Genomic DNA, 144179 nt, shown 5'->3' on the forward strand with positions numbered 1-144179 from the left:
CTCATAGTTATATAATGGCTTAGTCATGGTTTTGTGAAGTCTTTATTTTTCTGGACTCAGGGTATACTGGCTCGCTTAAGGATCTCTTGCCTTCTTTCCTCTGACTGCCTCCCTCTGTGTGATCCTTTGTAGTCCATACTGGGTGTCAGTCACAGGACCTTGTATGTTCTACAGAAATGTTCTAAAACTGAACTACATTTCCAGCCTCCCTGTGTAACTTTAACACCAGAGAGAACAGGATTCCCCCTCCCGGTCACCGACATACTTTATGACTCTTTTATGTACCTTATCTATGTCTCATTTTATACATAAAAAGGTAATGTTCATTCCCTCGAGTGTGAAATGGTTCCTCAGTGAGAATGTATGTGTTCTACACACAGCCCTTATCGGTGTATAAACTTGTATGCAAGCATTTTATTTGACCTAACATTAGGTGTTAGAGTTCGTAATTTTTAACATCTACACCTGATCGGATAAGTAGAGATATTAATATGAGTATACCTATCAACACAAATATTTAAGTAATGTTTTGATATCTAGGCTTGCTTCAAATTTAACTCAGATTTACAGTACAGCTGAACAGTACCTGTGTTTTATTTTCTGTATAAAATAAAACTCAAACTTTTAAAAATAAAAGAAATCATAATTCTTCAAAACATGGCAGACCCACAATGAATTGTCAGTATCATGTCAAATTAATAATAATGAGTGACTGCAGGGTATGTCCGGTCTGGCATAGGTTGGGAAGATGGCATTGAGAGTTTGCGTAGAGTGAGGCTGCAGCTGTGGTCATGAATGGGTGCCTCCAGTGGGCTTCGGTTACTGACATGTCTGAGACTCAGTCTCTTGGGCTCCCTGACACGGGTTGAAGTTATTTCTTCAACAAGCAAATTTGAGTTTGGAAAAGCACCGAGGAAGGGCGAACCTTGAAGATCAAACACAGGGTCAAGGGGGGAAACATAGAAGAAAGTGTCTTGATCCTGTCCCTGAAACAGACTTTTCTCTTACACAGTATCCTCCCTTATTTCTCTCAAAGCAGAAGTCATTCTTCCTTGACGTCGTTCACCCGAGAAAGCATACCCACTAGGAAACTGCCAGCAGCATGAAGGCAGAAGCTGTGAGGAAACATAATCCCAGAGCGATGACCACGCTGTACTCCCCAGACTAAGAGCCTCCATGGGAACGTCTTCAAGGTTAGAGTGGAATATTGTTGTCACGGTTATAGATGAGCACTTTGACCATACGCCCCAGACTACGGAGGTCTTTACCGACACGTCTTCTAGATCCTGTCTAGAAACTGATCCTGAAGAGAAAAAAAAAAAAACAAAAGGCTTGGAGAGGCCGGGAATCGAACCCGGGACAACATACGTGCAAGGTATGCGCTCTACCACTGAGCTACAACTCAAAGCCTCACTCCAGACCTCTTTCCAGCCTATATGAACTGACAGAGACTCAAGCTACTTTTTATAGTGCCTGAAGATATTTATATCACATATTTGCATATCATTATCGACAATTTTTATGTCATCACTTCTATGGGAAAAGAATCGATTTCCAATGCAAGCAAAACAAGAACAAGAACCACAACAAATTTTGTGCTCTGCAAAACATGGCAGACCTACATCACTTGAGACTATTGTGCTAAATTCATTAGAATGTGTTTCTGAAGGATTAGGAACATCAGGCAATATTGAAGCAGGGATTGGGTAGATGGCATTCTGAGGTTGGGTACAGCGAGTCTACGGTTGCCTTTAGTCTTCTGGGCCTCCCTTCTATGGAGCCTACCAGTAACGCTCTCAGACCCAGGCTCTGCGCCTGCCCAAATCCGGGTATAAATTTTATCTTAGGCAACATTGTACATTTACAAATGTTCTGAGGAAGGAAGAACCTTGAAGATCAAACACAGGGTCAAGTGAAGAAGCATACAAGAGAAGTACCTTGATCCAGCCTCTGAAGGAAACAGGAAACAGTATTTTTTTTTTTTTATCATTAGGTCTAGCTTATACCAACTCGACAGAAGGCTTTAATTCCACTATAGAGGTCACAGGCTGTGCATTTGAATCAGCTATATTTAGCTATTTGAATCACCGAAATCCAGGGTACAGAGTAATGTTGATGACATAAAAGTTAATGGGTGGACAGCATACGCCCACAAAAGAAAGTAGACATCAGAAAGGAGATCCACAAGTGGTGTAATAGCCTAGGTGGTGGCCAGAAGCGGGTGACAGGCATCCTAATCACCACATCTCTCTCATTCTGCTTATGGACACCCTGCATTCCCTGCATCTGACCATGCACATATTCTGTACACACAACCCAGCCTCAGAAGTCCTTTGGTCTCCACGTTTCTGTCCACAATTTCTCCTTATTCCTCACGGCACAAATATGTCTGTTTTGTGCAGCTTCTCATCCAGCATCGAGAACATTCTGGGTCAAGAACAAGTTGTACCCATGTTCATGTCTTCCGTTGTTATTTTCAATTTTGTCAGTTATGTGTGTAAAGTTGCCACATTAAAATCCGGACCTTTCCTTGGTGCTTGGGAGCAGTCATGGCAATTCTTGCTACAATCTGCACCACGATTCCAGACCGGAGGCTCCTTATCATCTTCCCTTCGATTTTGCCTTCATGGCAGGCAATGCCTTAAAAGTAATCATTGTCTTGGAACCAGCAGTGATGTTCCTGAGCTGGATAATTTTTTATACGATATATTTCTTTATTTACATTTCAAATTATCCCCTTGCCCGGTGTTCTGTCCTTAAACACCCTCTGCCCTCCCTTGTCACCCTTCCCCTTCCTCTTCCCCATAAGGGTGTTTCCCTCCCTTCCAGCCAGCTTACCACTCCTGCGATGTTCCCCTGCACTGGGGGTCCAACCTTCGCAGGACCAAGGGCTTCCCCTTCCACTGGTGACCCAACAAGTCTATTCTGTGCTACATATGCATTTGGAGCCTTGGGTCAGTCTGTGTATAGTCTTTGGGTAGTGGTTTAGTCCCTGGTAGCTCTGGTTTGTTGGCATTGTTGTTCTTATGGGGTTGCAAGCCCCTTTAGCGCTTTCAATCCTTTCTCTACTTCCTCCCACGGGTATCTCTCTTCTCAGTTCAATGGTTTGCTGCTAGCATTCACCTCTGTATTTGACATGTTCTGGTTGTGTCTCTCAAGAGACATCTCTCTCCGGTTCCTGTCGGCCTGCACTTCTTTGGTTCATCCATCTTAACTAGTTTTGGTGACTGTATATATATGGGCCACATGTGGGGCAGGGTGTGAATGGCCATTTCTTCGATCTCTGCTATAAACTTTATCTCCACCTCCCCTCCTATGAATATTTTTGTTCCCCCATTTAAGAAGAAGTGAATCATCTGCACTTTGGTCATATTTCTTCTTGAGCTTCATGTGGTGTGTGGATTGTATTTTGGGTAATTTGAGTTTTGGGCTAAAATCCACTTATCAGTGACTTCATAACATGTGTGTTTTTCTGTGATTGGATTACCTCACTCAGGATGATACTGTCTAGTTCCATCATTTGCCTATGCATTTCATGAAGTCATTGTTTTTGATAGCTGAGTAGTACTCCATTGTGTAGATGTAACACATTTTCTGTATCCATTCCTCTGTTGAAGGGCATCTGGGTTCTTTCCAGCTCCTGGCTTTTATAAATATGTCTGCTATGAACATAGTGGAGCATGTGTCTTTGTTGTATGTTGGAGCATCTTTTGGGTATATGCCCCGGAGATTTATAGCTGGGCCCTCCAGTACTTTAATGTCCAATTTTCTGAGGAACCTCCAGACTGATTTCCAGAGTGGTTGTACCAGTTTGCAATCCCACCAACAATGGAGGAGTGTACCTTTTTCTCCACATTCTTGCCAGCATTTGCTGTTCCCTGAGTTTTTGATCTTGGCGATTCTAATTGGAGTGAGGTGGATCTCAGGGTTATTTTGATTTGCATTTCCCTGATGACTAAGGATTTTAAACATTTCTTTAGGTGCTTCTCAGCCATTTGATATTTGTAAACTGAGAATTCTTTGTTTAGCTCTGTACCCCATTTTTATTATGGTTATTTGGCTCTTTGGAGTGTAACTTCTTCAATTCTTTATATGTTATGCATATTAACCCTCTACCGGATGTAGGATTGGTAAAGATCTTTTCCCAATCTGTTGGTTGCCATTTTGTCCTAACCACAGTGTCCTTTGCCTTACAGAAGCTTTGCAGTTTTATGAGATCCCATTTGTCGATTCTTGATCTTAGAGCATAAGCCATTGGTGTTTTGTTCAGGAAATTTGCTTCTATGAAGTTATGATAGAATTCTGCACTAAACCCATCTAGTCCTGGGGTCTCTTTGGTTGGGAGACTTTTAGTAACTTCTTCTATTTCTTGAGGTGTTATGGAAATGGTTATGTGGTTTGTCTAATCTGGATTTAACTTTGGAACCTGGTATCTGTCTACAGAATTGTCCATTTCCTCCAGATTTTCTAGTTTTGTTGAGTATAAGCTTTTGCAGTAGGATCTGATGATTTTTTAAAAATTTTTCTCAGATTTAGTTGTTACGTCTTTCTTTTCATTTCTTATTTTGGTAATTTGGATACTCTCTCTGTTCCCTCTGGTTAGTTTGGCTAACGATTGTTCTATCTTGTTCTTTTTGTTTCTACATGGTTGATTTCAGCCCTGAGTTTGATTATTTCTTGCCCTCTACTACTCTTGGGTGTATTTGCTTTTTTTGTTCTAGAGAGTTTGGGTGTGCTGTCAAACCACTATTGTATACTCTCCCGTTTCTTTCTGGAGGCACTCAGGGCCATGAATTTTCCTCTTTCCACTACTTTCCTTGTGTCCCATATATTTTGGCATGTTGTACCTTCATTTTAATTAAAGTTTAAATCTTGAGTTTCTTTGTTTCTTTCTTGATCAAGTTATCATTGAGTAGACATGAGAGAAATCTGTGGAGGCGCCATCCACACCAGCTCCAGACCATAACAAGAGTCACGTGGAATCAGTCCTGACAGCATGTTACCAGAGCGATTGGGACATGATAGGTAAGTCAGTTCCTTCTCTCTTCCCTTCCTTCTGTGGAGCTGTGGTGCCATGGGATGAAGCATCTTGGGATATCAGACACATTACTGTTCGGTATTTCCTATGTGAGACAGTGACTTTATCACACAGATAAAGGATGGATGTGCTGTAAAGGATCAATGTGAATCAACTTATATAGGGATTTGTGGCAGGATGTGTGGCACACACACACACACACACACACACACACTTGATAGAGGATGTTCGTGTATTTATCTTCTATACACACTGACTGTGTAGATTGTGGTCACTTCCATGGAGCAAATTAATTACATGGAAACGTGGGCTTACCCCTAGGAGCTCTGTGTGTGCATGCATGTGTGCGTTCATATTTAGACTCATACAAGCTTCTGTCGTTCCCTCATGTCTATTCTTTATATTCAGCTCAGACCAGGATTGGGTTCCAATCTCAGATTCCCAGCCTGTGTTCTCCCCCTCCATCTGGCCAGACTCGCACAGATGCAGTTCCCATTACAGCCACGGGGTGGAAGCAAATCTATATTCTTAAATATTCATGACAAGTCTGATGTTTTACAGAGTAGCAAATATCCCCCAGTGAATGGACTTCTCCTGCCTTTGTGAGTTTCACAGGTGTCCTAGTAAAGTTCCCTTTATGAATGACCGCAAAGCTAGTGCTCAACAACTCATTTCACCTCTGCTTAGTGTAAATGTGCAGGTCAAAATGTATATATACAGGGGTGATTTGTATAGAATATAGTATTCATGCTTGGATTTTGTTCTGTCGCTTTTAGTTGCTTTTTGAAACATTCCAACCCCTCTCCAGAAGGCTATGGTAGGGCTACCCTTATCCCTCCCTGTCAGACAACATCATTCTCTGTCCATCATTTGCATTGTGCTGCATTATGCTCCCCTGTGGCTCTGCAGAGCAACCGTGTGTGTGTGTGTGTGTGTGTGTGTGTGTGTGTGTGTGTGAACTGTTTTACAATTATTCTTTCACGGCAAAACTAGAATCATTCTGTTCAGGACAGTTTATACTTTGTTTTTATGTGTGTTCACCTGTGTGTGCATGTGCACATAGCCTTCTGAGTGTGTGTGTGTGTGCTTGTGATTGTGTGTGAGTGTGTGTGTGTGAGTACGTCTGTTTGTGTGTGTAATGCACCTGCATATTAATGGGGGGAGAGAGAAAATGTGTGGGCACACATGTGCCAAAGTGCACAAATGAATTTTTGTAAATGTTTATTTGCACTGTGTGAGCCTGTGCATGTTTTCATATGTGTGTGCGTGAGTGTGTGTGTGTGTGTGTATGTGTGTGTATTTGTGTGTGCTCATTGCATGTTGATGTTGACATTCAGGTGAAGGCCACAAGTATTCATTAGGAGACTTAATCTATTACTTTCTGATTTACTCATTTGAGGAAACATCTCTCACAAACCTGAAAAATGACTGGAAGACAAATGGTCCCACCCAGTCACCATCTCCAAGACATGTGCCTATAATTTCATGTGTCTCTATAGCCAGCATTTTGATTTGAAATACGTTGTGGAACGGATAGTCCTAGAGTACAGGAACTGTTTAGGAAACTAGTTAGGTGCAGGCTTTCATGATCGTGAGCAAAGTGATGCTCATGTCAGGAACGTATATTTGGTATAGTATATGCCTCACACACTGTCAATAGGGCCACACAATGGCCATTTTCTAAAGACCGTCCAGGTGTTATCAGGGTGCCCATTTAAACAATGGATTCATTTAGTTATCAAGTATTTATATGATAAAAGGGAGTTCCATATATCTCAGTAGAGGTAGAAGCCAGGATCTACATGTGTGCATCTATGTGATACCTATATTTATATATGTTTTTATAGGTGATATATATATGTATATATATATATATATATATGAAATGTGTTCATCATATGCATTGCCTTGAAAGCTGAAATCACACTTCTATATATTATTTTGAGATAGGGTCTTACTCTGTAGCCCTAAGTGCTCTAGAACTCATTATGCAGACTGACCTCAAACTTGCAACAGTTCAGTCTCTCTCTCCCAAGTCCTGGGATTGTGAGTTTCCTCAATCACACTTATCTTGAAATCACACTTGTAGGCAATGCCCTACTTCACTATTGTACCAAGTATGTGATTCTCAATTTCACGATTATTATTTAACACGATTTCGGAACTTTAGTATGTGTGCATTTGTATGCATTATTTTATGTGCACTCCGCATTTCTACCACCTCATATCTCAGTATGAGGAAATAAGACTGTTCCTAGTCAAGACACTACGTTTACTAAGAAGGTAGTACTGGAGACCGCAACACGGCTCAGGCAGCAGTGAAACTTATGTCAAAGGCCTGGGTATAATAACTAAAACCACAAGAGGGAAGTAGAGCTCTGACTCCCTCAAGTTGTCGCCTTTTCTCTGACCTCTAGCAATGTGCTCTGGCATATGCACACTCTGCCCATCTATAAATAGATAGATGACTAAATGAATAAATAAATGAATAGATGGATCAATCAATCAATCAGTAAATGCAGTAACTACTCTAAGAGTTAATATTTGGATGGGAATGAAAGTTGGCGGTAGAGACACCACTTGGCAGACATTTGGAAGGTCTGGGGTCTGATATCCCCCACACAAAAAGAAGTCAATTAAAAAGCAACTGCAAATGATGAGCTTTGCACTATATACTACTTCAAAACAAATGGCCAACATAGTAGATTTCCTGTGTCTGGGGGAAATTTCTCAGTGTCAGAGCGTAGGTTTTGCATGGGTAAGACCCTAGTTCATTCTCAAGACCCAAAAATTAGTACAGTGATATTCACAGCCCAGTAGAAGATTTTCTGTAACTATGGGTATGAATTATGAACTTACAAACACAGGGAGAGATCTGAACCCAAATGCCAATATATATGGATCATATTATAATGTATGTGGGGTACCTGGTACGATGGTGCCTGGCATTGCATCTGATGGCCTACAATGTATCCCCAGGACCCACATGACCTAAGCAGAGGAACACTCCTGAAAGTTGCCCTCTGGCATTGACATGTTAAGCAAACGTATACATATATGTAAAGAATATAAATAGATATAACTTATTAGAAACAAGACAATCTTATTACCTATTGAAATAGAATATAAAACTAATCCTTTACAAGACATATACCTTATTTAAAGGCATTCAAATAATATCTTGAACACTTAAATACAAGCACGTGTACCTAAGTATAAGTAGAAATCAGGGGGGAGTTATGTTAATGTTATAGGGAAAACTAAAATCAAAGTGCAATAAAAGTGTTTTAGCAAACAGTAATGCAGGTCTAAATTCACTAGGAAAATGTTAGCCATTCATGCCTACGTTCGAGTCATGCAACAGAGCATCAAATACAAGAAAGATTAGAAAAAGATATGAGAAGTGATTAAAGATGGTGGATGAAATTAACATGCTTTTCTGAAGGCAAAACCAAGTGTGGGGAAATAATTAATTCAACAATGAAAAGACCAGCATAATGTAACCTCAAGGGCAATCCCATAGGAAGACATAGAGAACTCCATTGTGATACAAGGTAACAATTTCAATATGGACATGGAACATGAGTGATGACTGACTGACTCCATGTGAGGCTAGTAGATCTTGGACACCAATGAGAATACAAATTAAGATTGTGGAGAATGTGAACATTGACGAAAACAGGCAGTTTATAGTCTGAGGCTAGAGTATTCCTACTATTGTTTTGAGACAAAGTCTCCTGTGCGGTCCTGACAGGCCTGGTTGAAGTCCTAGAGATGCAAGTGTTTCTGCCTCCCATCCGCTGAGGTCTTAATGGCCTGTGCCGCCATGCCTGGCATAATTGAGCTATTTGTGCTCACATGCACTGTATTAATACTTCTTCTTTTGCAGTGATGAAATGGTGCAGTGGACACAAACTAACAGGGAAGCAATTGTCTTACACTCTGTTTGGGAGGAAATAGACATTTTAAAGTAGGGAGGACAAGGAAGGAGGCCGGTGTGTGAGCAAGAGCAGGAACACGACTGAGCACATTTGCATCCACACTCAAGAAGCACAGAGAACACCAGTGCATTGAGGCTATAAATGCCAACGCTCACCCAAGTGATGTACTTGCTCCAGCTAGGTACTCCCTGCTAAAAGTTCCTCCCCTCCAACAGAGCACCACCAAGCCACTATGGTTATGATTTCCATGACTTCAGCATTAAGATATAGATGCACTCTGTTTTCCCATGCAAATCCTACAACTTCTTAGAAGAAATTGGAAAGCAAATTAGCACGCTGATTAACCATTTTTATAGAAATAAAAAGGGCCCAAATTATATCATGAAGGAAATGTAGAAACAATGCTACTTGATGTGAAAACACATTATGTACCTACAGTAGTGAGAGAGTGTGCTACATTGTCAAGAGAAACAAGTACCTAGGCATGCTGGGATAAGCCCCAAATCCCAGCTTTGGGAATCAGATGGAGGAGAGTCAGGACTTCAATGTCTTCGTTGGTTATATAGTGAGGTCCTGCAAGTGTGGAGTACACGACACCAACCATCTCAAAGAAGCAAAAGACACAAATATCAAAGGAACACACAGAGTCCAGACACATTCTCACAAATACATGGGCGGCTGATTTCTTTAATGGTAGCCCCTAGCCTTGAGCCTCAAGTGCACCTCCCCTTATCTTTCCATGTCTCAACAGTCCAGGAGACCCTGACGTGCCTTGTCTCTGCCTGCCAGGCAGACTTTATCCCTCTTTTGTTCCCTCTGCTTCAGAGAGGTGGCAAATGGCTCCAGACACTGTATAGACCAGACTGCTACACATGTATGCTCGTCTTGTCGCAGTGTCCTAGGTTTGGGGGTTAAGACCTCTGCCGTGGTGCCTGGTTTCTCGGACAGCAGATGCTCAGGAAACATAATGGAAAGTACAATCAGCACATCTGAGAGTAGGACTTACTGGAGTGTCATCGTGGTTTGGCTGGTAAAGCATTTGTTGCTCTGGAGAAAGGAGAGAATCATCTCCCAAGACTGTTCTCTGATATCCACACATGGCTGGTTCGCTAATGTCCTTAGTGTCTTATGTTACTGTAACTGATAACTCTAGCTCTTTCTGTAAGACTTAAATTACACTTATTGATGAATGTATGTGGCCAGTAAAGAACAAAGTTTCCCATTATGTTTCCCCGGAACTTTCTCAAACAAAGCCCCTTGAAATGGCAGAAGGAATCGCGGCTCACCTTCTGAGAATTGGTTTTGAAAATGAAGTGTTCCTGACGTGCTCTAGTTTTAAATGTTTGTTTCCTGCCTAATGGCTCCATTAGGAAAGTTGTAGAAGCTTAAACAGAACTGTAGGAGAAAGTATTTCCCTTCAGATTCTTCTGAGGGACTATATTATCCTACAGGGCTCTGAGATTCCTGTAGGCATGTGAGAACGCCTCTCCTCTGACAGACGTTCCCGCTCATATATTATACTGTAGTTGTGTGTGTGTGTGTGTGTGTGTGTGTGTGTGTGTGTGTGTACATACATATATACATACATAGATACTCGGGTCAAGGATAGTTGCATCTGTCTTCCCTCCCTCAGAGAAATTCAAGTGCTCACCTCTGGGAACACATAAGCTTGGCTACAGAGAATGCTCCCATCACTACATCACCTAAGTAGACATTTTAACGGAGTCCACAGGGACGTTGGTTTCCATGGCAACCACAACGCTCCAGTTCTCTGTTCAGTAACTAGGAACGTTCCGCCCAATCCTCCCTTCTTTTCTCTCCAAGCAGAACTCATTGACCCTTGCTATCTGTCACCTGAGAAAGCCACCCACTAGGGAAACTGCCACCTGCTTGAAAGCAGAGCTTCACTCAAGCTCAGAACAAAACAATCCTGGAGGCACATCCACGCTGTACTCACCAGACTATTAAAACCTCAGGGAAATAACTGGATTATTGATGACCATTGTCCTTATGGTCCTAGATGAACGCTTTAACCAGTAATTACCTATGCATATATGCTCTCCCAGCAAAAAATTAAAGCCTGGATATCTTGTGAAGAAACAAAACCAGAACACAAAAAGGACCCCCGAGATGCTGGGAGTCGAACCCAGGTCCACTAGAACGCAAGGCAGTCGCTCTACCGCTGAGCTACATCATCAAGGGTAACAGTCCTTCCATCACAGTCCATATAAACCTAGGGAGACTGAAGCAACATGGCTACAGCTACAGGGAGCTGCAACACTTTCACAACATGCCGGCATCTGCATCTCTTCACTGCCTGCAATTAATAATTTCAAATCAAGAGCTGCTATGGGATGTCTTTTATGAAAAAAGAAAATATACTCAACAAAAACAAAGTAATAGTATTAAGAACAAGAATCTTTTTTTAAAACAAATTAGAAAAACGTTTATTGAAAAATGACAACAGGTACAAAAAGGTTAGGCCAATGCAAGGAACGCTCTCCGGCTTCAGACCTGCTCACTTCAAACTTACCAATTACCTTAAAAATCCACCCCCTCACTCTATCCCCCACTGACACGAAGAAATGAGTTTTGGGCCTTTCCCTGTTTCTGGTTACTCCTCATAGTTATATAATGGCTTAGTCATGGTTTTGTGAAGTCTTTATTTTTCTGGACTCAGGGTATACTGGCTCGCTTAAGGATCTCTTGCCTTCTTTCCTCTGACTGCCTCCCTCTGTGTGATCCTTTGTAGTCCATACTGGGTGTCAGTCACAGGACCTTGTATGTTCTACAGAAATGTTCTAAAACTGAACTACATTTCCAGCCTCCCTGTGTAACTTTAACACCAGAGAGAACAGGATTCCCCCTCCCGGTCACCGACATACTTTATGACTCTTTTATGTACCTTATCTATGTCTCATTTTATACATAAAAAGGTAATGTTCATTCCCTCGAGTGTGAAATGGTTCCTCAGTGAGAATGTATGTGTTCTACACACAGCCCTTATCGGTGTATAAACTTGTATGCAAGCATTTTATTTGACCTAACATTAGGTGTTAGAGTTCGTAATTTTTAACATCTACACCTGATCGGATAAGTAGAGATATTAATATGAGTATACCTATCAACACAAATATTTAAGTAATGTTTTGATATCTAGGCTTGCTTCAAATTTAACTCAGATTTACAGTACAGCTGAACAGTACCTGTGTTTTATTTTCTGTATAAAATAAAACTCAAACTTTTAAAAATAAAAGAAATCATAATTCTTCAAAACATGGCAGACCCACAATGAATTGTCAGTATCATGTCAAATTAATAATAATGAGTGACTGCAGGGTATGTCCGGTCTGGCATAGGTTGGGAAGATGGCATTGAGAGTTTGCGTAGAGTGAGGCTGCAGCTGTGGTCATGAATGGGTGCCTCCAGTGGGCTTCGGTTACTGACATGTCTGAGACTCAGTCTCTTGGGCTCCCTGACACGGGTTGAAGTTATTTCTTCAACAAGCAAATTTGAGTTTGGAAAAGCACCGAGGAAGGGCGAACCTTGAAGATCAAACACAGGGTCAAGGGGGGAAACATAGAAGAAAGTGTCTTGATCCTGTCCCTGAAACAGACTTTTCTCTTACACAGTATCCTCCCTTATTTCTCTCAAAGCAGAAGTCATTCTTCCTTGACGTCGTTCACCCGAGAAAGCATACCCACTAGGAAACTGCCAGCAGCATGAAGGCAGAAGCTGTGAGGAAACATAATCCCAGAGCGATGACCACGCTGTACTCCCCAGACTAAGAGCCTCCATGGGAACGTCTTCAAGGTTAGAGTGGAATATTGTTGTCACGGTTATAGATGAGCACTTTGACCATACGCCCCAGACTACGGAGGTCTTTACCGACACGTCTTCTAGATCCTGTCTAGAAACTGATCCTGAAGAGAAAAAAAAAAAACAAAAGGCTTGGAGAGGCCGGGAATCGAACCCGGGACAACATACGTGCAAGGTATGCGCTCTACCACTGAGCTACAACTCAAAGCCTCACTCCAGACCTCTTTCCAGCCTATATGAACTGACAGAGACTCAAGCTACTTTTTATAGTGCGTGAAGATATTTATATCACATATTTGCATATCATTATCGACAATTTTTATGTCATCACTTCTATGGGAAAAGAATCGATTTCCAATGCAAGCAAAACAAGAACAAGAACCACAACAAATTTTGTGCTCTGCAAAACATGGCAGACCTACATCACTTGAGACTATTGTGCTAAATTCATTAGAATGTGTTTCTGAAGGATTAGGAACATCAGGCAATATTGAAGCAGGGATTGGGTAGATGGCATTCTGAGGTTGGGTACAGCGAGTCTACGGTTGCCTTTAGTCTTCTGGGCCTCCCTTCTATGGAGCCTACCAGTAACGCTCTCAGACCCAGGCTCTGCGCCTGCCCAAATCCGGGTATAAATTTTATCTTAGGCAACATTGTACATTTACAAATGTTCTGAGGAAGGAAGAACCTTGAAGATCAAACACAGGGTCAAGTGAAGAAGCATACAAGAGAAGTACCTTGATCCAGCCTCTGAAGGAAACAGGAAACAGTATTTTTTTTTTTTTATCATTAGGTCTAGCTTATACCAACTCGACAGAAGGCTTTAATTCCACTATAGAGGTCACAGGCTGTGCATTTGAATCAGCTATATTTAGCTATTTGAATCACCGAAATCCAGGGTACAGAGTAATGTTGATGACATAAAAGTTAATGGGTGGACAGCATACGCCCACAAAAGAAAGTAGACATCAGAAAGGAGATCCACAAGTGGTGTAATAGCCTAGGTGGTGGCCAGAAGCGGGTGACAGGCATCCTAATCACCACATCTCTCTCATTCTGCTTATGGACACCCTGCATTCCCTGCATCTGACCATGCACATATTCTGTACACACAACCCAGCCTCAGAAGTCCTTTGGTCTCCAAGTTTCTGTCCACAATTTCTCCTTATTCCTCACGGCACAAATATGTCTGTTTTGTGCAGCTTCTCATCCAGCATCGAGAACATTCTGGGTCAAGAACAAGTTGTACCCATGTTCATGTCTTCCGTTGTTATTTTCAATTTTGTCAGTTATGTGTGTAAAGTTGCCACATTAAAATCAGGACCTTTCCTTGGTGCTTGGGAGCAGTCATGGCAATTCTTGCTACAATCTGCACCACGATTCCAGACCGGAGGCTCCTTATCATCTTCCCTTCGATTTTGCCTTCATGGCAGGCAATGCCTTAAAAGTAATCATTGTCTTGGAACCAGCAGTGATGTTCCTGAGCTGGATAATTTTTTATACGATATATTTCTTTATTTACATTTCAAATTATCCCCTTGCCCGGTGTTCTGTCCTTAAACACCCTCTGCCCTCCCTTGTCACCCTTCCCCTTCCTCTTCCCCATAAGGGTGTTTCCCTCCCTTCCAGCCAGCTTACCACTCCTGCGATGTTCCCCTGCACTGGGGGTCCAACCTTCGCAGGACCAAGGGCTTCCCCTTCCACTGGTGACCCAACAAGTCTATTCTGTGCTACATATGCATTTGGAGCCTTGGGTCAGTCTGTGTATAGTCTTTGGGTAGTGGTTTAGTCCCTGGTAGCTCTGGTTGGTTGGCATTGTTGTTCTTATGGGGTTGCAAGCCCCTTTAGCGCTTTCAATCCTTTCTCTACTTCCTCCCACGGGTATCTCTCTTCTCAGTTCAATGGTTTGCTGCTAGCATTCACCTCTGTATTTGACATGTTCTGGTTGTGTCTCTCAAGAGACATCTCTCTCCGGTTCCTGTCGGCCTGCACTTCTTTGGTTCATCCATCTTAACTAGTTTTGGTGACTGTATATATATGGGCCACATGTGGGGCAGGGTGTGAATGGCCATTTCTTCGATCTCTGCTATAAACTTTATCTCCACCTCCCCTCCTATGAATATTTTTGTTCCCCCATTTAAGAAGAAGTGAATCATCTGCACTTTGGTCATATTTCTTCTTGAGCTTCATGTGGTGTGTGGATTGTATTTTGGGTAATTTGAGTTTTGGGCTAAAATCCACTTATCAGTGACTTCATAACATGTGTGTTTTTCTGTGATTGGATTACCTCACTCAGGATGATACTGTCTAGTTCCATCATTTGCCTATGCATTTCATGAAGTCATTGTTTTTGATAGCTGAGTAGTACTCCATTGTGTAGATGTAACACATTTTCTGTATCCATTCCTCTGTTGAAGGGCATCTGGGTTCTTTCCAGCTCCTGGCTTTTATAAATATGTCTGCTATGAACATAGTGGAGCATGTGTCTTTGTTGTATGTTGGAGCATCTTTTGGGTATATGCCCCGGAGATTTATAGCTGGGCCCTCCAGTACTTTAATGTCCAATTTTCTGAGGAACCTCCAGACTGATTTCCAGAGTGGTTGTACCAGTTTGCAATCCCACCAACAATGGAGGAGTGTACCTTTTTCTCCACATTCTTGCCAGCATTTGCTGTTCCCTGAGTTTTTGATCTTGGCGATTCTAATTGGAGTGAGGTGGATCTCAGGGTTATTTTGATTTGCATTTCCCTGATGACTAAGGATTTTAAACATTTCTTTAGGTGCTTCTCAGCCATTTGATATTTGTAAACTGAGAATTCTTTGTTTAGCTCTGTACCCCATTTTTATTATGGTTATTTGGCTCTTTGGAGTGTAACTTCTTCAATTCTTTATATGTTATGCATATTAACCCTCTACCGGATGTAGGATTGGTAAAGATCTTTTCCCAATCTGTTGGTTGCCATTTTGTCCTAACCACAGTGTCCTTTGCCTTACAGAAGCTTTGCAGTTTTATGAGATCCCATTTGTCGATTCTTGATCTTAGAGCATAAGCCATTGGTGTTTTGTTCAGGAAATTTGCTTCTATGAAGTTATGATAGAATTCTGCACTAAACCCATCTAGTCCTGGGGTCTCTTTGGTTGGGAGACTTTTAGTAACTTCTTCTATTTCTTGAGGTGTTATGGAAATGGTTATGTGGTTTGTCTAATCTGGATTTAACTTTGGAACCTGGTATCTGTCTACAGAATTGTCCATTTCCTCCAGATTTTCTAGTTTTGTTGAGTATAAGCTTTTGCAGTAGGATCTGATGATTTTTTAAAAATTTTTCTCAGATTTAGTTGTTACGTCTTTCTTTTCATTTCTTATTTTGGTAATTTGGATACTCTCTCTGTTCCCTCTGGTTAGTTTGGCTAACGATTGTTCTATCTTGTTCTTTTTGTTTCTACATGGTTGATTTCAGCCCTGAGTTTGATTATTTCTTGCCCTCTACTACTCTTGGGTGTATTTGCTTTTTTTGTTCTAGAGATTTTGGGTGTGCTGTCAAACCACTATTGTATACTCTCCCGTTTCTTTCTGGAGGCACTCAGAGCCATGAATTTTCCTCTTTCCACTACTTTCCTTGTGTCCCATATATTTTGGCATGTTGTACCTTCATTTTAATTAAAGTTTAAATCTTGAGTTTCTTTGTTTCTTTCTTGATCAAGTTATCATTGAGTAGACATGAGAGAAATCTGTGGAGGCGCCATCCACACCAGCTCCAGACCATAACAAGAGTCACGTGGAATCAGTCCTGACAGCATGTTACCAGAGCGATTGGGACATGATAGGTAAGTCAGTTCCTTCTCTCTTCCCTTCCTTCTGTGGAGCTGTGGTGCCATGGGATGAAGCATCTTGGGATATCAGACACATTACTGTTCCGTATTTCCTATGTGAGACAGTGACTTTATCACACAGATAAAGGATGGATGTGCTGTAAAGGATCAATGTGAATCAACTTATATAGGGATGTGTGGCAGGATGTGTGGCACACACACACACACACACACACACACACACTTGATAGAGGATGTTCGTGTATTTATCTTCTATACACACTGACTGTGTAGATTGTGGTCACTTCCATGGAGCAAATTAATTGCATGGAAACGTGGGCTTACCCCTAGGAGCTCTGTGTGTGCATGCATGTGTGCGTTCATATTTAGACTCATACAAGCTTCTGTCGTTCCCTCATGTGTATTCTTTATATTCAGCTCAGACCAGGATTGGGTTCCAATCTCAGATTCCCAGCCTGTGTTCTCCCCCTCCATCTGGCCAGACTCGCACAGATGCAGTTCCCATTACAGCCACGGGGTGGAAGCAAATCTATATTCTTAAATATTCATGACAAGTCTGATGTTTTACAGAGTAGCAAATATCCCCCAGTGAATGGACTTCTCCTGCCTTTGTGAGTTTCACAGGTGTCCTAGTAAAGTTCCCTTTATGAATGACCGCAAAGCTAGTGCTCAACAACTCATTTCACCTCTGCTTAGTGTAAATGTGCAGGTCAAAATGTATATATACAGGGGTGATTTGTATAGAATATAGTATTCATGCTTGGATTTTGTTCTGTCGCTTTTAGTTGCTTTTTGAAACATTCCAACCCCTCTCCAGAAGGCTATGGTAGGGCTACCCTTATCCCTCCCTGTCAGACAACATCATTCTCTGTCCATCATTTGCATTGTGCTGTATTATGCTCCCCTGTGGCTCTGCAGAGCAACCGTGTGTGTGTGTGTGTGTGTGTGTGTGTGTGTGTGTGTGTGTGTGTGTGTGTGTGTGTGAACTGTTTTACAATTATTCTTTCACGGCAAAACTAGAATCATTCTGTTCAGGACAGTTTATACTTTGTTTTTATGTGTGTTCACCTGTGTGTGCATGTGCACATAGCCTTCTGAGTGTGTGTGTGTGTGCTTGTGATTGTGTGTGAGTGTGTGTGTGTGAGTACGTGTGTTTGTGTGTGTAATGCATCTGCATATTAATGGGGGGGAGAGAAAATGTGTGGGCACACATGTGCCAAAGTGCACAAATGAATTTTTGTAAATGTTTATTTGCACTGTGTGAGCCTGTGCATGTTTTCATGTGTGTGTGCGTGAGTGTGTGTGTGTGTGTGTGTTTGTGTGTGTTCATTGCATGTAGATGTTGACATTCAGGTGAAGGCCACAAGTATTCATTAGGAGACTTAATCTATTACTTTCTGATTTACTCATTTGAGCAAACATCTCTCACAAACCTGAAAAATGACTGGAAGACAAATGGTCCCACCCAGTCACCATCTCCAAGACATGTGCCTATAATTTCATGTGTCTCTATAGCCAGCATTTTGATTTGAAATACATTGTGGAACGGATAGTCCTAGAGTACAGGAACTGTTTAGGAAACTAGTTAGGTGCAGGCTTTCATGATCGTGAGCAAAGTGATGCTCATGTCAGGAACGTATATTTGGTATAGTATATGCCTCAGACACTGTCAATAGGGCAACACAATGGCCATTTGCTAAAGACCATCCAGGTGTTATCACGGTGCCCATTTAAACAATGGATTCATTTAGTTATCAAGTATTTATATGATAAAAGGGAGTTCCATATATCTCAGTAGAGGCAGAAGCCAGGATCTACATGTGTGCATCTATGTGATACCTATATTTATATATGTTTTTATAGGTGATATATATATATGTATATATATATATATATATGAAATGTGTTCATCATATGCATTGCATTGAAAGCTGAAATCACACTTCTATATATTATTTTGAGATAGGGTCTTACTCTGTAGCCCTAAGTGCTCTAGAACTCATTATGCAGACTGACCTCAAACTTGCAACAGTTCAGTCTCTCTCTCCCAAGTCCTGGGATTGTGAGTTTCCTCAATCACACTTATCTTGAAATCACACTTGTAGGCAATGCCCTACTTCACTATTGTACCAAGTATGTGATTCTCAATTTCACGATTATTATTTACACGATTTCGGAACTTTAGTATGTGTGCATTTGTATGCATTATTTTATGTGCACTCCGCATTTCTACCACCTCATATCTCAGTATTAGGAAATAAGACTGTTCCTAGTCAAGACACTACGTTTACTAAGAAGGTAATACTGGAGACAGCAACACGGCCCAGGCAGCAGTCAAACTTATGTCAAAGGCCTGGGTGTAATAACTAAAACCACAAGAGGGAAGTAGAGCTCTGACTCCCTCAAGTTGTCGCCTTTTCTCTGACCTCTAGCCATGTGCTCTGGCATATGTACACACTGTCCACACTAAAATAAATAAATAGATAGATAGATAAATATATAGATAGATAACAAAATGAATAAATAAATGAATAGATGGATCAATCAATCAATCAGTAAATGCAGTAACTACTCTAAGAGTTAATATTTGGATGGGAATGAAAGTTGGCGGTAGAGACACCACTTGGCAGACATTTGGAAGGTCTGGGGTCTGATATCCCCCACACAAAAAGAAGTCAATTAAAAAGCAACTGCAAATGATGAGTGTTGCACTATATACTACTTCAAAACAAATGGCCAATAAAGTAGATTTCCTGTGTCTGGGGGAAATTTCTCAGTGTCAGAGCGTAGGTTTTGCATGGGTTAGACCCTAGTTCATTCTCAAGACCCAAAAATTAGTACAGTGATATTCACAGCCCAGTAGAAGATTTTCTGTAACTATGGGTATGAATTATGAACTTACAAACACAGGGAGAGATCTGAACCCAAATGCCAATATATATGGATCATATTATAATGTATGTGGGGTACCTGGTACGATGGTGCCTGGCACTGCATCTGATGGCCTACAATGTATCCCCAGGACCCACATGACCTAAGCAGAGGAACACTCCTGAAAGTTGCCCTCTGGCATTGACATGTTAAGCAAACATATACATATATGTAAAGAATATAAATAGATATAACTTATTAGAAACAAGACAATCTTATTACCTATTGAAATAGAATATAAAACTAATCCTTTACAAGACATATACCTTATTTAAAGGCATACAAATAATATCTTGAACACTTAAATACAAGCACGTGTACCTAAGTATAAGTAGAAATCAGGGGGGAGTTATGTTAATGTTATAGGGAAAACTAAAATCAAAGTGCAATAAAAGTGTTTTAGCAAACAGTAATGCAGGTCCAAATTCACTAGGAAAATGTTAGCCATTCATGCCTACGTTCGAGTCATGCAACAGAGCATCAAATACAAGAAAGATAAGAAAAAGATATGAGAAGTGATTAAAGATGGTGGATGCAATTAACATGCTTCTCTGAATGCAAAATCAAGTATGGGGAAATAATTCAACAATGAAAAGACCTGCATAAGGTAACCTCAAGGGCAATCCCATAAGAAGACATAGAGAACTCCATTGTGATACAAGGTAACAATTTCAATATGGACATGGAACTTGTGTGATGACTGACTCCATGTGAGGCTAGTAGATCTTGGACACCAATGAGAATACAAATTAAGATTGTGGAGAATGTGAACATTGACGAAAACAGGCAGTTTATAGTCTGAGGCTAGAGTATTCCTACTATTGTTTTGAGACAAAGTCTCCTGTGCGGTCCTGACAGGCCTGGTTGAAGTCCTAGAGATGCAAGTGTTTCTGCCTCCCATCCGCTGAGGTCTTAATGGCCTGTGCCGCCATGCCTGGCATAATTGAGCTATTTGTGCTCACATGCACTGTATTAATACTTCTTCTTTTGCAGTGATAAAATGGTGCAGTGGACACAAACTAACAGGGAAGCAATTGTCTTGCACTCTGTTTGGGAGGAAATAGACATTTTGAAGTAGGGAGGACAAGGAAGGAGGCCGGTGTGTGAGCAAGAGCAGGAACACGACTGAGCACATTTGCATCCACACTCAAGAAGCACAGAGAACACCAGTGCATTGAGGCTATAAATGCCAACGCTCACCCAAGTGATGTACTTGCTCCAGCTAGGTACTCCCTGCTAAAAGTTCCTCCCCTCCAACAGAGCACCACCAAGCCACTATGGTTATGATTTCCATGACTTCAGCATTAAGATATAGATGCACTCTGTTTTCCCATGCCAATCCTACAACTTCTTAGAAGAAATTGGAAAGCAAATTAGCACGCTGATTAACCATTTTTATAGAAATAAAAAGGGCCCAAATTATATCATGAAGGAAATGTAGAAACAATGCTACTTGATGTGAAATCACATTATGTACCTACAGTAGTGAGAGAGTGTGCTACATTGTCAAGAGAAACAAGTACCTAGGCATGCTGGGATAAGCCCCAAATCCCAGCATTGGGAATCAGATGGAGGAGAGTCAGGACTTCAATGTCTTCGTTGGTAATATAGTGAGGTCCTGCAAGTGTGGAGTGCACGACACCAACCATCTCAAAGAAGCAAAAGACACAAATATCAAAGGAACACACAGAGTCCAGACACATTCTCACAAATACATGGGCGGCTGATTTCTTTAATGGTAGCCCCTAGCCTTGAGCCTCAAGTGCACCTCCCCTTATCTTTCCATGTCTCAGCAGTCCAGGAGACCCTGACCTGCTTTTTCTCTGCCTGCCAGGCAGACTTTATCCCTCTTTTGTTCCCTCTGCTTCAGAGAGGTGGCAAATGGCTCCAGACACTGTATAAACCAGACTGCTACACATGTACGCTCGTCTCGTCGCAGTGTCCTAGGTTTGGGGGTTAAGACCTCTGCCGTGGTGCCTGTTTCCTCGGACAGCAGATGCTCAGGAAACATAATGGAAAGTACAATCAGCACATCTGAGAGTAGGACTTACTGGGGTGTCATCGTGATTTGGCTGGTAAGTCATTTGTTGCTCTGGAGAAAGGAGAGAATCATCTCCCAAGGATTGTTCTCTGACATCCACACATGGCTGGTTCGCTAATGTCCTTAGTGTCTTATGTTACTGTAACTGATAACTCTAGCTCTTTCTGTAAGACTTAAATTACACTTATTGATGAATGTATGTGGCCAGTAAAGAACAAAGTTTCCCATTATGTTTCCCCGGAACTTTCTCAAACAAAGCCCCTTGAAATGGCAGAAGGAATCGCGGCTCACCTTCTGAGAATTGGTTTTGAAAATGAAGTGTTCCTGACGTGCTCTAGTTTTAAATGTTTGTTTCCTGCCTAATGGCTCCATTAGGAAAGTTGTAGAAGCTTAAACAGAACTGTAGGAGAAAGTATTTCCCTTCAGATTCTTCTGAGGGACTATATTATCCTACAGGGCTCTGAGATTCCTGTAGGCATGTGAGAACGCCTCTCCTCTGACAGACGTTCCCGCTCATATATTATACTGTAGTTGTGTGTGTGTGTGTGTGTGTGTGTGTGTGTGTGTGTGTGTGTGTGTGTACATACATATATACATACATAGATACTCGGGTCAAGGATAGTTGCATCTGTCTTCCCTCCCTCAGAGAAATTCAAGTGCTCACCTCTGGGAACACATAAGCTTGGCTACAGAGAATGCTCCCATCACTACATCACCTAAGTAGACATTTTAACGGAGTCCACAGGGACATTGGTTTCCATGGCAACCACAACGCTCCAGTTCTCTGTTCAGTAACTAGGAACGTTCCGCCCAATCCTCCCTTCTTTTCTCTCCAAGCAGAACTCATTGACCCTTGCTATCTGTCACCTGAGAAAGCCACCCACTAGGGAAACTGCCACCTGCTTGAAAGCAGAGCTTCACTCAAGCTCAGAACAAAACAATCCTGGAGGCACATCCACGCTGTACTCACCAGACTATTAAAACCTCAGGGAAATAACTGGATTATTGATGACCATTGTCCTTATGGTCCTAGATGAACGCTTTAACCAGTAATTACCTATGCATATATGCTCTCCCAGCAAAAAATTAAAGCCTGGATATCTTGTGAAGAAACAAAACCAGAACACAAAAAGGACCCCCGAGATGCTGGGAGTCGAACCCGGGTCCACTAGAACGCAAGGCAGCCGCTCTACCACTGAGCTACATCATCAAGGGTAACAGTCCTTCCATCACAGTCCATATAAACCTAGGAGACTGAAGCAACATGGCTACAGCTACAGGGAGCTGCAACACTTTCACAACATGCCGGCATCTGCATCTCTTCACTGCCTGCAATTAATAATTTCAAATCAAGAGCTGCTATGGGATGTCTTTTATGAAAAAAGAAAATATACTCAACAAAAACAAAGTAATAGTATTAAGAACAAGAATCTTTTTTAAAAACAAATTAGAAAAACGTTTATTGAAAAATGACAACAGGTACAAAAAGGTTAGGCCAATGCAAGGAACGCTCTCCGGCTTCAAACCTGCTCACTTCAAACTTACCAATTACCTTAAAAATCCACCCCCTCACTCTATCCCCCACTGACACGAAGAAATGAGTTTTGGGCCTTTCCCTGTTTCTGGTTACTCCCCATAGTTATATAATGGCTTAGTCATGGTTTTGTGAAGTCTTTATTTTTCTGGACTCAGGGTATACTGGCTCGCCTAAGGGTCTCTTGCCTTCCTTTGCTCTGAGTGCCTCCCTCTGTGTGATCCTTTGTGGTCCATACTGGGTGTAAGTCACAGGACCTTGTATATTCTACACAAATGTTCTAAAACTGAGCTACATTTCCACCCTCCCTGTGTAACTTTAACACCAGAGTGAACAGGATTCTCCCTCCCGGTCACCGACATACTTTATGACTCTTTTATGTACCTTATCTATGTCTCATTTTATACATAAAAAGGTAATGTTCATTCCCTCGAGTGTGAAATGGTTCCTCAGTGAGAATGTATGTGTTCTACACACAGCCCTTTATCGGTGTATAAACTTGTATGCAAGCATTTTATTTGACCTAACACTAGGTGTTAGAGTTCGTAACTTTTAACATCTACACCTGATCGGATAAGTAGAGATATTAATATGAGTATTCTATCAACACAAATATTTATGTAATGTTTTGATATCTAGGCTTGCTTCAAATTTAACTCAGATTTACAGTACAGCTGAACAGTACCTGTGTTTTATTTTCTGTATAAATTAAAACTCAAACTTTTAAAAATAAAAGAAATCATAATTCTTCAAAACATGGCAGACCCACAATGAATTGTCAGTATCATGTCAAATTAATAATAATGAGTGACTGCAGGGTATGTCCGGTCTGGCATAGGTTGGGAAGATGGCATTGAGAGTTTGGGTAGAGTGAGGCTGCGGCTGTGGTCATGAATGGGTGCCTCCAGTGGGCTTCGGTTACTGACATGTCTGAGACTCAGTCTCTGGGGCTCCCTGACAAGGGTTGAAGTTATTTCTTCAGCAAGCAAATGTGAGTTTGGAAAAGCACCGAGGAAGAATGAACCTTGAAGATCAAACACAGGGTCAAGGGGGGAAACATAGAAGAAAGTGTCTTGATCCTGTCCCTGAAACAGACTTTTCTCCTACACAGTATCCTCCCTTATTTCTCTCAAAGCAGAAGTCATTCTTCCTTGACGTCGTTCACCCGAGAAAGCATACCCACTAGGAAACTGCCAGCAGCATGAAGGCAGAAGCTGTGAGGAAACATAATCCCAGAGCGATGACCACGCTGTACTCCCCAGACTAAGAGGTCTCCATGGGAACGTCTTCAAGGTTAGAGTGGAATATTGTTGTCACGGTTATAGATGAGCACTTTGACCATACGGCCCAGACTACGGAGGTCTTTACCGACACGTCTTCTAGATCCTGTCTAGAAACTGATCCTGAAGAGAAAAAAAACAAAAAGCTTGGAGAGGCCGGGAATCGAACCCGGGACAACATACGTGTAAGGTATGCGCTCTACCACTGAGCTACAACTCAAAGCCTCACTCCAGACCTCTTTCCAGCCTATATGAAGTGACAGAGACTCAAGCTACTTTTTATGGTGCCTGAAGATATTTATATCACATATTTGCATATCATTATCGACAATTTTTATGTCATCACTTCTATGGGAAAAGAATCGATTTCCAATGCAAACAAAACAAGATCAAGAACCACAACAAATTTTGTGCTCTGCAAAACATGGCAGACCTACATCACTTGAGACTATTGTGCTAAATTCATTAGAATGTGCTTCTGAAGGATTAGGAACATCAGGCAATATTGAAGCAGGGATTGGGTAGATGGCATTCTGAGGTTGGGTACAGCGAGTCTACGGTTGCCTTTAGTCTTCTGGGCCTCCCTTCTATGGAGCCTACCAGGAACTCTCTCAGACCCAGGCTCTGCGCCTGACCAAATCCGGGTATAAATTTTATCTTAGGCAACATTGTACATTTACAAATGTTCTGAGGAAGAAAGAACCTTGAAGATCAAACACAGGGTCAAGTGAAGAAGCATACAAGAGAAGTATCTTGATCCAGCCTCTGATGGAAACAGTTTTTTTTTAATCTTATGTCTAGCTTATATCAACTCGACAGAAGGCTTTAATTCCACTATAGAGGTCACAGGCTGTGCATGTGAATCAGCTATATTTAGCTATTTGAATCACTGAAATCCAGGGTACAGATTAATGTTGATGACATAAAAGTTAATGGTTGGACAGCATATGCCCACAACAGAAAGTAGACATCAGAAAGAAGATTCACAAGTGGTGTAATAGTCTAGGTGTTGGCCAGAAGCGGGTGACAGGCATCCTAATCACCACATCTCTCTTATTCTGCTTATGGACACCCTGCATTCCCTGCATCTGACCATGCACATATTCTGTACACACAACCCAGCCTCAGAAGTCCTTTGGTCTCCAATATTTCTGTCCACAATTTCTCCTTATTCCTCACGGCAAAAATATGTCTGTTTTGTGCAGCTTCTCATCCAGCATAGAGAACATTTTGGGTCAATAATAGGTTGTACCAATTTTCATGTCTTCATGTATCATTTTGAATTTTGTCAGTTATGTGTGTAAAGTTGCCACATTAAAATAAGGACCTTCCCTTGGTGCTTCAGGATCAATCATGGCAATTCTGGCTGCAATCTGCACCACGATTCCAGACTGGAGGACCCTTGTCATCTTCCTCCGCGTTTTTGCTTTAATAGCAGGCAATGCCTTAAAAGTAATCATTTTCTTGGAACCAGCAGTGATGTTTCAGGGCTGGATAATTTTTTATAGGTTATATTTCTTTATTTAAATTTCAAATTTTCCCCTTGCGGGGTTTTCTGTCCTTAAGTTTTTTTTTTTTTTGGTTCTTTTTTTCGGAGCTGAGGACCGAACCCAGGGCCTTGCGCTTCCTAGGTAAGCGCTCTACCACTGAGCTAAATCCCCAGCCCCCGGGGTTTTCTGTCCTTAACCACCCTATACCCTCCCTCGTCCCCCTTCCTCTCCCCTTCCCCATAAGGGTGTTTCCCTCCCTTCCAGACAGCTTACGACTCCTCCGATGTTCCCCTGCACTGGGGGTCCAACCTTCGCAGGACCAAGAGCTTCCCCTTCCACTGGTGACCCAACAAGTCTATTCTGTGCTACATATGCATTTGGAGCCTTGGGTCAGTCTGTGTATAGTCTTTGGGTAGTGGTTTAGTCCCTGGTAGCTCTGGTTGGTTGGCATTGTTGTTCTTATGGGGTTGCAAGCCCCTTTAGCGCTTTCAATCCTTTCTCTAATTCCTCCCACGGGTATCTCTCTTCTCAGTTCAATGGTTTGCTGCTAGCATTCACCTCTGTATTTGACATGTTCTGGTTGTGTCTCTCAAGAGACATCCCTCTCCGGTTCCTGTCGGCCTGCACTTCTTTGCTTCATCCATCTTAACTAGTTTTGGTGGCTGTATATATATGGGCCACATGTGGGGTCGGGTGTGAATGGCCATTCCTTCAATCTCTGCTATAAACTTTGCCTCCACCTCCCCTCCTATGAATATTTTTGTTCCCCCTTTTAAGAAGGAGTCAATCATCCGCACTTTGGTCATCCTTCTTTCTGATTTTCATGTGGTGTGTGGATTGTATTTTGGGTAATTTGAGCTTTTGGGCTAAAATCCACGTATCAGCGACTTCATACCATGTGTGCTTTTCTGTGATTGGATTACCTCAATCAGGATGATACTTTCTTTTTTTTTTTTTTTTTTTTTTGGAGCTGGGGACCGAACCCAGGGCCTTGCGCTTCCTAGGTAAGCGCTCTACCACTGAGCTAAATCCCCAGCCCCAGGATGATACTTTCTACTTCTATCATTTGCCTATATATTTCATGAAGTCACTGTTTTTGATAGCTGAGTAGTACTCCATTGTGTAGATGTAACACATTTTCTGTATTCATTCCTCTGTTGAAGGGCATCTGGGTTCTTTCCAGCTTCTGGCTATTATAAATAAGTCTGCTATGAACATAATGGAGCATGTGTTTTTGTTGTATGTTGGAGAATCTTTTTGGTATGTGCCCCAGAGAGTTATAGCTGGGCCCTCAAGTACTTTCATGTCCAATTTTCTGAGGAACCTCCAGACTGATTTCCAGAGTGGTTGAACCAGTTTGCAATCCCACCAACAATGGAGGAATGTTCCTTTTTCTCCACATTCTTGCCAGCATCTGCTGTTACCTGAGTTTTTGATCTTAGCTATTCTGACTGATGTGAGGTGGATCTCAGGGTTATTTTGATTTGCAATTCCCTGATGACTAAGGATTTTAAACATTTCTTTAGGTGCTTCTCAGCCATTTGATATTCGTAAACTGAGAATTCTTTGTTTAGCTCTCTACCCCACTTTTTTTTTTAATCCCAATATTTTTTTTTATTAACTTGGGTATTTCTTATATACATTTCGAATGTTATTCCCTTTCCCGGTTTCCGGGCAAACATTCCCCTCCCCCCTCCCCTTCCTTATGGGTGTTCCCCTCCCAACCCTCCCCCCATTGCCGCCCTCCCCCCATAGACTAGTTCACTGGGGGTTCAGTCTTAGCAGGACCCAGGGCTTCCCCTTCCACTGGTGCTCTTACTAGGATATTCATTGCTACATATGGGGTCAGAGTCCAGGGTCAGTCCATGTACAGTCTTTAGGTAGTGGCTTAGTCCCTGGAAGCTCTGGTTGCTTGGCATTGTTGTACTTTTGGGGTCTCGAGCCCCTTCAAGCTCTTCCAGTTCTTTCTCTGATTCCTTCAACAGGGGACCTATTCTCAGTTCAGTGTCTACCCCACTTTTTTAACATGAAAATTATTTCTTTATTTTTTGTCTGCTATATATATATTTTATTAACTTGAGTATTTCTTTTTTCTTCTTCTTCTTTTTTCTTTTTTTCAGGGCTGGGGACCGAACCCAGGGCCTTGTGCTTGCTAGGCAAGCGCTGTACCACTGAACTAAATCCCTAACTCCAACTTGAGTATTTCTCATATACATTTCGAGTGTTATTCCCTTTCCCGATTTCCGGGCAAACATCCCCCTAATCCCTCCCCCCCTTCCTTATGGGTGTTCCCCTCCCCAACCTCCCCCCACTGCCACCTCACCCCAACAGTCTAGTTCACTGGGGGTTCAGTCTTAGCAGGACCCAGGGCTTCCCGTTCCACTGGTGCTCTTACTAGGATATTCATTGCTACCTATGAGGTCAGGGTCCTGGGTCAGTCCATGTATAGTCTTTAGGCAGTGGCTTAGTCCCTGGAAGCTCTGGTTGCTTGGCATTGTTTGTACATATGGGGTCACGAGCCCCTTCAAGCTCTTCCAGTCCCCCCCGACTCCTTCAATGGGGGTCCTATTCTCAGTTCAGTGGTTTGGTGCTGGCATTCGCCTCTGTATTTGCTGTATTCTGGTTGTTTCTCTCAGGAGCGATCTACATCCGGCTTCTGTCGGCCTGCACTTCTTTGCTTCTATCTTGTCTTATTGGATGGCTGTATATGTGTAGGCCACATGTGGAGCAGGCTCTGAATGGGTGTTCCTTCTGTGTCTGTTTTAATCTTTGCCTGTCTATTCCCTGCCAAGGGTATTCTTGTTCCCCCTTTTAAAGAAGGAGTGAAGCATTCACATTTTGATCATCCGTCTTGAGTTTCATTTGTTCTAGGCATCTAGGGTAATTCAAGCAGTTGGGCTAATAGCCACTTATCAATGAGTGCATACCATGTATGTCTTTCTGTGATTGGGTTAGCTCACTCAGGATGATATTTTCCAGTTCCAACCATTTGCCTATGAATTTCATAAAGTCATTGTTTTTGATAGCTGAGTAATATTCCATTGTGTAGATGTACCATATTTTCTGTATCCATTCCTCTGTTGAAGGGCATCTGGGTTCTTTCCAGCTTCTGGCTATTATAAATAAGGCTGCGATGAACATAGTGGAGCACGTGTCTTTTTTATATGTTGGGGCATCTTTTGGGTATATGCCCAAGAGAGGTATAGCGGGATCCTCAGGCAGTTCAATGTCCAATGTTCTGAGGAACCTCCAGACTGATTTCCAGAATGGTTTTTACCAGTCTGCAATCCCACCAACAATGGAGGAGTGTTCCTCTTTCTCCGCACCCTCGCCAGCATCTGCTGTCACCTGAGTTTTTGGTCTTAGCCATTCTCACTGGTGTGAGGTGAAATCTCAGGGTTGTATTGATTTGCATTTCCCTTATGACTAAAGATGTTGAACATTTCTTTAGGTGTTTCTCATCCATTCGGCATTCCTCAGCTGTGAATTCTCTGTTTAGCTCTGAACCCCATTTTTTTATTATTAACTTGAGTATTTCTTATATACATTTCGTCCGCGGAGAGGATACAGAACTGCAGTGTCTAGGGTAAGCTCTGAGAGATATGTTTGGTCTTGACCTCTTTCACTTCTCTCCCCCATTAGAAGATGCGGTGGAGGCTTTTGTTATCGTTTTATCAGCCTTCATTCTTTCTCTTTTGGTTTTTGATTTTGCGGCTGCTGCTAGGCACCATCAGAGGTCGTGCCTAGAAGATGAGAAATGCCACCCAACAGTAATAGCAGGACAGCGAGTGCTAGGGGAGTTACAAGACAGCATGTCAAAAACAGAGCGGGATAAAAGATTAAAGAGTTCAAAGAGAAAAGAAAAGGTACAAGTAAGAAAACAGACCCTCCCAAAGACTTTAGATCTGAGGGAGTGAGAGATAGGGGAAAGAACGCCCCGGGAGAGAAACAGAGAAAGGAGAAGAAAGCTCTGAAAAGGAGAAGCCTTTATCCGGTAAAGGAGTTAGAGGCTTTAGAGCTTGGTAGTTCAGAAACAGACGAGCTTAGCTTCTCTGAAGAAGAGGATTTAGAAGATGAGACAGCTTGCTATGAAGAAGAAAGATATGGGCCTAGGTGGAGAGCCACTGTGAAGAGACCGAAAGTTATGGATCCTTTGTGGTCAAGGCTGATAATTTTGTTTAAACTTCACAGAGTCATACTGATCAGATTTGTTAGAGGTAGACCGCCTGAAAAACTTATTCAGGAGAATCAAACAAAAAGATTCACTTCCATACCATTTGTGAATGTCAGTCATGCTGCTTAGATACCCCATAATATATCTCAGTATCTTACAGGAATTTGGCTTCAACACGTTGATGGACTAGCCCAGGAACTGAGACAATCCATCGTCCATATCAACTCCACTCGAGTGTATGGTCACCGTGGAAGTGGTGGGAAAGGGGAAATCCTACCTCTCTGCTGACTCCTATTCGAATGTGGGTCCCTTTAGTGGAACACCATCTAGTTTTTCCCCTTTGTCTATTGTCTGTCCTTGGTGCACCAAGCTGTCCATGTCTGTCAGTTTATGTCTGTGGTTTTTGTTTCTTGTTGCTTAAATGTTTTATGTTTCATGTTCAAAAGAGAAAATGGTAAAAACTTTATCTGCCAGTCGTTCACACCTTGATTTGGTTTTAACTCGTTTCAAAAAAGGAACAAATGAATAAAAAACAGTTTCAGTCAGTCCTTGGAGCACTGTACCTGTAGCCAGGTGTCTAGGTCAGCTGGAGAAGCTGCCCAGGGGTGAGCGTCTACATGAGCTGATTATTAGACTCAACAGGTGACAAGGTGCTTCTCTTAAAATCATAGCTAAAAAGGTAAAAATGGTGCTTGGTCCAAATATTAAAGATATGTGTAGCCACTTCAATTTTGTTTCTCATTGGTTTTAAATGTATAAATATGCTCTACATGCCTTGGTTATGGACTATTGGCTTTTAAGTTATTGGATATGGTTAAAAAGGTATAATATTGGTAATAGAAAGTTGACATAAAGCTGGTAATTTGGATGAAGTCATTCTAGATAACATGTGACATGGGCCAACCTAGGGAAACAGGTCTAAATTGAGATAATATTTTTATGGAATTATTACTCTAGAAACCAGGCTTCTAAAAGAATTTAGGACAATGTCTCTGTTGAGGTATTGGAGACTGCACCATCGTGCGTTCATATGTAGGAACTGGCAGTCAAACTTTGTAGCATGAAGGATAGACTTGTTGTTTTGGAGACTAGATTTTGGAGACTAGGTTGTTGGAGGTTGAGTTTTGCTTTCCAAAGTTGTGGTTTGCCCTGAAGTTACTGTATTTTGATGCTAATTCCACTGCCCCAAGAACAACTGCCTAGTCACATACTCAGAACTCAGGTGACTTTCTAAAGTTGTGTTGTGCTCTGGTGGTACAAGGAGAGCTTAAGGATTGTGATTAAAGATTGCCAGTGTTACATTGACTAACTCAAACTTATTTGTAATTGAGAAAAATCAAACAGGTAGAGATTGTTACAGGATTTACGAAGGATTGATGAGGTTTTAGAACTTGTGAGAGCAGTACAGCCAGTTTGCTTACTCCAACTGCCATTTCAAGATAGATTTAGAGGATTGTTTTTATGCAATTTATTTACATCCTGGCGATTGTGAGTTTTCATTTTGTGAGCTTGCTTATAATTTTAGAGAGTCCATGAAGTGATATCATTAAAATTTTTTTACAAAAGAATGGCTAACAGCCTTATATTAGGTAATTTTGTTGCTTCTTCAATGTAAGAAGTTAGAACTTAAATCTTTCAGTGTATATGGAAATTTTTACTACAAACCTTTGCTCTCAAAATGAGCTTTAATATTTGGGGAGTAGCTGTTACACTACTCCAGAAAAGAATATTTAAAACTAATTTTAAGCTTCTAAGGATATGTTAGTTGGCTAAGTACCTCACCTTACCAGAGGTCTTAACTTTGTTATCCTCATTGGAGATAAAGCTTCAGTTGTGTTAATACAGAATTGTAGGCTAGAGTCATGAAAGTATTTTAAAAAGAAACCTGGTAAAACATATCTTATTCCAAACAACAGTTAAATTGGTTATTACAAAATACTGATATTTGGTCTATCACTTATACAAATTTTTCAGGCAAAGTTGATAATTTTACTCTTTACATGCTGTTGTATTTACTGTAAATTTGTACATACAACCCATAGGAAATGAGCTTAGTGTATTTTTTGGTGGTTCATCTAATTAAAAGGCTACATGTATGATTGGATCACTTGTTTATTCTCTTGAGTTTGTGCTGCTGCAGCACAGATTATTAAATTCCGTGCTTTAGTCACTGTTTTTAAATCAAGCTTTCAATTTACATACTGATAGCCAATGTATAGCTTGTGGTTTACAATTGGTGTCAATTACTTAATGCTTTACTAGAGGCAAGTTTTCTACATGAAATCAGTGAGTGATCATTTCAGTGTGAATTGCCTGACAACTCACTGTCCTTTCAGTGCTCTGGCTCAGACAACTAAACAAAACCATAGACCCAGCTCTTTGAAAATGGTAATGGAGTTGATATGAAAAGAGGAAGACTCCATTTGCTTACTTTCAATTCCCAGCCTCACCCTGCTACCTCAGGGATTTCTAGTACAACTGAATCTGGACAATATTTACAGGATTTGGCATTTCTAATTAATGCTTATGTTTAGGTAAATAAAGTTTGTGAGGAGCTAGAGAGATGGCTTAGTGGTTAAGAACACTAAATACTGTTACTTTATAGGACATTAAGAACTCAAACTGGATTGCCTAGACTCCTTAACAAGGGAGGACAATGATACCAGACAGATTATAGGCTTTACATAGGAACAATTAGTCAAAAAAATCTCATTCTTTCTAATATTTTGATAATTAAAAAGGGGGAGTTATCCCTGTATGCTAAATAATGCTCCTTTTATTTCAATTTTAAAATTTGGATGCCAAGGAACTCTGAGTGTTTATGGCACCCTACAACTAGACATACTTCTGCCTAGGTGAAATAGAAAGATTCACATATTGGCATGATCCTGTTCAGATATTTTATATGGGGAAGAGGGAATCTTTGTGTTTTTTTCTACAGGATGCTACAAGAGTATGCCAGCTGCCAGAGGTGGCTGGTGAGACTTGCTGATCCTGGTTGCATGAAGATTCAGCTCTCGTGGTTCGGGTCCCTAGAGTCATTCCTCTGCCCTGAGAGGAAGATGGAAGATCCCCCCTCATCTTTTGTCATCACAGAGATTTTGGCGTTGCTACAGTCAGTGTTACCGCTGCGTGTGTCCCGTCCCACTGTGGCCTACGCTTAGACCCTCTGTGCACTGCTGCTTTCCAGAGAAGACTGGACTCCAGCTGTTACTCCTGTCCCCCTCATTCCCCTGGCGACTCTTGCTGCCTTGATTGGTGTTGTTAGTTTGCAGTCTGTAGCTTCACAGGAATGCCACTTGTGTGAAGCTGCTGTGGACTGGGGAACTCTGCCCTGGTTGTGCAGATCTCAGACATGGTTCCCTTGCCTGCTGGTTGTTCCAGAGAAGAATGGCTGATCCTAAACTGTCCTGGGAAAGAACTCGTTATCTTCACTGCTATTGTAGCAGCCATTACCGCTGCAGCCATTGTGTCTGCAGTGTCTGGAGTTACCCTACCCCCATTCTATTGTTAGGCAAGCACAGTGGGTGAACTTTCTGGAGTAGTTGCTACCAATTGGGAATTCTAAATTTTGTTATAGGAGCGGCTTGACTACGGCCCTTGGTGGTAGCAGCTGAGGAGAACCAGATGAGGTGCCCACTACTTATCGGGAGTGGCTCTGTTTGGTGCAGCCCTATGCTGTGGATTAGTGTTCATGCTATGGTTGGTTTGCAAACTCAGATCTCAACAGAAACATGACAATGTCGTTGTCACTCAGGCACTTGTGGCCATTGAACAAGGGGCCTCCCCTAGAATTGGTTAATTAGTCGGCATCTGAGTTCTCTGCTCTTGCACCCCATGGAATTGTGGATCCATTACTCTGGGATGAGAGAGACTCAATGATTCTTGGATCAGCCCTTCTACATCGCTGAGGTTTCCTCATTGGACGCGATAGGGTGATCATGATTTCCCCACTAACTCATTTTCTGGCTGGCCTCTTTTGTAGAGTTCGCCCTAGGTCGTTTAGCAGTTACTGTCACACAGCACTGCGGTATCCAGAGACGGGCAACTTTCCTCATGCACAGACCAATCTAAGACACGGGGCCCAGTGGCGATAGGGTTGCCCTACGACGGATAAGGCTGTGACATGGAGGAACGACCTAAGACAGGAGCCACAGCGGACGGACGTAACTGCAGGGACCTAGACCAGCCTCATACTAGTAAAACAATAAGGGGGAGATGTGGAGAGCCGCAATAACATTCGCCTCCACAAGATGGCGCTGGCTTCCACTGCGCCCCACGTGGAAAGCCGGGATAGCATTTGCCATTACAAGATGGCTTCCTCCTCGCCAGCCTGACTTCCTTTCAGGAAGTTAACTGTGTGCGCATGTGCAAGAGTGTCTTCTTGCCAGGCCTTTGCCCACTCTGGGGCGAGCCTATGAGATCATGGGTAAGCGACCAATCAGGTGTGGATGCGCCGCACTAGGGTGTATATAAGCTGCGCCATGGTGGCGCCCCGAGTCCCGCTCTTTAAGATATAATAAACGCTTTGCTGCAGAAGGATTCGTGTGTCTGAGCATGCGTTCTTGCTGGTGGGACGATAGCGCAGGACAATAGATAGATGACTAAATGAATAAATAAATGAATGGATGGATTAATCAATCAATCAGTAAATGCAGTAACTACTCTAAGAGTTAATATTTGGATGGGAATGAAAGTTGGCGGTAGAGACACAACTTGGCAGACATTTGGAAGGTGTGGGGTCTGATATACCCCACACAAACAGAAGTCAATTAAAAAACCAACTGCAAAAGATGAGTGCTGCACTATATACTACTTCAAAACAAACGGCCAATAAAGTAGATTTCCTGTGTCTGGGGGAAATTTCTCAGTGTCAGAGCATAGGATTTGCAAGAGTTAGACCCTAGTTCATTCTCAAGACTCAAAAATTAGTACAGTGATATTCACAGCCCAGTAGAAGATTTTCTGCAACTATGGGCATGAAATACGAACTTACAAACACAGGGACAGAACTGAACCCAAGTGACCATATATATGGATCATATTAAAATGTATGTGTGGTAACTCGTACAATGGTGCCTGGCACTGCACTCATGGCCTACAATGGATCCCCAGGACCCACATGACCTAAGCAGAGGAACACTCCTGCAAGTTGTCCTCTGGCATTGACATGTTAAGCAAACATATACATATATGTAAATAATATAAATAGATATACCTTATTAGAAACAAGACAATCTTATTACCTATTGAAATAGAATATAAAACTAATCCTTTACGAGACATATACCTTATTTAAAGACATACAAATAATATCATGAACACTTAAATACAAGCACGTATGCCTAAGTTTAAGTAAAAATCAGGGGGGAGTTATGACATTATATAATGAAAGAAATGTAGAAACAATGGTACTTGATGTGAAAACACATTGTGTACCTACAGAAGTGAGAGAGTGTGCTATATTGTCAAGATAAACAAGTACCTAAGCATGCTGGGATAAGCACCAAATCCCAGCATTGGGAATCAGATGGAGGAGAGTCAGGACTTCAATATCTTCGTTGGTTATATAGTGAGGTCCTGCAAGTGTGGAGTACACGACACCAACCATCTCAAAGAAGCAAAAGACACAAATATCAAAGGAACACACCGAGTCCAGACACATTCTCACAAATACATGGGCGGCTGATTTCTTTAATGGTAGCCCCTAGCCTTGAGCCTCAAGTGCACCTCCCCTTATCTTTCCATGTCTCAGCAGTCCAGGAGACCCTGACATGCCTTGTCTCTGCCTGCCAGGCAGACTTTATCCCTCTTTTGTTCCCTCTGCTTCAGAGAGGTGGCAAATGGCTCCAGACACTGTATAGACCAGACTGCTACACATGTAGGCTCGTCTCGTCGCAGTGTCCTAGGTTTGGGGGTTAAGACCTCTGCTGTGGTGCCTGTTTCCTCGGACAGCAGATGCTCAGGAAACATAATGGAAAGTACAATCAGCACATCTGAGAGTAGGACTTACTGGAGTGTCATCGTGGTTTGGCTGGTAAAGGATTTGTTGCTCTGGAGAAAGGAGAGAATCATCTCCCAAGGATTGTTCTCTGATATCCACACATGGCTGGTTTGCTAATGTCCTTAGTGTCCTATGTTTCTGTAACTGATAACTCTAGCTCTTTCTTTAAGACTTAAATTACACTTATTTATGAATGTATGTGGCCAGTAAAGAACAAAGTTTCCCATTATGTTTCCCCGGAACTTTCTCAAACAAAGCCTCTTGAAATGGCAGAAGGAATCGCGGCTCACCTTCTGAGAATTGGTTTTGAAAATGAAGTGTTCCTGACGTGCTCTAGTTTTAAATGTTTGTTTCCTGCCTAATGGCTCCATTAGGAAAGTTGTGGAAACGTAAACAGAACTGTAGGAGAAAGTATTTCCCTTCAGATTCTTCTGAGGGACTATATTATCCTACAGGGCTCTGAGATTCCTGTAGGCATGTGAGAACGCCTCTCCTCTGACAGACGTTCCCGCTCATATGTTGTACTGTAGTTGTGTGTGTGTGTGTGTGTGTGTGTTTGTGTGTGTGTACATACATATATACATACATAGATACTCGGGTCAGGAATAGTTGCATCTGTCTTCCCTCCCTCAGAGAAATTCAAGTGCTCACCTCTAGGAACACATAAGCTTGGCTACAGAGAATGCTCCTATCACTACATCACCTAAGTAGACATTTTAACGGAGTCCACAAAGACGTTGGTTTCCATGGCAACCACAACGCTCCAGTTCTCTGTTCAGTAACTAGGAACGTTCCGCCCAATCCTCCCTTCTTTTCTCTCCAAGCAGAACTCATTGACCCTTGCTATCTGTCACCTGAGAAAGCCACCCACTAGGGAAACTGCCACCAGCTTGAAAGCAGAGCTTCACTCAAGCTCAGAACAAAACAATCCTGGAGGCACATCCACGCTGTACTCACCAGACTATTAAAACCTCAGGGAAATAACTGGATTATTGATGACCATTGTCCTTATGGTCCTAGATGAACGCTTTAACCAGTAATTACCTATGCATATAGGCTCTCCCAGCAAAAAATTAAAGCCTGGATATCTTGTGAAGAAACAAAACCAGAACACAAAAAGGACCCCCGAGATGCTGGGAGTCGAACCCAGGCCCACTAGAACGCAAGGCAGTCGCTCTACCACTGAGCTACATCCTCAGGGGTAACAGTCCTTCCATCACACTCCATATAAACCTAGGAGACTGAAGCAACATGGCTACAGCTACAGGGAGTTGCAACACTTTTACAACATGCCGGGATCTGCATCTCTTCACTGCCTGCAATTAATAATTTCAAATCAAGTGCTGCTATGGGATTTCTTTTATGAAAAAAGAAAATATACTCAACAAAAACAAAGTAATAGTATTAAGAACAAGAAGTCTTGTTTCTTAAAACAAATTAGAAAAACGTTTATAGAAAAATGAAAACAGGTACAAAAAGGTTAGGCCAATGCAAGGAACGCTCTCCAGCTTCAGACCTGCTCACTTCAAACTTACCAATTACTATAAAAATCCACCCCCTCACTCTATCCCCCACTGACACGAAGAAATGAGTTTTGGGCTTTTCCCTGTTTCTGGTTATTCCCCATAGTTATATAATGGCTTAGTACTGGCTTTGTGAAGTCTTTATTTTTCTGGACTCAGGGTATACTGGCTCGCTTAAGGATCTCTTGCCTACTTTTGCTCTGACTGCCTCCCTCTGTGTGATCCTTTGTGGTCCATACTGCGTGTCAGTCACAGGACCTTGTATGTTCTACACAAATATTCTAAAACTGAGCTACATTTCCAGCTTCCCTGTGTAACTTTTACACCAGAGAGAACACGATTCCCCCTCCTGGTCACCGACATACGTATGACTCTTTTATGTACCTTATCTATGTCTCAATTTACACATAAAAAGGCAATGTTCATTCCCTCGACGTGAAATGGTTCCTCATTGAGAATGTATGTGTTCTACACACAACCCTTTATCGGTGTATAAACTTGTATGCAAGCACTTTATTTGACCTAATACTAGGTGTTAGAGTTGGTAACTTTTAAAATCTACACCTGATCGGATAAGTAGAGATATTAATATGATTATGCCTTTCAACACAAATATTTAAGTAATGTTTTGATATCTAGGCAAGCTTCAAATTTAACTCAGATTTACAGTACAGCTGAACAGTACCTGTGTTTTATTTTCTGTATAAAATAAAACTCAACCTTTTAAAAATAAAAGAAATCATAATTCTTCAAAACATGGCAGACCCACAATGAATTGTCAGTATCATGTCAAATTAATAATAATGAGTGACTGCAGGGTATGTCAATCGGGCATAAGTTGGGAAGATGGCATTGAGAGTTTGGGTAGAGTGAGGCTAGGAATGTGGTCATGAATGGGTGCCTCCAGTGGGCTTCGGTTACTGACATGTCTGAGACTCAGACTCTGTGGCTCCCTGACACGGGTTGAAGTTATTTCTTCAGCAAGCAAATGTGAGTTTGGAAAAGCACCGAGGAAGGATGAACCTTGAAGATCAAACACAGGGACAAGGGGGGAAACATAGAAGAAAGTGTCCTGATCCTGTCCCTGAAACAGACTTTTCTCCTACACAGTATCCTCCCTTATTTCTCTCAAAGCAGAAGTCATTCTTCCTTGACGTCGTTCACCCGATAAGCATACCCACTAGGAAACTGCCAGCAGCATGAAGGCAGAAGCTGTGAGGAAACATAATCCCAGAGCGATGACCACGCTGTACTCCCCAGACTAAGAGGTCTCCATGGGAACGTCTTCAAGGTTAGAGTGGAATATTGTTGTCACGGTTATAGATGAGCACTTTGACCATATGCCCCAGACTACGGAGGTCTTTACCGACACGTCTTCTAGATCCTGTCTAGAAACTGATCGTGAAGAGAAAAAAAAAAACAAAAGGCTTGGAGAGGCCGGGAATAGAACCTGAGACAACATACGTGTAAGGTATGCGCTCTACCACTGAGCTACAACTCAAAGCCTCACTCCAGACCTCTTTCCAGCCTATATGAAGTGACAGAGACTCAAGCTACTTTTTATGGTGCCTGAAGATATTTATATCACATATTTGCATATCATTATCGACAATTTTTATGTCATCACTTCTATGGGAAAAGAATCGATTTCCAATGCAAACAAAACAAGATCAAGAACCACAACAAATTTTGTGCTCTGCAAAACATGGCAGACCTACATCACTTGAGACTATTGTGCTAAATTCATTAGAATGTGCTTCTGAAGGATTAGGAACATCAGGCAATATTGAAGCAGGGATTGGGTAGATGGCATTCTGAGGTTGGGTACAGCGAGTCTACGGTTGCCTTTAGTCTTCTGGGCCTCCCTTCTATGGAGCCTACCAGGAACTCTCTCAGACCCAGGCTCTGCGCCTGCCCAAATCCGGGTATAAATTTTATCTTAGGCAACATTGTACATTTACAAATGTTCTGAGGAAGGAAGAACCTTGAAGATCAAACGCAGGGTCAAGTGAAGAAGCATACCAGAGAAGTACCTTGATCCAGCCTCTGAAGGAAACAGGAAACAGTTTTTTTTTTATCATTAGGTCTAGCTTATATCAACTCGACAGAAGGCTTTAATTCCACTCTAGAGGTCACAGGCTGTGCATTTGAATCAGCTATATTTAGCTATTTGAATCACTGAAATCCAGGGTACAGAGTAATGTTGATGACATAAAAGTTAATGGGTGGACAGCATACGCCCACAAAAGAAAGTAGACATCAGAAAGGAGATCCACAAGTGGTGTAATAGCCTAGGTGGTGGCCAGAAGCGGGTGACAGGCATCCTAATCACCACATCTCTCTCATTCTGCTTATGGACACCCTGCATTCCCTGCATCTGACCATGCACATATTCTGTACACACAACCCAGCCTCAGAAGTCCTTTGGTCTCCAAGTTTCTGTCCACAATTTCTCCTTATTCCTCACGGCACAAATATGTCTGTTTTGTGCAGCTTCTCATCCAGCATCGAGAACATTCTGGGTCAAGAACAAGTTGTACCCATGTTCATGTCTTCCGTTGTTATTTTCAATTTTGTCAGTTATGTGTGTAAAGTTGCCACATTAAAATCAGGACCTTTCCTTGGTGCTTGGGAGCAGTCATGGCAATTCTTGCTGCAATCTGCACCACGATTCCAGACCGGAGGCTCCTTATCATCTTCCTCGGCGATTTTGCCTTCATGGCAGGCAATGCCTTAAAAGTAATCATTGTCTTGGAACCAGCAGTGATGTTCCTGAGCTGGATAATTTTTTATACGATATATTTCTTTATTTACATTTCAAATTATCCCCTTGCCCGGTGTTCTGTCCTTAAACACCCTCTGCCCTCCCTTGTCACCCTTCCCCTTCCTCTTCCCCATAAGGGTGTTTCCCTCCCTTCCAGCCAGCTTACCACTCCTCCGATGTTCCCCTGCACTGGGGGTCCAACCTTCGCAGGACCAAGGGCTTCCCCTTCCACTGGTGACCCAACAAGTCTATTCTGTGCAACATATGCATTTGGAGCCTTGGGTCAGTCTGTGTATAGTCTTTGGGTAGTGGTTTAGTCCCTGGTAGCTCTGGTTTGTTGGCATTGTTGTTCTTATGGGGTTGCAAGCCCCTTTAGCTCTTTCAATCCTTTCTCTGCTTCCTCCCACGGGTATCTCTCTTCTCAGTTCAATGGTTTGCTGCTAGCATTCACCTCTGTATTTGACATGTTCTGGTTGTGTCTCTCAAGAGACATCTCTCTCCGGTTCCTGTCGGCCTGCACTTCTTTGGTTCATCCACCTTAACTAGTTTTGGTGACTGTATGTATATGGGCCACATGTGGGGCAGGGTGTGAATGGCCATTTCTTCGATCTCTGCTATAAACTTTACCTCCACCTCCCCTCCTATGAATATTTTTGTTCCCCCTTTTAAGAAGAAGTGAATCATCTGCACTTTGGTCATATTTCTTCTTGAGCTTCATGTGGTGTGTGGATTGTATTTTGGGTAATTTGAGTTTTGGGCTAAAATCCACTTATCAGTGACTTCATAACATGTGTGCTTTTCTGTGATTGGATTACCTCACTCAGGATGATACTGTCTAGTTCCATCATTTGCCTATGCATTTCATGAAGTCATTGTTTTTGATAGCTGAGTAGTACTCCATTGTGTAGATGTAACACATTTTCTGTATCCATTCCTCTGTTGAAGGACATCTGGGTTCTTTCCAGCTTCTGGCTTTTATAAATACGTCTGCTATGAACATAGTGGAGCATATGTCTTTGTTGTATGTTGGAGCATCTTTTGGGTATATGCCCCGGAGATTTATATCTGGGCCCTCCAGTACTTTAATGTCCAATTTTCTGAGGAACCTCCAGACTGATTTCCAGAGTGGTTGTACCAGTTTGCAATCCCACCAACAATGGAGGAGTGTTCCTTTTTCTCCACATTCTTGCCAGCATCTGCTGTCACCTGAGTTTTTGATCTTAGCCATTCTAATTGGAGTGAGGTGGATCTCAGGGTTATTTTGATTTGCATTTCCCTGATGACTAACGATTTTAAACATTTCTTTAGGTGCTTCTCAGCCATTTGACATTTGTAAACTGAGAATTCTTTGTTTAGCTTTGTACCCCATTTTTATTATGGTTATTTGGCTCTTTGGAGTGTAACTTCTTCAATTCTTTATATGTTATGCATATTAACCCTCTATCGGATGTAGGATTGGTAAAGATCTTTTCCCAATCTGTTGGTTGCCATTTTGTCCTAACCACAGTGTCCTTTGCCTTACAGAAGCTTTGCAGTTTTATGAGATCCCATTTGTCGATTCTTGATCTTAGAGCATATGCCATTGGTGTTTTGTTCAGGAAATTTGCTTCTATGAAGTTATGATAGAATTCTGCACTAAACCCATCTACTCCTGGGGTCTCTTTGGTTGGGAGACTTTTAGTAACTTCTTCTATTTCTTGAGGTGTTATGGAAATGGTTATGTGGTTTGTCTAATCTGGATTTAACTTTGGAACCTGGTATCTATCTAGATAATCGTCCATTTCCTCCAGATTTTCTAGTTTTGTTGAGTATAAGCTTTTGCAGTAGGATCTGATGATTTTTTAAAAATTTTTCTCAGATTTAGTTGTTACGTCTTTCTTTTCATTTCTTATTTTGGTAATTTGGATACTCTCTCTGTTCCCTCTGGTTAGTTTGGCTAACGATTATTCTATCTTGTTCTTTTTGTTTCTACATGGTTGATTTCAGCCCTGAGTTTGATTATTTCTTGCCCTCCTCTACTCTTGGGTGTATTTGCTTTTTTTGTTCTAGAGATTTTGGGTGTGCTGTCAAACCACTATTGTATACTCTCCCGTTTCTTTCTGGAGGCACTCAGGGCCATGAATTTTCCTCTTTCCACTACTTTCCTTGTGTCCCATATATTTTGGCATGTTGTACCTTCATTTTAATTAAAGTTTAAATCTTGAGTTTCTTTGTTTCTTTCTTGATCAAGTTATCATTGAGTAGACATGAGAGAAATCTGTGGAGGCGCCATCCACACCAGCTCCAGACCATAACAAGAGTCACGTGGAATCAGTCCTGACAGCATGTTACCAGAGCGATTGGGACATGATAGGTAAGTCAGTTCCTTCTCTCTTCCCTTCCTTCTGTGGAGCTGTGGTGCCATGGGATGAAGCATCTTGGGATATCAGACACATTACTGTTCGGTATTTCCTATGTGAGACAGTGACTTTATCACACAGATAAAGGATGGATATGCTGTAAAGGATCAATGTGAATCAACTTATATAGGGATGTGTGGCAGGATGTGTGGCACACACACACACACACACACACACACTTGATAGAGGATGTTCGTGTATATATCTTCTATACACACTGACTGTGTAGATTGTGGTCACTTCCATGGAGCAAATTAATTGCATGGAAACGTGGGCTTACCCCTAGGAGCTCTGTGTGTGCATGCATGTGTGCGTTCATATTTAGACTCATACAAGCTTCTGTCGTTCCCTCATGTGTATTCTTTATATTCAGCTCAGACCAGGATTGGGTTCCAATCTCAGATTCCCAGCCTGTGTTCTCCCCCTCCATCTGGCCAGACTCGCACAGATGCAGTTCCCATTACAGCCACGGGGTGGAAGGAAATCTATATTCTTAAATATTCATGACAAGTCTGATGTTTTACAGAGTAGCAAATATCCCCCAGTGAATGGACTTCTCCTGCCTTTGTGAGTTTAACAGGTGTCCTAGTAAAGTTCCCTTTATGAATGATCGCAAAGCTAGTGCTCAACAACTCATTTCACCTCTGCTTAGTGTAAATGTGCAGGTCAAAATGTATATACAGGGGTGATTTGTATAGAATATAGTATTCATGCTTGGATTTTGTTCTGTCACTTTTAGTTGCTTTTTGAAACATTCCAACTCCTCTCCAGAAGGCTATGGTAGGGCTACCCTTATCCCTCCCTGTCAGACAACATCATTCTCTGTCCATCATTTGCATTGTGCTGTATTATGCTCCCCTGTGGCTCTGCAGAGCAACCGTGTGTGTATGTGTGTGTGTGTGTGTGTGTGTGTGTGTGTGTGTGAACTGTTTTACAATTATTCTTTCACGGCAAAACTAGAATCATTCTGTTCAGGAGAGTTTATACTTTGTTTTTATGTGTGTTCATCTGTGTGTGCATGTGCACATAGCCTTCTGAGAGTGTGTGTGTGTCTGCTTGTGATTGTGTGTGAGTGTGTGTGTGTGAGTACGTGTGTTTGTGTGTGTAATGTACCTGCATATTAATGGGGGGGAGAGAGAAAATGTGTGGGCACACATGTGCCAAAGTGCACAAATGAATTTTTGTAAATGTTTATTTGCACTGTGTGAGCCTGTGCATGTTTTCATGTGTGTGTGCGTGAGTGTGTGTGTGTGTATGTGTGTGTATTTGTGTGTGTTCATTGCATGTAGATGTTGACATTCAGGTGAAGGCCACAAGTATTCATTAGGAGACTTAATCTATTACTTTCTGATTTACTCATTTGAGGAAACATCTCTCACAAACCTGAAAAATGACTGGAAGACAAATGGTCCCACCCAGTCACCATCTCCAAGACATCTGCTTATAATTACATGTGTCTCTATAGCCAGCATTTTGATTTGAAATACGTTGTGGAACGGATAGTCCTAGAGTACAGGAATTGTTTAGGAAACTAGTTAGGTGCAGGCTTTCATGATCGTGAGCAAAGTGATGCTCATGTCAGGAACGTATATTTGGTATAGTATATGCGTCAGACACTGTCAATAGGGCCACACAATGGCCATTTTCTCAAGACCGTCCAGGTGTTATCAGTGTGCCCATTTAAACAATGGATTCATTTAGTTATCAAGTAATTATATGATAAAAGGGAGTTCCATATATCTCAGTAGATGCAGTAGCCAGGATCTACTTGTGTGCATCTATGTGATACCTATATTTATATATGTTTTCATAGGTTATATATATATATATATATATATATATATATATATATATATGAAATGTGTTCATCATATGCATTGCCTTGAAAGATGAAATCACACTCCTATATATTATTTTGAGATAGGGTCTTACTCTGTAGCCCTAAGTGCTCTAGAACTCATTATGCAGACTGACCTAAAACTTGCAACAGTTCAGTCTCTCTCTCCCAAGTCCTGGGATTGTGAGTTTCCTCAATCACACTTATCTTGAAATCACACTTGTAGGCAATGCCCTACTTCACTATTGTACCAAGTATGTGATTCTCAATTTCACGATTATTATTTAACACGATTTCGGAACTTTAGTATGTGTGCATTTGTATGCATTATTTTATGTGCAGTCCTCATTTTTACCACCTCATATCTCTGTATTAGGAACTAAGACTTTTTCTAGTAAAGACACTATGTTTACTAAGAAGGTAATACTTGAGACAGCAACACGGACCAGGCAGCAGTCATCCTTATGTCAAAGGCCTGGGTGTAATAACTAAAACCACAAGAGGGAAGTAGAGCTCTGACTCCCTCAAGTTGTCGTCTTTGTCCTCTGACCTCTAGCAATGTGCTCTGGCATATGCACACTCTGCCCATCTATAAATAGATAGATGACTAAATGAATAAATAAATGAATAGATGGATCAATCAATCAATCAGTAAATGCAGTACCTGCTCTAAGAGTTAATATTTGGATGGGAATGAAAGTTGGCGGTAGAGACACCACTTGGCAGACATTTGGAAGGTCTGGGGTCTGATATCCCCCACACAAAAAGAAGTCAATTAAAAAGCAACTGCAAATGATGAGTGTTGCACTATATACTACTTCAAAACAAATGGCCAATAAAGTAGATTTCCTGTGTCTGGGGGAAATTTCTCAGTGTCAGAGCGTAGGTTTTGCATGGGTTAGACCCTAGTTCATTCTCAAGACCCAAAAATTAGTACAGTGATATTCACAGCCCAGTAGAAGATTTTCTGTAACTATGGGTATGAATTATGAACTTACAAACACAGGGAGAGATCTGAACCCAAATGCCAATATATATGGATCATATTATAATGTATGTGGGGTACCTGGTACGATGGTGCCTGGCACTGCATCTGATGGCCTACAATGTATCCCCAGGACCCACATGATCTAAGCAGAGGAACACTCCTGAAAGTTGCCCTCTGGCATTGACATGTTAAGCAAACGTATACATATATGTAAAGAATATAAATAGATATAACTTATAAGAAACAAGACAATCTTATTACCTATTGAAATAGAATATAAAACTAATCCTTTACAAGACATATACCTTATTTAAAGGCATACAAATAATATCTTGAACACTTAAATACAAGCACGTGTACCTAAGTATAAGTAGAAATCAGGGGAGAGTTGTGACATTAATGTTATAGGGAAAACTAAAATCAAAGTGCAATAAAAGTGTTTGAGTAAACAGTAATGCAGGTCTAAATTCACTAGGAAATGTTAGCCATTCATGCCTACATTCGAATCGTGCAACAGAGCATCGACTGAAGCTAAAATACAAGAAAGATAAGAAAAAGATATGAGAAGTGATTAAAGATGGTGGGTGAAATTAACATGCTTCTCTGAATGCAAAAGCAAGTATGGGGAAATAATTAATTCAACAATGAAAAGACCTGCATAATGTAACCTCAAGGGCAATCCCATAAGAAGACATAGAGAACTCCATTGTGATACAAGGTAACAATTTCAATATGGACATGGAACATGAGTGATGACTGACTCCATGTGAGGCTAGTAGATCTTGGACACCAATGAGAATACAAATTAAGATTGTGGAGAATGTGAACATTGACGAAAACAGGCAGTTTATAGTCTGAGGCTAGAGTATTCCTACTATTGTTTTGAGACAAAGTCTCCTGTGCGGTTCTGACAGGCCTGGTTGAAGTCCTAGAGATGCAAGTGTTTCTGCCTCCCATCCGCTGAGGTCTTAATGGCCTGTGCCGCCATGCCTGGCATAATTGAGCTATTTGTGCTCACATGCACTGTATTAATACTTCTTCTGTTGCAGTGATAAAATGGTGCAGTGGACACAAACTAACAGGGAAGCAATTGTCTTGCACTCTGTTTGGTAGGAATAGACATTTTAAAGTAGGGAGGACAAGGAAGGAGGCCGGTGTGTGAGCAAGAGCAGGAACACGACTGAGCACATTTGCATCCACACTCAAGAAGCACAGAGAACACCAGTGCATTGAGGCTATAAATGCCAACACTCACCCAAGTGATGTACTTGCTCCAGCTAGGTACTCCCTGCTAAAAGTTCCTCTCCTCCAACAGAGCACCACCAAGCCACTATGGTTATGATTTCCATGACTTCAGCATTAAGATATAGATGCACTCTGTTTTCCCATGCAAATCCTACAACTTCTTAGAAGAAATTGGAAAGCAAATTAGCACGCTGATTAACCATTTTTATAGAAATAAAAAGGGCCCAAATTATATCATGAAGGAAATGTAGAAACAATGCTACTTGATGTGAAAACAGATTATGAACCTACAGTAGTGAGAGAGTGTGCTACATTGTCAAGATAAACAAGTACCTAGGCATGCTGGGATAAGCCCCAAATCCCAGCATTGGGAATCAGATGAAGGAGAGTCAGGACTTCAATGTCTCCGTTGGTTATATAGTGAGGTCCTGCAAGTGTGGAGTACACGACACCCACCATCTCAAAGAAGCAAAAGACACAAATATCAAAGGAACACACCGAGTCCAGACACATTCTCACAAATACATGGGCGGCTGATTTCTTTAATGGTAGCCCCTAGCCTTGAGCCCCAAGTGCACCTCCCCTTATCTTTCCATGTCTCAGCAGTCCAGGAGACCCTGACCTGCCTTTTCTCTGCCTGCCAGGCAGACTTTATCCCTCTTTTGTTCCCTCTGCTTCAGAGAGGTGGCAAATGGCTCCAGACACTGTATAGACCAGACTGCTACACATGTACGCTCGTCTCGTCGCAGTGTCCTAGGTTTGGGGGTTAAGACCTCTGCCGTGGTGCCTGGTTCCTGGGACAGCAGATGCTCAGGAAACATAATGGAAAGTACAATCAGCACATCTGAGAGTAGGACTTACTGGAGTGTCATCGTGGTTTGGCTGGTAAAGCATTTGTTTCACTGGAGAAAGGAGAGAATCATCTCCCAGGGATTGTTCTCTGATATCCACACATGGCTGGTTTGCTAATGTCCTTAGTGTCCTATGTTACTGTAACTGATAACTCTAGCTCTTTCTCTAAGACTTAAAGTACACTTATTGATGAATGTATGTGGCCAGTAAAGAACAAAGTTTCCCATTATGTTTCCCCGGAACATTCTCAAACAAAGCCCCTTGAAATGGTAGAAGGAATCGCTGCTCACCTTCTGAGAATTGGTTTTGAAAATGAAGTGTTCCTGACGTGCTCTAGTTTTAAATGTTTGTTTCCTGCCTAATGGCTCCATTAGGAAAGTTGTGGAAACTTAAACAGAACTGTAGGAGAAAGTATTTCCCTTCAGATTCTTCTGAGGGACTATATTATCCTACAGGGCTCTGAGATTCCTGTAGGCATGTGAGAACGCCTCTCCTCCGACAGGCGTTCCCGCTCATATGTTATACTGTAGTTGTGTGTGTGTGTGTGTGTGTGTGTGTGTGTGTGTGTGTGTGTGTGTGTGTGTACATACATATATACATATATGGATACTCGGGTCAGGAATACCTGCATGTGTTTTCCCAACTTTAGGGAAATTTAAGTGCTCACCTCTGGAAACCCATAAGCTCGGCTACAGAGAATGCTCCCATCACTACATCACCTAAGTAGACATTTTAACGGAGTCCACAAAGACGTTGGTTTCCATGGCAACCACAACGCTCCAGTTTGTGTTCAGTAACTAGGAACCTTCCGCCCAATCCTCCCTTCTTTTCTCTCCAAGCAGAACTCATTGACCCTTGCTATCTGTCACCTGAGAAAGCCACCCACTAGGGAAACTGCCACCAGCTTGAAAGCAGAGCTTCACTCAAGCTCAGAACAAAACAATCCTGGAGGCACATCCACGCTGTACTCACCAGACTATTAAAACCTCAGGGAAATAACTGGATTATTGATGACCATTGTCCTTATGGTCCTAGATGAACGCTTTAACCAGTAATTACCTATGCATATAGGCTCTCCCAGCAAAAAATTAAAGCCTGGATATCTTGTGAAGAAACAAAACCAGAACACAAAAAGGACCCCCGTGATGCTGGGAGTCGAACCCAGGTCCACTAGAACGCAAGGCAGTCGCTCTACCGCTGAGCTACATCATCAAGGGTAACAGACCTTCCATCACACTCCATATAAACCTAGGGAGACTGAAGCAACATGGCTACAGCTACAGGGAGCTGCAACACTTTCACAACATGCCGGGATCTGCATCTCTTCACTGCCTGCAATTAATAATTTCAAATCAAGTGCTGCTATGGGATTTCTTTTATGAAAAAAGAAAATATACTCAACAAAAACAAAGTAATAGTATTAAGAACAAGAATCTTTTTTAAAAACAAATTAGAAAAACGTTTATTGAAAAATGACAACAGGTACAAAAAGGTTAGGCCAATGCAAGGAACGCTCTCCGGCTTCAAACCTGCTCACTTCAAACTTACCAATTACCTTAAAAATCCACCCCCTCACTCTATCCCCCACTGACACGAAGAAATGAGTTTTGGGCCTTTCCCTGTGTCTGGTTACTCCTCATAGTTATATAATGGCTTAGTCATGGTTTTGTGAAGTCTTTATTTTTCTGGACTCAGGGTATACTGGCTCGCCTAAGGGTCTCTTGCCTTCTTTCCTCTGACTGCCTCCCTATGTGTGGTCCTTTGTGGTCCATACTGGGTGTAAGTCACAGGACCTTGTATGTTCTACAGAAATGTTCTAAAACTGAGCTACATTTCCAGCCTCCCTGTGTAACTTTAACACCAGAGAGAACAGGATTCCCCCTCCCGGTCACCGACATACTTTATGACTCTTTTATGTACCTTATCTATGTCTCATTTTATACATAAAAAGGTAATGTTCATTCCCTTGAGTGTGAAATGGTTCCTCAGTGAGAATGTATGTGTTCTACATACAGCCCTTATCGGTGTATAAACTTGTATGCAAGCATTTATTTGACCTAACACTAAGTGTTAGAGTTCGTAACTTTTAACATCTACACCTGATCGGTTAAGTAGAGATATTAATATGAGTATTCCTATCAACACAAATATTTATTTAATGTTTTGATATCTAGGCAAGCTTCAAATTTAACTCAGGTTTACAGTACAGCTGAACAGTACCTGTGTTTTATTTTCTGTATAAAATAAAACTCAAACTTTTAAAAATAAAAGAAATCATAAGTTCTTCAAAACATGGCAGACCCACAATGAATTGTCAGTATCATGTCAAATTAATAATAATGAGTGACTGCAGGGTATGTCCGATCTGGCATAGGTTGGGAAGATGGCATTGAGAGTTTGCGTAGAGTGAGGCTGCGGCTGTGGTCATGAATGGGTGCCTCCAGTGGGCTTCGATTACTGACATGTCTGAGACTCAGTCTCTGGGGCTCCCTGACAAGGGTTGAAGTTATTTCTTCAGCAAGCAAATGTGAGTTTGGAAAAGAACCGAGGAAGGATGAACCTTGAAGATCAAACACAGGGTCAAGGGGGGAAACATAGAAGAAAGTGTCTTGATCCTGTCCCTGAAACAGACTTTTCTCCTACACAGTATCCTCCCTTATTTCTCTCAAAGCAGAAGTCATTCTTCCTTGACATCGTTCACCCAAGAAAGCATACCCACTAGGAAACTGCCAGCAGCATGAAGGCAGAAGCTGTGAGGAAACATAATCCCAGAGCGATGACCACGCTGTACCCCCCAGACTAAGAGGTCTCCATGGGAACGTCTTCAAGGTTAGAGTGGAATATTGTTGTCACGGTTATAGATGAGCACTTTGACCATACGCCCCAGACTACGGAGGTCTTTACCGACACATCTTCTAGATCCTGTCTAGAAACTGATCCTGAAGAGAAAAAAACAAAAAGCTTGGCGAGGCCGGGAATCGAACCCGGAACAACATACATGCAAAGTATGCGCTCTACCAGTGAGCTACAACTCAAAGCCCCCTGGAGACCCTCTTTCCAGCCTATATGAATTCACAACGACACAAGCTACTTTTATACTGCCTGAAGATATTTATATCACACATTGGTATATCATGATCGGCAATTTTTATGTCATCACCTGTATGAGAAAAGAATCAATTTCCAATTCAAACAAAACAAGAACAAGAACCACAACAAATTTTGTGCTCTGCAAAACATGGCAGACCTACGTCACTTGAAAATATTGTGCTAAATTCATTAAAATGTGCTTCTGAAGGATTAGGAACATCAGGCAATATTGAAGCAGGGGTTGGGTAGATGGCATTCTGAGGTTGGGTACAGCGAGTCTACGGTTGCCTTTAGTCTTCTGGGCCTCCCTTCTATGGGGCCTACCAGGAGCTCTCTCAGACCCAGGCTCTGCAGCTGCCCAAATCCGGGTATAAATTTTATCTTAGGCAACATTGTAGATTTAGAAATGTTCTGAGGGAGGAAGAACCTTGAAGATCAAATGCTGGTTCAAGTAAAGAAGCATACAAGAGATGTAACTTGATCCAGCCTCTGATGGAAACAGTTTTTTTTAATCCTTATGTCTACCTTATATCAACTCGACAGAAGGCTTTAATACCACTATAGATGTCACAGGCTGTGTATTTGAATCAGCTATATTTAGCAATTCGAATCACCGAAGTTCACAGTACAGAGTAATGCTGATGACATAAAAGTTAATGGTTGGACAGCATACGCCCACAAAAGAAAGTAGACATCAGAAAGGAGATCCACAAGTGGTGTAATAGCCTAGGTGGTGGTCAGAAGCGGGTGACAGGCATCCTAATCACTACATCTCTCTCATTCTGCTTATGAACACCCTGCATTCCCTGCATCTGACCATGCACATATTCTGTACACACAACCTAGCCTCAGAAGTCTTTGGTCTCCAAGTTTCTGTCCACAATTTCTCCTTATTCCTCACGGCACAAATATGTCTGTTTTGTGCAGCTTCTCATCCAGCATCGAGAACATTCTGGGTCAAGAACAAGTTGTACCCATGTTCATGTCTTCCGTTGTTATTTTCAATTTTGTCAGTTATGTGTGTAAAGTTGCTACATTAAAATAAGGACCTTCCCTTGGTGCTTCGGGAGCAGTCATGGCAATTCTTGCTGCGTTCTGCACCACGATTCCAGACCGGAGGCTCCTTATCATCTTCCTCCGCGTTTTTGCCTTCATGGCAGGCAATGCCTTAAAAGTAATCATTGTCTTGGAACCAGCAGTGATATTCCTGAAGCGGATAATTTTTTATAGGTTATATTTCTTTATTTACATTTCAAGTTTTTCCCCTTGCCCGGTTTTCTGTCCTTAAGCACCCAACCCCTCCCTCCTCCACCTCCCCCTCCCTTTTCCCCATAAGGGTGTTTCTGTCCCATCCAGCCAGCTTACCACTCCTCCGACGTTCCTCCGCACTGGGAGTCCAACCTTCGCAGGACCAAGGGCTTCCCCTTCCTCTGGTGACCCAACAAGTCTATTCTCTGCTACATATGCATTTGGATTCTTGGGTCAGTCTGTGTATAGACTTTGGGTAGTGGTTTAGTCCCTGGTAGCTCTGGTTGGTTTGCGTTGTTGTTCTTATGGGGTTGCACGACCCTTTAGCTCTTTCAATCCTTTCTCTAATTCCTCCCATGGGGATCCCTCTTCTCAGTTCAATGGTTTTCTGCTAGCATTCACCTCTGTATTTGACATGTTCTGGTTGTGTCTCTCAAGAGACATCTCTCTCCAGTTCCTGTCGGCCTGCACTTCTTTGGTTCATCCATCTTAACTAGTTTTGGTGGCTGTATATATATGGGCCACATGTGCGGCAGGGTGTGAATGGCCATTCCTTCAATCTCTGCTATAAACTTTGCCTCCACCTCCCCTCCTATGAATATTTTTGTTCCCCCTTTTAAGAAGGAGTGAATCATCTGCACTTTGCTCATACTTTTTCTTGAGCTTCATGTGGTGTGTGGATTGTATTTTGGGTAATTTGAGTTTTGGGCTAAAATCCACTTATCAGCGACTTCATACCATGTGTGCTTTTCTGTGATTGGATTACCTCACTCAGGATGATACTGTCTAGTTCCATCATTTGCCTATGCATTTCATGAAGTCATTGTTTTTGATAGCTGAGTAGTACTCCATTGTGTAGATGTAACACATTTTCTGTATCCATTCCACTGTTGAAGGGCATCTGGGTTCTTTCCAGCTTCTGGCTTTTATAAATGAGGCTGCTATGAACATAGTGGAGCATGTGTCTTTGTTGTATGTTGAGGCATCTTTTGGGTATATGCCCAGGAGAGGTATAGCTGGGTCCTCAGGTACTTTAATGTCCAATCTTCTGAGGAACCTCCAGACTGATTTCCAGAGTGGTTGTACCAGTTTGCAATCCCACCAACAATGGAGGAATGTTCCTTTTTCTCCACATTCTTGCCAGCATCTGCTGTTAACTGAGTTTTTGATCTTAGCTATTCTGACTGATTCGAGGTGGATCTCAGGGTTATTTTGATTTGCATTTCCCTGATGACTAAGGAGTTTGAGCATTTCTTTAGGTGCTTCTCAGCCATTCGATAGTTCTCACCTGAGAATTCTTTGTTTAGCCCTGTACCCCATTTTTAAATATGGTTAATTGGCTCTTTAGAGTGTAATGTCTTCAGTTCTTTGTATGTTTTGCATATTAGCCCTCTATCGGATGTACGTTTGGTAAAGATCTTTTCACAATCTTTTGGTTGCCATTTTGTCCTACTGTCCTTCTGTAAGCCTTTGCCTTACAGAAGCTTTGCAGTTTTATGAGATCCCTTTTGTCCACTTGTGATCTTAGAACATAAGCCATTGGTGTTTTGTTCAGGAAATTTGCTTCTATGAAGATCTGATAGAATTCTGCACTGAACCCATCTGGTCCTGGGGTCTCTTTGGTTGGGAGACTTTTAGTAACTTCTTCTATTTCTTTAAGTGTTATGGAAATGTTTATGTGGTTTATCTAATCTGGATTTAACTTTGGAACCTGGTATCTGTCTAGAGAATTGTCCATTTCCTCCAGATTTTCTAGTTTTGTCGAGTATAAGCTTTTGCAGTAGCATCTGATGATTTTTTTTAATTTTCTCAGATTTAGTTTTAAGTCTTTCTTTTAATTTCTTATTTTGGTAATTTGGATACTCTCTCTGTGCCCTCTGGTTAGTTGTGCTAACGATTGTTCTATCTTTTTCTTTTTGTTTCTAGTTGGTTGATTTCAGCCCTGAGTTTGATTATTTCTTGCCCTCTACTACTCTTGGGTGTATTTGCTTTTTTTTTGTTCTAGAGCTTTTAGGTGTGCTGTAAAACCGCTAGTGTATACTCTCCCGTTTCTTTCTGGAGGCACTCAGAGCCATGAACTTTCCTCTTACCACTACTTTCATTGTGTCCCATATATTTTGGCATGTTGTACCTTCATTTTAATTAAAGTTTAAAACTTGAATTGCTTTTTTTCTTTCTCAATCAAGTTATCATTGAGTAGAGGGTTGCTCAACTTCAATATGTATGTGGTCTTTCTGTCCTTTTTTGTTATTGAAGACCAGCCTTAGTTGTGTTGGTCTGAAAACATTCATGGAATACTTTCAATCTTATTCTTTTTGTTGTGGCCTGTATTGTGACTGATTCTATGGTCACTTTTGGAGGAGGTTTCTTGAGGTGCTGACAAAAAGGGTTATTCTTATGTTTTAGGATGGAATGTTCTATAGAATTTCTTTTCTGGTCCATCTTTGCAGGTCTATAGGTTTCATATATGTTTATGCACATCTCTTGCTTTAGGCTATGGAAGTTTTTGGCTATAAATTTGTTGAAGATATTTCCTGGCCTGTTAAGTTGGGAATCTTCACTCTCTTCTATACCTATTATCCTTAGGTTTGATCTTTTCATTGTATCCTGGATTTCCTGAATGTCTTGGGCTAGGAACTTTTTCCATTTTACATTTTCTTTGATGATTGTGTCAATGTTTTTTATGGTATCTTCTGCCCCTGAGATTCTCTCTTTTATCTCTTTTATTCTGTTGGTGATACTTGTGTCTATGACTCTGAATCTCTTCCCTAGGTTTTCTATCTCCAGTGTTGTCTCACTTTGTGCTTTCTTTATTGTTTCTATTTCAATTTTTAAATCTTGCGTGGTTTTCCTCCAGTCCTTCACCTGCTTGGTTGTGTTTTCCTGTAATTCTTTAAGGGATTTTTGTGTTTTCACTTTAAGGGCTTTTACTTGTTTACTTGTGTTGTTCTGTATTTCTTTAAGGAGTTATTTATGTTCTTCTTAATGTCCTCCATCATCATCATAATATGTGATTTTAAATACAAATCTTGCTTTTGCTGTGTGTTGGAATATCCAGTATTTGCTGTGGTGGGAGAACTGGGTTCTGATGATGCTAAGTAGTCTTGGTTTCTGTAGCTTAGTTAAATCACTTATTGCTATGATATTTTTAGTGCTATAATTGTGTTGCTGCTTCTTCAGTGATGATCTGATGTTTGGTACATTGCTTATTTATTCTCCATACAGATTTGTATCAGTATCACTCAGAATACCCATGTTTCCCTACAGTGTTCTCCTCTCAAATTGCCATTCTACATTTTGATGCTAAGTCCATACAGGTATTGGCCAGGTTTGACCCCTTCCTCTGGAGAATTCCATCATTCTGAACAATGCATTCTGGGTCTGTGTATGGAAAGCAACTAATGACGCCCACCTCAAAGGACCACATTGAGGGCTTGAAGAGGCAGAATCCAAAAGATTGTGCTGTGTGTGTCTAGAATGGCAAACTCCCCTTGCCCATCTCATGTTGTCATTGTGATGTCTCTGGCATGGATGTAATGGCATGAGTACACACAGGACTAAGGGCCTCTCCTCCCATTGCTGCCAGAGAAAGCAATCCTGTGCTCCACATAAGGTTGGAGCCATGGGTCTTCTTTGCACCTCTTTATTATTCTCTTTTCTGATGACTACTTCCCTTTTGTGGCCAGAATTTCTCCAAACAGTTAGCTTTTATATCATCAACATAACTCTGTATCCTGGACTGCAGTGATTCAAACTGCCAAATAGCAGCTGATGCAAATACAGAGCCTGTGAAGTCGTTAGTGAAAAAAATGCCTTCAGTAGAGTTGTTAATAGGTAAGAGGAAGGGTAAAATTCTGTTTCCTTCAGAGGCAGGATCGAGACACTTCTCTTCCATGTTTCTCCCCTTGACCCTGTGTTTGATCTTCAAGGTTCATCCTTCCTCGGTGCTTTTCCAAATCCACATTTACTTGCTCAAGAAATAACTTCAAACCTTGTCAGAGAGCCCCGGAGTCCGAGTCTCAGACATGTCAGTAACCGAAGTCCACTGGAGGCAGCCATTCACGACCACAGCCCCAGCCTCATTCTACCCAACCTCTCAACGCCATCTTCCCAACCTATGCCAGACCGGACATACCCTGCAGTCACTCATTATTATTAATTTGACATGCTACTGACAATTCATTGTGGGTCTGCCATGTTTTGAAGAGCTTAAGATTGCTTTTTTCCCCCCAAATTTTGAGTTTTATATTACACGGAACATAAAACACAGGTACTCCTCAAATGTACTATAAATCTGAGTTAAATTTTAAGCAAGCCTGGATATCAAAATATTACATAAAATATTTGTGTTGATAGGAATAGTTGTATTAATATCTCTACTTATTCGATGAAGTATAGATTTTAAGTTACCGACTATAGCACCTAGTGTTAGGTCACATAAAGTGCTTGCATACAAGTTTATACACCGATAAAGTGCTGTGTAAAACACATACATTCTCAATGAGGAAACGTTTCACACCCGAGGGAATGAGCATTGCCTTTTTATGTATAAAATGAGACATAGATATAGTACATACAAGAGACATAAAGTATGTCGGTGACCGTGAGGGGGAATTCTGTTCTCTCTCGTGTTTAAGTTACACCGGGAGGTTGGAAATGTAGTTCAGTTTTAGAACATTTGTGTAGAACATACAATGCCCTGTGACTGACACCCAGTATGACCCACAGAGAATCACACAGAGGGAGGCAGTCAGAGCAAAAGTAGGCAAGAGATTCTTAAGTGAGCCAGTATATCCTGAGTCCAGAAAAATAAAGACTTCACAAAACCAGTACTAAGTCACTATATAACTATGGGGAGCAACCAGAAACAGGCATAGACCCAAAACTCAGTTCTTCCAGTCAGAGGGGGACAAGTAGGAAGGGTTATTTTTTTAGGCTCCCACATGATTTTGAAGTGAGCAGGTCTGAAGCTGGAGATCGTTCCTTGCATTGGCCTAACCTTTTTGTATCTGTTGTCATTTTTCTATAAATAATTTTCATAGTTGGTAAAAAAAGGCTTCTGATTATATAATACCATTACTTTCTTGTTTTTGAGAATAGATTCCTTTCTCATAAAAGAAATACCATAAAACTCCCGTAACAACAGTAAATGGGAAGTTACCAATGGTCCATTAAGAGTTGATGCAGATCCTGGCCTGCTCTAAGAATAGTGCAGCACACTGTAGCAATGCTGCTCCAGTCTCGCTATGTTGATATTGGATGTTATTGAATCACGTGTAGGCTTGTTGATGTAGCTTAATGGTAGAGCAGCTACCTTTCGTGGGAGTGGTCCTGGGTTCGACTCCCAGCATCTCAAGTCTCCTTTTTCTGTCTTCAGTTTCTTCGTGACATATCCCAGGATTTAACTTTGTTAGGAGGGTTATATGCTACATATGTATAATTACTGCTTAAAGCACTCATCTAGGACCATGACTACCAGGTGCATCTATAATCGAGACGATATCACCATGGAGTTTGCCATAGTCTGGTGAGTACAGCGTGGATGTACCTCCAGGAGTAATTTGTGCACAGCTTGCGTGAAGCTCTGGTTTCATGCTGCTGGCAGTTTCCCTAGTGGGTGTACTTTCTCGTGTGACAAGGGCGAATGAGTTATGCTTGGAGAGAAAGGAAGGGAAGATTGGGTGGATCATTCCTAGTTACTATGCAGAGATCAGGAGCATTGTAGTTGTCATGGAGACTTAGGGTCTTTGTGGACTTTGGAGTGGACAGGTCTGAAGTGGGCAGGCCTTGCATTGGTCTAACCTTTTTGTACCTGTGCGCATTTTTCTATAAACATTTTTCACAGTTTCCAAAGAAAATAATTCTTTGTTCTTAATATTACTTTCTTTTTCTTGAGAATCTTTTCTTTTCTCGTAAAAGAAATAGCATAAAAATCCCGTAACAGCCCTTAATTTGAAATTATTAATTGTAGGCAGTGAACAGACGCAGATCCTGACAGGCTGTAAGAATGCTGCAGTTCACTGTAGCTGTAGCCGTGTTACGTCAGTCTTCCTTGCTTTATATGGGTCATTATGGAGAAACTCAGAACTTTGGTTATGTAGCTGGATGGTAAAGCAACTGCTTTGCATGTCAGTGGTCCTGTGTTCGATTCCCAGCATCCCTACTTTCGTTTTGTGATTTGGTTTTATTTGCCAAGATATCACAGGATTTAACTATATGCTACGAGGTTCTTATTGGTTACATTGCGCATCTTTGACCATAACCCCAATGTTCATCTATAATACAGACATTTCAATGTGCCCTCCATAGTCTGCTGAATGCAGCATGGCTGTGCCTTCAGGATTGTTTTTTTCACACCTTGGGTGAAGCTCTGCGTTCATGCTGGTGGCAGTTTCCCTGGTGGGTGTGCTTCCTCGGGTGATACATGACTTGGGTGAATGGGTTTTGCTTTGAGAGAAAGGAATGGAGGATTGGGTGGGACATTCCTATTTATTGAATAGGAGAGGAGCATTTGCGGTTGCCATGGAAACCAACGTCTTTGTGGACTCCCTTTTCCATGGCGACCTAGGTGATGCAGTGATAGGAGCATTATCTGTAGCCAAGCTTCTGGGTTTCCAGAGGCGAGCACTTGATTCTCCTTGACGGTCGGAAGATAGATGCATGGATCCCAGACCAACGGTGGCTAACTTCCACTATGTACTATGTACTAAGTACTAAGTACTATGTACTAAGTACTATGGCTTTATGGCACAACAGGGTATGCTTCGTTGGTGTGTTAATATCACAGTTTGAATGCAGTAAGACATGAATTCAAAGGAGAGAAACTACAAAGGACCAAAAAGTGTATTACTGGTTGAATAAAGCACATCTTGAAGTGGTAAAAAAAAAAAAAGAGAGAATCGATGTGTGTTCAGAAAATTAGCTGGAAAGGTTGGTGCTCTGAGATTGATCGAATATTGCTAATACATTAGCACGTTATTTTGTAGAGTTTTATTCATCTGTGTCACAATTTTGTCAGTGTGCTGTTTAGACATACACTGAGGACATTAAAAACACTGCGGCAGCCAATGCTGAGACTATATCAGGCAGCAAGGGTCAGATGCACCATCATAGTGGTCTCCTTTGTTTCACTCACAGCTGTCTCAAGTCTTTTGTTTCACTTAGAGCCATCTCCTTTCTTGGGGTCCTTAGTCCTTATTTTATGCCTGATTTTCACTTGCGGCTGTCTAGTTCTTTCAAATGAGGTCATGACAATATAGGATATACCTTATTCCAAAGAGAGTTCCAATAAGATGCGTCTCCAAAATAAAAACTTATCAAATCCCTGAATCCTCCCTGCTGGTTCCAAGACAATGATTTCTTTTAAGGCATTGCCTACCATGAAGGCAAAAACGCAGAGGAAGATGATAAGGAGCCTCCGGTCTGGAATCGTGGTGCAGAACGCAGCAAGAATTGCCATGACTGCTCCCGAAGCACCAAGGGAAGGTCCTTATTTTAATGTAGCAACTTTACACACATAACTGACAAAATTGAAAATAACAACGGAAGACATGAACATGGGTACAACTTGTTCTTGACCCAGAATGTTCTCGATGCTGGATGAGAAGCTGCACAAAACAGACATATTTGTGCCGTGAGGAATAAGGAGAAATTGTGGACAGAAACTTGGAGACCAAAGGACTTCTGAGGCTGGGTTGTGTGTACAGAATATGTGCATGGTCAGATGCAGGGAATGCAGGGTGTCCATAAGCAGAATGAGAGAGATGTGGTGATTAGGATGCCTGTCACCCGCTTCTGGCCACCACCTAGGCTATTACACCACTTGTGGATCTCCTTTCTGATGTCTACTTTGTTTTGTGGTCGTATGCTTTCCACCCATTAACTTTTATGTCATCAACATTACTCTGTACCCTGGATTTCGGTGATTCAAATAGCTAAATATAGCTGATTCAAATGCACAGCCTGTGACCTCTATAGTGGAATTAAAGCCTTCTGTCGAGTTGATATAAGCTAGACCTAATGATTAAAAAAAAACCTGTTTCCTGTTTCCTTCAGAGGCTGGATCAAGGTACTTCTCTTGTATGCTTCTTCACTTGTCCCTGCGTTTGATCTTCAAGGTTCTTCCTTCCTCAGAACATTTGTAAATGTACAATGTTGCCTAAGATAAAATTTATACCCGGATTTGGGCAGGCGCAGAGCCTGGGTCTGAGAGAGTTCCTGGTAGGCTCCATAGAAGGGAGGCCCAGAAGACTAAAGGCAACCGTAGACTCGCTGTACCCAAACTCAGAATGCCATCTACCCAATCCCTGCTTCAATATTGCCTGATGTTCCTAATCCTTCAGAAGCACATTCTAATGAATTTAGCACAATAGTCTCAAGTGATGTAGGTCTGCCATGTTTTGCAGAGCACAAAATTTGTTGTGGTTCTTGTTCTTGTTTTGTTTGCATTGGAAATCGATTCTTTTCCCATAGAAGTGATGAAATAAAAATTGTCGATAATGATATGCAAATATGTGATATAAATATCTTCAGGCACTATAACACGTAGCTTGAGTCTCTGTCAGTTCATATAGGCTGGAAAGAGGTCAGAATGGAGGCTTTGAGTTGTAGCTCAGTGGTAGAGCGCATACCTTGCACGTATGTTGTCCCGGGTTCGATTCCCGGCCTCTCCAAGCTTTTTGCTATTTTCTCTTCAGGATCAGTTTCTAGACAGGATCTAGAAGACGTATCGGTAAAGACCTCCGTAGTCTGGGCCGTATGGTCAAAGTGCTCATCTATAACCGTGACAACAATATTCCACTCTAACCTTGAAGACGTTCCCATGGAGACCTCTTAGTCTGGGGAATACAGAGTGGTCATCGCTCTGGGATTATGTTTCCTCACAGCTTCTGCCTTCCTGCTGCTGGCAGTTTCCTAGTGGGTATGCTTTCTCGGGTGAACGACGTCAAGGAAGAATGACTTCTGCTTTGAGAGAAATAAGGGAGGATACTGTGTAGGAGAAAAGTCTGTTTCAGGGACAGGATCAGGACACTTTCTTCTATGTTTCTCCCCTTGACCCTGTGTTTGATCTTCAAGGTTCATCCTTCCTCGGTGCTTTTCCAAACTCACATTTGCTTGCTGAAGAAATAACTTCAACCCGTGTCAGGGAGCCACAGAGTCTGAGTCTCAGACATGTCAGTAACCGAAGCCCACTGGAGGCACCCATTCATGACCACATTCCTAGCCTCACTCTACCCAAACTCTCAATGCCATCTTCCCAACTTATGCCCGATTGACATACCCTGCAGTCACTCATTATTATTAATTTGACATGATACTGACAATTCATTGTGGGTCTGCCATGTTTTGAAGAATTATGATTTCTTTTATTTTTAAAAGGTTGAGTTTTATTTTATGCAGAAAATAGAACACAGGTACTGTTCAGCTGTACTGTAAATCTGAGTTAAATTTGAAGCTTGCCTAGATATCAAAACATTACTGAAATATTTGTGTTGAAAGGCATAATCATATTAATATCTCTACTTATCCGATCATGTGTAGATTTTAAATGTTACCAACTCTAACACCTAGTATTAGGTCAAATAAAGTGCTTGCATACAAGTTTATACACCGATAAAGGGTTGTGTGTAGAACACATACATTCTCAATGAGGAACCATTTCACATCGAGGGAATGAACATTGCCTTTTTATGTGTAAATTGAGACATAGATAAGGTACATAAAAGAGTCATACGTATGTCGTTGACCAGGAGGGGGAATCGTGTTCTCTCTGGTGTAAAAGTTACACAGGGAAGCTGGAAATGTAGCTCAGTTTTAGAATATTTGTGTAGAACATACAAGGTCCTGTGACTGACACGCAGTATGGACCACAAAGGATCACACAGAGGGAGGCAGTCAGAGCAAAAGTAGGCAAGAGATCCTTAAGCGAGCCAGTATACCCTGAGTCCAGAAAAATAAAGACTTCACAAAGCCAGTACTAAGCCATTATATAACTATGGGGAATAACCAGAAACAGGGAAAGGCCCAAAACTCATTTCTTCGTGTCAGTGGGGGATAGAGTGAGGGGGTGGATTTTTATAGTAATTGGTAAGTTTGAAGTGAGCAGGTCTGAAGCTGGAGAGCGTTCCTTGCATTGGACTAACCTTTTTGTACCTGTTGTCATTTTTCTATAAACGTTTTTCTAATTTGTTTTAAAAAACAAGACTTCTTGTTCTTAATACTATTACTTTGTTTTTGTTGAGTATATTTTCTTTTTTCATAAAAGAAATCCCATAGCAGCACTTGATTTGAAATTATTAATTGCAGGCAGTGAAGAGATGCAGATCCCGGCATGTTGTAAAAGTGTTGCAACTCCCTGTAGCTGTAGCCATGTTGCTTCAGTCTCCTAGGTTTATATGGAGTGTGATGGAAGGTCTGTTACCCCTGAGGATGTAGCTCAGTGGTAGAGCGACTGCCTTGCGTTCTAGTGGGCCTGGGTTCGACTCCCAGCATCTCGGGGGTCCTTTTTGTGTTCTGGTTTTGTTTCTTCACAAGATATCCAGGCTTTAATTTTTTGCTGGGAGAGCCTATATGCATAGGTAATTACTGGTTAAAGCGTTCATCTAGGACCATAAGGACAATGGTCATCAATAATCCAGTTATTTCCCTGAGGTTTTAATAGTCTGGTGAGTACAGCGTGGATGTGCCTCCAGGATTGTTTTGTTCTGAGCTTGAGTGAAGCTCTGCTTTCAAGCTGGTGGAAGTTTCCCTAGTGGGTGGCTTTCTCAGGTGACAGATAGCAAGGGTCAATGAGTTCTGCTTGGAGAGAAAAGAAGGGAGGATTGGGCGGAAGGTTCCTAGTTACTGAACAGAGAACTGGAGCGTGTGGTTGCCATGGAAACCAACGTCTTTGTGGACTCCGTTAAAATGTCTACTTAGGTGATGTAGTGATAGGAGCATTCTCTGTAGCCAAGCTTATGTGTTCCTAGAGGTGAGCACTTGAATTTCTCTGAGGGAGGGAAGACAGATGCAACTATTCCTGACCCGAGTATCTATGTATGTATATATGTATGTACACACACACAAACACACACACACACACACACACACACACACAACTACAGTACAACATATGAGCGGGAACGTCTGTCAGAGGAGAGGCGTTCTCACATGCCTACAGGAATCTCAGAGCCCTGTAGGATAATATAGTCCCTCAGAAGAATCTGAAGGGAAATACTTTCTCCTACAGTTCTGTTTACGTTTCCACAACTTTCCTAATGGAGCCATTAGGCAGGAAACAAACATTTAAAACTAGAGCACGTCAGGAACACTTCATTTTCAAAACCAATTCTCAGAAGGTGAGCCGCGATTCCTTCTGCCATTTCAAGAGGCTTTGTTTGAGAAAGTTCCGGGGAAACATAATGGGAAACTTTGTTCTTTACTGGCCACATACATTCATCAATAAGTGTAATTTAAGTCTTAAAGAAAGAGCTAGAGTTATCAGTTACAGTAACATAGGACACTAAGGACATTAGCAAACCAGCCATGTGTGGATATCAGAGAACAATCCTTGGGAGATGATTCTCTCCTTTCTCCAGAGCAACAAATCCTTTACCAGCCAAACCACGATGACACTCCAGTAAGTCCTACTCTCAGATGTGCTGATTGTACTTTCCATTATGTTTCCTGAGCATCTGCTGTCCGAGGAAACAGGCACCACAGCAGAGGTCTTAACCCCCAAACTTAGGACACTGCGACGAGACGAGCGTACATGTGTAGCAGTCTGGTCTATACAGTGTCTGGAGCCATTTGCCACCTCTCTGAAGCAGAGGGAACAAAAGAGGGATAAAGTCTGCCTGGCAGGCAGAGACAAGGCATGTCAGGGTCTCCTGGACTGCTGAGACATGGAAAGATAAGGGGAGGTGCACTTGAGGCTCAAGGCTAGGGGCTACCATTAAAGAAATCAGCCGCCCATGTATTTGTGAGAATGTGTCTGGACTCGGTGTGTTCCTTTGATATTTGTGTCTTTTGCTTCTTTGAGATGGTTGGTGTCGTGTACTCCACACTTGCAGGACCTCACTATATAACCAACGAAGATATTGAAGTCCTGACTCTCCTCCATCTGATTCCCAATGCTGGGATTTGGTGCTTATCCCAGCATGCTTAGGTACTTGTTTATCTTGACAATATAGCACACTCTCTCACTTCTGTAGGTACACAATGTGTTTTCACATCAAGTACCATTGTTTCTACATTTCCTTCATTATATAATGTCATAACTCCCCCCTGATTTTTACTTAAACTTAGGCATACGTGCTTGTATTTAAGTGTTCATGATATTATTTGTATGTCTTTAAATAAGGTATATGTCTCGTAAAGGATTAGTTTTATATTCTATTTCAATAGGTAATAAGATTGTCTTGTTTCTAATAAGGTATATCTATTTATATTATTTACATATATGTATATGTTTGCTTAACATGTCAATGCCAGAGGACAACTTGCAGGAGTGTTCCTCTGCTTAGGTCATGTGGGTCCTGGGGATCCATTGTAGGCCATGAGTGCAGTGCCAGGCACCATTGTACGAGTTACCACACATACATTTTAATATGATCCATATATATGGTCACTTGGGTTCAGTTCTGTCCCTGTGTTTGTAAGTTCGTATTTCATGCCCATAGTTGCAGAAAATCTTCTACTGGGCTGTGAATATCACTGTACTAATTTTTGAGTCTTGAGAATGAACTAGGGTCTAACTCTTGCAAATCCTATGCTCTGACACTGAGAAATTTCCCCCAGACACAGGAAATCTACTTTATTGGCCGTTTGTTTTGAAGTAGTATATAGTGCAGCACTCATCTTTTGCAGTTGGTTTTTTAATTGACTTCTGTTTGTGTGGGGTATATCAGACCCCACACCTTCCAAATGTCTGCCAAGTTGTGTCTCTACCGCCAACTTTCATTCCCATCCAAATATTAACTCTTAGAGTAGTTACTGCATTTACTGATTGATTGATTAATCCATCCATTCATTTATTTATTCATTTAGTCATCTATCTATTGTCCTGCGCTATCGTCCCACCAGCAAGAACGCATGCTCAGACACACGAATCCTTCTGCAGCAAAGCGTTTATTATATCTTAAAGAGCGGGACTCGGGGCGCCACCATGGCGCAGCTTATATACACCCTAGTGCGGCGCATCCACACCTGATTGGTCGCTTACCCATGATCTCATAGGCTCGCCCCAGAGTGGGCAAAGGCCTGGCAAGAAGACACTCTTGCACATGCGCACACAGTTAACTTCCTGAAAGGAAGTCAGGCTGGCGAGGAGGAAGCCATCTTGTAATGGCAAATGCTATCCCGGCTTTCCACGTGGGGCGCAGTGGAAGCCAGCGCCATCTTGTGGAGGCGAATGTTATTGCGGCTCTCCACATCTCCCCCTTATTGTTTTACTAGTATGAGGCTGGTCTAGGTCCCTGCAGTTACGTCCGTCCGCTGTGGCTCCTGTCTTAGGTCGTTCCTCCATGTCACAGCCTTATCCGTCGTAGGGCAACCCTATTGCCACTGGGCCCCGTGTCTTAGATTGGTCTGTGCATGAGGAAAGTTGCCCGTCTCTGGATACCGCAGTGCTGTGTGACAGTAACTGCTAAACGACCTAGGGCGAACTCTACAAAAGAGGCCAGCCAGAAAATGAGTTAGTGGGGAAATCATGATCACCCTATCGCGTCCAATGAGGAAACCTCAGCGATGTAGAAGGGCTGATCCAAGAATCATTGAGTCTCTCTCATCCCAGAGTAATGGATCCACAATTCCATGGGGTGCAAGAGCAGAGAACTCAGATGCCGACTAATTAACCAATTCTAGGGGAGGCCCCTTGTTCAATGGCCACAAGTGCCTGAGTGACAACGACATTGTCATGTTTCTGTTGAGATCTGAGTTTGCAAACCAACCATAGCATGAACACTAATCCACAGCATAGGGCTGCACCAAACAGAGCCACTCCCGATAAGTAGTGGGCACCTCATCTGGTTCTCCTCAGCTGCTACCACCAAGGGCCGTAGTCAAGCCGCTCCTATAACAAAATTTAGAATTCCCAATTGGTAGCAACTACTCCAGAAAGTTCACCCACTGTGCTTGCCTAACAATAGAATGGGGGTAGGGTAACTCCAGACACTGCAGACACAATGGCTGCAGCGGTAATGGCTGCTACAATAGCAGTGAAGATAACGAGTTCTTTCCCAGGACAGTTTAGGATCAGCCATTCTTCTCTGGAACAACCAGCAGGCAAGGGAACCATGTCTGAGATCTGCACAACCAGGGCAGAGTTCCCCAGTCCACAGCAGCTTCACACAAGTGGCATTCCTGTGAAGCTACAGACTGCAAACTAACAACACCAATCAAAGCAGCAAGAGTCACCAGGGGAATGAGGGGGACAGGAGTAACAGCTGGAGTCCAGTCTTCTCTGGAAAGCAGCAGTGCACAGAGGGTCTAAGCGTAGGCCACAGTGGGACGGGACACACGCAGCGGTAACACTGACTGTAGCAACGCCAAAATCTCTGTGATGACAAAAGATGAGGGGGGATCTTCCATCTTCCTCTCAGGGCAGAGGAATGACTCTAGGGACCCGAACCACGAGAGCTGAATCTTCATGCAACCAGGATCAGCAAGTCTCACCAGCCACCTCTGGCAGCTGGCATACTCTTGTAGCATCCTGTAGAAAAAAACACAAAGATTCCCTCTTCCCCATATAAAATATCTGAACAGGATCATGCCAATATGTGAATCTTTCTATTTCACCTAGGCAGAAGTATGTCTAGTTGTAGGGTGCCATAAACACTCAGAGTTCCTTGGCATCCAAATTTTAAAATTGAAATAAAAGGAGCATTATTTAGCATACAGGGATAACTCCCCCTTTTTAATTATCAAAATATTAGAAAGAATGAGATTTTTTTGACTAATTGTTCCTATGTAAGGCCTATAGTCTGTCTGGTATCATTGTCCTCCCTTGTTAAGGAGTCTAGGCAATCCAGTTTGAGTTCTTAATGTCCTATAAAGTAACAGTATTTAGTGTTCTTAACCACTAAGCCCTCTCTCTAGCTCCTCACAAACTTTATTTACCTAAACATAAGCATTAATTAGAAATGCCAAATCCTGTAAATATTGTCCAGATTCAGTTGTACTAGAAATCCCTGAGGTAGCAGGGTGAGGCTGGGAATTGAAAGTAAGCAAATGGAGTCTTCCTCTTTTCATATCAACTCCATTACCATTTTCAAAGAGCTGGGTCTATGGTTTTGTTTAGTTGTCTGAGCCAGAGCACTGAAAGGACAGTGAGTTGTCAGGCAATTCACACTGAAATGATCACTCACTGATTTCATGTAGAAAACTTGCCTCTAGTAAAGCATTAAGTAATTGACACCAATTGTAAACCACAAGCTATACATTGGCTATCAGTATGTAAATTGAAAGCTTGATTTAAAAACAGTGACTAAAGCACGGAATTTAATAATCTGTGCTGCAGCAGCACAAACTCAAGAGAATAAACAAGTGATCCAATCATACATGTAGCCTTTTAATTAGATGAACCACCAAAAAATACACTAAGCTCATTTCCTATGGGTTGTATGTACAAATTTACAGTAAATACAACAGCATGTAAAGAGTAAAATTATCAACTTTGCCTGAAAAATTTGTATAAGTGATAGACCAAATATCAGTATTTTGTAATAACCAATTTAACTGTTGTTTGGAATAAGATATGTTTTACCAGGTTTCTTTTTAAAATACTTTCATGACTCTAGCCTACAATTCTGTATTAACACAACTGAAGCTTTATCTCCAATGAGGATAACAAAGTTAAGACCTCTGGTAAGGTGAGGTACTTAGCCAACTAACATATCCTTAGAAGCTTAAAATTAGTTTTAAATATTCTTTTCTGGAGTAGTGTAACAGCTACTCCCCAAATATTAAAGCTCATTTTGAGAGCAAAGGTTTGTAGTAAAAATTTCCATATACACTGAAAGATTTAAGTTCTAACTTCTTACATTGAAGAAGCAACAAAATTACCTAATATAAGGCTGTTAGCCATTCTTTTGTAAAAAAATTTTAATGATATCACTTCATGGACTCTCTAAAATTATAAGCAAGCTCACAAAATGAAAACTCACAATCGCCAGGATGTAAATAAATTGCATAAAAACAATCCTCTAAATCTATCTTGAAATGGCAGTTGGAGTAAGCAAACTGGCTGTAATGCTCTCACAAGTTCTAAAACCTCATCAATCCTTCGTAAATCCTGTAACAATCTCTACCTGTTTGATTTTTCTCAATTACAAATAAGTTTGAGTTAGTCAATGTAACACTGGCAATCTTTAATCACAATCCTTAAGCTCTCCTTGTACCACCAGAGCACAACCACAACTTTGGAAAGTCACCTGAGTTCTGAGTATGTGACTAGGCAGTTGTTCTTGGGGCAGTGGAATTAGCATCAAAATACAGTAACTTCAGGGCAAACCACAACTTTGGAAAGCAAAACTCAACCTCCAACAACCTAGTCTCCAAAATCTAGTCTCCAAAACAACAAGTCTATCCTTCATGCTACAAAGTTTGACTGCCAGTTCCTACATATGAACGCACGATGGTGCAGTCTCCAATACCTCAACAAAGAGACATTGTCCTAAATTCTTTTAGAAGCCTGGTTTCTAGAATAAGAATTCCATAAAAATATTATCTCAATTTAGACCTGTTTCCCTAGGTTGGCCCATGTCACATGTTATCTAGAATGACTTCATCCAAATTACCAGCTTTATGTCAACTTTCTATTACCAATATTATACCTTTTTAACCATATCCAATAACTTAAAAGCCAATAGTCCATAACCAAGGCATGTAGAGCATATTTACACATTTAAAACCAATGAGAAACAAAATTGAAGTGGCTACACATATCTTTAATATTTGGACCAAGCACCATTTTTACCTTTTTAGCTATGATTTTAAGAGAAGCACCTTGTCACCTGTTGAGTCTAATAATCAGCTCATGTAGACGCTCACCCCTGGGCAGCTTCTCCAGCTGACCTAGACACCTGGCTACAGGTACAGGGCTCCAAGGACTGACTGAAACTGTTTTTTATTCATTTGTTCCTTTTTTGAAACGAGTTAAAACCAAATCAAGGTGTGAACGACTGGCAGATAAAGTTTTTACCATTTTCTCTTTTGAACATGAAACATAAAACATTTAAGCAACAAGAAACAAAAACCACAGACATAAACTGACAGACATGGACAGCTTGGTGCACCAAGGACAGACAATAGACAAAGGGGAAAAACTAGATGGTGTTCCACTAAAGGGACCCACATTCGAATAGGAGTCAGCAGAGAGGTAGGATTTCCCCTTTCCCACCACTTCCACGGTGACCATACACTCGAGTGGAGTTGATATGGACGATGGATTGTCTCAGTTCCTGGGCTAGTCCATCAACGTGTTGAAGCCAAATTCCTGTAAGATACTGAGATATATTATGGGGTATCTAAGCAGCATGACTGACATTCACAAATGGTATGGAAGTGAATCTTTTTGTTTGATTCTCCTGAATAAGTTTTTCAGGCGGTCTACCTCTAACAAATCTGATCAGTATGACTCTGTGAAGTTTAAACAAAATTATCAGCCTTGACCACAAAGGATCCATAACTTTCGGTCTCTTCACAGTGGCTCTCCACCTAGGCCCATATCTTTCTTCTTCATAGCAAGCTGTCTCATCTTCTAAATCCTCTTCTTCAGAGAAGCTAAGCTCGTCTGTTTCTGAACTACCAAGCTCTAAAGCCTCTAACTCCTTTACCGGATAAAGGCTTCTCCTTTTCAGAGCTTTCTTCTCCTTTCTCTGTTTCTCTCCCGGGGCGTTCTTTCCCCTATCTCTCGCTCCCTCAGATCTAAAGTCTTTGGGAGGGTCTGTTTTCTTACTTGTACCTTTTCTTTTCTCTTTGAGCTCTTTAATCTTTTATCCTGCTCTGTTTTTGACATGCTGTCTTGTAACTCCCCTAGCACTCGCTGTCCTGCTATTACTGTTGGGCGGCATTTCTCATCTTCTAGGCACGACCTCTGATGGTGCCTACCAGCAGCCGCAAAATCAAAAACCAAAAGAGAAAGAATGAAGGCTGATAAAACGATAACAAAAGCCTCCACCGCATCTTCTAATGGGGGAGAGAAGTGAAGGAGGTCAAGACCAAACATATCTCTCAGAGCTTACCCTAGACACTGCAGTTCTGTATCCTCTCCACGGACGAAATGTATATAAGTAATACTCAAGTTAATAATAAAAAATTGGGTTCAGAGCTAAACAGAGAATTCACAGCTGAGGAATGCCGAATGGATGAGAAACACCTAAAGAAATGTTCAACATCTTTAGTCATAAGGGAAATGCAAATCAAAACAACCCTGAGATGGCTAAGACCAAAAACTCAGGTGACAGCAGATGCTGGCGAGGGTGCGGAGAAAGAGGAACACTCCTCCATTGTTGGTGGGATTGCAGACTGGTAAAAACCATTCTGGAAATCAGTCTGGAGGTTCCTCAGAAAATTGGACATTGAACTGCCTGAGGATCCCGCTATACCTCTCTTGGGCATATACCCAAAAGATGCCCCAACATATAAAAAAGACACATGCTCCACTATGTTCATCGCAGCCTTATTTATAATAGCCAGAAGCTGGAAAGAACCCAGATGCCCTTCAACAGAGGAATGGATACAGAAAATGTGGTACATCTACACAATGGAATATTATTCAGCTATCAAAAACAATGACTTTATGAAATTCATAGGCAAATGGTTGGAACTGGAAAATATCATCCTGAGTGAGGTAACCCAATCACAGAAAAACACACGTGGTATGCACTCATTGATAAGTGGCTATTAGCCCAACTGCTTGAATTACCCTAGATGCCTAGAACAAATGAAACTCAAGACGGATGATCAAAATGTGAATGCTTCACTCCTTCTTTAAAAGGGGGAACAAGAATACCCTTGGCAGGGAATAGAGAGGCAAAGATTAAAACAGACACAGAAGGAACACCTATTCAGAGCCTGCTCCACATGTGGCCTACACATATACAGCCATCCAATAAGACAAGATAGATGAAGCAAAGAAGTGCAGGCCGACAGAAGCTGGATGTAGATCGCTCCTGAGAGACACAACCAGAATACCGCAAATACAGAGGCGAATGCCAGCAGCAAACCACTGAACTGAGAATAGGACCCCCAATGAAGGAGTCGGGGGGGGACTGGAAGAGCTTGAAGGGGCTCGTGACCCCATATGTACAACAATTCCAAGCAACCAGAGATCCAGGGACTAAGCCACTGCCTAAAGACTATACATGGACTGACCCAGGACCCTGACCTCATAGGTAGCAATGAATATCCTAGTAAGAGCACCAGTGGAAGGGGAAGCCCTGGGTCCTGCTAAGACTGAACCCCCAGTGAACTAGACTGTTGGGGTGAGGGTGTCAGTGGGGGGAGGATGGGGAGGGGAACACCCATAAGGAAGGGGGGAGGGATTAGGGGGATGTTTGCCCGGAAACCGGGAAAGGGAATAACACTCGAAATGTGTATAAGAAATACTCAAGTTGGGGTTGGGGTTTTGCTCAGTGGTAGAGCGCTTGCCTAGCAAGCGCAAGACCCTGGGTTGGGTCCCCAGCTCCGAAAAAAAGAAAAAAGAAGAAGAAGAAAAAAGAAATACTCAAGTTAATAAAAAATATATATAGCAGACAAAAAATAAAGAAATAATTTTCATGTTAAAAAAGTGGGGTAGACAGCTAAACAAAGAATTCTCAGTTTACGAATATCAAATGGCTGAGAAGCACCTAAAGAAATGTTTAAAATCCTTAGTCATCAGGGAATTGCAAATCAAAATAACCCTGAGATCCACCTCACATCAGTCAGAATAGCTAAGATCAAAAACTCAGGTAACAGCAGATGCTGGCAAGAATGTAGAGAAAAAAGAACACTCCTCCATTGTTGGTGGGATTGCAAACTGGTACAACCACTCTGGAAATCAGTCTGGAGGTTCCTCAGAAAATTGGACATTAAAGTACCTGAGGACCCAGCTATAAATCTCCGGGGCATATACCCAAAAGATGCTCCAACATACAACAAAGACACATGCTCCACTATGTTCATAGCAGACGTATTTATAAAAGCCAGGAGCTGGAAAGAACCCAGATGCCCTTCAACAGAGGAATGGATACAGAAAATGTGTTACATCTACACAATGGAGTACTACTCAGCTATCAAAAACAATGACTTCATGAAATGCATAGGCAAATGATGGAACTAGACAGTATCATCCTGAGTGAGGTAATCCAATCACAGAAAAACACACATGTTATGAAGTCACTGATAAGTGGATTTTAGCCCAAAACTCAAATTACCCAAAATACAATCCACAGACCACATGAAGCTCAAGAAGAAATATGACCAAAGTGCAGATGATTCACTCCTTCTTAAAGGGGGAACAAAAATATTCATAGGAGGGAAGGTGGAGGCAAAGTTTAAAGCAGAGATCGAAGGAATGGCCATTCACACCCTGCCCCACATGTGGCCCATATATATACAGTCACCAAAAGTGGTTAAGATGGATGAACCAAAGAAGTGCAGGCCGACAGGAACCGGAGAGGGATGTCTCTTGAGAGACACAACCAGAACATGTCAAATACAGAGGTGAATGCTAGCAGCAAACCATTGAACTGAGAAGAGAGATACCCGTGGGAGGAAGTAGAGAAAGGATTGAAAGCGCTAAAGGGGCTTGCAACCCCAAAAGAACAACAATGCCAACCAACCAGAGCTACCAGGGACTAAACCACTACCCAAAGACTATACACAGACTGACCCAAGGCTCCAAATGCATATGTAGCACAGAACAGACTTGTTGGGTCACCAGTGGAAGGGGAAGCACTTGGTCCTGCGAAGGTTGGACCCCCAGTGCAGGGGAACATCGGAGGAGTGGTAAGCTGGCTGGAAGGGAGGGAAACACCCTTATGGGGAAGAGGAAGGGAAGGGGGACAAGGGAGGGCAGAGGGTGTTTAAGGACAGAACACCGGGCAAGGGGATAATTTGAAATGTAAATAAAGAAATATATCGTTTGAAAAATTATCCAGCTCAGGAACATCACTGCTGGTTCCAAAGTAATGATTACTTTTAAGGCATTGCCTGCCATGAAGGCAAAAACGCGGAGGAAGATGATAAGGAGCCTCCGGTCTGGAATCGTGGTGCAGATTGCAGCAAGAATTGCCATGACTGCTCCCAAGCACCAAGGAAAGGTTCTGATTTTAATGTAGCAATTTTACACACATAACTGACAAAATTGAAAATAACAACGGAAGACATGAACATGGGTACAACTTGTTCTTGACCCAGAATGTTCTCGATGCTGGATGAGAAGCTGCACAAAACAGACATATTTGTGCCGTGAGGAATAAGGAGAAATTGTGGACAGAAACGTGGAGACCAAAGGACTTCTGAGGCTGGGTTGTGTGTACAGAATATGTGCATGGTCAGATGCAGGGAATGCAGGGTGTCCATAAGCAGAATGAGAGAGATGTGGTGATTAGGATGCCTGTCACCCTCTTCTGACCACCACCTAGGCTATTACACCAATTGTGGATCTCCTTTCTGATGTCTACTTTGTTTTGTGGGCGTATGCTGTCCACCCATTAACTTTTATGTCATCAACATTACTCTGTACCCTGGATTTCGGTGATTCAAATAGCTAAATATAGCTGATTCAAATGCACAGCCTGTGACCTCTATAGTGGAATTAAAGCCTTCTGTTGAGTTGATATAAGCTAGACCTAATGATAAAAAAAAAAAAAAAACAAAAAAAAAACTGTTTCCTTCAGAGGCTGGATCAAGGTACTTCTCTTGTACGCTTCTTCACTTGACCCTGCGTTTGATCTTCAAGGTTCTTCCTTCCTCAGAACATTTGTAAATGTACAATGTTGCCTAAGATAAAATTTATACCCGGATTTGGGTAGGCGCAGAGCCTGGGTCTGAGAGAGTTCCTGGTAGGCTCCATAGAAGGGAGGCCCAGAAGACTAAAGGCAACCGTAGACTCGCTGTACCCAACCTCAGAATGCCATCTACCCAATCCCTGCTTCAATATTGCCTGATGTTCCTAATCCTTCAGAAGCACATTCTAATGAATTTAGCACAATAGTCTCAAGTGATGTAGGTCTGCCATGTTTTGCAGAGCACAAAATTTGTTGTGGTTCTTGATCTTGTTTTGTTTGCATTGGAAATCGATTCTTTTCCCATAGAAGTGATGACATAAAAATTGTCGATAATGATATACAAATATGTGATATAAATATCTTCAGGCACTATAAAAAGTAGCTTGAGTCTCTGTCAGTTCATATAGGCTGGAAAGAGGTCTGGAGTGAGGCTTTGAGTTGTAGCTCAGTGGTAGAGCGCATACCTTGCACGTATGTTGTCTCGGGTTCGATTCCCGGCCTCTCCAAGCTTTTTGTTTTTTTTCTCTTCACGATCAGTTTCTAGACAGGATCTAGAAGACGTGTCGGTAAAGACCTCCGTAGTCTGGGGCGTATGGTCAAAGTGCTCATCTATAACCGTGACAACAATATTCCACTCTAACCTTGAAGACGTTCCCATGGAGACCTCTTAGTCTGGGGAGTACAGCGTGGTCATCGCTCTGGGATTATGTTTCCTCACAGCTTCTGCCTTCATGCTGCTGGCAGTTTCCTAGTGGGTATGCTTTCTCGGGTGAACGACGTCAAGGAAGAATGACTTCTGCTTTGAGAGAAATAAGGGAGGATACTGTGTAGGAGAAAAGTCTGTTTCAGGGACAGGATCAAGACACTTTCTTCTATGTTTCCCCCCTTGACAGTTTTTTTTTGTTTTGTTTTGTTTTGTTTTTTTTTATCATTAGGTCTACCTTATATCAACTAGACAGAAGGCTTTAATTCCACTATAGAGGTCACAGGCTGTGTATTTGAATTAGCTATATTTAGCAATTCGAATCACCGAAATCCAGGGTACAGAGTAATGTTGATGACATAAAAGTTAATGGGTGGACAGCATACACCCACAAAAGAAAGTAGACATCAGAAAGGAGATCCACAAGTGGTGTAATAGCCTAGGTGGTGGCCAGAAGCGGGTGACAGGCATCCTAATCACCACATCTCTCTCATTCTGCTTATGGACACCCTGCATTCCCTGTATCTGACCATGCACATATTCTGTACACACAACCCAACCTCAGAAGTCCTTTGGTCTCCAAGTTTCTGTCCACAATTTCTCCTTATTCCTCACGGCACAAATATGTCTGTTTTGTGCAGCTTCTCATCCAGCATCGAGAACATTCTGGGTCAAGAACAAGTTGTACCCATGTTCATGTGTTCAGTTTTTATTTTCAATTCTGTCAGTTATGTGTGTAAAGTTGCCACATTAAAATCAGGACCTTCCCTTGGTGCTTGGGATTAATCATGGCAATTCTTGCTGCAATCTGCACCATGATCCCAGTCTGGAGGCTCCTTATCATCTTCCTCCATGTTTTTGCCTTCATGGTAGGCAATGCCTTAAAAGAAATCATTGTCTTGGATACAGCAGAGAGCATTCAGGGATTTGATAAGTTTTTATTTTGGAGAAACATCCTTGTTGAGTTCTCTTTGGAATAAGGTATATCATATATTTTCATGACCTCATTTGAAAGAACTAGACAGCCGCTAGTGAAAATCTGGCATAAAATAAGGACTAACGACCCCAAGAAGGGTCTAAGTGAAACAAAAGCCTTGCGACAGCTCTGAGTGAAACAAAGGAGACCACTATGTTCTGACCCTTGCTGCCTGACAGAGTCTCAGCATTGCCTGTCGCAGTGTTTTTAATGTCCTCAGTGTATGTCTAATTAGCACACTATGACAAAATTGTGACACAGATGAATAAAAGTCTACAAAATAATGTGCTAATGTATTAGCAATATTCTATCAATCTCAGAGCACCAAACTTTCCAGCCAATTTTCTGAACACACATCGATTCTCTTTAAATTATGCCTTAACTTTCAGGACGGAAATATTGATTTCAAATTTTTGGCAGGGCAGTCATTTTCTTTCACAACTTTTCTGTACTGTATTTATCACTTCGTATATTCTGGGGGTTCCCTTAAATTTACACTTTATTCAATAGAACTTTACTTTTCTCAGGGAAATATCCTAATTCCATTTTTTATCTTTATTAACATGAATATTTCTTATTTACATTTCGATTGTTATTCCCTTTCTTGGATTCCGGGCCAACATCCCCATAACCCCTCCCCATCCCCTTCTATATTGGTGCTCCCCTCCCCATCCTTCCCCATTACCACCCTCCCCCCAACAATCACCAAGGGCTTCCCCTTCCACTGGTGCTCTTACTAGGTTATTCATTGCTACCTATGAGGTTGGAGCCCAGGGTCAGTCCATGTATAGTCTTTGGGTAGTGGCTTAGTCCCCGGAAGCTCTGGTTGGTTGGCATTGTTGTTCATATGGGGTCTGGAGCACCTTCAAGCTCTTCCGGTCCTTTCTCTGATCCTTCAACAGGGGTCCCATTCACAGTTCAGTGGTTTGCTGCTGGCATTCACCTATGTATTTTCTGTATTCTGTCTGTGTCTCTGGGGAGAGATCTACATCCGGCTCCTGTCGGCCTGCACTTCTTTGCTTCATCCATCTTGTCTAATTGGGTGGCTGTATATGTATGGGCCACATGTGGGGCAGGCTCTGAATGGGTGTTCCTTCTGCCTCTGTTTTAATCTTTCCCTCCCTATTCCCTGCCAAGGGTATTCTTGTTCCCCCTTTTAAAGAAGGAGTGAAGCATTCGCATTTTGATCATCTGCCTTGAGTTTCATGTGTTCTGTGCATCTAGGGTAATTCAAGCATTTGGGCTAATAGCCACTTATCAATGAGTGCATACCATGTGTGTTTTTCTGTGATTGGGTTACCTCACTCAGGATGATATTTTCCAGTTCCATCCATTTGCCTATGAATTTCATAAAGTCATTGCTTTTGATAGCTGAGTATTATTCCATTGTGTAGATGTACCACATTTTCTGTATCCATTCCTCTGTTGAAGGGCATCTGGGTTCTTTCCAGCTTCTGGCTATTATAAATAAGGCTGCGATGAACATAGTGGAGCACGTGTCTTTTTTGTATGTTGGGGCATCTTTTGGGTATATGCCCAAGAGAGGTATAGCTGGGTCCTCAGGTAGTTCAATGTCCAATTTTCTGAGGAACATCCAGACTGATTTCTAGAATGGTTGTACCAGTCTGCAATCCCACCAACAATGGAGGAGTGTTCCTCTTTCTCCACATCCTCGCCAGCATCTGCTGTCACCTGAGTTTTTGATCTTAGCCATTCTCACTGTTGTGAGGTGAAATCTCAGGGTTGTTTTGAGTTGCATTTCCCTTATGACTAAAGATTTTGAACATTTCTTTAGGTGTTTCTTAGCCATTCGACATTCCTCAGCTGTGAAATCTTTGTTTAGCTCTGAACCCCATTTTTTAATAGGGTTATTTGATTCCCTTCGGTCTAACTTCTTGAGTTCTTTGTATATTTTGGACATAAGCCCTCTATCTGTTGTAGCATTGGTAAAGATCTTTTCCCAATCTGTTGGTTGCCATTTTGTCCTAACTACACTGTCCTTTGCCTTACAGAAGCTTTGCAGTTTTATGAGATCCCATTTGTCGATTCTTGATCTTAGAGCATAAGCCATTGGTGTTTTGTTCAGGAAATTTTTTCCAGTAAACATGTGGTCGAGTTGCTTCCCCAATTTTTCTTCTATTACTTTGAGTATATTTGGTTTGATGTGGAGGTCCTTGATCCACCTGGACTTAAGCTTTGTACAGGGTGATAAGCATGGATCGATCTGCATTTTTCTACATGTTGACCTCCAGTTGAACCAGCACCATTTGCTGAAAATGCTATCTTTTTTCCATTGAATGGTTTTGGCTCCTTTGTGAAAAATCAAGTGACCATAGGTGTGTGGGTTCATTTCAAGGCCTTCAATTCTATTCCATTGGTCTATCTGTCTGTCTCTGTACCAATACCATGCAGTTTTTATCGCTATTGCTCTGTAACACTGCTTGAGTACAGGGATAGTGATTCTGCTGAATTCCTTTTATTGTTGAGGATAGTTTTAGCTATCCTGGGTTTTTTGTTATTCCAGATGAATTTGCAAATTGTTCTGTCTAACTCTTTGAAGAATTGGATTGGTATTTTGATGGGGATTGCATTGAATGTGTAGATCGCTTTTGGTAAAATGGCCATTTTTACTATATTAATCCTGCCAATCCATGAGCATGGGAGATCTTTCCATTTTCTGAGGTCTTCTTCAATTTCTTTCTTCAGAGGCTTGAAGTTCTTATTGTACAGATCTTTTACTTGCTTGGTTAAAGTCACACCAAGGTACTTTACATTATTTGGGTCTGTTATGAAGGGTGTTGTTTCCCTAATTTCTTTCTCGGCTTGTTTCTCTTTTGTGTAGAGGAAGGCTACTGATTTATTTGAGTTAATTTTATACCCATCCACTTTGCTGAAGTTGTTTATCAGCTTTAGTAGTTCTCTGGTGGAACTTTTGGGATCACTTAAATATACTATCATATCATCTGCAAAAAGTGATATTTTGACTTCTTCTTTTCTGATCTGTATTCCCATGACCTCCTTTTGTTGTCTGATTGCTCTGGCTAGAACTTCAAGAACTATATTGAATAAGTAGGGCGAGAGTGGGTAGCCTTGTGTAGTCCCTGATTTTAGTGGTATTGCTTCAAGTTTCTCTCCATTTAGTTTAATGTTAGCAACTGGTTTGCTGTATATGGCTTTTACTATGTTTAGGTATGGGCCTTGAATTCCTATTCTTTCCAGGACTTTTATCATGAAGGGGTGTTGAATTTTGTCAAATGCTTTCTCAGCATCTAATGAAATGATCATGTGGTTTTGTTCTTTCAGTTTGTTTATATAATGGATCACGTTGATGGTTTTCTGTATATTAAACCATCCCTTCATGCCTGGGATGAAGCCTACTTGATCATGGTGGATGATTGTTTTGATGTGCTCTTGGATTCGGTTTGCCAGAATTTTATTGAGTATTTTTGCGTCGATATTCATAAGGGAAATTGGTGTGAAGTTCTCTTTCTTTGTTGGGTCTTTGTGTGGTTTAGGTATAAGAGTAATTGTGGCTTCATAGAAGGAATTCGGTAGTGATCCATCTGTTTCAATTTTGTGGAATAGTTTGGATAATATTGGTATGAGGTCTTCTATGAAGGTTTGATAGAATTCTGCACTAAAACCGTCTGGACCCGGGCTCTTTTTGGTTGGGAGACCTTTAATGACTGCTTCTATTTCCTTAGGAGTTATGGGGTTGTTTAACTGGTTCATCTGTTCCTGATTTAACTTCAGTACCTGGTATCTGTCTAGGAAATTGTCCATTTCCTGTAGATTTTCAAGTTTTGTTGAATATAGGCTTTTATAGTAAGATCTGATGATTTTTTGAATTTCCTCTGAATCTGTAGTTATGTCTCCCTTTTCATTTCTGATTTTGTTAATTTGGACACACTCTCTGTGTCCTCTCGTTAGTCTGGCTAAGGGTTTATCTATCTTGTTGATTTTCTCAAAGAACCAACTTTTGGTTCTGTTGATTCTTTCTATGGTCCTTTTTGTTTCTACTTGGTTGATTTCAGCTCTGAGTTTGATTATTTCCTGCCTTCTACTCCTCCTGGGTTTATTTGCTACTTTTTGTTCTAGAGCTTTTAGGTGTGCTGTCAAGCTGCTGACATATGCTCTTTCCTGTTTCTTTCTGCAGGCACTCAACGCTGTGAGTTTTCCTATTAGCACAGCTTTCATTGTGTCCCATAAGTTTGGGTATGTTGTACCTTCATTTTCATTAAATTCTAAGAAGTCTTTAATTTCTTTCTGTATTTCTTCCTTGACCTGGTTATCGCTGAGTAGAGCATTGTTCAACTTCCACGTATATGTCGGCGTTTTTCCCTTATTGTTATTGAAGACCAGCTTTAGGCCGTGGTGGTCTGATAGCAGGCATGGGATTATTCCTATCTTTCTGTACCTGTTGAGGCCTGTTTTTTGACCAATTATATGGTCAATTTTGGAGAAATTACCATGAGGAGCTGAGAAGAATGTATATCCTTTTGCTTTAGGATAGAATGTTCTATAAATATCTGTTAAGTCCATTTGGCTCATGACTTCTCTTAGTCTGTCTATGTCTCTGTTTAATTTCTGTTTCCATGATCTGTCCATTGATGAGAGTGGGGTGTTGAAATCTCCTACTATTATTGTGTGAGGTGCAGTGTGTGTTTTGAGCTTTAGTAACGTTTCTTTTACGTATGTAGTTGCCCTTGTATTTGGGGCATAGATATTTAGGATTGAGAGTTCATCTTGATGGATTTTTCCTTTGATGAATATGAAATGTCCTTCCTTATCTTTTTTGATGACTTTTAGTTGAAAATTGATTTTATTTGATATTAGAATGGCTACTCCAGCTTGCTTCTTCCGACCATTTATTTGGAAAGTTGTTTTCCAGCCTTTCACTCTGAGGTAGTGTCTGTCTTTGTCTCTGAGGTGTGTTTCCTGTAGGCAGCAGAATGCAGGGTCCTCATTGCGTGTCCAGTTTGTTAATTTATGTCCTTTTTTTGGGGAGTTGAGGCCATTGATGTTGAGAGATATTAAGGAATAATGATCATTGCTTCCTGTTATATTCATATTTGGATATGAGGTTATGTTTGTGTGCTTTTCTTCTCTTTGTTTTGTTGCCAAGACGATTAGTTTCTTGCTTCTTCTAGGGTATAGCTTGCCTCCTTATGTTGGGCTTTACCCTTTATTATCCTTTGTAGTGCTGGATTTGTAGAAAGATATTGTGTAAATTTGGTTTTGTCATGGAATATCTTGGTTTCTCCATCTATGTTAGTTCAGAGTTTTGCAGGATACAGTAACCTGAGCTGGCAGTTGTGTTCTCTTAGGGTCTGTGTGACATCTGTCCAGGATCTTTTGACTTTCATAGTTTCTGGCAAAAAGTCTGGTGTGATTCTGATAGGTCTGCCTTTATATGTTACTTGACCTTTTTCCCTTACTGCTTTTAATATTCTTTCTTTATTTTGTGCATTTGATGTTTTGATTGTTATGTGATGGGAGGAGTTTCTTTTCTGGTCCAATCCATTTGGAGTTCTGTAGACTTCTTGTAGGCTTATGGGTATCTCTTTCTTTAGGTTAGGGAAGTTTTCTTCTATGATTTTGTTGAAGATATTTACTGGTCCTTTGAGCTGGGAGTCTTCACTCTCTTCTATACCTATTATCCTTAGGTTTGATCTCCTCATTGAGTCCTGGATATCCTGTATGTTTTGGACCAGTAGCTTTTTCTGCTTTACATTATCTTTGACAGTTGAGTCGATGATTTCTATGGAATCTTCTGCTCCAGAGATTCTCTCTTCTATCTCTTGTATTCTGTTGGTGAAGCTTGTATGTACGGCTCCTTGTATTTTCTTTTGTTTTTCTATATCCAGGGTTGTTTCCATGTGTTCTTTCTTGATTGCTTCTGTTTCCATTTTCAATTCCTTCAACTGTTTGATTGTGTTTTCCTGGAATTCTTTCAGGGATTTTTGTGATTCCTCTCTGTAGTCTTCTACTTGTTTATTAATGTTTTCCTGTGTTTCTCTAAGGAAGTTCTTCACGTCTTTCTTGAAGTCCTCCAGCATCATGATCAAATATGATTTTGAAACTAGATCTTGCTTTTCTGGTGTGTTTGGATATTCAGTGTTTGCTTTGGTGGGAGAATTGGGCTCTGATGATGCCATGTAGTCTTGGTTTCTGTTGCTTGGGTTCCTGTGCTTGACTCTCGCCATCAGATTATCTCTAGTGTTATTTGTTCTTCTATTTCTGACAGTGGCTAGACTGTCCTATAAGCCTGTGTGTCAGGGCTGCTGTAGACCTGTTTTCCTGTTTTCTTTCAGCCAGTTATGGGAACAGAGTGTTCTGCTTTCGGGTGGGTAGTTTTTTCTATCTACAGGTCTTCAGCTGTTCCTGTGGGCCTGTGTCCTGAGCTCAATAGGCAGGTTGCTTGCAGTAGGAACGTTTGTCTTACCTGATGTCCTGAGGCTCAAGTTTGCTCGTGGGGTGTTTCTTATGAGCTCTCCTTGGGGGCAGCAACCAGGAAGATCTTCACTGCCCTTTCCAGGAGCTTTCGTGCACCAAGGTTCAAGATGGTGTTTGGTGTCTTCCTCTGGATTCAGAGATGTGGGCAGAGTGCAGTCTTTTCTGGTTTCCCAGGTGTGTCTGCCTCTCTGAAGGTTTAGCTCTCCCTCCCACGGGATTTGGGTGCAGAGAACTGTTAATCTGGTCGTTCCCTTCAGGTTCAGGCGGTGTCTCAGATGCAGCGGACCTGCTGCTCCTGGGCCGTCCTCTATGGGAACCCAGAAGCCGTATACAGTTTCCTCTTGGGCCAGGGATGTGGGCAGGGGTGGGCAGTGTTGGTGGTCTCTTCCGCTCTGCAGTCTCAGGAGTGCCCACCTTTCCAGGCGGTGAGGTCTCTCTCCCACGGGGTTTGGGAGCAGAGAGCTGCTGCGGGCGGGGATCCACGGGTTTGTGATTCCCGCTAAATACCAGAAGTGTCGGTCCTAGCGGAATTTTGCCTCTGTGTGTCCTGAGTTCACCAGGCAGGTCTCTTGGAGCAGGAAGGTTTGTCTTACCTGTGGTCCCGAGGCTCAAGTTTGCTCGGGGGTTTTGATTACGAGCTCTCCATGGCACCCGCAACCAGGAAGATCATTGAAAACTTTTGACATTTAGTTCCCACATGCATGATCTCTACTAAAAGCTTATTCCCCAGATATATTAAATGTGTGTGTGTGTGTGTGTGTGTGTGTGTGTGTGTGTGTGTGTGTGATTCCTTACACTAAATATATCTGCAAGAACAATAAAAAGGGACAAAGGCATGGAATTACACATTTTAAAAAAATGGCTGACTGATGCATTAAAAATTAATTTTGAATTTCCTTGTCCTTCACAAGGTCTAAATTAATGCAGCTCATTCAAACATCAGAATTAAATCACATATAAAATGTTCATCGTTAGCTATTAGAAGCATAAAATTAGAACAGAGTAAACATGTATATTGATGTTTATGTATAAAATGGTGCATACGCCATTGAAGGCCCCTTAGGGTTTGCTGTTGTGGTAAGTAATTTTTTAAAGAAAGAGAGTTCATAAACCCACACTATGGTCTGCAGGGGTGGGTCACATGGCATCTGCAAGGTATTTTCATCTTAATCAGCAGAACACCTCAATCAGACTAGCTGAGTTTGCAATATCAGCAGAAGCCGCCCTCTTGTGACTGTCTGCTGTGAACTCTGTTCACAGTCCCAGCATCTGCCCCCTGTGGTTATAGTGACAATTCCCAGTATCCCAGTAAAATCAAAACTCGATAAGCTTGTAATTTGTCAATCAGATTCACATGAGTAAATTCTCACCCCGCAAATCCTCCACACAAGAAATAGTTAACCAATTAACATCGATATACACTGTCCACCTATAGGACAAATGTCCTATAAAAGCCCATCATAACTACCTGTGGCCCTTTAAGGTCACACAGATCTAGGTTGTCCTTCTCTGCATCCATCTTGGTTCATCTTCTCCACTCTCCTCTCTGTCGCTCCTCTCTCCAAAACTCTGTGCCCGCCTTACTTTGTCACTGCCCAATCACAGGCCTTGCCTTATCTTGTGCCTTCCTTCACCTGCATGTAGACAACAATCCACATCTCACCCTTTCTGTCTAATTAAAAAGAGAAATTCCTCTCAAATATAAATTGAACACAGCTATCGCCATTCTGTAATTAAAAGTATAAGATACACTGAACACCCAGTCCATCATCCTTGTCAATTAAATAATGCATTCCCTTATCAATCTTAGCTTAAGAAAGCCTCTTCATGTCCCATATTCTTTCTTCCATCTCTTCCATAAGACTCTTTGAGCTTCTCTTGTATTTATTAAAAGGGGTTACTTATGTCCCTCTTAAAGTCCTTTATCATCATGAGATATGATTTTAAATCAGACTCTTGCTTTTCTGGTGTGTTAGGTTATCCAGGGCTTGCTGTGGTGGGAGAACTGGGTTCTAACGATGCCATGTAGGCTTGATTTCTGTTACTTATGATCTTGTGCTCACCGCTCGCCATCTGGCTATCTCTGGTGTTATTCGGACTTGCTGTTTCTGACTGGAGCTTGTCTCTGATGTGAGCCTGTGAGCCTGTGATCTTAGATGTGTCAGCACTTGTGAGACACCAGCTCTCTCCGGGTGGGATTGAGTTGTGCATAGTTGTGACATAGGGTCAGCTCCTGGACACAGATGGAAACCAGAAAGATCCTGTCCCTGGCTGCCCTGTGGTTCCTGTGTCCCAGTCCTAAAAGAACATACATGGTATGTACTCACTGATAAGTGTACATTAGGAAAAAAAGCTCAGAATACCTACGATATAACTTGTAGACCACATGAAGCTCAAGAAGACAGAAGACCAAAGTGTGGATGCTTCAGTCGTACGTAGAAAGGGGAACAAAATATTGATGGGAGGGACACTGTGGGAGGGACTTGGGAAGAAAGCAGGAGGGGCGAGGAAAAAAGGGGAGGGATCAGGTTAGAAAGGAGACTGGATAGATATATAGAGGGTTAGGAAATTGAACAGAAGTGTGGAGAAATGGAGGACAGGGGATCTGGGGACAGCCACCATAAAGTCTCACATGGCAGGAGAGCAAGAGACTCCCAGGACCCAAAGGGGATGAAATTAGCTGAAATACTAAACAAAGGGGAGAGAGAACCTGTAGAGACCATTTCCATAGGTTAGGCAAGGTTCCTGGTTGAGGGATGGGACCACACACCCTTCTCAAAAATTTTAACCCAGAATTGCTCCTGTCTAAAGGAAATACAGGTACAAAGAGTGGAGCAGAGACTGAAGGAAAGGCCATTCTAGAGACTGCTCCACCTAAGAATCCATTCCCTATGCAGACAGCAAATCCAGACGCTATTGCTAATGCCAAAAAATGCTTTCTGACAAGATCCTGATATAGCTCTTTCTAAGAAGATCTGTCAGAGCCTTACTGATACAGATGAGGATGCTTGCAGCCAGCCATCAGACTGAGCGCAGGGTCTCCAATGGAGGAGTTAGAGAAAGGACTGAAGGAGATGAAGGGGTTTTCAATGGCCCAAGAAGAACAAAAATGTCCACCACCCAGAACCCCAAAGCTCCAGGGACTAATCTGCCAAACAGAGCACACATGGAATGACCCATGGCTCCAGCCACATATGTAACAGAGCATGGCCTTATCTGGCATCAGTGAGAGGAGAGACTGTTGGCCCTGAGGAGGCTTGATGCCCCAGCATAGTGGAATTCCAGGACAGTAAGAGGGAGTGGTTGGAGAGCACCCTCATAGAAGGAAGAATGAGGTCATAAGATAGGGGGTTTCCAGAGGTGAAACCTGTAAGGGAAATAATATTTGAAATGTAAACAAATAAAGTAACCAATAAAAATTTAAAAAGTATTGGGTAAAATCTGTATTCCAGTTAGCCTGGAATACACGTTATATACAGTATACTACAGCAGCAGAAAGAAGAGATACCCTGCCTCTAAAGAACGTTGGAGGAGAGAACGTAATATCATCCTCTGACCTACACACTTGTACTAGAGCACTTGCATGCATGTACTCATGCTAGCACACACTCACACAAGCACACACTCACTCAGGCACACACGCCCATGTGTGCACAAAAAATCAGTACAGCTATTACTGCACATCTGTACATTTAAATAAGTGTCTGTATGTTGGGGCGTGTGTGCTTGCACGTGTGTGGGAAGAGTCTGTGAGATGAAGAGAGATGAGGCAAGGGCACAGCCTCCATTTGACTGAATGTAGACAGGCTTCGCCATCCCTGTACCTCGTGTGCTTCCACTGTCTCTTCCTTGTGCACGCCTTCTTATTACTCTGTCTCCTACGGTAACATGAGAGAAATCTGTGGACTCGCCATCCACACCAGCTCCAGACCATAACAAGAGTCACGTGGAATCAGTCCTGACAGCATGTTACCAGAGCAATTGGGACATGATAGGTAAGTCAGTTCCTTCTCTCTTCCCTTCCTTCTGTGGAGCTGTGGTGCCATGGGATGAAGCATCTTGGGATATCAGACACATTACTGTTCGGTATTTCCTATGTGAGACAGTGACTTTATCACACAGATAAAGGATGGATGTGCTGTAAAGGATCAATGTGAATCAACTTATATAGGGATGTGTGGCAGGATGTGTGGCACACACAAACACACACACACACACACACTTGATAGAGGATGTTTGTGTATATATCTTCTATACACACTGACTGTGTAGATTGTGGTCACTTCCATGGAGCAAATTAATTACATGGAAATGTGGGCTTACCCCTAGGAGCTCTGTGTGTGCATGCATGTGTGCGTTCATATTTAGACTCATACAAGCTTCTGTCGCTCCCTCGTGTCTATTCTTTATATTCAGCTCAGACCAGGATTGGGTTCCAATCTCAGATTCCCAGCCTGTGTTCTCCCCCTCCATCTGGCCAGACTCGCACAGATGCAGTTCCCATTACAGCCACGGGGTGGAAGCAAATCTATATTCTTAAATATTCATGACAAGTCTGATGTTTTACAGAGTAGCAAATATCCCCCAGTGAATGGACTTCTCCTGCCTTTGTGAGTTTCACAGGTGTCCTAGTAATGTTCCCTTTATGAATGATCGCAAAGCTAGTGCTCAACAACTCATTTCACCTCTGCTTAGTGTAAATGTGCAGGTCAAAATGTATATATACAGGGGTGATTTGTATAGAATATAGTATTCATGCTTGGATTTTGTTCTGTCGCTTTTAGTTGCTTTTTGAAACATTCCAACCCCTCTCCAGAAGGCTATGGTAGGGCTACCCTTATCCCTCCCTGTCAGACAACATCATTCTCTGTCCATCATTTGCATTGTGCTGTATTATGCTCCCCTGTGGCTCTGCAGAGCAACCGTGTGTGTGTGTGTGTGTGTGTGTGTGTGTGTGTGTGTGTGTGTGTGTGTGTGAACTGTTTTACAATTATTCTTTCACGGCAAAACTAGAATCATTCTGTTCAGGACAGTTTATACTTTGTTTTTATGTGTGTTCACCTGTGTGTGCATGTGCACATAGCCTTCTGAGTGTGTGTGTGTGTGCTTGTGATTGTGTGTGAGTGTGTGTGTGTGAGTACGTGTGTTTGTGTGTGTAATGCATCTGCATATTAATGGGGGGGAGAGAAAATGTGTGGGCACACATGTGCCAAAGTGCACAAATGAATTTTTGTAAATGTTTATTTGCACTGTGTGAGCCTGTGCATGTTTTCATGTGTGTGTGCGTGAGTGTGTGTGTGTGTGTGTGTGTTTGTGTGTGTTCATTGAATGTAGATGTTGACATTCAGGTGAAGGCCACAAGTATTCATTAGGAGACTTAATCTATTACTTTCTGATTTACTCATTTGAGCAAACATCTCTCACAAACCTGAAAAATGACTGGAAGACAAATGGTCCCACCCAGTCACCATCTCCAAGACATGTGCCTATAATTTCATGTGTCTCTATAGCCAGCATTTTGATTTGAAATACATTGTGGAACGGATAGTCCTAGAGTACAGGAACTGTTTAGGAAACTAGTTAGGTGCAGGCTTTCATGATCGTGAGCAAAGTGATGCTCATGTCAGGAACGTATATTTGGTATAGTATATGCCTCAGACACTGTCAATAGGGCAACACAATGGCCATTTGCTAAAGACCATCCAGGTGTTATCACGGTGCCCATTTAAACAATGGATTCATTTAGTTATCAAGTATTTATATGATAAAAGGGAGTTCCATATATCTCAGTAGAGGCAGAAGCCAGGATCTACATGTGTGCATCTATGTGATACCTATATTTATATATGTTTTTATAGGTGATATATATATATGTATATATATATATATATATGAAATGTGTTCATCATATGCATTGCATTGAAAGCTGAAATCACACTTCTATATATTATTTTGAGATAGGGTCTTACTCTGTAGCCCTAAGTGCTCTAGAACTCATTATGCAGACTGACCTCAAACTTGCAACAGTTCAGTCTCTCTCTCCCAAGTCCTGGGATTGTGAGTTTCCTCAATCACACTTATCTTGAAATCACACTTGTAGGCAATGCCCTACTTCACTATTGTACCAAGTATGTGATTCTCAATTTCACGATTATTATTTACACGATTTCGGAACTTTAGTATGTGTGCATTTGTATGCATTATTTTATGTGCACTCCGCATTTCTACCACCTCATATCTCAGTATTAGGAAATAAGACTGTTCCTAGTCAAGACACTACGTTTACTAAGAAGGTAATACTGGAGACAGCAACACGGCCCAGGCAGCAGTCAAACTTATGTCAAAGGCCTGGGTGTAATAACTAAAACCACAAGAGGGAAGTAGAGCTCTGACTCCCTCAAGTTGTCGCCTTTTCTCTGACCTCTAGCCATGTGCTCTGGCATATGTACACACTGTCCACACTAAAATAAATAAATAGATAGATAGATAAATATATAGATAGATAACAAAATGAATAAATAAATGAATAGATGGATCAATCAATCAATCAGTAAATGCAGTAACTACTCTAAGAGTTAATATTTGGATGGGAATGAAAGTTGGCGGTAGAGACACCACTTGGCAGACATTTGGAAGGTCTGGGGTCTGATATCCCCCACACAAAAAGAAGTCAATTAAAAAGCAACTGCAAATGATGAGTGTTGCACTATATACTACTTCAAAACAAATGGCCAATAAAGTAGATTTCCTGTGTCTGGGGGAAATTTCTCAGTGTCAGAGCGTAGGTTTTGCATGGGTTAGACCCTAGTTCATTCTCAAGACCCAAAAATTAGTACAGTGATATTCACAGCCCAGTAGAAGATTTTCTGTAACTATGGGTATGAATTATGAACTTACAAACACAGGGAGAGATCTGAACCCAAATGCCAATATATATGGATCATATTATAATGTATGTGGGGTACCTGGTACGATGGTGCCTGGCACTGCATCTGATGGCCTACAATGTATCCCCAGGACCCACATGACCTAAGCAGAGGAACACTCCTGAAAGTTGCCCTCTGGCATTGACATGTTAAGCAAACATATACATATATGTAAAGAATATAAATAGATATAACTTATTAGAAACAAGACAATCTTATTACCTATTGAAATAGAATATAAAACTAATCCTTTACAAGACATATACCTTATTTAAAGGCATACAAATAATATCTTGAACACTTAAATACAAGCACGTGTACCTAAGTATAAGTAGAAATCAGGGGGGAGTTATGTTAATGTTATAGGGAAAACTAAAATCAAAGTGCAATAAAAGTGTTTTAGCAAACAGTAATGCAGGTCCAAATTCACTAGGAAAATGTTAGCCATTCATGCCTACGTTCGAGTCATGCAACAGAGCATCAAATACAAGAAAGATAAGAAAAAGATATGAGAAGTGATTAAAGATGGTGGATGCAATTAACATGCTTCTCTGAATGCAAAATCAAGTATGGGGAAATAATTCAACAATGAAAAGACCTGCATAAGGTAACCTCAAGGGCAATCCCATAAGAAGACATAGAGAACTCCATTGTGATACAAGGTAACAATTTCAATATGGACATGGAACTTGTGTGATGACTGACTCCATGTGAGGCTAGTAGATCTTGGACACCAATGAGAATACAAATTAAGATTGTGGAGAATGTGAACATTGACGAAAACAGGCAGTTTATAGTCTGAGGCTAGAGTATTCCTACTATTGTTTTGAGACAAAGTCTCCTGTGCGGTCCTGACAGGCCTGGTTGAAGTCCTAGAGATGCAAGTGTTTCTGCCTCCCATCCGCTGAGGTCTTAATGGCCTGTGCCGCCATGCCTGGCATAATTGAGCTATTTGTGCTCACATGCACTGTATTAATACTTCTTCTTTTGCAGTGATAAAATGGTGCAGTGGACACAAACTAACAGGGAAGCAATTGTCTTGCACTCTGTTTGGGAGGAAATAGACATTTTGAAGTAGGGAGGACAAGGAAGGAGGCCGGTGTGTGAGCAAGAGCAGGAACACGACTGAGCACATTTGCATCCACACTCAAGAAGCACAGAGAACACCAGTGCATTGAGGCTATAAATGCCAACGCTCACCCAAGTGATGTACTTGCTCCAGCTAGGTACTCCCTGCTAAAAGTTCCTCCCCTCCAACAGAGCACCACCAAGCCACTATGGTTATGATTTCCATGACTTCAGCATTAAGATATAGATGCACTCTGTTTTCCCATGCCAATCCTACAACTTCTTAGAAGAAATTGGAAAGCAAATTAGCACGCTGATTAACCATTTTTATAGAAATAAAAAGGGCCCAAATTATATCATGAAGGAAATGTAGAAACAATGCTACTTGATGTGAAATCACATTATGTACCTACAGTAGTGAGAGAGTGTGCTACATTGTCAAGAGAAACAAGTACCTAGGCATGCTGGGATAAGCCCCAAATCCCAGCATTGGGAATCAGATGGAGGAGAGTCAGGACTTCAATGTCTTCGTTGGTAATATAGTGAGGTCCTGCAAGTGTGGAGTGCACGACACCAACCATCTCAAAGAAGCAAAAGACACAAATATCAAAGGAACACACAGAGTCCAGACACATTCTCACAAATACATGGGCGGCTGATTTCTTTAATGGTAGCCCCTAGCCTTGAGCCTCAAGTGCACCTCCCCTTATCTTTCCATGTCTCAGCAGTCCAGGAGACCCTGACCTGCCTTTTCTCTGCCTGCCAGGCAGACTTTATCCCTCTTTTGTTCCCTCTGCTTCAGAGAGGTGGCAAATGGCTCCAGACACTGTATAGACCAGACTGCTACACATGTACGCTCGTCTCGTCGCAGTGTCCTAGGTTTGGGGGTTAAGACCTCTGCCGTGGTGCCTGTTTCCTCGGACAGCAGATGCTCAGGAAACATAATGGAAAGTACAATCAGCACATCTGAGAGTAGGACTTACTGGGGTGTCATCGTGATTTGGCTGGTAAGTCATTTGTTGCTCTGGAGAAAGGAGAGAATCATCTCCCAAGGATTGTTCTCTGACATCCACACATGGCTGGTTCGCTAATGTCCTTAGTGTCTTATGTTACTGTAACTGATAACTCTAGCTCTTTCTGTAAGACTTAAATTACACTTATTGATGAATGTATGTGGCCAGTAAAGAACAAAGTTTCCCATTATGTTTCCCCGGAACTTTCTCAAACAAAGCCCCTTGAAATGGCAGAAGGAATCGCGGCTCACCTTCTGAGAATTGGTTTTGAAAATGAAGTGTTCCTGACGTGCTCTAGTTTTAAATGTTTGTTTCCTGCCTAATGGCTCCATTAGGAAAGTTGTAGAAGCTTAAACAGAACTGTAGGAGAAAGTATTTCCCTTCAGATTCTTCTGAGGGACTATATTATCCTACAGGGCTCTGAGATTCCTGTAGGCATGTGAGAACGCCTCTCCTCTGACAGACGTTCCCGCTCATATATTATACTGTAGTTGTGTGTGTGTGTGTGTGTGTGTGTGTGTGTGTGTGTGTGTACATACATATATACATACATAGATACTCGGGTCAAGGATAGTTGCATCTGTCTTCCCTCCCTCAGAGAAATTCAAGTGCTCACCTCTGGGAACACATAAGCTTGGCTACAGAGAATGCTCCCATCACTACATCACCTAAGTAGACATTTTAACGGAGTCCACAGGGACATTGGTTTCCATGGCAACCACAACGCTCCAGTTCTCTGTTCAGTAACTAGGAACGTTCCGCCCAATCCTCCCTTCTTTTCTCTCCAAGCAGAACTCATTGACCCTTGCTATCTGTCACCTGAGAAAGCCACCCACTAGGGAAACTGCCACCTGCTTGAAAGCAGAGCTTCACTCAAGCTCAGAACAAAACAATCCTGGAGGCACATCCACGCTGTACTCACCAGACTATTAAAACCTCAGGGAAATAACTGGATTATTGATGACCATTGTCCTTATGGTCCTAGATGAACGCTTTAACCAGTAATTACCTATGCATATATGCTCTCCCAGCAAAAAATTAAAGCCTGGATATCTTGTGAAGAAACAAAACCAGAACACAAAAAGGACCCCCGAGATGCTGGGAGTCGAACCCGGGTCCACTAGAACGCAAGGCAGCCGCTCTACCACTGAGCTACATCATCAAGGGTAACAGTCCTTCCATCACAGTCCATATAAACCTAGGAGACTGAAGCAACATGGCTACAGCTACAGGGAGCTGCAACACTTTCACAACATGCCGGCATCTGCATCTCTTCACTGCCTGCAATTAATAATTTCAAATCAAGAGCTGCTATGGGATGTCTTTTATGAAAAAAGAAAATATACTCAACAAAAACAAAGTAATAGTATTAAGAACAAGAATCTTTTTTAAAAACAAATTAGAAAAACGTTTATTGAAAAATGACAACAGGTACAAAAAGGTTAGGCCAATGCAAGGAACGCTCTCCGGCTTCAGACCTGCTCACTTCAAACTTACCAATTACCTTAAAAATCCACCCCCTCACTCTATCCCCCACTGACACGAAGAAATGAGTTTTGGGCCTTTCCCTGTTTCTGGTTACTCCTCATAGTTATATAATGGCTTAGTCATGGTTTTGTGAAGTCTTTATTTTTCTGGACTCAGGGTATACTGGCTCGCTTAAGGATCTCTTGCCTTCTTTCCTCTGACTGCCTCCCTCTGTGTGATCCTTTGTAGTCCATACTGGGTGTCAGTCACAGGACCTTGTATGTTCTACAGAAATGTTCTAAAACTGAACTACATTTCCAGCCTCCCTGTGTAACTTTAACACCAGAGAGAACAGGATTCCCCCTCCCGGTCACCGACATACTTTATGACTCTTTTATGTACCTTATCTATGTCTCATTTTATACATAAAAAGGTAATGTTCATTCCCTCGAGTGTGAAATGGTTCCTCAGTGAGAATGTATGTGTTCTACACACAGCCCTTATCGGTGTATAAACTTGTATGCAAGCATTTTATTTGACCTAACATTAGGTGTTAGAGTTCGTAATTTTTAACATCTACACCTGATCGGATAAGTAGAGATATTAATATGAGTATACCTATCAACACAAATATTTAAGTAATGTTTTGATATCTAGGCTTGCTTCAAATTTAACTCAGATTTACAGTACAGCTGAACAGTACCTGTGTTTTATTTTCTGTATAAAATAAAACTCAAACTTTTAAAAATAAAAGAAATCATAATTCTTCAAAACATGGCAGACCCACAATGAATTGTCAGTATCATGTCAAATTAATAATAATGAGTGACTGCAGGGTATGTCTGGTCTGGCATAGGTTGGGAAGATGGCATTGAGAGTTTGCGTAGAGTGAGGCTGCGGCTGTGGTCATGAATGGGTGCCTCCAGTGGGCTTCGGTTACTGACATGTCTGAGACTCAGTCTCTTGGGCTCCCTGACACGGGTTGAAGTTATTTCTTCAACAAGCAAATTTGAGTTTGGAAAAGCACCGAGGAAGGGCGAACCTTGAAGATCAAACACAGGGTCAAGGGGGGAAACATAGAAGAAAGTGTCTTGATCCTGTCCCTGAAACAGACTTTTCTCTTACACAGTATCCTCCCTTATTTCTCTCAAAGCAGAAGTCATTCTTCCTTGACGTCGTTCACCCGAGAAAGCATACCCACTAGGAAACTGCCAGCAGCATGAAGGCAGAAGCTGTGAGGAAACATAATCCCAGAGCGATGACCACGCTGTACTCCCCAGACTAAGAGCCTCCATGGGAACGTCTTCAAGGTTAGAGTGGAATATTGTTGTCACGGTTATAGATGAGCACTTTGACCATACGCCCAAGACTACGGAGGTCTTTACCGACACCTCTTCTAGATCCTGTCTAGAAACTGATCCTGAAGAGAAAAAAAAAAAACAAAAGGCTTGGAGAGGCCGGGAATCGAACCCGGGACAACATACGTGCAAGGTATGCGCTCTACCACTGAGCTACAACTCAAAGCCTCGCTCCAGACCTCTTTCCAGCCTATATGAACTGACAGAGACTCAAGCTACTTTTTATAGTGCGTGAAGATATTTATATCACATATTTGCATATCATTATCGACAATTTTTATGTCATCACTTCTATGGGAAAAGAATCGATTTCCAATGCAAGCAAAACAAGAACAAGAACCACAACAAATTTTGTGCTCTGCAAAACATGGCGGACCTACATCACTTGAGACTATTGTGCTAAATTCATTAGAATGTGCTTCTGAAGGATTAGGAACATCAGGCAATATTGAAGCAGGGATTGGGTAGATGGCATTCTGAGGTTGGGTACAGCGAGTCTACGGTTGCCTTTAGTCTTCTGGGCCTCCCTTCTATGGAGCCTACCAGTAACGCTCTCAGACCCAGGCTCTGCGCCTGCCCAAATCCGGGTATAAATTTTATCTTAGGCAACATTGTACGTTTACAAATGTTCTGAGGAAGGAAGAACCTTGAAGATCAAACACAGGGTCAAGTGAAGAAGCATACAAGAGAAGTACCTTGATCCAGCCTCTGAAGGAAACAGGAAACAGTTTTTTTTTTTTTAATCATTAGGTCTAGCTTATACCAACTCGACAGAAGGCTTTAATTCCACTATAGAGGTCACAGGCTGTGTATTTGAATCAGCTATATTTAGCATTTCGAATCACCGAAGTCCACAGTACAGAGTAATGCTGATGACATAAAAGTTAATGGTTGGACAGCATATGCCCACAAAACAAAGTAGACATCAGAAAGGAGATCCACAAGTGGTGTAATAGCCTAGGTGGTGGCCAGAAGCGGGTGACAGGCATCCTAATCACCACATCTCTCTCATTCTGCTTATGGACACCCTGCATTCCCTGCATCTGACCATGCACATATTCTGTACACACAACCCAGCCTCAGAAGTCCTTTGGTCTCCAAGTTTCTGTCCACAATTTCTCCTTATTCCTCACGGCACAAATATGTCTGTTTTGTGCAGCTTCTCATCCAGCATCGAGAACATTCTGGGTCAAGAACAAGTTGTACCCATGTTCATGTCTTCCGTTGTTATTTTCAATTTTGTCAGTTATGTGTGTAAAGTTGCCACATTAAAATCAGGACCTTTCCTTGGTGCTTGGGAGCAGTCATGGCAATTCTTGCTGCAATCTGCACCACGATTCCAGACCGGAGGCTCCTTATCATCTTCCTCGGCGATTTTGCCTTCATGGCAGGCAATGCCTTAAAAGTAATCATTGTCTTGGAACCAGCAGTGATGTTCCTGAGCTGGATAATTTTTTATACGATATATTTCTTTATTTACATTTCAAATTATCCCCTTGCCCGGTGTTCTGTCCTTAAACACCCTCTGCCCTCCCTTGTCACCCTTCCCCTTCCTCTTCCCCATAAGGGTGTTTCCCTCCCTTCCAGCCAGCTTACCACTCCTGCGATGTTCCCCTGCACTGGGGGTCCAACCTTCGCAGGACCAAGGGCTTCCCCTTCCACTGGTGACCCAACAAGTCTATTCTGTGCTACATATGCATTTGGAGCCTTGGGTCAGTCTGTGTATAGTCTTTGGGTAGTGGTTTAGTCCCTGGTAGCTCTGGTTTGTTGGCATTGTTGTTCTTATGGGGTTGCAAGCCCCTTTAGCGCTTTCAATCCTTTCTCTGCTTCCTCCCACGGGTATCTCTCTTCTCAGTTCAATGGTTTGCTGCTAGCATTCACCTCTGTATTTGACATGTTCTGGTTGTGTCTCTCAAGAGACATCTCTCTCCGGTTCCTGTCGGCCTGCACTTCTTTGGTTCATCCATCTTAACTAGTTTTGGTGACTGTATATATATGGGCCACATGTGGGGCAGGGTGTGAATGGCCATTTCTTCGATCTCTGCTATAAACTTTATCTCCACCTCCCCTCCTATGAATATTTTTGTTCCCCCATTTAAGAAGAAGTGAATCATCTGCACTTTGGTCATATTTCTTCTTGAGCTTCATGTGGTGTGTGGATTGTATTTTGGGTAATTTGAGTTTTGGGCTAAAATCCACTTATCAGTGACTTCATAACATGTGTGTTTTTCTGTGATTGGATTACCTCACTCAGGATGATACTGTCTAGTTCCATCATTTGCCTATGCATTTCATGAAGTCATTGTTTTTGATAGCTGAGTAGTACTCCATTGTGTAGATGTAACACATTTTCTGTATCCATTCCTCTGTTGAAGGGCATCTGGGTTCTTTCCAGCTCCTGGCTTTTATAAATATGTCTGCTATGAACATAGTGGAGCATGTGTCTTTGTTGTATGTTGGAGCATCTTTTGGGTATATGCCCCGGAGATTTATAGCTGGGCCCTCCAGTACTTTAATGTCCAATTTTCTGAGGAACCTCCAGACTGATTTCCAGAGTGGTTGTACCAGTTTGCAATCCCACCAACAATGGAGGAGTGTACCTTTTTCTCCACATTCTTGCCAGCATTTGCTGTTCCGTGAGTTTTTGATCTTGGCGATTCTAATTGGAGTGAGGTGGATCTCAGGGTCATTTTGATTTGCATTTCCCTGATGACTAAGGATTTTAAACATTTCTTTAGGTGCTTCTCAGCCATTTGATATTTGTAAACTGAGAATTCTTTGTTTAGCTCTGTACCCCATTTTTATTATGGTTATTTGGCTCTTTGGAGTGTAACTTCTTCAATTCTTTATATGTTATGCATATTAACGCTCTACCGGATGTAGGATTGGTAAAGATCTTTTCCCAATCTGTTGGTTGCCATTTTGTCCTAACCACAGTGTCCTTTGCCTTACAGAAGCTTTGCAGTTTTATGAGATCCCATTTGTCGATTCTTGATCTTAGAGCATAAACCATTAGTGTTTTGTTCAGGAAATTTGCTTCTATGAAGTTATGATAGAATTCTGCACTAAACCCATCTAGTCCTGGGGTCTCTTTGGTTGGGAGACTTTTAGTAACTTCTTCTATTTCTTGAGGTGTTATGGAAATGGTTATGTGGTTTGTCTAATCTGGATTTAACTTTGGAACCTGGTATCTGTCTACAGAATTGTCCATTTCCTCCAGATTTTCTAGTTTTGTTGAGTATAAGCTTTTGCAGTAGGATCTGATGATTTTTTAAAAATTTTTCTCAGATTTAGTTGTTACGTCTTTCTTTTCATTTCTTATTTTGGTAATTTGGATACTCTCTCTGTTCCTTCTGGTTAGTTTGGCTAACGATTGTTCTATCTTGTTCTTTTTGTTTCTACATGGTTGATTTCAGCCCTGAGTTTGATTATTTCTTGCCCTCTACTACTCTTGGGTGTATTTGCTTTTTTTGTTCTAGAGATTTTGGGTGTGCTGTCAAACCACTATTGTATACTCTCCCGTTTCTTTCTGGAGGCACTCAGAGCCATGAATTTTCCTCTTTCCACTACTTTCCTTGTGTCCCATATATTTTGGCACGTTGTACCTTCATTTTAATTAAAGTTTAAATCTTGAGTTTCTTTGTTTCTTTCTTGATCAAGTTATCATTGAGTAGACATGAGAGAAATCTGTGGAGGCGCCATCCACACCAGCTCCAGACCATAACAAGAGTCACGTGGAATCAGTCCTGACAGCATGTTACCAGAGCGATTGGGACATGATAGGTAAGTCAGTTCCTTCTCTCTTCCCTTCCTTCTGTGGAGCTGTGGTGCCATGGGATGAAGCATCTTGGGATATCAGACACATTACTGTTCGGTATTTCCTATGTGAGACAGTGACTTTATCACACAGATAAAGGATGGATGTGCTGTAAAGGATCAATGTGAATCAACTTATATAGGGATTTGTGGCAGGATGTGTGGCACACACACACACACACACACACACACACTTGATAGAGGATGTTCGTGTATTTATCTTCTATACACACTGACTGTGTAGATTGTGGTCACTTCCATGGAGCAAATTAATTACATGGAAACGTGGGCTTACCCCTAGGAGCTCTGTGTGTGCATGCATGTGTGCGTTCATATTTAGACTCATACAAGCTTCTGTCGTTCCCTCATGTCTATTCTTTATATTCAGCTCAGACCAGGATTGGGTTCCAATCTCAGATTCCCAGCCTGTGTTCTCCCCCTCCATCTGGCCAGACTCGCACAGATGCAGTTCCCATTACAGCCACGGGGTGGAAGCAAATCTATATTCTTAAATATTCATGACAAGTCTGATGTTTTACAGAGTAGCAAATATCCCCCAGTGAATGGACTTCTCCTGCCTTTGTGAGTTTCACAGGTGTCCTAGTAAAGTTCCCTTTATGAATGACCGCAAAGCTAGTGCTCAACAACTCATTTCACCTCTGCTTAGTGTAAATGTGCAGGTCAAAATGTATATATACAGGGGTGATTTGTATAGAATATAGTATTCATGCTTGGATTTTGTTCTGTCGCTTTTAGTTGCTTTTTGAAACATTCCAACCCCTCTCCAGAAGGCTATGGTAGGGCTACCCTTATCCCTCCCTGTCAGACAACATCATTCTCTGTCCATCATTTGCATTGTGCTGCATTATGCTCCCCTGTGGCTCTGCAGAGCAACCGTGTGTGTGTGTGTGTGTGTGTGTGTGTGTGTGTGTGTGTGTGTGTGTGTGTGAACTGTTTTACAATTATTCTTTCACGGCAAAACTAGAATCATTCTGTTCAGGACAGTTTATACTTTGTTTTTATGTGTGTTCACCTGTGTGTGCATGTGCACATAGCCTTCTGAGTGTGTGTGTGTGTGCTTGTGATTGTGTGTGAGTGTGTGTGTGTGAGTACGTGTGTTTGTGTGTGTAATGCACCTGCATATTAATGGGGGGAGAGAGAAAATGTGTGGGCACACATGTGCCAAAGTGCACAAATGAATTTTTGTAAATGTTTATTTGCACTGTGTGAGCCTGTGCATGTTTTCATGTGTGTGTGCGTGAGTGTGTGTGTGTGTGTGTATGTGTGTGTATTTGTGTGTGTTCATTGCATGTTGATGTTGACATTCAGGTGAAGGCCACAAGTATTCATTAGGAGACTTAATCTATTACTTTCTGATTTACTCATTTGAGGAAACATCTCTCACAAACCTGAAAAATGACTGGAAGACAAATGGTCCCACCCAGTCACCATCTCCAAGACATGTGCCTATAATTTCATGTGTCTCTATAGCCAGCATTTTGATTTGAAATACGTTGTGGAACGGATAGTCCTAGAGTACAGGAACTGTTTAGGAAACTAGTTAGGTGCAGGCTTTCATGATCGTGAGCAAAGTGATGCTCATGTCAGGAACGTATATTTGGTATAGTATATGCCTCAGACACTGTCAATAGGGCCACACAATGGCCATTTTCTAAAGACCGTCCAGGTGTTATCAGGGTGCCCATTTAAACAATGGATTCATTTAGTTATCAAGTGTTTATATGATAAAAGGGAGTTCCATATATCTCAGTAGAGGCAGAAGCCAGGATCTACATGTGTGCATCTATATGATACCTATATTTATATATGTTTTTATAGGTGATATATATGTATATATATATGAAATGTGTTCATCATATGCATTGCATTGAAAGCTGAAATCACACTTCTATATATTATTTTGAGATAGGGTCTTACTCTGTAGCCCTAAGTGCTCTAGAACTCATTATGCAGACTGACCTCAAACTTGCAACAGTTCAGTCTCTCTCTCCCAAGTCCTGGGATTGTGAGTTTCCTCAATCACACTTATCTTGAAATCACACTGGTAGGCAATGCCCTACTTCACTATTGTACCAAGTATGTGATTCTCAATTTCACGATTATTATTTAACACGATTTCGGAACTTTAGTATGTGTGCATTTGTATGCATTATTTTATGTGCACTCCGCATTTCTACCACCTCATATCTCAGTATTAGGAAATAAGACTGTTCCTAGTCAAGACACTACGTTTACTAAGAAGGTAATACTGGAGACAGCAACACGGCCCAGGCAGCAGTCAAACTTATGTCAAAGGCCTGGGTGTAATAACTAAAACCACAAGAGGGAAGTAGAGCTCTGACTCCCTCAAGTTGTCGCCTTTTCTCTGACCTCTAGCCATGTGCTCTGGCATATGTACACACTGTCCACACTAAAATAAATAGATAGATAGATAAATATATAGATAGATAACAAAATGAATAAATAAATGAATAGATGGATCAATCAATCAATCAGTAAATGCAGTAACTACTCTAAGAGTTAATATTTGGATGGGAATGAAAGTTGGCGGTAGAGACACCACTTGGCAGACATTTGGAAGGTCTGGGGTCTGATATCTCCCACACAAAAAGAAGTCAATTAAAAAGCAACTGCAAATGATGAGTGTTGCACTATATACTACTTCAAAACAAATGGCCAACAAAGTAGATTTCCTGTGTCTGGGGGAAATTTCTCAGTGTCAGAGCGTAGGTTTTGCATGGGTAAGACCCTAGTTCATTTACAAGACCCAAAAATTAGTACAGTGATATTCACAGCCCAGTAGAAGATTTTCTGCAACTATGGGCATGAAATACGAACTTACAAACACAGGGACAGAACTGAACCCAAATGCCAATATATATGGATCATATTATAATGTATGTGGGGTACCTGGTACGATGGTGCCTGGCACTGCATCTGATGGCCTACAATGTATCCCCAGGACCCACATGACCTAAGCAGAGGAACACTCCTGAAAGTTCCCCTCTGGCATTGACATGTTAAGCAAACGTATACATATATGTAAAGAATATAAATAGATATAACTTATTAGAAACAAGACAATCTTATTACCTATTGAAATAGAATATAAAACTAACCCTTTAGAAGACATATACCTTATTTAAAGACATACAAATAATATCTTGAACACTTAAATACAAGCACGTGTACCTAAGTATAAGTAGAAATCAGGGGGGAGTTATGTTAATGTTATAGGGAAAACTAAAATCAAAGTGCAATAAAAGTGTTTGAGCAAACAGTAATGCAGGTCCAAATTCACTAGGAAAATGTTAGCCATTCATGCCTACGTTCGAGTCATGCAACAGAGCATCAAATACAAGAAAGATAAGAAAAAGATATGAGAAGTGATTAAAGATGGTGGATGCAATTAACATGCTTCTCTGAATGCAAAACCAAGTGTGGGGAAATAATTAATTCAACAATGAAAAGACCTGCATAATGTAACCTCAAGGGCAATCCCATAGGAAGACATAGAGAACTCCATTGTGATACAAGGTAACAATTTCAATATGGACATGGAACTTGTGTGATGACTGACTCCATGTGAGGCTAGTAGATCTTGGACACCAATGAGAATACAAATTAAGATTGTGGAGAATGTGAACATTGACGAAAACAGGCAGTTTATAGTCTGAGGCTAGAGTATTCCTACTATTGTTTTGAGACAAAGTCTCCTGTGCGGTCCTGACAGGCCTGGTTGAAGTCCTAGAGATGCAAGTGTTTCTGCCTCCCATCCGCTGAGGTCTTAATGGCCTGTGCCGCCATGCCTGGCATAATTGAGCTATTTGTGCTCACATGCACTGTATTAATACTTCTTCTTTTGCAGTGATAAAATGGTGCAGTGGACACAAACTAACAGGGAAGCAATTGTCTTACACTCTGTTTGGGAGGAAATAGACATTTTGAAGTAGGGAGGACAAGGAAGGAGGCCGGTGTGTGAGCAAGAGCAGGAACACGACTGAGCACATTTGCATCCACACTCAAGAAGCACAGAGAACACCAGTGCATTGAGGCTATAAATGCCAACGCTCACCCAAGTGATGTACTTGCTCCAGCTAGGTACTCCCTGCTAAAAGTTCCTCCCCTCCAACAGAGCACCACCAAGCCACTATGGTTATGATTTCCATGACTTCAGCATTAAGATATAGATGCACTCTGTTTTCCCATGCAAATCCTACAACTTCTTAGAAGAAATTGGAAAGCAAATTAGCACGCTGATTAACCATTTTTATAGAAATAAAAAGGGCCCAAATTATATCATGAAGGAAATGTAGAAACAATGCTACTTGATGTGAAAACAGATTATGAACCTACAGTAGTGAGAGAGTGTGCTACATTGTCAAGATAAACAAGGACCTAGGCATGCTGGGATAAGCCCCAAATCCCAGCATTGGGAATCAGATGGAGGAGAGTCAGGACTTCAATGTCTTCGTTGGTTATATAGTGAGGTCCTGCAAGTGTGGAGTACACCACACCCACCATCTCAAAGAAGCAAAAGACACAAATATCAAAGGAACACACAGAGTCCAGACACATTCTCACAAATACATGGGCGGCTGATTTCTTTAATGGTAGCCCCTAGCCTTGAGCCTCAAGTGCACCTCCCCTTATCTTTCCATGTCTCAGCAGTCCAGGAGACCCTGACGTGCCTTGTCTCTGCCTGCCAGGCAGACTTTATCCCTCTTTTGTTCCCTCTGCTTCAGAGATGTGGCAAATGGCTCCAGACACTGTATAGACCAGACTGCTATACATGTACGCTCGTCTCGTCGCAGTGTCCTAGGTTTGGGGGTTAAGACCTCTGCCATGGTGCCTGGTTCCTCGGACAGCGGATGGTCAGGAAACATAATGGAAAGTACAATCAGCACATCTGAGAGTAGGACTTACTGGAGTGTCATCGTGGTTTGGCTGGTAAAGGATTTGTTGCTCTGGAGAAAGGAGAGAATCATCTCCCAAGGATTGTTCTCTGATATCGACACATGGCTGGTTTGCTAATGTCCTTAGTGTCCTATGTTACTGTAACTGATAACTCTAGCTCTTTTTGTAAGACTTAAATTACACTTATTGATGAATGTATGTGGCCAGTAAAGAACAAAGTTTCCCATTATGTTTCCCCGGAACTTTCTCAAACAAAGCCCCTTGAAATGGTAGAAGGAATCGCTGCTCACCTTCTGAGAATTGGTTTTGAAAATGAAGTGTTCCTGACGTGCTCTAGTTTTAAATGTTTGTTTCCTGCCTAATGGCTCCATTAGGAAAGTTGTGGAAACGTAAACAGAACTGTAGGAGAAAGTATTTCCCTTCAGATTCTTCTGAGGGACTATATTATCCTACAGGGCTCTGAGATTCCTGTAGGCATGTGAGAACGCCTCTCCTCTGACAGACGTTCCCGCTCATATGTTGTACTGTAGTTGTGTGTGTGTGTGTGTGTGTACATACATATATACATACATAGATACTCGGGTCAAGGATAGTTGCATCTGTCTTCCCTCCCTCAGAGAAATTCAAGTGCTCACCTCTGGGAACACATAAGCTTGGCTACAGAGAATGCTCCTATCACTACATCACCTAAGTAGACATTTTAACGGAGTCCACAGGGACGTTGGTTTCAATGGCAACCACAACGCTCCAGTTCTCTGTTCAGTAACTAGGAACGTTCCGCCCAATCCTCCCTTCTTTTCTCTCCAGGCAGAACTCATTGACCCTTGCTATCTGTCACCTGAGAAAGCCACCCACTAGGGAAACTGCCACCAGCTTGAAAGCAGAGCTTCACTCAAGCTCAGAACAAAACAATCCTGGAGGCACATCCACGCTGTACTCACCAGACTATTAAAACCTCAGGGAAATAACTGGATTATTGATGACCATTGTCCTTATGGTCCTAGATGAACGCTTTAACCAATAATTACCTATGCATATATGCTCTCCCAGCAAAAAATTAAAACCTGGATATCTTGTGAAGAAACAAAACCAGAACACAAAAAGGACCCCCGAGATGCTGGGAGTCGAACCCAGGTCCACTAGAACGCAAGGCAGTCGCTCTACCGCTGAGCTACATCATCAAGGGTAACAGTCCTTCCATCACAATCCATATAACCCTAGGCAGACTGAAGCAACATGGCTACAGCTACAGGGAGCTGCAACACTTTCACAACATGCCGGGATCTGCATCTCTTCACTGCCTGCAATTAATAATTTCAAATCAAGTGCTGCTATGGGATATCTTTTATGAAAAAAGAAAATATACTCAACAAAAACAAAGTAATAGTACTAAGAACAAGAATCTTTTTTTAAAACAAATTAGAAAAATGTTTATAGAAAAATGACAACAGGTACAAAAAGGTTAGGCCAATGCAAGGAACGCTCTCCGGCTTCAGACCTGCTCACTTCAAACTTACCAATTACCTTAAAAATCCACCCCCTCACTCTGTCCCCCACTGACACGAAGAAATGAGTTTGGGCCTTTCCCTGTTTCTGGTTACTCCCCATAGTTATATAATGGCTTAGTCATGGTTTTGTGAAGTCTTTATTTTTCTGGACTCAGGGTATACTGGCTTGCCTAAGGGTCTCTTGCCTTCTTTCCTCTGACTGCCTCCCTCTGTGTGATCCTTTGTGGTCCATACTGGGTGTAAGTCACAGGACCTTGTATGTTCTACAGAAATGTTCTAAAACTGAGCTACATTTCCAGCCTCCCTGTGTAACTTTAACACCAGAGAGAACAGGATTCCCCCTCCCGGTCACCGACATACTTTATGACTCTTTTATGTACCTTATCTATGTCTCATTTTATACATAAAAAGGTAATGTTCATTCCCTTGAGTGTGAAATGGTTCCTCAGTGAGAATGTATGTGTTGTACACACAGCCCTTATCGGTGTATAAACTTGTATGCAAGCATTTATTTGACCTAACACTAAGTGTTAGAGTTCGTAAATTTTAACATCTACACCTGATCGGATAAGTAGAGATATTAATATGAGTATTCCTAGCAACACAAATATTTATGTAATGTTTTGATATCTAGGCTTGCTTCAAATTTAACTCAGATTTACAGTACAGCTGAACAGTACCTGTGTTTTATTTTCTGTATAAAATAAAACTCAAACTTTTAAAAATAAAAGAAATCATAAGTTCTTCAAAACATGGCAGACCCACAATGAATTGTCAGTATCATGTCAAATTAATAATAATGAGTGACTGCAGGGTATGTCTGGTCTGGCATAGGTTGGGAAGATGGCATTGAGAGTTTGCGTAGAGTGAGGCTGCGGCTGTGGTCATGAATGGGTGCCTCCAGTGGGCTTCGATTACTGACATGTCTGAGTCTCAGTCTCTGGGGCTCCCTGACAAAGGTTGAAGTTATTTCTTCAGCAAGCAAATGTGAGTTTGGAAAAGCACCGAGGAAGGATGAACCTTGAAGATCAAACACAGGGTCAAGGGGGGAAACATAGAAGAAAGTGTCTTGATCCTGTCCCTGAAACAGACTTTTCTCCTACACAGTATCCTCCCTTATTTCTCTCAAAGCAGAAGTCATTCTTCCTTGACATCGTTCACCCAAGAAAGAATACCCACTAGGAAACTGCCAGCAGCATGAAGGCAGAAGCTGTGAGGAAACATAATCCCAGAGTGATGACCACGCTGTACTCCCCAGACTAAGAGGTCTCCATGGGAACGTCTTCAAGGTTAGAGTGGAATATTGTTGTCACGGTTATAGATGAGCACTTTGACCATACACCCCAGACTACGGAGGTCTTTACCGACACGTCTTCTAGATCCTGTCTAGAAACTGATCCTGAAGAGAAAAAAACAAATAGCTTGGCGAGGCCAGGAATCGAATCCGGGACAACATACTTGCAAGGTATGCGCTCTACCACTGAGCTACAACTGAAAGCCTCACTCCCGACCTCTTCCAGCCTATATGAACTTACAGAGACTGAAGCTACTTTTTCTACTGCCTGAGGATATTTATATCACATGTTATAGATATTATATCTACCTGGACTTAATCTTTTTACAGGGTGATAAGCATGGATCGATCTGCATTCTTCTACATGTTGACCTCCAGTTGAACCAGCACCATTTGCTGAAAATGCTTTCTTTTTTCCATTGAATGCTTTTGGCTCCTTTGTGAAAAATCAAGTGACCATAGGTGTGTGGGTTCATTTCTGGGTCTTCAATTCTATTCCATTGGTCTATCCGTCTTTCTCTGTACCAATACCATGCAGTTTTTATCACTATTGCTCTGTAACACTGCTTGAGTACAGGGATAATGATTCTGCTGAATTCCTTTTATTGTTGAGGATAGTTTTAGCTATCCTGGGTTTTTTGTTATTCCAGATGAATTTGCAAATTGTTCTGTCTAACTCTGTGAAGAATTGGATTGGTATTTTGATGGGGATTGCATTGAATCTGTAGATCGCTTTTGGTAAAATGGCCATTTTTACTATATTAATCCTGCCAATCCATGAGCATGGGAGTTCTTTCCATCTTCTGAGGTCTTCTTCAATTTCTTTCTTCAGAGGCTTGAAGTTCTTATTGTACAGATCTTTTACTTACTTGGTTAAAGTCACACCGAGGTACTTTATATTATTTGGGTCTATTTTGAAGGGTGTTGTTTCCCTAATTTCTTTCTCGGCTTGTTTCTCTTTTGTGTAGAGAAGGCTACTGATTTATTTGAGTTAATTTTATACCCAGCCACTTTGCTGAACTTGTTTTTTTTTTTTTTAATTAACTTGAGTATTTCTTATATACATTTCGAGTGTTATTCCCTTTCCCGGTTTCCGGGCAAACATCCCCCTCCCCACTCCCCTTCCTTATGGGTGTTCCCCTCCCAACCCTCCCCCCATTGCCGCCCTCCCCCCATAGACTAGTTCACTGGGGGTTCAGTCTTAGCAGGACCAAGGGCTTCCCCTTCCACTGGTGCTCTCACTAGGATATTCATTGCTACCTATGGGGTCAGAGTCCAGGGTCAGTCAATGTATAGTCTTTAGGTAGTGGCTTAGTCCCTGGAAGCTCTGGTTGCTTGGCATTGTTGTACTTTTGGGGTCTCGAGCCCCTTCAAGCTCTTTCAGTTCTTTCTCTGATTCCTTCAATAGGGGACCTATTCTCAGTTCAGTGGTTTGCTGCTGGCATTCGCCTCTGTGTTTGCTGTATTCTGGCTGTGTCTCTCAGGAGCGATCTACATCCGGCTCCTGTCGGTCTGCACTTCTTTGCTTCATCCATCTTGTCTAATTGGGTGGCTGTATATGTATGGGCCACATGTGGGGCAGGCTCTGAATGGGTGTTCCTTCAGTCTCTGTTTTAATCTTTGCCTCTCCCTTCCCTGCCAAGGGTATTCTTTTTCCTCATTTAAAGAAGGAGTGAAGCATTCACATTTTGATCATCCGTCTTGAGTTTCGTTTGTTCTAGGGATCTAGGGTAATTCAAGCATTTGGGCTAATAGCCACTTATCAATGAGTGCATACCATGTATGTCTTTCTGTGATTGGGTTAGCTCACTCAGGATGATATTTTCCAGTTCCAACCATTTGCCTACGAATTTCATAAACTCGTTGTTTTTGATAGCTGAGTAATATTCCATTGTGTAGATGTACCACATTTTCTGTATCCATTCCTCTGTTGAAGGGCATCTGGGTTCTTTCCATTTTCTGGCTATTATAAATAAGGCTGCGATGAACATAGTGGAGCACGTGTCTCTTTTATATGTTGAGGCATCTTTTGGGTATATGCCCAAGAGAGGTATAGCTGGATCCTCAGGCAGTTCAATGTCCAATTTTCTGAGGAACCTCCAGACTGATTTCCAGAATGGTTTTACCAGTCTGCAATCCCACCAACAATGGAGGAGTGTTCCTCTTTCTCCACATCCTCGCCAGCATCTGCTGTCACCTGAGTTTTTGATCTTAGCCAATCGCACTGGTGTGAGGTGAAATCTCAGGGTTGTTTTGATTTGCATTTCCCTTATGACTAAAGATGTTGAACATTTCTTTAGGTGTTTCTCAGCCATTTGGCATTCCTCAGCTGTGAATTCTTTGTTTAGCTCTGAACCCCATTTTTTACTAGGGTTATTTGTTTCCCTGCGGTCTAACTTCTTGAGTTCTTTGTACATTTTGGATATAAGGCCTCTATCTGTTGTAGGATTGGTAAAGATCTTTTCCCAATCTGTTGGTTGCCGTTTTGTCCTAACCACAGTGTCCTTTGCCTTACAGAAGCTTTGCAGTTTTATGAGATCCCATTTGTCGATTCTTGATCTTAGAGCATAAGCCATTGGTGTTTTGTTCAAGAAATTTTTTCCAGTGCCCATGTGTTCCAGATGCTTCCCTAGTTTTTCTTCTATTAGTTTGAGTGTGTCTGGTTTGATGTGGAGGTCCTTGATCCACTTGGACTTAAGCTTTGTACAGGGTGATAAGCATGGATCGATCTGCATTCTTCTACATGTTGCCCTCCAGTTGAACCAGCACCATTTGCTGAAAATGCTATCTTTTTTCCATTGGATGGTTTTGGCTCCTTTGTCAAAAATCAAGTGACCATAGGTGTGTGGGTTCATTTCTGGGTCTTCAATTCTATTCCATTGGTCTATCTGTCTGTCTCTGTACCAATACCATGCAGTTTTTATCACTATTGCTCTGTAATACTGCTTGAGTTCAGGGATAGTGATTCCCCCTGAAGTCCTTTTATTGTTGAGGATAGCTTTAGCTATCCTGGGTTTTTTGTTATTCCAGATGAATTTGCAAATTGTTCTGTCTAACTCTTTGAAGAATTGGATTGGTATTTTGATGGGGATTGCATTGAATCTGTTGATTGCTTTTGGTAAAATGGCCATTTTTACTATATTAATCCTGCCAATCCATGAGCATGGGAGATCTTTCCATCTTCTGAGGTCTTCTTCAATTTCTTTCCTCAGTGTCTTGAAGTTCTTATTGTACAGATCTTTTACTTGCTTGGTTAAAATCACACCGAGGTACTTTATATTATTTGGGTCTATTATGAAGGGTGTCGTTTCCCTAATTTCTTTCTCGGCTTGTTTCTCTTTTGTATAGAGGAAGGCAACGGATTTATTTGAGTTAATTTTATACCCAGCCACTTTGCTGAAGTTGTTTATCAGCTTTAGTAGTTCTCTGGTGGAACTTTTGGGATCACTTAAATATACTATCATGTCATCTGCAAATAGTGATATTTTGACTTTTCCTTTCCGATCTGTATCCCCTTGTTCTCCTTTTGTTGTCTGATTGCTCTGGCTAGAACTTCAAGAACTATATTGAATAAGTAGGGAGAGAGTGGGCAGCCTTGTCTAGTCCCTGATTTTAGTGGGATTGCTTCAAGTTTCTCTCCATTTAGTTTAATGTTAGCAACTGGTTTGCTGTATATGGCTTTTACCATGTTCAGGTATGGGCCTTGAATTCCTATTCTTTCCAGGACTTTTATCATGAAGGGGTGTTGAATTTTGTCAAATCCTTTCTCAGCATCTAATGAAATGATCATGTGGTTCTTTTCTTTCAGTTTGTTTATATAATGGATCACGTTGTTGGTTTTCCTTATATTAAACCATCCCTGCATGCCTGGGATGAAGCCTACTTGATCATGGTGGATGATTGTTTTGATGTGCTCTTGGATTCGGTTTGCCAGAATTGTATCGAGTATTTTTGCATCGGTATTCATAAGGGAAATTGGTCTGAAGTTCTCTTTCTACTTGGTTGATTTCAGCTCTGAGTTTGATTATTTCCTTAAAAAGTTAAGTTTCTACTTGGTTGATTTCAGCTCTGAGTTTGATTATTTCCTGCCTTCTACTCCTCCTGGGTGTATTTGCTTCTTTTTATTCTAGAGCTTTTAGGTGTGCTGTCAAGCTGCTGACATATGCTCTTTCCTGTTTCTTTCTGCAGGCACTTAGCGCTATGAGTTTTCCTCTTAGCACAGCTTTCATTGTGTCCCATAAGTTTTGGTATGTTGTATCTTCATTTTCATTAAATTCTAAAAAGTTTTTAATTTCTTTCTTTGTTTCTTCCTTGACCAGGTTATCATTGAGTAGAGCATTGTTCAATTTCCACGTATATGTGGGCATTCTTCCCTTATTGTCATTGAAGACCAGTTTTAGGCCGTGGTGGTCCGATAGCACGCATGGGATTATTTCTATCTTTCTGTACCTGTTGGGCCCGTTTTTTGACCAATTATATGGTCAATTTTGGAGAAAGTACCATGAGGAGCTGAGAAGAAGGTTTGCTTTAGGATAGAATGTTCTAGAAATATCCGTTAAGTCCATTTGGCTCATGACTTCTCTTAGTCTGTCGACATCTCTGTTTAATTTCTGTTTCCATGATCTGTCCATTGATGAGAGTGGGGTGTTGAAATCTCCCACTATTATTGTGTGAGGTGCAATGTGTGTTTTGAGCTTTAGTAAGGTTTCTTTTACGTATGTAGGTGCCCTTGTATTTGGGGCATAGATATTTAGGATTGAGAGTTCATCTTGGTGGATTTTTCCTTTGATGAATATGAAGTGTCCTTCCTTATCTTTTTTGATGACTTTTAGTTGGAAATTGATTTTATTTGATATTAGAATGGCTACTCCAGCTTGCTTCTTCTGACCATTTGCTTGGAAAGTTGTTTTCCAGCCTTTCACTCTGAGGTAGTGTCTGTCTTTGTGTCTGAGGTGTGTTTCCTGTAGGCAGCAGAATGCAGGGTCCTCGTTGTGTATCCAGTTTGTTAATCTATGTCTTTTTATTGGGGAGTTGAGGCCATTGATATTGAGAGATATTAAGGAATAGTGATTATTGTTTCCCTTTATATTCATATTTGCATGTGAGGTTACGTTTGTGTGCTTTCATTCTCTTTGTTTTGTTGCCAAGATGATTAGTTTCTTGCTTCTTCTAGGGTATAGCTTGCCTCCTTATGTTGGGCTTTACCATTTATTATCCTTTGTAGTGCTGGATTTGTGGAAAGATATTGTGTAAATTTGGTTTTGTCATGGAATATCTTGGTTTCTCCATCAATGTTAATTGAGAGTTTTGCTGGATACAGTTACCTGGGCTGTCATTTGTGTTCTCTTAAGGTCTGTATGACATCAGTCCAGGATCTTCTGGCCTTCATAGTTTCTGGCGAGAAGTCTGGTGTGATTCTGATAGGTCTCCCTTTATATGTTACTTGACCTTTTTCCCTTACTGCTTTTAATATTCTTTCTTTATTTTGTGCGTTTGGTGTTTTGACAATTATGTGACGGGAGGTGTTTCTTTTCTGGTCCAATCTATTTGGAGTTCTGTAGGCTTCTTGTATGTCTATGGGTATCTCTTTTTTTAGGTTAGGGAAGTTTTCTTCTATGATTTTGTTGAAGATATTTACTGGTCCTTTGAGCTGGGAGTCTTCACTCTCTTCTATACCTATTATCCTTAGGTTTGATCTTCTCATTGAGTCCTGGATTTCCTGTATGTTTTGGACCAGTAGCTTTTTCCACTTTACATTATCTTTGACAGTTGAGTCAATGATTTCTATGGAATCTTCTGCTCCTGAGATTCTCTCTTCTATCTCTTGTATTCTGTTGGTGAAGCTTGTATCTACAGCTCCTTGTCTTTTCTTTTGATTTTCTATGTCCAGGGTTGTTTCCATGTGTTCTTTCTTGATTGCTTCTATTTCCATTTTTAATTCCTTCAACTGTTTGATTGTGTTTTCCTGGAATTCTTTCAGGGATTTTTGTGTCTCCTCTCTACGGGCTTCTACTTGTTTATTTATGTTTTCCTGGAATTCTTTCAGGTATTTTTGCGATTCTTTCAGGCATTTTTGCGATTTCTCTCTGTAGGCTTCTACTTGTTCTCTAAGGGAGTTCTTCACGTCTTTCTTGAAGTCCTCCAGCATCATGATCAAAAATGATTTTGAAACTAGATCTTGCTTTTCTGGTGTGTTTGGATATTCCATGTTTGTTTTGATGGGAGAATTGGGCTCCGATGGTGCCATGTAGTCTTGGTTTCTGTTGCTTGGGTTCCTGCGCTTGCCTCTCGCCATCAGATTATCTCTAGTGTTACTTTGTTCTGCTATTTCTGACAGTGGCTAGACAGTCCTATAAGCCTGTGTGTCAGGAGTGCTGTAGACCTGTTTTCCTCTCTTTCAGTCAGTTATGGGGACATAGTGTTCTGCTTTCCGGCGTGTAGTTTTTCCTCTCTACAGGTCTTCAGCTGTTCCTGTGGGCCTGTGTCTTGAGTTCACCAGGCAGCTTTCTTGCAGCAGATAAGTTGGTCTTACCTGTGGTCCCGAGGCTCAAGTTCGCTCGTGGGGTGCTGCTCACGGGCTCTCTGCAGCGGCAGCAACCAGGAAGGCTTGTGCTGCCGTTTCCGGGAGCTTCAGTGCACCAGGGTTCCAGATGGTCTTTGGCTTTTTCCTCTGGCGTCCGAGATGTGTGTGCAGAGAGCAGTCTCTTCTGGTTTCCCAGGCTTGTCTACCTCTCTGAATGTTCAGCTCTCCCTCCCACGGGATTTGGGTGCAGAGAACTGTTTGTCCGGTCTGTTTCCTTCAGGTTCTGGTGGTGTCTCAGGCAGGGGTCCTGCTGCTCCTGGGCCCTCCCCCACGGGAGCCCAGAGGCCTTATACAGTTTCCTCTTGGGCCAGGGATGTGGGCAGGGGTGAGCAGTGTTGGTGGTCTCTTCCGCGCTGCAGCCTCAGGAGTGCCCACCTGACCAGGCGGTTGGGTCTCTCTCTCACAGGGTCGAACCTTTCTTTCTTGCACTGTCCTTGTATAGGATTCCAGCAGAAGGTATGGCCAAGACTAGAGGTGTGCAACGGGATCGGGGTTAAAGGCAGGTTTGGATCTGGAATGAGTGCGTGTGTCCTCTCTCCTCAAGATCTGGATCAAACCTTGTGTCTTCCAGCATCAGGATCTGGGTCATTGATGTTCCCCATATTTCATGATTGCAGTTCTATTCAAGTTAACAATGGAGAGCAACCATCACAGTATTTCTAAAGTAAACACTCTAACTACTCCAGCTTTAGAGTCTAAAGTGTTTGTTTTCATCATCTTTATCAAATATCATAATTTTGAGATTTAATGCTTGCATTTTTACAGCCTAGTATGGAGTTAGCGTGTGTGAATGTTCCAAATTCATCTGGAAAGTAGGGAGGTTGTCTTGTATCAGGTTTAGTAAATCCGTAAAGCTTTATATAATAAGATCTACCCTAGACTCTAAGTTTCAAAGACATTTTCACATAATACTATGATTTAATTTTCCAGGATTATTTTGCATCCAAAGCAGTGTGTTACAATCTCTTATTATTCCTGGTATTTTCCTTAACTCTTGTTTCAGTCGGGTGTGTTCAGTAAGGGTCACTTTTGTAATTCACTCTTTGCCTGGGTTCCTGTTGCTATGGAATGGCATGTGACTTCCTAAATGCCTGGCAAGGCGAGTGTGTTAACACTGAGCTTCATCACCAGGCAATAACATTAATAAACGAGTATTATTAATATGAGTAGGTATTATTCATGAATGCAGGAAAGTTGAGATGACCTCAAGTAAATGTATGTGAAAAGCACTAATGATATGGTTTAAAATGTGTCAAATGTAACTGGGGAAATCAGAAGAATAGCAAAGTCAGTAGGTGCCAGTCTCCCAGCTTGAATCTTAGGTGAAAAACAGGGAGTTTGGATTTTATTTAACCTGAGACAATGGAAAAACAAACTGTTAAAAGCTGACGTCATTAAAACTTTATAAAACATTCATAAGGAGTTTTTAAAATTGTGTCATCTTTTTCCTTGCTTGTCTTTGTTTTGGGAAGCACGGGCCATCCTGGAACTCCCTCTGTGGACCAGACTGACCTAGAACTTCACCTTCCCTTGTCAGGGAGCCCCAGAGACTGAGTCTCAGACATGTCAGTAACCGAAGTCCACTGGAGGGAGCCATTCACGACCACAGCCCCAGCCTCATTCTACCCAACCTCTCAACGCCAACTTCCCAACCTATGCCAGACCGGACATACCCTGCAGTCACTCATTATTATTAATTTGACATGCTACTGACAATTCATTGTGGGTCTGCCATGTTTTGAAGAGCTTAAGATTGCTTTTTTTCCCCCAAATTTTGAGTTTTATATTACACGGAACATAAAACACAGGTACTCCTCAAATGTACTATAAATCTGAGTTAAATTTTAAGCAAGCCTGGATATCAAAATATTACATAAAATATTTGTGTTGATAGGAATAGTTGTATTAATATCTTTACTTATTCGATGAAGTATAGATTTTAAGTTACCGACTATAGCACCTAGTGTTAGGTCACATAAAGTGCTTGCATACAAGTTTATACACCGATAAAGTGCTGTGTAAAACACATACATTCTCAATGAGGAAACGTTTCACACCCGAGGGAATGAGCATTGCCTTTTTATGTATAAAATGAGACATAGATATAGTACTTACAAGAGACATAAAGTATGTCGGTGACCGTGAGGGGGAATTCTGTTCTCTCTCGTGTTTAAGTTACACAGGGAGGTTGGAAATATAGTTCAGTTTTAGAACATTTGTGTAGAACATACAATGCCCTGTGACTGACACCCAGTATGGCCCACAGAGAATCACACAGAGGGAGGCAGTCAGAGCAAAAGTAGGCAAGAGATTCTTAAGTGAGCCAGTATATCCTGAGTCCAGAAAAATAAAGACTTCACAAAACCAGTACTAAGTCACTATATAACTATGGGGAGCAACCAGAAACAGGCATAGACCCAAAACTCAGTTCTTCCAGTCAGAGGGGGACAAGTAGGAAGGGTTATTTTTTTAGGCTCCCACATGATTTTGAAGTGAGCAGGTCTGAAGCTGGAGATCGTTCCTTGCATTGGCCTAACCTTTTTGTATCTGTTGTCATTTTTCTATAAATAATTTTCATAGTTGGTAAAAAAAGGCTTCTGATTATATAATACCATTACTTTCTTGTTTTTGAGAATAGATTCCTTTCTCATAAAAGAAATACCATAAAACTCCCGTAACAACAGTAAATGGGAAGTTACCAATGGTCCATTAAGAGTTGATGCAGATCCTGGCCTGCTCTAAGAATAGTGCAGCACACTGTAGCAATGCTGCTCCAGTCTCGCTATGTTGATATTGGATGTTATTGAATCACGTGTAGGCTTGTTGATGTAGCTTAATGGTAGAGCAGCTACCTTTCGTGGGAGTGGTCCTGGGTTCGACTCCCAGCATCTCAAGTCTCCTTTTTCTGTCTTCAGTTTCTTCGTGACATATCCCAGGATTTAACTTTGTTAGGAGGGTTATATGCTACATATGTATAATTACTGCTTAAAGCACTCATCTAGGACCATGACTACCAGGTGCATCTATAATCGAGACGATATCACCATGGAGTTTGCCATAGTCTGGTGAGTACAGCGTGGATGTGCCTCCAGGAGTAATTTGTGCACAGCTTGCATGAAGCTCTGGTTTCATGCTGCTGGCAGTTTCCCTAGTGGGTGTACTTTCTCGTGTGACAAGGGCGAATGAGTTATGCTTGGAGAGAAAGGAAGGGAAGATTGGGTGGATCATTCCTAGTTACTATGCAGAGATCAGGAGCATTGTAGTTGTCATGGAGACTTAGGGTCTTTGTGGACTTTGGAGTGGACAGGTCTGAAGTGGGCAGGCCTTGCATTGGTCTAACCTTTTTGTACCTGTGCGCATTTTTCTATAAACATTTTTCACAGTTTCCAAAGAAAATAATTCTTTGTTCTTAATATTACTTTCTTTTTCTTGAGAATCTTTTCTTTTCTCGTAAAAGAAATAGCATAAAAATCCCGTAACAGCCCTTAATTTGAAATTATTAATTGTAGGCAGTGAACAGACGCAGATCCTGACAGGCTGTAAGAATGCTGCAGTTCACTGTAGCTGTAGCCGTGTTACGTCAGTCTTCCTTGCTTTATATGGGTCATTATGGAGAGACTCAGAAATTTGGTTATGTAGCTGGATGGTAAAGCAACTGCTTTGCATGTCAGTGGTCCTGTGTTCGATTCCCAGCATCCCTACTTTCGTTTTGTGATTTGGTTTTATTTGCCAAGATATCACAGGATTTAACTATATGCTACGAGGTTCTTATTGGTTACATCGCACATCTTTGACCATAACCCCAATGTTCATCTATAATACAGACATTTCAATGTGCCCTCCATAGTCTGCTGAATGCAGCATGGCTGTGCCTTCAGGATTGTTTTTTTTCACACCTTGGGTGAAGCTCTGCGTTCATGCTGGTGGCAGTTTCCCTGGTGGGTGTGCTTCCTCGGGTGATACATGACTTGGGTGAATGGGTTTTGCTTTGAGAGAAAGGAATGGAGGATTGGGTGGGACATTCCTATTTATTGAATAGGAGAAGAGCATTTGCGGTTGCCATGGAAACCAACGTCTTTGTGGACTCCCTTTTCCATGGCGACCTAGGTGAGGCAGTGATAGGAGCATTATCTGTATCCAAGCTTCTGGGTTCCCAGAGGCGAGCACTTGATTCTCCTTGACGGTCGGAAGATAGATGCATGGATCCCAGACCAACGGTGGCTAACTTCCACTATGTACTATGTACTAAGTACTAAGTACTATGTACTAAGTACTATGGCTTTATGGCACAACAGGGTATGCTTCGTTGGTGTGTTAATATCACAGTTTGAATGCAGTAAGACATGAATTCAAAGGAGAGAAACTACAAAGGACCAAAAAGTGTATTACTGGTTGAATAAAGCACATCTTGAAGTGGTAAAAAAAAAAAAAAGAGAGAATCGATGTGTGTTCAGAAAATTAGCTGGAAAGGTTGGTGCTCTGAGATTGATCGAATATTGCTAATACATTAGCACGTTATTTTGTAGAGTTTTATTCATCTGTGTCACAATTTTGTCAGTGTGCTGTTTAGACATACACTGAGGACATTAAAAACACTGCGGCAGCCAATGCTGAGACTATATCAGGCAGCAAGGGTCAGATGCACCATCATAGTGGTCTCCTTTGTTTCACTCGCAGCTGTCTCAAGTCTTTTGTTTCACTTAGAGCCATCTCCTTTCTTGGGGTCCTTAGTCCTTATTTTATGCCTGATTTTCACTTGCGGCTGTCTAGTTCTTTCAAATGAGGTCATGACAATATAGGATATACCTTATTCCAAAGAGAGTTTCAATAAGATGCGTCTCCAAAATAAAAACTTATCAAATCCCTGAATCCTCCCTGCTGGTTCCAAGACAATGATTTCTTTTAAGGCATTGCCTACCATGAAGGCAAAAACGCAGAGGAAGATGATAAGGAGCCTCCGGTCTGGATTCGTGGTGCAGAACGCAGCAAGAATTGCCATGACTGCTCCCGAAGCACCAAGGGAAAGTCCTTATTTTAATGTAGCAACTTTACACACATAACTGACAAAATTGAAAATAACAACGAAAGACATGAACATGGGTACAACTTGTTCTTGACCCAGAATGTTCTCGATGCTGGATGAGAAGCTGCACAAAACAGACATATTTGTGCCGTGAGGAATAAGGAGAAATTGTGGACAGAAACGTGGAGACCAAAGGACTTCTGAGGCTGGGTTGTGTGTACAGAATATGTGCATGGTCAGATGCAGGGAATGCAGGGTGTCCATAAGCAGAATGAGAGAGATGTGGTGATTAGGATGCCTGTCACCCGCTTCTGGCCACCACCTAGGCTATTACACCACTTGTGGATCTCCTTTCTGATGTCTACTTTGTTTTGTGGTCGTATGCTGTCCACCCATTAACTTTTATGTCATCAACATTACTCTGTACCCTGGATTTCGGTGATTCAAATAGCTAAATATAGCTGATTCAAATGCACAGCCTGTGACCTCTATAGTGGAATTAAAGCCTTCTGTCGAGTTGATATAAGCTAGACCTAATGATTAAAAAAAAACTGTTTCCTGTTTCCTTCAGAGGCTGGATCAAGGTACTTCTCTTGTATGCTTCTTCACTTGACCCTGCGTTTGATCTTCAAGGTTCTTCCTTCCTCAGAACATTTGTAAATGTACAATGTTGCCTAAGATAAAATTTATACCCGGATTTGGGCAGGCGCAGAGCCTGGGTCTGAGAGAGTTCCTGGTAGGCTCCATAGAAGGGAGGCCCAGAAGACTAAAGGCAACCGTAGACTCGCTGTACCCAACCTCAGAATGCCATCTACCCAATCCCTGCTTCAATATTGCCTGATGTTCCTAATCCTTCAGAAGCACATTCTAATGAATTTAGCACAATAGTCTCAAGTGATGTAGGTCTGCCATGTTTTGCAGAGCACAAAATTTGTTGTGGTTCTTGTTCTTGTTTTGTTTGCATTGGAAATCGATTCTTTTCCCATAGAAGTGATGAGATAAAAATTGTCGATAATGATATGCAAATATGTGATATAAATATCTTCAGGCACTATAAAAAGTAGCTTGAGTCTCTATCAGTTCATATAGGCTGGAAAGAGGTCAGGAGTGAGGCTTTGAGTTGTAGCTCAGTGGTAGAGCGCATACCTTGCACGTATGTTGTCCCGGGTTCGATTCCCGGCCTCTCCAAGCTTTTTGTTTTTTTCTCTTCAGGATCAGTTTCTAGACAGGATCTAGAAGACGTGTCGGTAAAGACCTCCGTAGTCTGGGGCGTATGGTCAAAGTGCTCATCTATAACCGTGACAACAATATTCCACTCTAACCTTGAAGACGTTCCCATGGAGACCTCTTAGTCTGGGGAGTACAGCGTGGTCATCGCTCTGGGATTATGTTTCCTCACAGCTTCTGCCTTCATGCTGCTGGCAGTTTCCTAGTGGGTATGCTTTCTCGTGTGAACGACGTCAAGGAAGAATGACTTCTGCTTTGAGAGAAATAAGGGAGGATACTGTGTAGGAGAAAAGTCTGTTTCAGGGACAGGATCAGGACACTTTCTTCTATGTTTCCCCCCTTGACCCTGTGTTTGATCTTCAAGGTTCATCCTTCCTCAGTGCTTTTCCAAACTCACATTTGATTGCTGAAGAAATAACTTCAACCCGTGTCAGGGAGCCACAGAGTCTGAGTCTCAGACATGTCAGTAACCGAAGCCCACTGGAGGCACCCATTCATGACCACATTCCTAGCCTCACTCTACCCAAACTCTCAATGCCATCTTCCCAACTTATGCCCGATTGACATACCCTGCAGTCACTCATTATTATTAATTTGACATGATACTGACAATTCATTGTGGGTCTGCCATGTTTTGAAGAACTTATGATTTCTTTTATTTTTAAAAGGTTGAGTTTTATTTTATACAGAAAATAAACACAGGTACTGTTCAGCTGTACTGTAAATCTGAGTTAAATTTGAAGCAAGCCTAGATATCAAAACATTACTTAAATATTTGTGTTGAAAGGCATAATCATATTAATATCTCTACTTATCCAATCAGGTGTAGATTTTAACAGTTACCAACTCTAACACCTAGTATTAGGTCAAATAAAGTGCTTGCATACAAGTTTATACACCGATAAAGGGTTGTGTGTAGAACACATACATTCTCAATGAGGAACCATTAACATCGAGGGAATGAACATTGCCTTTTTATGTGTAAATTGAGACATAGATAAGGTACATAAAAGAGTCATACGTATGTCGGTGACCAGGAGGGGGAATCGTGTTCTCTCTGGTGTAAAAGTTACACAGGGAGGCTGGAAATGTAGCTCAGTTTTAGAATATTTGTGTAGAACATACAAGGTTCTGTGACTTACACCCAGTATGGACCACAAAGGATCACACAGAGGGAGGCAGTCAGAGCAAAAGTAGGCAAGAGATCCTTAAGCGAGCCAGTATACCCTGAGTCCAGAAAAAGAAAGACTTCACAAAGCCAGTACTAAGCCATTATATAACTATGGGGAATAACCAGAAACAGGGAAAGGCCCAAAACTCATTTCTTCGTGTCAGTGGGCGACAGAGTGAAGGGGTGGATTTTTATAGTAATTGGTAAGTTTGAAGTGAGCAGGTCTGAAGCTGGAGAGCGTTCCTTGCATTGGCCTAACCTTTTTGTACCTGTTGTCATTTTTCTATAAACGTTTTTCTAATTTGTTTTAAAAAACAAGACTTCTTGTTCTTAATACTATTACTTTGTTTTTGTTGAGTATATTTTCTTTTGTCATAAAAGAAATCCCATAGCAGCACTTGATTTGAAATTATTAATTGCAGGCAGTGAAGAGATGCAGATCCCGGCATGTTGTAAAAGTGTTGCAACTCCCTGTAGCTGTAGCCATGTTGCTTCAGTCTCCTAGGTTTATATGGACTGTGATGGAAGGACTGTTACCCTTGAGGATGTAGCTCAGTGGTAGAGCGACTGCCTTGCGTTCTAGTGGACCTGGGTTCGACTCCCAGCATCTCGGGGGTCCTTTTTGTGTTCTGGTTTTGTTTCTTCACAAGATATCCAGGCTTTAATTTTTTGCTGGGAGAGCCTATATGCATAGGTAATTACTGGTTAAAGCGTTCATCTAGGACCATAAGGACAATGGTCATCAATAATCCAGTTATTTCCCTGAGGTTTTAATAGTCTGGTGAGTACAGCGTGGATGTGCCTCCAGGATTGTTTTGTTCTGAGCTTGAGTGAAGCTCTGCTTTCAAGCTGGTGGAAGTTTCCCTAGTGGGTGGCTTTCTCAGGTGACAGATAGCAAGGGTCAATGGGTTCTGCTTGGAGAGAAAAGAAGGGAGGATTGGGCGGAAGGTTCCTAATTACTGAACAGAGAACTGGAGCGCTGTGGTTGCCATGGAAACCAACGTCTTTGTGGACTCCGTTAAAATGTCTACTTAGGTGATGTAGTGATAGGAGCATTCTCTGTAGCCGAGCTTATGTGTTCCTAGAGGTGAGCACTTGAATTTCTCTGAGGGAGGGAAGACAGATGCAACTATCCTTGACCCGAGTATCTATGTATGTCTATATGTATGTACACACACACAAACACACACACACACACACACACACACACACACACACACACACACACACACACACAACTACAGTATAACATATGAGCGGGAACGCCTGTCAGAGGAGAGGCGTTCTCACATGCCTACAGGAATCTCAGAGCCCAGTAGGATAATATAGTCCCTCAGATGAATCTGAAGGGAAATACTTTCTCCTACAGTTCTGTTTAAGTTTCCACAACTTTCCTAATGGAGCCATTAGGCAGGAAACAAACATTTAAAACTAGAGCACGTCAGGAACACTTCATTTTCAAAACCAATTCTCAGAAGGTGAGCCGCGATTCCTTATGCCATTTCAAGAGGCTTTGTTTGAGAAAGTTCCGGGGAAACATAATGGGAAACTTTGTTCTTTACTGGCCACATACATTCATCAATAAGTGTAATTTAAGTCTTAGAGAAAGAGCTAGAGTTATCAGTTACAGTAACATAGGACACTAAGGACATTAGCAAACCAGCCATGTGTGGATATCAGAGAACAATCCTTGGGAGATGATTCTCTCCTTTCTCCAGAGCAACAAATCCTTTACCAGCCAAACCACGATGACACTCCAGTAAGTCCTACTCTCAGATGTGCTGATTGTACTTTCCATTATGTTTCCTGAGCATCTGCTGTCCGAGGAAACAGGCACCACAGCAGAGGTCTTAACCCCCAAACTTAGGACACTGCGACGAGACGAGCGTACATGTGTAGCAGTCTGGTCTATACAGTGTCTGGAGCCATTTGCCACCTCTCTGAAGCAGAGGGAACAAAAGAGGGATAAAGTCTGCCTGGCAGGCAGAGACAAGGCATGTCAGGGTCTCCTGGACTGCTGAGACATGGAAAGATAAGGGGAGGTGCACTTGAGGCTCAAGGCTAGGGGCTACCATTAAAGAAATCAGCCGCCCATGTATTTGTGAGAATGTGTCTGGACTCGGTGTGTTCCTTTGATATTTGTGTCTTTTGCTTCTTTGAGATGGTTGGTGTTGTGTATTCCACACTTGCAGGACCTCACTATATAACCAACGAAGATATTGAAGTCCTGACTCTCCTCCATCTGATTCCCAATGCTGGGATTTGGTGCTTATCCCAGCATGCTTAGGTACTTGTTTATCTTGACAATATAGCACACTCTCTCACTTCTGTAGGTACACAATGTGTTTTCACATCAAGTACCATTGTTTCTACATTTCCTTCATTATATAATGTCATAACTCCCCCCTGATTTTTACTTAAACTTAGGCATACGTGCTTGTATTTAAGTGTTCATGATATTATTTGTATGTCTTTAAATAAGGTATATGTCTCGTAAAGGATTAATTTTATATTCTATTTCAATAGGTAATAAGATTGTCTTGTTTCTAATAAGGTATATCTATTTATATTCTTTACATAGATGTATATGTTTGCTTAACATGTCAATGCCAGAGGACAACTTGCAGGAGTGTTCCTCTGCTTAGGTCATGTGGGTCCTGGGGATCCATTGTAGGCCATGAGTGCGGTGCCAGGCACCATCGTACGAGTTACCACACATACATTTTAATATGATCCATATATATGGTCATTTGGGTTCAGTTCTGTCCCTGTGTTTGTAAGTTCGTATTTCATGCCCATAGTTGCAGAAAATCTTCTACTGGGCTGTGAATATCACTGTACTAATTTTTGAGTCTTGAGAATGAACTAGGGTCTAACTCTTGCAAATCCTATGCTCTGACGCTGAGAAATTTCCCCCAGACACAGGAAATCTACTTTATTGGCCGTTTGTTTTGAAGTAGTATATAGTGCAGTACTCATCTTTTGCAGTTGGTTTTTTAATTGACTTCTGTTTGTGTGGGGTATATCAGACCCCACACCTTCCAAATGTCTGCCAAGTTGTGTCTCTACCGCCAACTTTCATTCCCATCCAAATATTAACTCTTAGAGTAGTTACTGCATTTACTGATTGATTGATTAATCCATCCATTCATTTATTTATTCATTTAGTCATCTATCTATTGTCCTGCGCTATCGTCCCACCAGCAGGAACGCATGCTCAGACACACGAATCCTTCTGCAGCAAAGCGTTTATTATATCTTAAAGAGCAGGACTCGGGGCGCCACCATGGCGCAGCTTATATACACCCTAGTGCGGCGCATCCACACCTGATTGGTCGCTTACCCATGATGTCATAGGCTCGCCCCAGAGTGGGCAAAGGCCTGGCACGAAGACACTCTTGCACATGCGCACACAGTTAACTTCCTGAAAGGAAGTCAGGCTGGCGAGGAGGAAGCCAGCATCATCTTGTAATGGCAAATGCTATCCCGGCTTTCCACGTAGGGCGCAGTGGAAGCCAGCGCCGTCTTGTGGAGGCGAATGTTATTGCGGCTCTCCACATCTCCCCCTTATTGTTTTACTAGTATGAGGCTGGTCTAGGTCCCTGCAGTTATGTCCGTCCGCTGTGGCTCCTGTCTTAGGTCGTTCCTCCATGTCACAGCCTTATCCGTCGTAGGGCAACCCTATCGCCACTGGGCCCCGTGTCTTAGAGTGGTCTGTGCATGAGGAAAGTTGCCCGTCTCTGGATACCGCAGTGCTGTGTGACAGTAACTGCTAAACAACCTAGGGCGAACTCTACAAAAGAGGCCAGCCAGAAAATGAGTTAGTGGGGAAATCATGATCACCCTATCGCGTCCAATGAGGAAACCTCAGCGATGTAGAAGGGCTGATCCAAGAATCATTGAGTCTCTCTCATCCCAGAGTAATGGATCCACAATTCCATGGGGTGCAAGAGCAGAGAACTCAGATGCCGACTAATTAACCAATTCTAGGGGAGGCCCCTTGTTCAATGGCCACAAGTGCCTGAGTGACAACGACATTGTCATGTTTCTGTTGAGATCTGAGTTTGCAAACCAACCATAGCATGAACACTAATCCACAGCATAGGGCTGCACCAAACAGAGCCACTCCCGATAAGTAGTGGGCACCTCATCTGGTTCTCCTCAGCTGCTACCACCAAGGGCCGTAGTCAAGCCGCTCCTATAACAAAATTTAGAATTCCCAATTGGTAGCAACTACTCCAGAAAGTTCACCCACTGTGCTTGCCTAACAATAGAATGGGGGTAGGGTAACTCCAGACACTGCAGACACAATGGCTGCAGCGGTAATGGCTGCTACAATAGCAGTGAAGATAACGAGTTCTTTCCCAGGACAGTTTAGGATCAGCCATTCTTCTCTGGAACAACCAGCAGGCAAGGGAACCATGTCTGAGATCTGCAACAACCAGTGCAGAGTTCCCCAGTCGACAGCAGCTTCACACAAGTGGCATTCCTGTGAAGCTACAGACTGCAAACTAACAACACCAATCAAGGCAGCAAGAGTCTCCAGGGGAATGAGGGGGACAGGAGTAACAGCTGGAGTCCAGTCTTCTCTGGAAAGCAGCAGTGCACAGAGGGTCTAAGCGTAGGCCACAGTGGGACGGGACACACGCAGCGGTAACACTGACTATAGCAACGCCAAAATCTCTGTGATGACAAAAGATGAGGGGGGATCTTCCAACTTCCTCTCGGGGCAGAGGAATGACTCTAGGGACCCGAACCACGAGAGCTGAATCTTCATGCAACCAGGATCAGCAAGTCTCACCAGCCACCTCTGGCAGCTGGCATACTCTTGTAGCATCCTGTAGAAAAAAACACAAAGATTCCCTCTTCCCCATATAAAATATCTGAACAGGATCATGCCAATATGTGAATCTCTCTATTTCACCTAGGCAGAAGTATGTCTAGTTGTAGGGTGCCATAAACACTCAGAGTTCCTTGGCATCCAAATTTTAAAATTGAAATAAAAGGAGCATTATTTAGCATACAGGGATAACTCCCCCTTTTTAATTATCAAAATATTAGAAAGAATGAGATTTTTTTGACTAATTGTTCCTATGTAAGGCCTATAGTCTGTCTGGTATCATTGTCCTCCCTTGTTAAGGAGTCTAGGCAATCCAGTTTGAGTTCTTAATGTCCTATAAAGTAACAGTATTTAGTGTTCTTAACCACTAAGCCATCTCTCTAGCTCCTCACAAACTTTATTTACCTAAACATAAGCATTAATTAGAAATGCCAAATCCTGTAAATATTGTCCAGATTCAGTTGTACTAGAAATCCCTGAGGTAGCAGGTTGAGGCTGGGAATTGAAAGTAAGCAAATGGAGTCTTCCTCTTTTCATATCAACTCCATTACCATTTTCAAAAAGCTGGGTCTATGGTTTTGTTTAGTTGTCTGAGCCAGAGCACTGAAAGGACAGTGAGTTGTCAGGCAATTCACACTGAAATGATCACTCACTGATTTCATGTAGAAAACTTGCCTCTAGTAAAGCATTAAGTAATTGACACCAATTGTAAACCACAAGCTATACATTGGCTATCAGTATGTAAATTGAAAGCTTGATTTAAAAACAGTGACTAAAGCACGGAATTTAATAATCTGTGCTGCAGCAGCACAAACTCAAGAGAATAAACAAGTGATCCAATCATACATGTAGCCTTTTAATTAGATGAACCACCAAAAAATACACTAAGCTCATTTCCTATGGGTTGTATGTACAAATTTACAGTAAATACAACAGCATGTAAAGAGTAAAATTATCAACTTTGCCTGAAAAATTTGTATAAGTGATAGACCAAATATCAGTATTTTGTAATAACCAATTTAACTGTTGTTTGGAATAAGATATGTTTTACCAGGTTTCTTTTTAAAATACTTTCATGACTCTAGCCTACAATTCTGTATTAACACAACTGAAGCTTTATCTCCAATGAGGATAACAAAGTTAAGACCTCTGGTAAGGTGAGGTACTTAGCCAACTAACATATCCTTAGAAGCTTAAAATTAGTTTTAAATATTCTTTTCTGGAGTAGTGTAACAGCTACTCCCCAAATATTAAAGCTCATTTTGAGAGCAAAGGTTTGTAGTAAAAATTTCCATATACACTGAAAGATTTAAGTTCTAACTTCTTACATTGAAGAAGCAACAAAATTACCTAATATAAGGCTGTTAGCCATTCTTTTGTAAAAAAATTTTAATGATATCACTTCATGGACTCTCTAAAATTATAAGCAAGCTCACAAAATGAAAACTCACAATCGCCAGGATGTAAATAAATTGCATAAAAACAATCCTCTAAATCTATCTTGAAATGGCAGTTGGAGTAAGCAAACTGGCTGTACTGCTCTCACAAGTTCTAAAACCTCATCAATCCTTCGTAAATCCTGTAACAATCTCTACCTGTTTGATTTTTCTCAATTACAAATAAGTTTGAGTTAGTCAATGTAACACTGGCAATCTTTAATCACAATCCTTAAGCTCTCCTTGTACCACCAGAGCACAACACAACTTGAGAAAGTCACCTGAGTTCTGAGTATGTGACTAGGCAGTTGTTCTTGGGGCAGTGGAATTAGCATCAAAATACAGTAACTTCAGGGCAAACCACAACTTTGGAAAGCAAAACTCAACCTCCAACAACCTAGTCTCCAAAATCTAGTCTCCAAAACAACAAGTCTATCCTTCATGCTACAAAGTTTGACTGCCAGTTCCTACATATGAACGCACGATGGTGCAGTCTCCAATACCTCAACAAAGAGACATTGTCCTAAATTCTTTTAGAAGCCTGGTTTCTAGAATAAGAATTCCATAAAAATATTATCTCAATTTAGACCTGTTTCGCTAGGTTGGCCCATGTCACATGTTATCTAGAATGACTTCATCCAAATTACCAGCTTTATGTCAACTTTCTATTACCAATATTATACCTTTTTAACCATATCCAATAACTTAAAAGCCAATAGTCCATAACCAAGGCATGTAGAGCATATTTACACATTTAAAACCAATGAGAAACAAAATTGAAGTGGCTACACATATCTTTAATATTTGGACCAAGCACCATTTTTACCTTTTTAGCTATGATTTTAAGAGAAGCAACTTGTCACCTGTTGAGTCTAATAATCAGCCCATGTAGACGCTCACCCCTGGGCAGCTTCTCCAGCTGATCTAGACACCTGGCTACAGGTACAGTGCTCCAAGGACTGACTGAAACTGTTTTTTATTCATTTGTTCCTTTTTTGAAACGAGTTAAAACCAAATCAAGGTGTGAACGACTGGCAGATAAAGTTTTTACCATTTTCTCTTTTGAACATGAAACATAAAACATTTAAGCAACAAGAAACAAAAACCACAGACATAAACTGACAGACATGGACAGCTTGGTGCACCAAGGACAGACAATAGACAAAGGGGAAAAACTAGATGGTGTTCCACTAAAGGGACCCACATTCCAATAGGAGTCAGCAGAGAGGTAGGATTTCCCCTTTCCCACCACTTCCACGGTGACCATACACTCGAGTGGAGTTGATATGGACGATGGATTGTCTCAGTTCCTGGACTAGTCCATCAACGTGTTGAAGCCAAATTCCTGTAAGATACTGAGATATATTATGGGGTATCTAAGCAGCACGACTGACATTCACAAATGGTATGGAAGTGAATATTTTTGTTTGATTCTCCTGAATAAGTTTTTCAGGCGGTCTACCTCTAACAAATCTGATCAGTATGACTCTGTGAAGTTTAAACAAAATTATCAGCCTTGCCCACAAAGGATCCATAACTTTCGGTCTCTTCACAGTGGCTCTCCACCTAGGCCCATATCTTTCTTCTTCATAGCCAGCTGTCTCATCTTCTAAATCCTCTTCCTCAGAGAAGCTAAGCTCGTCTGTTTCTGAACTATCAAGCTCTAAAGCCTCTAACTCCTTTACCGGATAAAGGCTTCTCCTTTTCAGAGCTTTCTTCTCCTTTCTCTGTTTCTCTCCCGGGTTGTTCTTTCCCCTATCTCTCGCTCCCTCAGATCTAAAGTCTTTGGGAGGGTCTGTTTTCTTACTTGTACCTTTTCTTTTCTCTTTGAGCTCTTTAATCTTTTATCCCGCTCTGTTTTTGACATGCTGTCTTGTAACTCCCCTAGCACTCGCTGTCCTGCTATTACTGTTGGGCGGCATTTCTCATCTTCTAGGCACGACCTCTGATGGTGCCTAGCAGCAGCCGCAAAATCAAAAACCAAAAGAGAAAGAATGAAGGCTGATAAAACGATAACAAAAGCCTCCACCGCATCTTCTAATGGGGGAGAGAAGTGAAGGAGGTCAAGACCAAACATATCTCTCAGAGCTTACCCTAGACACTGCAGTTCTGTATCCTCTCTGCGGACGAAATGTATATAAGAAATACTCAAGTTAATAATAAAAAAATGGGGTTCAGAGCTAAACAGAGAATTCACAGCTGAGGAATGCCGAATGGATGAGAAACACCTAAAGAAATGTTCAACATCTTTAGTCATAAGGGAAATGCAAATCAAAACAACCCTGAGATGGCTAAGACCAAAAACTCAGGTGACAGCAGATGCTGGCGAGGGTGCGGAGAAAGAGGAACACTCCTCCATTGTTGGTGGGATTGCAGACTGGTAAAAACCATTCTGGAAATCAGTCTGGAGGTTCCTCAGAAAATTGGACATTGAACTGCCTGAGGATCCCGCTATACCTCTCTTGGGCATATACCCAAAAGATGCCCCAACATATAAAAAAGACACATGCTCCACTATGTTCATAGCAGCCTTATTTATAATAGCCAGAAGCTGGAAAGAACCCAGATGTCCTTCAACAGAGGAATGGATACAGAAAATGTGGTACATCTACACAATGGAATATTACTCAGCTATCAAAAACAATGACTTTATGAAATTCATAGGCAAATGGTTGGAACTGGAAAATATCATCCTGAGTGAGGTAACCTAATCACAGAAAAACACGCATGGTATGCACTCATTGATAAGTGGCTATTAGCCCAACTGCTTGAATTACCCTAGATGCCTAGAAAAAATGAAACTCAAGACGGATGATCAAAATGTGAATGCTTCACTCCTTCTTTAAAAGGGGGAACAAGAATACCCTTGGCAGGGAATAGACAGGCAAAGCTTAAAACAGACACAGAAGGAACACCCATTCATAGCCTGCTCCACATGTGGCCTACACATATACAGCCATCCAATAAGACAAGATAGAAGAAGCAAAGAAGTGCAGGCCGACAGAAGCCGGATGTAGATCGCTCCTGAGAGACACAACCAGAATACAGCAAATACAGAGGCGAATGCCAGCACCAAACCACTGAACTGAGAATAGGACCCCCATTGAAGGAGTCGGGGGGGACTGGAAGAGCTTGAAGGGGCTCGTGACCCCATATGTACAACAATGCCAAGCAACCAGAGCTTCCAGGGACTAAGCCACTGCCTAAAGACTATACATGGACTGACCCAGGACCCTGACCACATAGGTAGCAATGAATATCCCAGTAAGAGCACCAGTGGAACGGGAAGCCCTTGGTCCTGTTAAGACTGAACCCCCAGTGAACTAGACTGTTGGGGTGAGGTGGCAGTGGGGGAGGATGGGGAGGGGAACACCCATAAGGAAGGGGGGGAGGGATTAGTGGGATGTTTGCCCGGAAACCGGGAAAGGGAATAACACTCGAAATGTATATAAGAAATACTCAAGTTGGGGTTGGGGATTTAGTTCAGTGGTAGAGCGCTTGCCTAGCAAGCGCAAGGCCCTGGGTTCGGTCCCCAACCCCGAAATAAAGAAAAAAGAAGAAGAAGAAAAAAGAAATACTCAAGTTAATAAAAAATATATATAGCAGACAAAAAATAAAGAAATAATTTTCATGTTAAAAAAGTGGGGTAGAGAGCTAAACAAAGAATTCTCAGTTTACGAATATCAAATGGCTGAGAAGCACCTAAAGAAATGTTTAAAATCCTTAGTCATCAGGGAATTGCAAATCAAAATAACCCTGAGATCCACCTCACATCAGTCAGAATAGCTAAGATCAAAAACTCAGGTAACAGCAGATGGTGGCAAGAATGTGGAGAAAAAAGAACATTCCTCCATTGTTGGTGGGATTGCAAATTGGTTCAACCACTCTGGAAATCAGTCTGGAGGTTCCTCAGAAAATTGGACATGAAAGTACTTGAGGGCCCAGCTATAACTCTCTGGGGCACATACCGAAAAAGATACTCCAACATACAACAAAGACACATGCTCCATTATGTTCATAGCAGACTTATTTACAATAGCCAGGAGCTGGAAAGAACCCAGATGCCCTTCAACAGAGGAATGGATACAGAAAATGTGTTACATCTACACAATGGAGTACTACTCAGCTATCAAAAACAATGACTTCATGAAATGCATAGGCAAATGATGGAACTAGACAGTATCATCCTGAGTGAGGTAATCCAATCACAGAAAAGCACACATGGTATGAAGTCACTGATAAGTGGATTTTAGCCCAAAACTCAAATTACCCAAAATACAATCCACACACCACATGAAGCTCAAGAAGAAATATGACCAAAGTGCAGATGATTCACTTCTTCTTAAAAGGGGGAACAAAAATATTCATAGGAGGGGAGGTGGAGATAAAGTTTATAGCAGAGATTGAAGCAATGGCCATTCACACCCGACCCCACATGTGGCCCATATATATACAGCCAACAAAACTAGGTAAGATGGATGAAGCAAAGAAGTGCAGGCCGACAGGAACCGGAGAGAGATGTCTCTTGAGAGACACAACCAGAACATGTCAAATACAGAGGTGAATGCTAGCAGCAAACCATTGAACTGAGAAGAGAGATACCCGTGGGAGGAATTAGAGAAAGGACTGAAAGCGCTAAAGGGGCTTGCAACCCCATAAGAACAACAATGCCAACCAACCAGAGATACCAGGGACTAAACCACTACCCAAAGACTATACACAGACTGACCCAAGGATCCAAATGCATATGTAGCACAGAATAGACTTGTTGCGTCACCAGTGGAAGGGGAAGCTCTTGGTCCTGCGAAGGTTGGACCCCCAGTGCAGGGGAACATCGGAGGAGTCGTAAGCTGTCTGGAAGGGAGGGAAAAACCCTTATGGGGAAGGGGAGAGGAAGGGGGACGAGGGAGGGTTTAGGGTGGTTAAGGACAGAAAACACCACAAGGGGAAAATTTGAAATTTAAATAAAGAAATATAACCTATAAAAAATTATCCAGCCCTGAAACATCACTGCTGGTTCCAAGAAAATGATTACTTTTAAGGCATTGCCTGCTATTAAAGCAAAAACGCGGAGGAAGATGACAAGGGGCCTCCGGTCTGGAATCATGGTGCAGATTGCAGCCAGAATTGCCATGATTGATCCCGAAGCACCAAGGGAAGGTCCTTATTTTAATGTGGCAACTTTACACACATAACTGACAAAATTCAAAATGATACATGAAGACATGAAAATTGGTACAACCTATTATTGACCCAAAATGTTCTCTATGCTGGATGAGAAGCTGCACAAAACAGACATATTTTTGCCGTGAGGAATAAGGAGAAATTGTGGACAGATATATTGGAGACCAAAGGACTTCTGAGGCTGGGTTGTGTGTACAGAATATGTGCATGGTCAGATGCAGGGAATGCAGGGTGTCCATAAGCAGAATAAGAGAGATGAGGTGATTAGGATGCCTGTCACCCGCTTCTGGCCACCACCTAGACTATTACACCACTTGTGAATCTTCTTTCTGATGTCTACTTTCTGTTGTGGGCATATGCTGTCCACCCATTAACTTTTATGTCATCAACATTACTCTGTACCCTGGATTTCGGTGATTCAAATAGCTAAATATAGCTGATTCAAATACACAGCCTGTGACCTCTATAGTGGAATTAAAGCCTTCTGTCGAATTGATATAAGCTAGACCTAATGATAAAAAAAAACAACTAAAAAAAAAAAAACAAAAAAAACCTGTTTCCTTCAGAGGCTGGATCAAGGTACTTCTCTTGTATGCTTCTTCACTTGACCCTGTGTTTGATCTTCAAGGTTCTTCCTTCCTCAGAACATTTGTAAATGTACAATGTTGCCTAAGATAAAATTTATACCCGGATGTGGGCAGGCGCAGAGCCTGGGTCTGAGAGCGTTCCTGGTAGGCTCCATAGAAGGGAGGCCCAGAAGACTAAAGGCAACTGTAGACTCGCTGTACCCAACCTCAGAATGCCATCTACCCAATCCCTGCTTCAATATTGCCTGATGATCCTAATCCTTCAGAAGCACATTCTAATGAATTTAGCACAATAGTCTCAAGTGATGTAGGTCTGCCATGTTTTGCAGAGCACAAAATTTGTTGTGGTTCTTGTTCTTGTTTTGCTTGCATTGGAAATCGATTCTTTTCCCATAGAAGTGATGAGATAAAAATTGTCGATAATGATATGCAAATATGTGATATAAATATCTTCAGGCACTATAAAAAGTAGCTTGAGTCTCTGTCAGTTCATATAGGCTGGAAAGAGGTCTGGAGTGGGGCTTTGAGTTGTAGCTCAGTGGTAGAGCGCATACCTTGCACGTATGTTGTCCCGGGTTCGATTCCCGGCCTCTCCAAGCCTTTTGTTTTTTTCTCTTCAGGATCAGTTTCTAGACAGGATCTAGAAGACGTGTCGGTAAAGACCTCCGTAGTCTGGGGCGTATGGTCAAAGTGCTCATCTATAACGGTGACAACAATATTCCACTCTAACCTTGAAGATGTTCCCATGGAGACCTCTTAGTCTGGGGAGTACAGCGTGGTCATCGCTCTGGGATTATGTTTCCTCACAGCTTCTGCCTTCATGCTGCTGGCAGTTTCCTAGTGGGTATGCTTTCTCGGGTGAACGACGTCAAGGAAGAATGACTTCTTCTTTGAGAGAAATAAGGGAGGATACTGTGTAGGAGAAAAGTCTGTTTCAGGGACAGGATCAAGACACTTTCTTCTATGTTTCACCCTTTGACCCTGTGTTTGATCTTCAAGGTTCATTCTTCCTCGGTGCTTTTCCAAACTCACATTTGCTTGCTGAAGAAATAACTTCAACCCTTGTCAGGGAGCCCCAGAGACTGAGTCTCAGACATGTCAGTAACTGAAGCCCACTGGAGGCACCCATTCATGACCACATTCCTAGCCTCACTCTACCCAAACTCTCAATGCCATATTCCCAACCTATGCCAGACCGGACATACCCTGCAGTCACTCATTATTATTAATTTGACATGATACTGACAATTCATTGTGGGTCTGCCATGTTTTGAAGAACTTATGATTTCTTTTATTTTTAAAAGTTTGAGTTTTATTTTATACAGAAAATAAAACACAGGTACTGTTCAGCTGTACTGTAAATCTGAGTTAAATTTGAAGCAAGCCTAGATATCAAAACATTACATAAATATTTGTGTTGATAGGAATACTCATATTAATATCTCTACTTATCCGATCAGGTGTAGATGTTAAAGTTACGAACTCTAACACCTAGTGTTAGGTCAAATAAAATGCTTGCATACAAGTTTATACACCGATAAAGGGCTGTGTGTAGAACACATACATTCTCACTGAGGAACCATTTCACACTCGAGGGAATGAACATTACCTTTTTATGTATAAAATGAGACATAGATAAGGTACATAAAAGAGTCATAAACTATGTCGGTGACCGGGAGGGAGAATCCTGTTCACTCTGGTGTTAAAGTTACACAGGGAGGCTGGAAATGTAGCTCAGTTTTAGAACATTTCTGTAGAACATACAAGGTCCTGTGACTTACACCCAGTATGGACCACAAAGGATCACACAGAGGGAGGCAGTCAGAGCAAAGGAAGGCAAGAGACCCTTAGGCGAGCCAATATTCCCTGAGTCCAGAAAAATAAAGACTTCACAAAACCATGACTAAGCCATTATATAACTATGGGGAGTAACCAGAAACAGGGAAAGGCCCAAAACTCATTTCTTCGTGTCAGTGGGGGATAGAGTGAGGGGGTGGATTTTTAAGGTAATTGGTAAGTTTGAAGTGAGCAGGTCTGAAGCTGGAGAGCGTTCCTTGCATTGGCCTAACCTTTTTGTACCTGTTTTCATTTTTCTATAAACGTTTTTCTAATTTGGTTTTTTAAAAAAAAGACTTCTTTTTCTTGATACTATTACTTTGTTTTTGTTGAGTATATTTTCTTTTTTCATAAAAGAAATCCCATAGCAGCACTTGATTTGAAATTATTAATTGCAGGCAGTGAAGAGATGCAGATCACGGCATGTTGTAAAAGTGTTGCAGCTCCCTGTAGCTGTAGCCATGTTACTTCAGTCTCCCTAGGTTTATATGGACTGTGATGGAAGGACTGTTACCTTTGAGGATGTAGCTCAGCGGTAGAGTGACTGCCTTGCATTCTAGTGGACCTGGGTTCGACTCCCAGCATCTCGGGGGTCCTTTTTGTGTTCTGGTTTTGTTTCTTCACAAGATATCCTCCAGGCTTTAATTTTTTGCTGGGAGAGCATATATGCATAGGTAATTACTGGTTAAAGCGTTCATCTAGGACCATAAGGACAACGGTCATCAATAATCCAGTTATTTCCCTGAGGTTTTAATAGTCTGGTGAGTACAGCGTGGATGTGCCTCCAGGATTGTTTTGTTCTGAGCTTGAGTGAAGCTCTGCCTTCAAGCTGGTGGCAGTTTCCCTAGTGGGTGGCTTTCTCAGGTGACAGATAGCAAGGGTCAATGAGTTCTGCTTGGAGAGAAAAGAAGGGAGGATTGGGCGGAATGTTCCTAGTTACTGAACGGAGAACGGGAGCGTTGTGGTTGCCATGGAAACCAACATCTTTGTGGACTCCGTTAAAATGTCTACTTAGGTGATGTAGTGATGGGAGCATTCTCTGGAGCCAAGCTTATGTGTTCCCAGAGGTGAGCACTTGAATTTCTCTGAGGGATGGAAGACAGATGCAACTATCCTTGACCCGAGTATCTATGTATGTATATATGTATGTACACACACACACACACACACACACACACACACACACACACACACACACAACTACAGTATAACATATGAGCAGGAACGTCTGTCAGAGGAGAGGCGTTCTCACATGCCTACAGGAATCTCAGAGCCGTGTAGGATAATATATTCCCTCAGAAGAATCTGAAGGGAACTACTTTCTCCTACAGTTCTGTTTAAGTTTCCACAACTTTCCTAATGGAGCCATTAGGCAGGAAACAAACATTTAAATCTAGAGCATGTCAGGAACACTTCATTTTCAAAACCAATTCTCAGAAGGTGAGCCGCGATTCCTTCTGCCGTTTCAAGGGGCTTTGTTTGAGAAAGTTCCGGGGAAACATAATGGGAAACTTTGTTCTTTACTGGCCACATACATTCATCAATAAGTGTAATTTAAGTCTTAGAGAAAGAGCTAGAGTTATCAGTTACAGTAACATAGGACACTAAGGACATTAGCAAACCAGCCATGTGTGGATATCAGAGAACAATCCTTGGGAGATGATTCTCTCCTTTCTCCAGAGCAACAAATCCTTTACCAGCCAAACCACGATGACACTCCAGTAAGTCCTACTCTCAGATGTGCTGATTGTACTTTCCATTATGTTTCCTGACCATCCGCTGTCCGAGGAACCAGGCACCACGGCAGAGGTCTTAACCCCCAAACCTAGGACACTGCGACGAGACGAGCGTACATGTATAGCAGTCTGGTCTATACAGTGTCTGGAGCCATTTGCCACATCTCTGAAGCAGAGGGAACAAAAGAGGGATAAAGTCTGCCTGGCAGGCAGAGACAAGGCACGTCAGGGTCTCCTGGACTGCTGAGACATGGAAAGATAAGGGGAGGTGCACTTGAGGCTCAAGGCTAGGGGCTACCATTAAAGAAATCAGCCGCCCATGTATTTGTGAGAATGTGTCTGGACTCTGTGTGTTCCTTTGATATTTGTGTCTTTTGCTTCTTTGAGATGGTGGGTGTGGTGTACTCCACACTTGCAGGACCTCACTATATAACCAACGAAGACATTGAAGTCCTGACTCTCCTCCATCTGATTCCCAATGCTGGGATTTGGGGCTTATCCCAGCATGCCTAGGTCCTTGTTTATCTTGACAATGTAGCACACTCTCTCACTACTGTAGGTTCATAATCTGTTTTCACATCAAGTAGCATTGTTTCTACATTTCCTTCATGATATAATTTGGGCCCTTTTTATTTCTATAAAAATGGTTAATCAGCGTGCTAATTTGCTTTCCAATTTCTTCTAAGAAGTTGTAGGATTTGCATGGGAAAACAGAGTGCATCTATATCTTAATGCTGAAGTCATGGAAATCATAACCATAGTGGCTTGGTGGTGCTCTGTTGGAGGGGAGGAACTTTTAGCAGGGAGTACCTAGCTGGAGCAAGTACATCACTTGGGTGAGCGTTGGCATTTATAGCCTCAATGCACTGGTGTTCTCTGTGCTTCTTGAGTGTGGATGCAAATGTGCTCAGTCGTGTTCCTGCTCTTGCTCACACACCGGCCTCCTTCCTTGTCCTCCCTACTTTAAAATGTCTATTTCCTCCCAAACAGAGTGTAAGACAATTGCTTCCCTGTTAGTTTGTGTCCACTGCACCATTTTATCACTGCAAAAGAAGAAGTATTAATACAGTGCATGTGAGCACAAATAGCTCAATTATGCCAGGCATGGCGGCACAGGCCATTAAGACCTCAGCGGATGGGAGGCAGAAACACTTGCATCTCTAGGACTTCAACCAGGCCTGTCAGGACCGCACAGGAGACTTTGTCTCAAAACAATAGTAGGAATACTCTAGCCTCAGACTATAAACTGCCTGTTTTCGTCAATGTTCACATTCTCCACAATCTTAATTTGTATTCTCATTGGTGTCCAAGATCTACTAGCCTCACATGGAGTCAGTCAGTCATCACACAAGTTCCATGTCCATATTGAAATTGTTACCTTGTATCACAATGGAGTTCTCTATGTCTTCCTATGGGATTGCCCTTGAGGTTACATTATGCAGGTCTTTTCATTGTTGAATTAATTATTTCCCCACACTTGGTTTTGCATTCAGAAAAGCATGTTAATTTCATCCACCATCTTTAATCACTTCTCATATCTTTTTCTTATCTTTCTTGTATTTGATGCTCTGTTGCATGACTCGAACGTAGGCATGAATGGCTAACATTTTCCTAGTGAATTTAGACCTGCATTACTGTTTGCTCAAACACTTTTATTGCACTTTGATTTTAGTTTTCCCTATAACATTAACATAACTCCCCCCTGATTTCTACTTATACTTAGGTACACGTGCTTGTATTTAAGTGTTCAAGATATTATTTGTATGCCTTTAAATAAGGTATATGTCTTGTAAAGGATTAGTTTTATATTCTATTTCAATAGGTAATAAGATTGTCTTGTTTCTAATAAGTTATATCTATTTATATTCTTTACATATATGTATACGTTTGCTTAACATGTCAATGCCAGAGGGCAACTTTCAGGAGTGTTCCTCTGCTTAGGTCATGTGGGTCCTGGGGATACATTGTAGGCCATCAGATGCAATGCCAGGCACCATCGTACCAGGTACCCCACATACATTATAATATGATCCATATATATTGGCATTTGGGTTCAGATCTCTCCCTGTGTTTGTAAGTTCATAATTCATACCCATAGTTACAGAAAATCTTCTACTGGGCTGTGAATATCACTGTACTAATTTTTGGGTCTTGAGAATGAACTAGGGTCTAACCCATGCAAAACCTACGCTCTGACACTGAGAAATTTCCCCCAGACACAGGAAATCTACTTTGTTGGCCATTTGTTTTGAAGTAGTATATAGTGCAACACTCATCATTTGCAGTTGCTTTTTAATTGACTTCTTTTTGTGTGGGGGATATCAGACCCCAGACCTTCCAAATGTCTGCCAAGTGGTGTCTCTACCGCCAACTTTCATTCCCATCCAAATATTAACTCTTAGAGCAGGTACTGCATTTACTGATTGATTGATTGATCCATCTATTCATTTATTTATTCATTTAGTCATCTATCTATTTATAGATGGGCAGAGTGTGCATATGCCAGAGCACATTGCTAGAGGTCAGAGGACAAAGACGACAACTTGTGGGAGTCAGAGCTCTACTTCCCTCTTGTGGTTTTAGTTATTACACCCAGGCCTTTGACATAAGGATGACTGCTGCCTGGTCCGTGTTGCTGTCTCAAGTACTACCTTCTTAGTAAACATAGTGTCTTTACTAGGAAAAGTCTTAGTTCCTAATACAGAGATATGAGGTCGTAAAAATGAGGACTGCACATAAAATAATGCATACAAATGCACACATACTAAAGTTCTAAAATCGTGTTAAATAATAATCGTGAAATTGAGAATCACATACTTGGTACAATAGTGAAGTAGGGCATTGCCTACAAGTGTGATTTCAAGATAAGTGTGATTGAGGAAACTCACAATCCCAGGACTTGGGAGAGAGAGACTGAACTGTTGTAAGTTTGAGGTCAGTCTGCATAATGAGTTCTAGAGCACTTAGGGCTACAGAGTAAGACCCTATCTCAAAATAATATATAGGAGTGTGATTTCATCTTTCAAAGCAATGCATATGATGAACACATTTCATATATATATATATATATATATATATATATATAACCTATGAAAACATATATAAATATAGGTCTCACATAGATGCACACAAGTAGATCCTGGCTTCTGCATCTACTGAGATATATGGAACTCCCTTTTATCATATAATTACTTGATAACTAAATGAATCCATTGTTTAAATGGGCACACTGATAACACCTGGATGGTCTTGAGAAAATGGCCATTATGTGGCCCTATTGACAGTGTCTGACGCATATACTATACCAAATATACGTTCCTGACATGAGCATCACTTTGCTCACGATCGTGAAAGGCTGCACCTAACTAGTTTCCTAAACAGTTCCTGTACTCTAGGACTATCCGTTCCACAACGTCTTTCAAATCAAAATGCTGGCTATAGAGACACATGAAATTATAAGCAGATGTCTTGGAGATGGTGACTGGGTGGGACCATTTGTCTTCCAGTCATTTTTCAGGTATGTGAGAGATGTTTCCTCAAATAAGTAAATCAGAAAGTAATAGATTAAGTCTCCTAATGAATACTTGTGGCCTTCACCTGAATGTCAACATCTACATGCAATGAACACACACAAATACACACACATACACACACACACACTCACGCCAACACACATGAAAACATGCACAGGCTCACACAGTGCAAATAAACATTTACAAAAATTCATTTGTGCACTTTGGCACATGTGTGCCCACACATTTTCTCTCTCCCCCCCATTAATATGCAGGTGCATTACACACACAAACACATGTACTCACACACACACACTCACACACAATCACAAGCAGACACACACACACTCTCAGAAGGCTATGTGCACATGCACACACAGGTGAACACACATAAAAACAAAGTATAAACTGTCCTGAACAGAATGATTCTAGTTTCGCCATGAAAGAATAATTGTAAAACAGTACACACACACACACACACACACACACACACACACACACACACACACACGGTTGCTCTGCAGAGCCACAGGGGAGCATAATACAGCACAATGCAAATGATGGACAGAGAATGATGTTGTCTGACAGGGAGGGATAAGGGTAGCCCTACCATAGCCTTCTGGAGAGGGGTTGGAATGTTTCAAAAAGCAACTAAAAGCGACAGAACAAAATCCAAGCATGAATACTATATTCTATACAAATCACCCCTGTATATACATTTTGACCTGCACATTTACACTAAGCAGAGGTGAAATGAGTTGTTGAGCACTATCTTTGCGGTCATTCATAAAGGGAACTTTACTAGGACACCTGTGAAACTCACAAAGGCAGGAGAAGTCAATTCACTGGGAAATATTTGCTACTCTGTAAAACATCAGACTTGTCATGAATATTTAAGAATATAGATTTGCGGTTGCTGCCGCTGCAGAGAGCCCATGGGCAGCACCCCACGAGCGAACATGAGCCTCGGGACCACAGGTAAGACCAACTTTTCTGCTGCCAGAAAGCTGCCTGGTGAGCTTGGGACACATGGAAGCAGAATTCCTCTAGGACCGGGCACGTTCTGTGTTTACCGGAAGTCCCACACCCGCGGATCCCGGCCCGCAGCAGCTCTCTGCTCCCAGACCCTGTGAGAGAGAGACCCAACCGCCTGGACAGGTGGGCACTCCTGAGGCTGCAGAGCAGAAGAGACCACCAACACTGCTCACCCCTGCCCACATCCCTGGCCGAAGAGGAAACTGTATAAGGCCTCTGTGCTCCCGTTGGGGAGGGCCCAGGAGCGGCAGGACCCCTGCCAGAGACACCGCAGGACCCTGAAGGAAACAGACCAGATAAACAGTTCTCTGCACCCAAATCCCGTGGGAGGGAGAGCTAAACCTTCAGAGAGGCAGACAAGCCTGGGAAACCAGAAGAGACTGCTCTCTGCACACACATCTCGGACGCCAGAGGAAAAAGCCAAAGACCATCTGGAACCCTGGTGCACTGAAACTCCCGGAAGGGGCGGCACAGGTCTTCCTGGTTGCTGCCGCTGCAGAGAGCCCGTGGGCAGCACCCCACGAGTGAACTTGAGCCTCGGGACCACAGGTAAGACCAACTTTTCTGCTGCAAGAAAGATGCCTGGTGAGCTTGGGACACACGGAAGCAGAATTCCTCTAGGACCGGGCACGTTCTGTGTTTACCGGAAGTCCCACACCCGCGGATCCCGGCCCGCAGCAGCTCTCTGCTCCCAGACCCTGTGAGAGAGAGACCCAACCGCCTGGTCAGGTGGGCACTCCTGAGGCTGCAGAGCGGAAGAGACCACCAACACTGCTCACCCCTGCCCACATCCCTGGCCCAAGAGGAAACTGTATAAGGCCTCTGGGCTCCCGTGGGGGAGGGCCCAGGAGCGGCAGGACCCCTGCCAGAGACACCGCCGGACCCTGAAGGAAACAGACCGGATAAACAGTTCTCTGCACCCAAATCCCGTGGGAGGGAGAGCTAAACCTTCAGAGAGGCAGACAACCCTGGGAAACCAGAAGAGACTGCTCTCTGTACATACATCTCGGACGCCAGAGGAAAACACCAAAGGCCATCTAGAACCCTGGTGCACTGAAGCTCCCGGAAGAGGCGGCACAGGTATTCCTGGTTGCTGCCGCCGCAGAAAGCCCGTGGGCAGCACCCCACGAGTGAACTTGAGCCTCGGGACCACAGGTAAGACCAACTTTTCTGCTGCAAGAAAGCTGCCTGGTGAACTCAAGACACAGGCCCACAGGAACAGCTGAAGACCTGTAGAGAGGAAAAACTACACGTCTGAAAGCAGAACACTCTGTTCCCATAACTGGCTGAAAGAAAACAGGAAAACAGGTCTACAGCACTCCTGACACACAGGCTTATAGGACAGTCTAGCCACTGTCAGAAATAGCAGAACAAAGTAACACTAGAGATAATCTGATGGCGAGAGGCAAGCGCAGGGACCCAAGCAACAGAAACCAAGACTACATGGCACCATCGGAGCCCAATTCTCCCATCAAAACAAACATGGAATATCCAAACACACCAGAAAAGCAAGATCTAGTTTCAAAATCATATTTGATCATGATGCTGGAGGACTTCAAGAAAGACATGAAGAGCTCCCTTAGAGAACAAGTAGAAGCCTACAGAGAGGAATCGCAAAAATGCCTGAAAGAATCTCAAAAATCCCTGAAAGAATTCCAGGAAAACATAAATAAAGAAGTAGAAGCCCATAGAGAGGAGACACAAAAATCCCTGAAAGAATTCCAGGAAACATAAATAAACAAGTAGAAGCCCATAGAGAGGAGACACAAAAATCCCTGAAAGAATTCCAGGAAAACACAATCAAACAGTTGAAGGAATTGAAAATGGAAATAGAAGCAATCAAGAAAGAACACATGGAAACAACCCTGGATATAGAAAACCAAAAGAAGATACAAGGAGCTGTAGATACAAGCTTCACCAAGAGAATACAAGAGATGGAAGAGAGAATCTCAGGAGCAGAAGATTCCATAGAAATCATTGACTCAACTGTCAAAATAATGTAAAGCGGAAAAGGCTACTGGTCCAAAACATACAGGAAATCCAGGACTCAATGAGAAGATCAAACCTAAGGATAGATAATAGGTATAGAAGAGAGTGAAGACTCCCAGCTCAAAGGACCAGTAAATATCTTCAACAAAATCATAGAAGAAAACTTCCCTAACCTAAAAAAAGAGATACCCATAGACATACAAGAAGCCTACAGAACTCCAAATAGATTGGACCAGAAAAGAAACACCTCCCGTCACATAATTGTCAAAACACCAAACGCACAAAATAAAGAAAGAATATTAAAAGCAGTAAGGGAAAAAGGTCAAGTAACATATAAAGGGAGACCTATCAGAATCACACCAGACTTCTCGCCAGAAACTATGAAGGCCAGAAGATCCTGGACTGATGTCATACAGACCCTAAGAGAACACAAATGCCAGCCCAGGTTACTGTATCCAGCAAAACTCTCAATTAACATTGACGGAGAAACCAAGATATTCCATGACAAAACCAAATTTACACAATATCTTTCTACAAATCCAGCACTACAAAGGATAATAAATGGTAAAGCCCAACATAAGGAGGCAAGCTATACCCTAGAAGAAGCAAGAAACTAATCGTCTTGGCAACAAAACAAAGAGAATGAAAGCACACAAACATAACCTCACATCCAAATATGAATATAAAGGGAAGCAATAATCACTATTCCTTAATATCTCTCAATATCAATGGCCTCAACTCCCCAATAAAAAGACATAGATTAACAAACTGGATACGCAACGAGGACCCTGCATTCTGCTGCCTACAGGAAACACACCTCAGAGACAAAGACAGACACTACCTCAGAGTGAAAGGCTAGAAAACAACTTTCCAAGCAAATGGTCAGAAGAAGCAAGCTGGAGTAGCCATTCTAATATCAAATAAAATCAATTTCCAACTAAAAGTCATCAAAAAAGATAAGGAAGGACACTTCATATTCATCAAAGGAAAAATCCACCAAGATGAACTCTCAATCCTAAATATCTATGCCCCAAATACAAGGGCACCTACATACGTAAAAGAAACATTACTAAAGCTCAAAACACACATTGCACCTCACACAATAATAGTGGGAGATTTCAACACCCCACTCTCATCAATGGACAGATCATGGAAACAGAAATTAAACAGTGATGTCGACAGACTAAGAGAAGTCATGAGCCAAATGGACTTAACGGATATTTATAGAACATTCTATCCTAAAGCAAAAGGATATACCTTCTTCTCAGCTCCTCATGGAACTTTCTCCAAAATTGACCATATAATTGGTCAAAAAACGGGCCTCAACAGGTACAGAAAGATAGAAATAATCCCATGCGTGCTATCGGACCACCACGGCCTAAAACTGGTCTTCAATAACAATAAGGGAAGAATGCCCACATATAATTGGAAATTGAACAATGCTCTACTCAATGATAACCTGGTCAAGGAAGGAATAAAGAAAGAAATTAAAAACTTTTTAGAATTTAATGAAAATGAAGGTACAACATACCCAAACTTATGGGACACAATGAAAGCTGTGCTAAGAGGAAAACTCATAGCGCTGAGTGCCTGCAGAAAGAAACAGGAAAGAGCATATGTCAGCAGCTTGACAGCACACCTAAAAGCTCTAGAACAAAAAGAAGCAAATACACCCAGGAGGAGTAGAAGGCAGGAAATAATCAAACTCAGAGCTGAAATCAACCAAGTAGAAACAAAAAGGAACATAGAAAGAATCAACAGAACCAAAAGTTGGTTCTTTGAGAAAATCAACAAGATAGATAAACCCTTAGCCAGACTAACGAGAGGACACAGAGAGTGCGTCCAAATTAACAAAATCAGAAATGAAAAGGGAGACATAACTACAGATTCAGAGGAAATTCAAAAAATCATCAGATCTTACTATAAAAACCTATATTCAACAAAATTTGAAAATCTTCAGGAAATGGACAATTTCCTAGACAGATACCAGGTATCGAAGTTAAATCAGGAACAGATAAAGCAGTTAAACAACCCCATAACTCCTAAGGAAAGAGAAGCAGTAATTAAAGGTCTCCCAACCAAAAAGAGCCCAGGTCCAGACGGGTTTAGTGCAGAATTCTACCAAACCTTCATAGAAGACCTCATACCAATATTATCCAAACTGTTCCACAAAATTCAAACAGATGGATCACTACCGAATACCTTCTACGAAGCCACAATTACTCTTATACCTAAACCACACAAAGACCCAACAAAGAAAGAGAACTGCAGACCAATTTCCCTTATGAATATCGATGCAAAAATACTCAACAAAATTCTGGCAAACCGAATCCAAGAGCACATCAAAACAATCATCCACCATGACCAAGTAGGCTTCATCCCAGACATGCAGGGATGGTTTAATATACGGAAAACCATCAACGTGATCCATTATATAAACAAACTGAAAGAACAGAACCACATGATCATTTCATTAGACGCTGAGAAAGCATTT

The 144179-nt window shown here is 41.8% G+C and overlaps 7 non-coding genes and 8 pseudogenes across 7 annotated transcripts; 8 read left to right on the forward strand and 7 right to left on the reverse strand.

Annotated features, from left to right (window-relative positions):
* Nucleotides 1-1333: 1333 nt before the first annotated feature.
* Trnaa-ugc (transfer RNA alanine (anticodon UGC)) lies at nt 1334-1402 on the reverse strand. The gene has a single exon. It is a non-coding gene; the product is annotated as a tRNA-Ala (tRNA).
* An 11529-nt stretch (nt 1403-12931) lies between these two features.
* Trnaa-ugc (transfer RNA alanine (anticodon UGC)) lies at nt 12932-13000 on the reverse strand. The gene has a single exon. It is a non-coding gene; the product is annotated as a tRNA-Ala (tRNA).
* Nucleotides 13001-21572: 8572 nt separating this feature from the next.
* LOC134484201 (presenilin-associated rhomboid-like protein, mitochondrial) lies at nt 21573-25942 on the forward strand (annotated as a pseudogene).
* On the reverse strand, nt 24564-24632 carry Trnav-uac (transfer RNA valine (anticodon UAC)). Its single transcript has one exon. It is a non-coding gene; the product is annotated as a tRNA-Val (tRNA).
* Nucleotides 25943-37078: 11136 nt separating the features above from the next.
* Nucleotides 37079-46123, forward strand: LOC134484202 (presenilin-associated rhomboid-like protein, mitochondrial; annotated as a pseudogene).
* A 4380-nt stretch (nt 46124-50503) lies between these two features.
* LOC134484203 (presenilin-associated rhomboid-like protein, mitochondrial) lies at nt 50504-52069 on the forward strand (annotated as a pseudogene).
* Nucleotides 52070-58972: 6903 nt separating this feature from the next.
* On the reverse strand, nt 58973-59833 carry LOC134484071 (presenilin-associated rhomboid-like protein, mitochondrial; annotated as a pseudogene).
* A 799-nt stretch (nt 59834-60632) lies between these two features.
* On the forward strand, nt 60633-60701 carry Trnaa-ugc (transfer RNA alanine (anticodon UGC)). Its single transcript has one exon. It is a non-coding gene; the product is annotated as a tRNA-Ala (tRNA).
* Nucleotides 60702-63737: 3036 nt separating this feature from the next.
* On the reverse strand, nt 63738-74661 carry LOC134484204 (presenilin-associated rhomboid-like protein, mitochondrial; annotated as a pseudogene).
* A 99-nt stretch (nt 74662-74760) lies between these two features.
* On the forward strand, nt 74761-75815 carry LOC134484205 (presenilin-associated rhomboid-like protein, mitochondrial; annotated as a pseudogene).
* Nucleotides 75816-86104: 10289 nt separating this feature from the next.
* On the forward strand, nt 86105-97264 carry LOC134484206 (presenilin-associated rhomboid-like protein, mitochondrial; annotated as a pseudogene).
* Trnaa-ugc (transfer RNA alanine (anticodon UGC)) lies at nt 94062-94130 on the reverse strand. The gene has a single exon. It is a non-coding gene; the product is annotated as a tRNA-Ala (tRNA).
* Nucleotides 97265-116805: 19541 nt separating the features above from the next.
* Nucleotides 116806-118900, reverse strand: LOC134484207 (presenilin-associated rhomboid-like protein, mitochondrial; annotated as a pseudogene).
* On the forward strand, nt 118252-118320 carry Trnaa-ugc (transfer RNA alanine (anticodon UGC)). The gene has a single exon. It is a non-coding gene; the product is annotated as a tRNA-Ala (tRNA).
* Nucleotides 118901-132104: 13204 nt separating the features above from the next.
* On the forward strand, nt 132105-132173 carry Trnaa-ugc (transfer RNA alanine (anticodon UGC)). Its single transcript has one exon. It is a non-coding gene; the product is annotated as a tRNA-Ala (tRNA).
* The last annotated feature ends 12006 nt before the right edge of the window (nt 132174-144179 follow it).

The sequence above is a fragment of the Rattus norvegicus genome, chromosome X, assembly GCF_036323735.1.
Source record: "Rattus norvegicus strain BN/NHsdMcwi chromosome X, GRCr8, whole genome shotgun sequence".
NCBI classification, from domain to species: domain Eukaryota; kingdom Metazoa; phylum Chordata; class Mammalia; order Rodentia; family Muridae; genus Rattus; species Rattus norvegicus.